The sequence below is a fragment of the Marmota flaviventris genome, chromosome 4, assembly GCF_047511675.1.
Source record: "Marmota flaviventris isolate mMarFla1 chromosome 4, mMarFla1.hap1, whole genome shotgun sequence".
Classification (NCBI taxonomy): Eukaryota; Metazoa; Chordata; class Mammalia; order Rodentia; family Sciuridae; genus Marmota; species Marmota flaviventris.
In genome coordinates, this window is record NC_092501.1 from 16,208,782 (window position 1) to 16,351,568 (window position 142,787).

Here is a 142,787-nt window from a genome sequence, read left to right on the forward strand (position 1 = left end):
CAGCCCTGGTGGGGAATCCTTCTTGGGTTCCCATTTCAGCTCCAGGGGTAGTGGCATGTTCCGTTGTTATGTTTTGTGTGAGTTTATCTAACCCCCGATTCCTCAGAATGGGACTGTTTTTGGAGGTAAAGTTTTTAAAGAGGTAGAATGAGGTCATAAGGGTGGACGCCAACCTAATATGACTTTTTTTCTTTCTAAGAAGTGGAAACTTGGACACAGAAACACATAGAGGGGAGACCATGAGAGGACACAGGGGAAAGACTGCCATCCATGAGAGAGGCTTCAGTAGGGGAGGCTTCTGGCCCAGGAAAAGGCAGCCCCCGCAGTTGGGTTTTATTATTCAGCCTTGGCCCTGTATGCCCAGGAACCGGGGTAAGGGTAGGTAAGAGAGCATGAGCGCTGGAGACAGGGCTCTGCTTTGTGAATTCTCCACCCCAAGTGTGGGGACACAGTATTGACTGTAGGGTGCAGAGGAGGGGAGGAGGGAACCGAGTCGACACCATGGGCTCTGAGGAGCGGCATGGGGAGTGCATGCTGCATCTCACAGGAGAGCTGCCCTTTCCCCAGCCCACGGCCAGCTTCTTTGAGTGAGCGACTCTTGAACACCCCATGTGTCTTCCCTTCCATTCACCAAGGTTAGCTCCTTCCATGCATGTTGCCCACCCCAGAAGTCCCTGCAGCTCCTGCAGACCTGCTACTCTAAAGGCAAAGGGGGATTTAAAGGTATAGGGGTAACACTCAGCAATGGGCCATGAGACATGAATGGGCAAGCTTCCCAGACCCCCATCCTTCAGTGGGATGATTCTGAGCACATTCTATACACTTTCCCAAAGGGTCCCCAGCAAGACTGAGCCCCAACTGCCTGTAGCCATAATAAACTCACTTTAATGACTCTTCTTTCCCTAGCCCGTGGGACCATCTCCCAAACAAGCTATCTGTACCCAAGTTCTGGCTTCCAGCTCTGCTGGAACCATGAACCACGGCAGACATGAATTCCTGGCATGGGAGGAACAGCCCCAGTCTATCCTGAGCAGCAGTGATAGAATAAGGGGTCAGTAGCTGTCCCCTCATTTGACCCTTGTCACCTCTGTAATTTCAAAACCAGGCCATAGATGCAGCCCTGAGAGTGCAGGAAATGATTTTGGAGCTGGGAAGAATTGCCTCATGCTCGGGATGACACAATCAAGACACAAAAAGATCTTGACCAGCTGACTCAAGGGGTCTGCTCTTTTATTTATCAAGAGGTAAAAAGGGAACACTACATTTAAGTTCAAAGGGAAACCGAGTGCCCCGTGAATGCAACAGTCATTCACGTGGAACAAAAGGCTGTTCAGCTTTTCACTGGTCACCAGCTCCCTGAGCCAAGACTTAAAACAGCCAAAGCAACATGGGGTGGTGCTGCAGAAGCATCCAGATGGAGGCTCCACAAAGCTCTACCTGATCCACCCCCAGGCCCCCATCCTGGACTCTGCTGATGGGACAGCGTCACATGCCTCTCAGCTGCTCCTTCAGACCCACTTGGCTTCACCTGTCAAGGCCCTGTGCCTACTTATGCCAACCCAGCCACACTGGTGGCACCCAGCTCTAGGAGGGCTCTGGCATCTTCTCATGGACTCAAACCACAGTGTCTTTAGGGTTCTGCTGCTGTTGGGGTTTTCCCATTGACAGTAAGACACGACAGGCTCTGGGACTCTCTGGACACACACACGGCATGAAGAATAAAGGACTTAATGCTCAAAATCTTTCACTAACAGGAGAGAAAGCCGATCACAGACTGGGTAGCAGTCATTTATGCGGTTTCTGAAGATGGAGATCTAGTGATCTAATACAGCTTACACATATTGGGCATCCCTAATCCCAAACTCCAAAACAGGAAACTTTTTGAGCACCAAGATGATACCATGAATAGAAAATTTTATTCTGTGAAACTTTGTTTCATGATCAAAATTATTTAAAAGATTGTGTAGGGCTGGGGACGTGCCTCAGTGGTAGAATACTTGCCAAACATGTGAGGTCTTGGGTTCAAAAACTAAATCTAAAAAAAAAAAATGTATAAAATTATCTTCCAGCCATGCATATAAGGTGTAAATGAAGCATAAATGAGTTTCATGTTTAGATTTGCTTCCCAAATCCAAGATAACTCATTATGTATATGCAAATACTCCAAAACAAAAACAAACAAAACAAAAACAAAAAACCTCTGAAATCCAAACCACTTCTGTTCCCAGGCATTTTAGATGAGGGATACTCAACTTGTAGCAGGTGCTGGTCAACTTGAGAACCAAACCTCTTACTGACCATGCCCCTCATTCATTTCCTGCCCACTTATTCCTGCTCCCTGGATTACACTGCATAGTAAAGTCCTTGCCACGTAAGCCTTGACCTCGGGCTCTGTGTCCTGGAGAATCCAGGCTAAGGCCACATGTTGTTTGAACCAATCCCTGTGACCAGAGGAGCCCTTGGTGTGCTCATCGACTGGGTCTCCAATGGCCTGCTGTAACCTGTGTCAAAGGGAGGGATGGAGGCCCAGGAAGGGAGGGGGCTGTGCAGAATAGGAGAGGGGCGTGGTCCACACACAGTGTCTGTTGTCTTAGTCGGTTTTTTTTACTTCTGTAACAGAATGCTTACAACTGAGTAATTTGTAAGGAACAGAAATGTATTTGGCTCATAGTCTTCTGGAGGCTGGGAGGTCCGACAGCATGAAGTTGGAAGGCCTGCATGTTGTGTCATCTCATGACAGAGGCCAGAGGGCAAGAGGGAGCAGCTCACTCAGGCGATGACATTAATCCACCAATCACCCCTCATTAGGCCCACCTCCCAATCCTGTGGCATAGAGAATGAAGTTTCCAGCACATGAAACTTGGTCACATCCAAAGCACAGCATCAGCCCGACTATCTTGCCTGGCAGTGAGTGGAAACCATCCCGTTTCCAGTTTGATGGGGGTTTCTCCTCTTGATTTCTGACATCTGACAGCAGAAGTGACAGAGCAAGTCAACTTAAGCAGCTGTCTTGCAGCATCCGTGTTTTCCTGAGTGTGACTGAGAAGGGGTGACAGCTGAGGGCTGCATCACCACCTTTGGCAAGGAAAAAAATGTTTCACGGCTTTTTCCTTGAATGCAGTCGACCCTGATTTCTCAGTCCCCCAGGCCCCCAGACTGGGGGCAAGTGCATTCTCAGTGATTTTGAGGGCTCCCACCCCATAGCCAGGTAAGACTTGGTAAATTTGGTGGAGAGCAAAACATCTGGAGTTGCATTTCGCATCTGCTCTGGCTCGTGGCAACCCTGCTGCCTCATCACCTACCCAAGCTACATCTCAAGAGAGTCTGCGCAGCCTGGAGTCCCTGATGGGTCCCCCTCCTGTGGTGCACACAGCAGCTTTGTGCCCACAGGGGAGAACTTGAAACTCGCCTGTTCTCAGGGGAACATTATTCTTCTTCACTTACTTTTTCTCCTGTGGATGTCCCAATGTCACACAAAAATACTACTGACCTCTCTCCACCTGACCTGGTGACACCCAGCCTAATCTCAGAGCACTGAGATCAAAGATTGCTAATTTTGGTAGCCTGCCAGAAAGATACTACCTATGGCCCTGTTTAATTGTTCTGTGCCCATTTTTGTTATATAAAAGAGGTAATTTTGTGTGTAAATGCATGTTTTCAGCTTCTCTGGATATATCAGAACATTTGGGAACACTGGTTACTAATTCCCTGTGATAACAGATGGCTGGGTCTGAGGAGTTTGGGGTTTTTGGATGAGGTGTGTTCTCCTCCATTTGGGAAGGTCCTGTGACTTCAAACCTGGCTTCTACAGGCATGGTGGGATGAGTATTAACTTAGTTCATTAACTAAATAAACATTTTTAAAAAAGTTTTGCATGTACCATGGATTGAACTCAGGGGCACTCAACCACTGAGCCATGTTCCCAGCCCTGTTTTGTATTGTATTTAGAGACAGAGTCTCACTGAGTTGCTTAGCACCTTGCTTTTGCTGAAGCTGGCTTTGAACTTGAGATTCATCCTGCCTCAGCCCCCAAGCTGCTTGGATTACAGGTGTGCACCACTGTGTCCAGCCTCAATAAATATTTATCGCATACTCTTTAGGTATCAGACCTTGTGGTGGGTTCCAGGAATATAGACATGGCAACAAGGACCAAATATCCTGTGTTGGTGGAGCTTGTATTTTGATGGGGGTGATAGAATTAAAAATAAATACATTCATATTTAAGGTGGTAATAACTACAGTGAAGATCCTAAAGCTTGAAGTAAGGACTAGAAGGTAAATGAGCTTGGGGTGGTGGTGGCAGGTGAGGGAGCATTTTTGTATAAGGTGACAAGGTGACATTTAAGCTGAGACGGAAGGCAGTGAGAGTGTCACAAAGTGAGGGGGAAGAGATTTTTGTCCTCAAGCTACACTTTTGAAGGCCCACGACACAAGAGAACAAGCAGAAAGTCCTGTTTGGAACAGGACAGAATACAAAGGCCTGAGCACTAAGAGTTCTCATTTGCCATTTTGCATCCCAATGGACGCTCCCCACAATTTATCTTACTAATTTTTCACTTATACTGTTGTTTAAGTAAAAATGTTTGATGTTTAAGTGTTTCTAGTAGATAAAGCTAAAATTCACGTATGAGCTCTGCCCTTCCAGGGGAGTGAATCAGTCCTGTTTGACTTCCTGAGTTCTCGGGAGCTGGCCTCTTGGCATTAGTCACAGAATGCCTACAGCCAGCTTTTCTAATTAGATCACGGGTGGTGCATGGCATAGGCTCCAGATTCTTTTCTTGGGTTGTGATCACAGCTACTGTTCTACTACTACCCGCTGCCTGGTCCTACCCCAGGGTTTGGCTGTCCACATAAACATGATGCTGTTGTGTGAGTTCACTCTTCTATTTAGAGAAGCCCGTCAGCTAGAAATACCTCCACCTTATTTCTCAGACGCATGCGTGCTGAGAGCGAGTTGCCAAAATAGCTCCTTGAGTAAGTGGTGGCTTTAAAAACCAACCAACTGCTGACTCAAACCAGAAGGTCAGTAAAGGAAAGTGGACGTTGGATTCTGAACGCTGGATCAAGGAGCCCATAGGAGTTTGTAGTCGTGGGGATTTTGGAGACTTGAGCAAGTAGCCTGGGGGTTCTCCTTGGATTTCTCGCCTGTTGTCTGCCCCCGTCTTCATTCTTCAGACCCCAAGATGAACGTGCAGGCCTGCTCCAGGTGTGGCTATGGGGTGTATCCTGCTGAGAAGATCAGCTGCATCGACCAGGTCAGTAGCCACAGCCTGGCCTTTGGGAATAATGACAAACATGGGATACTTGTCTTCTTACATATGGATATGTGGCTTTTTCTGAACCACAGGAGAAAGATGTACTTTTCTACCTTCGTTAGGTTCTACCCACTTCCGTGTCCTCTAGGTTGCCTCAAAAAAAAAAAAGTTGTATTTATTTAACATAAAATAATTATATGTGTGTGTGTGGTTTTTAAATTTTTTTAATCACCATTTTATTCCTACATCTCAATCTTTAAAACCCAGAATATATAGGAATCCTGAGCCTGGGGTAGGGGATAAACAATCACTGAGTCTTCTCTGTGATTTCTAGATATGGCATAAAGCATGTTTCCACTGTGAAGTGTGCAAGATGATGCTGACTGTGAATAACTTCGTGAGTCACCAGAAAAAGCCCTACTGTCACGCGTAAGTGTCTGATGCCCCTTCCCTGCCGCTTGAGTTTTGTTCATTTTTTGACAAGTAGTCTCCTAAAGGAGCAACCTGTGCCCTCCACAGTTAAATCCAAGCAATGTCCCCAAAGTGTCCACTCACATCCAATCACGGAAAAGATCCAAAGTGCGGTGTTATGCAGTGGGTAGAGAATTCCAAATTTCTTAAAGATCAAATCTATCTACAATAAATTCTTATTCACTTGTTAAGTGTTGTGCAGTTTAACTGCCAGCAGATAGGCAGAGAGCACTCTAAGATTTTTAAAGTCACTTTCAAATCCTTTCCTAGGTTTTTTAAGAAAGCTCTCAAGTGATCAGTTAAAGTTTATCTTTAAGTCCTTATGTGCTGAATTTAATTGGTTTTATTTTTGTTTTAAGACTTTTTTGACCAGAAAACTATGAACTTAATTATTAAATTTTATATTTACTGATTTTAAAAAATCAACAGTACCATTAAGAATAATCATTCAATCATCTTGGATAAGGGGGTGTTCCTGATTTTGATTTATACCTCATTTTTGTAGCCATAACCCCAAGAACAACACGTTCACTAGTGTCTATCACACGCCATTAAATCTAAATGCGAAGAAGATTCCAGGAGCCGTGGGTGGGGTAAGTCACTTAATTTTTACGTTTCAAAATAGCCTTTTAAGAAAATCCCTTTGCTTAGGCACCTGTTAGGTTTCTAAGTGGATCTCTGTAGGGGATGGTTTATTTCCTCCACAGACCCATGCAAAGTGTATTTAAATAGCACATGTCGCTCTTTGTCCTCCCTCAACATTTGGGGCCAATACACAGGATAATCTGGGTTCAGTATTTGATCCTTGATTCTAATATAATCTTTCTGTCTGACCCGCTCTGGGCAGATGGTGTTAGTTGAATAGGCCTTGCGTACGCTAGTGCTTAATACATAAAGCAAAATTTGCAGGGTTGGAAGATATTACAAGGGCCCTTCTTTTCTTTCCTCTGTAATATTTTGGTACAGAACATTCAAAACTTCCACTTCCACACTCTGAAACCTCTCTTTCATTAATTGCTTAAGATTATGTGCAGCCTCTCTTTCCCCTGCGGGTAGGGGGAGGTCAAAGATGTTTGGATTTGGAAATGAGACTGGCTTTGGGAGGGGAAGCGGGAGGTGGATGCAGAGGCCGTGTTGATGAGCCTGACCCCTTTTCCCTTTTGAAACATCAACAGTGAAGTTTTGTCAAATAACTAGCCCTTGATGGAACTCTTGCATCTCTTAAAGTGATGACTCATTGTGGGATGGCGGTTAGCAACTTTCTAAAATTAGAAAATTACCAGCGAGGTGGAGGGCTCTCTAATAATCTCTCCTTACCCCATGTCCCTTGTTGGTGTTACCCCTCACCCCTTATACTGACAGTGGCCTCACCATCAGGAGAGTCTATATTAGACGGAGTGACCGCCCTTGCCCTGTGACTCTTTACATCTGCTCCGGGAAAACTTTATGTCACTAAGTGCTCCACACTATTGGCCAGTTTACATTATGTTTATTTAACAAGCATAATAGACTTGTTTAATTCACTTCCTACACATCACAAACCAATGAAGTAGATCCTATTATTTTCCTACTCTACTGGTGAGGAAACTGAGGCCCAGACAGTTGGTCATCCCTCATTGATTTCTAAAGATCCACAAGCCTTAAGAATCCACTAGCAATCCTAGGTTACTAAGAAGACTAAGCCTCTTAGAACTTTGATTTTTATCTTTTGATGTCTGCGGGCAGCTATGTGAAATTACAATAAGTGTAATTTAGCTCTTACTTCAACAGTGCCAGGAACTCAGCTGAGTTCTCTGTTTTCTCATGTATTCTTCACGAGAACCTCTGTCCTAGTGTCATATTGCAGTTGAGGAAGTTGAGGCTCAGAGAGGTTAAGTAACCTGCCCAGGTTCATCCAGCTCGGTGGGTACAAATCCAGATCTTTCTGACTGCAGAATTCTTGTCATCGGCCCAATTCCATATCTAACTAGAAGGTGGCAAAACTCTCCAGAAGCAAAAAAAATACTTGTTGATGTTTGCACCTATCCAGATGGTTTTACAGTTGTGAACGGGAGATGTGTTTACAGAATGCTCTTGCATGTATCACACTCTCTACAGAAAGACTGTCGTGTCGTGTCGCATCTTCCAACCCTACCCGAGCTGCAGCTGGCATTTCCACTTTACAGTCATGCAACAGGTCACACAGGATTTACCTTGCTGCAGTGCTAAACTCTCTTTCTTTTAACTGTGTGTGACAGGTCCAACCTGGCTCGAGGCTAGGATTATCGCTGGTTCTGCTTCCAGCCACAGGCAGTCATGTGGGCATCCCAGGAGGCCTGAGCGTGTCTATTTGTGTGAATTTATGTGACTATATGACTGTGTGTGTATGGACATATGTGTGTATGTGGGGAGTGCGTGTATGTGTGTATGCAGGTATGAATATGTGGGCACACACATACATATATGTACATGTGATATGTGCATGGGTGTATGTGTGTCTACATATTAAAGTGTATCGCATATGTGTACATGGTGTGTGTGTGCGCATATGTATATGTGTGTGTGCTAGGTATGAATGTGTATATGTGCATATGTATGTGTATATGCCTTTGCATGTATGTGTGTGCATGTGGTGTGTATATATATGTGCACACACTGTCTTCAGGCGTGTGTGGTATACACGTACACGTGTACATGTGTGTGCGTGTGTACAGATGTGTAAATGGTATGTGTGTGCATGTGTGCGTGTGTATGTACAAATGACTACTGAGATCCCTTTCTTCTCCTTTCCCACCAGGGAAAATTTTAAATGGTCAGCTATGTCCCTTCTAGGCCCCAGATCTGCTCCCGCAAGACTTTTATGCAACCAATCTAGGGGGTGTGATGGGTTATTTTTTATGCCCCTTATGTCTCTGAAAGACTTTGCCAATGAAAGTTTTAAAAAAAATCATTGTGCATGAGCTAAGAAAACAGAGGAAAGAAAGAGATGCTTCAGGGATGGTGGTGAAGGAGAAAAGAGGGCACAGATTCTAAGCTGGCATTTGCAGCAGACTTACGTTTCTGTGTTTCCAAAATGCCCTTCTTTGAAAAATAAATAAATATTTACTAAGACAGAATGTCGTGTTTGATAGGTGTGAGTGGAATTTTTAGAAGAATAATCATCTGTGTTCTCACCTATTCAGAGTTTGAACTTTAGTCCTAAATGCTGGACGTTACTGGTCACACTATGGCTCTCCTCTTGTCCATCCTCAGTGGAATTGGGGACATTTGTGATTGTCACAGCTGGGAAGGGCAATTATTGCATCTGGTGGGTAGAAACCAGGGGTGCTGTTGAATGCCCTGCAATGCTCAAGAAGTTTCCCCACAAAAAAGATTTAACTGGTCCCCAAAATATCAGAAACCCTGCCTTAAGTCTATGTGATGCTCGTGGTACTTCCTTCAAATACTCGGAAAGCAGCCGGTAAAGGTGTCAGCATTTACGGATTTAACAATGTGCACCTTGGAGCAGCATGAAGCAACAGTAGGCGGTAGTAGGCCAGGAAAGTCAGGCAAGAAAAAGTTCCCTTGATGGGAAACGAGGATCCCTGAGGGTGTATTTTTCTCCAGGTCTGTTTCCTTATTATCTATAAAATTAAGGATTTAAACTTCAGCTTTTAAGAATTGCAGATATCTGGGCCTATCTATCTCAGACCTAATAAATTGGGCTACCTTCATTTGAACCTAAGACCCAAGTTTCTCTTTTGTGGTTAGTTTCCATGTTTTCTTGAAGAAATCTTTGCCTACCCCAAGTGATGAAGATGTTGACAGTGTGTCAGTTCTGACCAAACTGAGATACATGTGTCTGCGCCATCTGTGCTGCTACATCTTTCAGTACCATTTCAATAAAAAAATCATGGTGTGTTTTGTAGACACTGGCAGACTGATTCTAAGTCTTGAAGAGCAAAATTGAAGGACTTAGGTTATCCTAAGTTATCAAGATTTACTATAAAAGTCGAACTCATTCATTCAGTGGAGAATTGGTACAAAAATGGAAAGACCAGGGTTGTCTTGAATACGAGGCCCAGCAATTGCTCTGCTCAGATGTGGTCCCTCAAATGACAACAGAGGCACCACTGCAATTCAGTGTAGCAAGAATGATCTTCCAAGAAAATACTGGAGAGATTGGATATTTGTATGGAAAAAAAAAAAATGAGCCTTGCCTCCTACCTCACACCTGTGCACAAAAATCAACTCAAAGTATATTATAGAGTGAGATGTTAGAGGTAAAATTGTCCATGAGGAAATAAAATAGTCCCATGAAACTGGTGAGCCAGCGTTTTAGTGAACTCTTTGGGTGATGGTCACACAGAATGAAGCAAAGAACATTACTCTGTTGTCCAACATTTTCAGAGGTCACCCCAACCTGAATACTATGTGTTGTGTGTTAAGTTCATGGAGACTTTACCTCGGTCTTGTTAATCACCCTGCTCAACACAGCTTGGCACAGAGCAGGAGCACAATACGTGCCACCTAGCTGGTGGCACAGATAAGACCACAGCAAGATGGGCAGCGCAGTGTGCCTTGGGGAAGATACTTTACGGTCAAGACTTGGGAAAGATCCCCCTCAATTTAGCTCCGTGTTATTTATTTATTTTCTTACTCTTCTCTGAATGGAAATGTTACCAACAACATCTTCACCATGTTCATCTTCACCATGTTCATGCAGACCCATGACCAAGAAGATGGTGAACAGTTTAGATCGGTTTTTCACTGGGACATGAAATCCAGGGATGGACCCGATGCACCTCACAGGCAACCGCTGGTGAACGAGGTGAGAGAGGAGCGATGGAGGGCTTGGGAGAAAGAGAAACGGCAGGCTATGCAAATGAGTTGGATGATGACAATGATGACGGTTAGCAGTAGTAATAGCAATGTCACTTCTACAGAAAATCAATTAAGTTTTCTTTTGTCCTTTCTGTAAATTCAACCAGCTATGAAAGAGACCTCCATCAATGCCTGGCAGCACTTCAACTGTGTCTTGTCCAGTCCAAGTTCTTGTCCCTCCAACCTTATGTTCCTGTCCCTGGGAATAGCCCCCCCCCCCACACACCCCGGCTTGCAACCAGCGCTGCCCTTTCTTCCTCTGGTCCTCCACTCTGCCCCAGCCCTTCCCTCCAGGCCACCCTCTCCACTCGGATCCTCATCATTTCTACCTGGACCTCTGTGAGGGCCTCCTGCGATGGCTTTGCCTCGTGCACATTCGCCTTTCCCCAGCCTCCTGTGCCCACGCTGGTCACGCACGGCTTCTTGTATGTTCCCGACTTCCTCGTCCCACCACCCTCTCTGTTGACAGCCTCCTCGTTTCAGAATCCCTCAGTCATCTAGTTTTAATTACATCCATAATACTTGCATTTTTCTTATTATAAAAAAAATTATGCACTGTAAAGTTAACCCTTTATCCACCACCTCCGATCCAGTTCCCTCACTTTAGAAGAACCCACTGTAATCACTTTTTGGGTATCCTAGACTTGACTTTATTTTTTGTTTACATATGTTATTTGTCAGTTACCTATCTCTAGTTATCATCTAGCTATCTGTTGTCTATTTTCTATTTATTTAGATCTATCAATCATTTAGCTTTATCAATCATCTATCTACCTGCCTATCACTTATCTAACTTTCAACTACTTACATTTGAACATACCTATCTTTATTGAAGGACCTTGACTAAGTTATGTAAACACTCTTTTGCTTCAGTTTTCTTGTCTTTAAAATGAACTTCAGAAACTTCCTAATTCACGGAGCCTATTGTGAAAATTAAGATAAAATACCTACAAAAATATCAGGACAGTGGTAGATAAAATAAATATTGGCTATTATTATTTTTATTGATAGTTTCACACACATTTGTTTTGAAAGGCCTATGTTTATTTTCTCATGAAACAACATGCATTGTTTTTCACACTCAACAAATATCTTGGAGACATTTCCACATTGGCAGCCTTCCAAGCTGTGGTGGACCGGTGTAGCATGGTGCATGGTTCAGAGGCTTATACCATGGCATCCTATTGATGGGCAGGGATATTTTCCCTAATGCAGAGTTGCAATGAACACTCATTTTCATGGCCTCTTTTGGATAAAAGGGAGTGTTTCTATAGAATAGATAATGAAAATAAGGTTGCTAGGTCCAGGGTGTGTGCCTTTTTAATTTTCAGAGTTAAAACAGTTGTGCATTTATTCTCCCACAGGCAGACTATGACCCATTTTCTTATACTCTCACCAATACTTGGTTTTACCAGATATTTTGACCATCTGTATTTTGTTTTAATCGAGATTTTGCTGCTTGCTAGTGCAGTTGAGCATATTTTCAAGTGTTTTTTCAGATTTCCAGAGGCTGGTTCTGCCCAACCTGTCCAGCCTGCCCTGTCTGACTGGCTCCCTATCTTTTTCCCTCATGTCAGTTAAACTCAGCTCCTGGGTCTTTTCCACCTGCCTTCTACTTTCCTTCATGGCCGCCCACACTACTGGGAATCACTCAACAAATATTTACTGGGTCTACTGTGTGCCAGGCACTGTTGTAGACACTGGGGATCCATTAATAATGGAGCATGAACATCCCTGCCTCATGGAACTGACCTAGAGGAGATAGATGCCTTTCCCTCTCCCTCTGCCCTGTTAACTGACCTTGGCCCTGAAGGTCCAGCTAAAATTTTATCTTTCTACCAAAGGCAGGGGCCTTCTCATACAGAGGCACATTAAAAAACCTCTCACTGTGTCCATCATCCTTAAAGAACATGATTACATATAAATGATTTCTAATTGTTTTTTCCTATGTTAATTTTATCTGCAACGGTAAATACCTTCAAAAAGAAACTTTGTCTTCCTTCTTTTTTTTTCCTTTTTAAAAAATTATTAATAGGCACATAACACAAAGTAGGTTTTTGAAGTTTGTCTGAATAATACTGATTAATCTCAGGTTGGCTGTCTGCAGGGACCCTCTTCCTTCCCCACAGCCCAGTCAAGTGCAAAGAAGAGCAAAAGATGTTAAGTTATATTTGAACATTTTTCTATAACATCAGTGTATTTCACAAATTTCTATCACTTAGGATATTAGGTCATCTTCTAGTCTGAGGAAACAAACGTGCTAGTTAGTGAAGACTTCTCACATACCAATAGGAGCTTGTGGTTTTTAAAGAAGATGTTATTTGGACAGTGTATGTGAGTGCTGCTGGGAGTGCGGGGTGGATGGGGGATCTTGCCAACCAAGTGTGCAAGGCATGTGTTTGTAGCATCTTGCTCTTTCTTTGCAGAGAGCCTACTGGCCTGGATATGGGGAAAGCAATGCTTGGTGCCCAGGAGCTCTGCCAGACCCCGAAATCGTAAGGATGGTTGAGGCCCGACAGTCTCTTGGTGAGGTAAGGGCCCTAGGAATCACCTTAGCGATTGCTTTAGCAGGTAGTTAGCAATTGGCTGAAATTTCCCTTTGTTTTGAGAAATGCAGCAGAGGAATACTGTACCCACCAAACAGTCCCCTGTCCTAATTCCCAGAGCCTGGGTGCGTGTCACCTTACATGTGAGAGAGATGTTGCAGGTGTCATTAAGTTGTGGGTCTTGAGACAAGAAAAACCTGGATTCTCGGGTAGCCCAATATAACCACAAGGTCTTTATGACAGGGAGGCAGGAGGGGCCACTCTAGGAAAGATGCTAAGGACAGAGAGAGGTCACAGTGTTGTGGGGCTGGGAACCCAGGAATGTCAGAGCTTCTAGGAGCTGGAAAAGGGAAAGAAGCAGATTCTCCCTAGTTCTACCACAGGGATGTCAGCCTGTTGGCCCACGCTAAGCCAGGACCCACCCCCCCAAACTGTGAGACCCTAGAAAGTGTTCCAGTAGCCCCAGTGCAGAAGTCCCCAGCTGTTTGCACACCGTGCCCCTGGCCCTCTCACACACCGACCCTTTGAAGAGTCTACTTTGGAAAATACCATTAGTCTTGGTGACTCTTCCTTTAGGGAGTGGGAAGAAAGCAATAGAAACGTGATTGCTAAGGTGAGATGTTTTATTAGGAAAACTATCCAATCTGAAAGCACGGAGGGGCAAGTGAGCCCTCCCTCTCCTGGTGTGGTAGAACTCTCTGGAGCAGACCAGTTCCCGCAAAGTCTCCCGTGTGAATGGCTGTGCTGCCGCCAAGCAAGCCTTGGAGTCAAAGGACACCTGTGGGGTTGAACCAGGCTCCCCCAATTTGGTGTGAATCCTGCAGACAATACCTTTTGACCTAGGGAATGTGAGCTCCTTGGTGTTGATGGTGTTACTCAAGCACCATTTTCAAACTTATTCCAAGTGATTGAAGTGTTCTCCTGTTCTTTCGAAGCCAGCTCTGTGGGTCCGATTCGTTCTCCTCCGGTAGCTTACTGATTCTCACGCTGCCGTTGCTTCTGGCCAACAGGCGTATCCAGAAGACTATGAGCAGCAGAGAGGCAAGGGGAGCTTTCCGGCCATGATCACACCTGCTTATCAGAGGGCCAAGAAAGCCAATCAGCTGGCCAGCCAGGTGAGTGTCCTGAGTTGATTCACCTTTGATTGTACTCAATTTTGTCATTAAATAAGCTCTGTTATTCAGAAAAAATAATATAAGATGGTGTTTTGGTGCAGTAGGAACTATTAGTGTTGTGTTAGGGAGAAATTAAAACACTATTTTCATTTATCCTCTGTGCCTCTATTGGGCCATATCTCCAAAATGGAGAAAAGACCCTGTATGTAGCTCATCCAGAATGGACCTAATGATTTCTTAAAGTTGCTTTAGTATTAAGGACACTCGTTTTTATCAACCAGATGGCAGGTCCTCCTGAAGTCTGGTGTAGTTTTTGGTTAAGAGCTCAGATTTTGGAACTAGGATGCTGGGATTTGAAGCCTAGCTCTATCACATATTTCCTGTGTGGCCACAGGCTAATTACTTAGCCTCTCTATTCTTCTGGCTGCTCATTTGAAAAGCAAGGAAAAGAATAATCCCAGTGGATGAGTAGTTGTGGACACCAAGTTACTCTTTGGTTAACACTTAGCGGTGCCTGGCGCTCTCTGGAATTTAGCATGGTGCATAGGTGCCTTTGTGACCATGATAGACTTGTCCCAGGTCTGTGTGGAGCATGGCCTGATGGTGTAGATTCAGGAGAGCTCTAAGGCGAGGTCCTCACAGAGGCTGGGAGGGGGTGTAAACTTGTCTCTGTGCCGTCTCCTCACCAGGTGGAATACAAGAAAGGGCATGAGGAGCGCATCTCCAAGTTCTCCACGGTGGCGGATACTCCTGAGCTGCTGCGGGCCAAGGCAGGGGGACAGCTACAGAGTGATGTAAGACGGGATGGAGGAGGGAGGGAGGATGCAGGAGGCATCCCAGTCCTGGGAGGGGGCGGCAGTGCCAGCAAGAGTTTCCTAAGGTCAAGGATGGTCAAGTTCATGAGTCAGTCAGCATAGACCTCCCCAAACTCTTTAAACAGAAAATGTTAGATTAGATTAGTGCCAAAGAAGATAGAGCCGATGCACTGGAAAGAAATCCCTCTTGCCACTGCAAAGTAGAAAGCATAATTTCTAAAGAATTTCTACCACTTGCCTTGGCATAGCTTAAGTGCCCCACAGCCTACTGAGACCCAAGAATGCAGTGTTGTTCTGAATGGGAGGTTGAAGCACAAATCCAGCTTCCCCTTATAAGCAATTTCCACTTGCCTTGTCGTGGATCTTGGATTGAGGGGCTTTCTTGGTCAAGGGTTGGAGACCTTGCTCAGCCCAGCCCCAGCACCTGGTCCACAGCAGGTGCAACACAATTAGACACTGAGCTCCACGCTGAGCGTCTCCATGCCCCAGATGCTTTGCTGAGTGCTGGGAATGATAGGTAAATGAAATGCACATGCCATCAAGCCATAAGCTAGTGATGTGCCATAGGGGCTGTGACAGGGGATGGGCAAAGTGTCCTTCACAGGAGCCCTCAGCCAGGCACCTCCCTGAGAGCATCAGGTAGACAGTGGGATTGTGGCGTGTGAGTCAGTCTTTTCTTTTTCTTGTTTTCCCAGGTGAGATACACAGAGGACTATGAACAGCAGAGAGGGAAGGGCAGTTTTCCTGCTATGATCACGCCTGCTTATCAGATAGCCAAAAGGGCCAACGAGCTGGCGAGTGATGTAAGTGGCCGTGGCAATGCTGTCATGTTAAGGAGGAAGCAGACAGCTAACCTGGGCCTGGGGAGTCCAACTTCCTGTCTACTCTCGCATGCATCCCGGAGCCAAGAAGTAGCTTTCCCTCGTAGTTTTCAGTCATTTTTGCCATGCCGATGACCTGGTACTTCTATGTCTAAGACATATTCCCTAGACTCAAGCAGAAAAAGAACATTCCATAAAACACTCATTTTTTCCCCCCTCTGGCTCCTGTGCATGGGAGGCTCAATTCAATTAGTTTGTCCTTTCCCTTCAAACAGGTGAGATACCATCAACAATATCAAAGAGAAATGAGAGGAATGGCGGGTCCAGCCTTTGGAGCCGAGGGCCAGGTATGAGCTAAATGACTTCCTGGGAGACTGGCCTGCCCCTGGCCAGTTCTCAGTTTGGCCCCTACTAGCTGTGACATAGCCTATGTCCCTTTAACCAGGGGACGGGCTGTGGATTATCTTTGCCCTGTGTGTGGATGGGGGATTTTCCAAGCCAGGAAGTAGCAGACAAATAATTACACAGGTTTCGATTTGAAGTCAGCTTTCAAGCACTGTTTTCTTTAAGAAGCTCTATCAATATGGTGGCTCAGCCAAGAATAAGCCATTCTCATCTATTTATTGAAGAACAGACCCAAAGATTAAGACAGGTTATGTTTAGTTCATTATGACATTCAATGAGTTTAAGTGAGTAAATGAATGTCTTCCTTAGCTGCATAATTTGATTTATTTGGCAACGAATTAGTTGACTCTACCTCATACAGGACCTATAAAATTAAATGACAAAAGAATTTATTTCTCTTTAGAAAAACAAGTCACCAGTTGTGGCCACATACTCATGTGTCTTAGGATATGTGTGGACATGGGCAGTGACCCCTTTGCAAATGTTGTCCTGAGGAAAAGAAGGCTTGGTTTTGAATTCAAAAGACCATTTTATTAAATTCTACAGGTTGATTACATGCTCTCTTGGTGCTTTATATTCAACAACAATGGGTTCTACTGGTTTCATATGTTAAATGTTGTCTAGAAGGCTTGAGACAACTTTTAAAAATGAGTGTTATTAAGAAATATCTGGCTTCTGTAGCCGTCAAAATATTTTATTCTGTATTTTGACAGTCCTTCCACCACTAGCTCTAACACATGTTTAGTGTGAGCATCAAGGCACGCCCATGCACATGGATGAAATATAATTTCTGAGATCATAGTTGGTTCTTGATTTTTAGAACACTTGGAAGTTTCCAGTCTTGATAATAACAAATACAAGAATCAAAGTGGGTGTCGTTGGATTGCACCGTTAGCAGCTGCTGAGGGGACTCAGTCTGGTGTGGCATTTCACTGTGTGATTTAGCATGACTCGCCAGGGCATGGGTAGGATGGAGTGAGAGAGGCAGACAGATAGCTATAAATATCTGTAATGCCTGAAATGCCAAGCAATTCATGCTTCTTTTAAACATCTAATTAGACTCATTAAAATGACTAGACTGTGTATTAGATTTATCATTTGTAACCAATCAACTCCCCAATAGGATCAGGTATCTTACAAAAAGATTCTCTCTGTCTGTCTGTCTCTGTCTCTGTCTCTGTCTCTCTCTCTCTCTCTCATACACACACACACACAAAAAAAAAAAAAAAAAAAAAAAAAAACCACAAGCACAAAACTGTAGACCAGGATGGGGAAAAACCCCATAAAGCAGATTGCTAAAGAATTTAAGAGTTTTTTGTTTTTGCTTATTATATTTGGCCCAGAATATTCTGGCAGTCAAGCAAAAAGGAGCACTCAGGCTAAACAGTTTTCATGACTGGACAAAAGGAAGCCTAGACATTTTAATTTGACCCAATTCTTTTACTTAAGAAAATGTGTGGGCCACAGTCCAGTCCTGGTGCTGGAGGAGGGTGGGTCCTGCCCCGGATGAGGCCCGGGAAGATGGAGTCATGAGCTGGGGGACACAGTTATGGGCATCGAGCAGCAAGAATGCAGAGGAGGGCGCAGCTGGTTCTGCCCGGGGTGGGTCTGGGATGAGGGAGGATCGGGGACATGCAAGAGAAAGTTGCATCTGAGCTGGTCTTGCAGTGCCTCTGGCTGCCAGGGAAGGGTGGCCCCAGTCACTTGATGGGAGCTTCATGAAAGAGAAGGTTTCTGTGGGAGCGGACGGTTGGCGTGGGGAAGAGGAAGGGAAAAGTTAAGACGAAGGTTACCACCCTCTGTCTTCAGTGCTCAGTTACTCCCGTTTCAGATAACTGATGTGACATTTTCCCTCACAAATTGCAAAAATGGCAAAAGACCCCATTTCTGGTTTCATGACACACATCACAGAGGGAGACAGTATAGGGGGTGTCAAAGCATCTCTGTGCACAGATCTGCCATGGTACCTAAGTAAGATAATGTTCGAGACCAGGGGAAACAAAGGACTTCCCTGCTATCAGGAAGACATGAACAGTCCCTAGCACCATGGCACTGGGATTCTGGGAGTATCTTGATTCATCTTGTGGAACTAAAGATAATGATCATGATAATAGTTACCATTTATTTACTGCTGTGTACTGTGCACCGTGAGCAGGCCTGACTCCAGGGTCTGGTGTCCTGATCACCACATGGTACAGCACCTGTGGTGGTCACTGGAATGCCGGTGTGGATGGACCTCTGTGGGAACAGGCTCTGGGACCAATCATTTCTGATCACCACCCAAAGTTTTGATTATCTCAGCAGGGTGACTTGGAGGAGTATGATGAGCCCAGGGGAAAGGGCAGCTTCCCAGCCATGATCACCCCAGCTTATCAGAATGCCAAGAAGGCCAACGAACTTGCTAGTGATGTAAGTACCATCAAGCAGGGTCAACTGGCGGCACCCCAGAGATAGAGGAGCAATGAGACTTTGAAAGCTGTGCTGACTGAAACCTACACACAGGCTCATTTCTTAGAGCTGAGCCACAGGGGAAGGTTCGCCTAGCCCTCGACTCCTATCCACATTTTCTGATGTCTTCTTTTTTCTGTTAAGTCTTTGTTTACATTTATCAGCTTTGCAAGCAGATTGATATGGACAAACAGCACAACTTACTTTAGGTCTTTTGAAGCAAGTACAAATGCTGGTCCAGCCAGATAAGCAGGGATTAAGAGTCTCAACCAAAACCCATTTAGAAGTTGAGCATTTTAACGGAAGAGCTGATTAAAATAGGTTATATGATTATCAGACTGGGCGTAACCCAATGATAAGGTCGTTTTTATTTGCAGAATGTTAGCCAACAAGCAGTCCTTGAAAGATAGGCTATAATTAAACTTGGTAAAGTGAAACTTCACTGCAGACCTTAACAGTCTGACTTGAACTTGACCTCTAATCAGGGACCTCACATTCAAAAGATCCTTTTCCCTTCACCTTGACTCTGCTAAGGGTCAATTATCCACTTGCCAGAACGGCGCCACTTTGGCCTAAGAAAGAAAGTACAAGACATGGCCTCATTACCAGGCTAGAGTTAGGGTACTGGAACCTGGGTTTGAATTGGGCTGGAATGACATGATCGTTTTAGAACTACATTTTTTTTTTCTCATGCAGAATTAGAGTGTAATGCGTAAGAAGTGTGAAAAGGTCCAGTATCATTTTAGTTCAAGAAGGACCAAGTAGTTTGTAGATGTAATGGAAGAAGAAGTCCACATGAATTCTTTGCCTTTAGAAAATTCTATTCAGTAAATGTTGACATTAAATCTGGGGTTATTTTGGAGATATGTTTCTCACAGAGAATGGAAATGGCAACTATAGATCTTCTTCGTGTGTTTCTTTCAGATAAAATACAGGCAGGACCTGCACAAGATGAGGGGCGCCGCGCATTATCATTCTCTTCCAGCCCAAGACAACCTGGTTCTCAAACGGGCCCAGAGTGTGAACAAGCTTGTGAGCGAGGTGGGTATGGGGGGTTACACTCCCGCGCTGTCACCCCTTTGCCTCCTAGGCAGTAAAGGGGTGACCCTGTAATAAAAAGGGCCGTTAAGAGAGTGACACCACACATACAATCTGTCGGTTTCCAGTGTCTGAAGAGTATGTAGTAAAACACAATTAACAACAACACCAGGTCAAGCAAATTAAATTTTTCTTTGGTGGCTCAAACATGTCTTCCCAAGTCCTCACCAGGCTGTAGATAGTCAAAAGTGCCAGGCAGCAGATTTCTGGTTGGCAGAAAGAGTGCAGGACTTTGAAAACAGTATGATGTCATTATAGAGTGGAAATCCAAGGTCAGAGAGAGTGTTTGACTTCCCTCCTTCTCCCATTATTGTAGCCAGAGTTGGAGAGGCTGTGACTTCCTACCTCCCAGGTGGAGCTAGCTGCCCGAGGGTGCGTGGTGTGGGTCTACCCTGTGCTTAAGCTTTGGGGGATTGTTAGGACAACTTGGCAAGGAAACACCCCACCGTGTCCTCTCTGCACCCTCCTGTCTGTCCAGCAGCTCCTCTTACCCCAATCTCTTCTCTGGACCCAAATGGGCAACCTCCGGCAACACGGAGAGTGATGGCTACTAAAAGATTCACTTAACGAGTCATCTGCACCTCAGAGACAGAGATTCTTCTCTAACCTCTAAAGGCTGTTCCTTTCCCCCAAACTGTTTGTTAACCCATGGTTCTGCAACTTGGGACAACTTGGGAAAGTGTCAGTCCTGAGTCTCATCATGCTTGGAAGTAGTAGATGGGTGTGGAGGCCTTGGCATCTGCATCTAAACAAATGTTCCAGCTGATTCTGATGCGCAAGACCATTGACGTACTACAACCTCAGCGTCCAATCCAGCTCGCAGTCTGTTTTAAGAAGTGACGTTTTGTTGGAACACAGCCACATAGTATTCACTTACATATTGTCTGTGGCTGCTCTTGGGCTACCTAGGCTCTTGGTGTAGAGGCCACATGGTGGCAAAGCCTAAAATATGTACTGTCTGCTCATTTTGTTAGCTCTAGATTAGGCCATCACTTTGTCATGGGCCTGTAAAAGATAAGTGTCTGGTTCTGATTCATAGAGACTCTCAGGGACTAAGGTGGAGTGAGACCCCTGGTGGTTCAGCTCTGCCACCCTGGAATAGCACAGTTAACATGTTTGGCCTTTTCCTATGCACATATATAAACAACTGAATATATGAATATAAAGACATATATCTACAGTTAGGATTCAACTATATATACAGTTTTATATATTTTATCTTAAAATCATAGTGTGAACATTATAATGCATTTTGCATATTTTAAAGGACATATCCCCACTATATAGTTTTATAAAATACTATAACAAATGAAGTTGTACTTCCTTTGGTAAGAAGCCACAAGTGAACCTTTGATTTCTTTTTTGCCTTATGTTTCTCCAGTAAGACCAGCCAGCTCTGCCTCTATAAATAGTGATCGTCCTCAGCCGCGTTCTGCAATTACTCAGGGCGACTCAGAGTTTAATTTAATAACTACAGCCTCATGGCTTCTTCCAGGCACCCAGGGGAGCTCAAATAGCCAGGCTGCTTTAAATTGAAGACACTCTTCATCAGGGTGATCTCCCTTGTTATATTCTTTAATAAAGTGCCTTTTGGGGTAAAATTTTAGTGATGTATATATAGAGAGGTGCATATACCCTGAGTGTGTAGTAGGAAGAATTTCTACAGGTGGCCGTGACTCCTCATAATCTCTCCTACACTGTTCCCTCTAAGACTCCACCTGATTTCTAAAATCAGTTTGCTATTGTTTTTTTTTAAAAATTGTTTTGTGGTGCTGGGGGTCAAACCAAGGGGTTTGTGTGTGTTCAGCAATTGCTTTACCACTGAGCGTCCGTCACCCCCAACCCCAGTTTTTCCATTTTTATTCATTTCAGCTGTATGTTTTTATAGTATTTGTTCTTGAAAAGGACCATATATTTTTACTTTGCAGAATGAAATTGATTATTACTTTATTATTTGTTTTGTACTAAGGAAAACACATACTTATAGCATCCTATGCCTTGTATTTTAAAATATGGGGTTGAAAGTTTTCTAAAACCACCTCAATGAAGTTCTGGAAATGTTTTCAAGAGGGACATGGGGTTTGGTTCTATTGTGCATCTGGTGTTTTGGTTCCCAAGGTGGAATATAAGAAGGATCTGGAAAGTAGTAAAGGTCACAGTATCAACTACTGTGAAACGCCTCAGTTCAGGAACGTGAGCAAGATCTCAAAATTCACCAGCGATGTGAGTTGCTGATGCCTAAGCATTTGCATGTGTCCCTGTGTCTTGGAGAAGCAGGGGCTCCCAGGCATGAGTACCTGTGAGTTTTGGTTAAGGTTGCCTGCTGGGATTGGGCGATGTCGAATTCTGTCACATCCTTCCTCTCCCTTGCCACACTTGACTTTGAGTCCTCAGGGCGGGACCTGTCCTCTCTGTCTTTCTGAATCCCTTGCACACAGCCCAGTGTCTGCTCCTAATGACAAATGCTGGTGAGGGAGCCTGGCTGAGCATGGGACTTTGTGCTTCTGAGTGAATGCATGATCTCACTTAACTCTCACGGTCATCTGGGAGCCAGACATTCTCTCCCTACCTCAAAGATGAGCAGATACATGCTGGAGTGGCATTTGTGAATCTGGACATTTTCAGAGAAAGCCTGGCGATGTAGACTTGAGGATATCAAGAACCTGTTCTAGAGTGTACGATTTTACTTCTGCTTAGCTATATTAATAGTAGAATTCGCAATCACAAGTGACCTTGTAAGGCTCAGTAAGAAATTTATTTTGTATGAAGGTTCTAGTTAAGAGGACCAGTTTTGGAACTAACATACTTGGTGCCATATAGTTACCCAAGAGGGCAAGTCAGTTAAGCTCTCTGAGCTACTTTGCCAATCATTCAAATGGGGATGATAATAAATCCTTCTTCTTCATAGAGTGGCTGGCAAAGGTTAACTGAGATAAATAGAATTGTGTCTAATATATAGCAATAGTATTCTACTTAAATGCACCGTGGGCCAGGAGACTCAATGACCTCTCAGGGTGGGTGATTTTAATGAAACGTCATGAAGCTACCCAGATTTTCCTATTTATGACTTCGCATCATTCCATTTTGATCTTCTCTTTACTTGATGTTATTTGAGACATAGCATCATTCTTTCACATGGTTGCAGTGACCATCTTTTATGTCACAGAATTTGGCAAAGGTCTGGTCTTCTTCATATACAGTCATTCCTCTGCATCCATGGGACATTGGTTTGAGAACCCCCTTGTTGGGTACCAAAATCCTCAGATGCTGAGGTCCCTTATATGAAATGGCTTAGTAATTGCATGTAACCTGTGTACATCCTCACACATACTCTGCATCATTTTTAGATTGCTTATACTACCTAATATAAGTGCCATGTCAATAGTTGTTATAACATATTGTTTAAGAAACTGTGACAATAAAGTCTGTATGTGTATAACACAGATGCAATTTTTTAAATGAATATTTTCATTCTATGATTGATTGAAACATGGTTCTAAATTCCATGGAGGCAGAGGACTGACTATATGTGGAAGTAGAAGTTATTTCATGCAGTGGCTTGTACTAGTCCCCAGCCTGGGACTGTATCCACAGCATCTATACAATCAGAGCTTATCCAGTAATGAGCTCCACATTCTCATGGTAAGTTTTCACATTGGAAAAGGTAAATTTAAAACAAAAAATATAAAAATAAACAAGTAAGTCAAATCTGCTTTGTGCTACCAGTGCCCGTCAGACCCATGCTCCCGAGTGCTTATCTGCTGTCTTGACCCAACTTCTTGTGCTCGCTTGAAATTTAAGTGGTTAGAAAAGAAGTTTGCTTTATTTTTTATTCACTGGTGTACTGACTTCTTAAATAGGTTCTATTTAATCATTTATAGTTTGGATTCTGTGCATTAAGACAAGTAGTTCGTCTTCAACAAGTAGGGAAGCTTTTGCTAAAAGTTTTGTGTTTCTACGTAGAATAAATATAAAGAAAACTACCAGAACCACATGAGAGGCCACTATGAAGGAGTTGGCATGGACAGACGCACACTTCATGCTCTGAAAGTTGGCAGTCTGGCCAGCAATGTGAGTGCTTGTGCAAGGGCCTCCAGGGGTGGAGAGGCGTGGGGCATCACAAACTCAGCTAATTGTTTTTTATCTTCTCTAAAATACTTACGTTCTCCTGGGTAAAGACAGACCCATAAGAATTTCTAAATGTTAACCAACACAACCAAATATATGTATCATCCCTTAAATTTTTTAAAGACTCAAAGTGTATTTTTTTTTTAGCTTTCTCTGATTTGAAGAGTACTTAGATCTATTATAATTGATCCAGTATGAAAAGAACTTTCGGTTTCTGAGTGATAAAGAGAAATGGATAAGCATGACTCGTATTTGAAACCCCCCCCCTCCCAGGATTCCAAGGTTTTTGTGATTTATTTGGAGTTTGTTAGGTGGTTGGTGAGTTTGTCTATTTGCTTATCCAGTCTTCATGTTCATTGAAGACCTACTATGGCTAGGCAGTGGGCAAGGTAATGGGATCACAGAATAGAACAGGTTCTTGTTTTCCTTGTAGCATGTAATTATTAATCTCTCTTTGGCTTTATCAATCCAATTCACAGAGTTTCAAATTCGAGGTTGTAAACCTTGGAGGTCAAGGACACTGAAAGGAAACTGCTTTCATTATGCAGATGTCAGTTTTCTCTGCTTGAGAATGTCCAATTTGACCTTAAAGAAAAAAAAAATAAATAAATACTCTGAAGACTCAACTTTTTATTCCTTTTCTGGGGGTGAGCTAAGAAGTACCTTCATGGTTTACCCATGAGCACGTGCTCTTGTTAAAAATGACAAGGAGTCTCATCATTAAAAAGAAAGATAAATACACTACAGATGGAAGTTAACTAATGTTTGATTAATGAAGAAGAATTCAAATTAATTAAAGGCAAACGTGTGAACATAACTTAATTTTCCTTGGAGGTGATGCAACTGAATTAATTTTGTTTCTGGCTATTTTAAAAGTATTTCTTATAACATTCAAATGAGGTCAAAAGAAAACAGGGACTGATTTCTTTTTTCTTGTTCTTTGGATTTCAGGTTGCCTACAAGGCTGATTATAAACACGATATTGTGGACTACAACTATCCAGCCACCCTTACTCCTGCCTATCAAACAACAATGAAACTGGTTCCCTTGAAAGATGTAAGTCCTCTTCTAATGGCACTTTTATTTATTACTTGCCACTTCCTCCCTTTGGGACGATTCTTAGGAAGGAAGAGGGACAGAAACTAGATAGACCGCTCGCTGGCGGAGATTGAAGGGACTTGAGAAAGGGGGCTCTTGCCCCTGGGAAGTCCACCCATGCATGGCTGAAAACTCAGGTTTTCAATGTAAAGTGGGGCCAACTCTGTTGGTCTTGAAGATACCCTGAAGTTCATTTTCTTCTCTTAGAAATGAACTGTGGGGGCATTTAGGATCGTTATTTCTTAGCAATGATGATTTTTGTTTTAAGCTTTGGAGTATAGTATGTTAAGGACTGAAGGAAGTCAAATAAAATGAGCAGATGGATATAAGTTGAAAGTAAGTGATAACGTTGACTGAACTTTTTCTCAGGAGCATTTTGGAAAGTATATATATCTGGGTGTGTGTATGTATATGTAGATAGCTATATCTATCTATCTCTCCCTAACTGTTACAGCATTGAATATTTTAAAAGTTTGGCTTGCCCCAAACAAACTAGTACAATTCAGTTTATTGTTTTCTGATCATAAGAATTTTGCTACATGTTTAAAATGAAAAATTCTGAAAACACAGAAAAGTACAAAGAAAAAGATAAAAGTCATTTGCTATCTTAAAACGTTCTTAAGGTGGTCTGTAAGTGAGTGGCTACCATCGTTCTTGGTCAGTGAAGGTAGTCTCTGATCAACAATTTAATACACAGTTCTGCATATATTTATTGAATGCCCAGTGTTACTTTCCTTCAGTTCCTTTGGGATCATCATGACTCCAGTATTTGACTCGGGTTTCCCCACTGGTGCATAAGGCTTCACCCTGCTCTCTCTCTTGCTGACAGTTGGAGCAGTAGGATGTGGTTGGGTCTAACGCAGTGTTCTGGACATCAGAGCACACGCATAGCAAAGGATAGTCTATAGGATGAAAGGAGATGGGAAACAGAGGAATGTCAGCCTCTTTTTCCCCAGAAGTGTCATTGGGTTGACTTACTCATCTCACCTCAATGAAGCCAAAGTTAAAGTTGGCCATCACCAAAGTTACTTTCTCTTTTACCTGCAAATATTACCTGAGACACTTGCCAATTAAGAGTACTTCATTAAACACCTCCAGTGTGTGCTTGTGCAGCAGAGTTCTAGAAATCATGCCTAATAAATAGCACAAACAAAACAAGATCAAAGCCTACGATTTTGTTATCCCATTATAACATGACCTGAGACTACATTTTTCCATAGAAGACTCTGGATCTAACTGTACACCTGAAATATAGCTAGCCCACTTGGGACATCTGATACAAGAATTAACTTAGACTGAATGAGGGGTGTTGCTTTTAGAGATAGGTACTAAACTGGCAGGGCATGAGCCACAAGCAGGCTTCAGGAGTATTTTTTGTTTGGTTTGGTTTTTGGCTACACATATTTTTAAAAAATTGAAGTTGTGACTAGGGGAATTCATATTTTCATCTTTTCTTGAAAAGTCTGAAAAGCCTGGGAAAAGAAGTCCCACTTTCTGCATGGTGGCAGTTGTCTGGGACTGAATGGTGGCTGTTCCCGGAGTGTGACTTAATCTCTTTGACCTTTCCTTCCTGGCTCTGGTGTGAATTTGAGTTCATTGTCCCTAATGTGGGGACTTTAGTGTTCAGGAAGTTTGGGGGAAATCCATTTGCAAGAGCATTTGTGTCCTGTCTGTCTGATAGCATTAAAAGTGGTGAAATAACTATGAAATGCATGGGCCCTTAATTAGAGAGCATTCCCTTTAGATGGATTTTATAAACACTAATAGAATTAAAATGAGACTCTATATTTAGCGAAGAAACCCTTCAGAATGTAGATTGGAGCAATGGCCAGGCATTTGTGATGTTGCAAAGATGTGATTAATCATGGAGACTATTAATTATGTCCTGCAGAGAAAAGTAATTGTACTCTGTGACATACTTAATGCAGAATTATCGGGAAGGAAGATGCCATTTAAAAAATATAGTTTTCATGACATTTTATCATGCATAATTCTGAATTCTAATAGACTCCATTATGAGTTGATAAGTTTTCACTCTGAATTAATGCATTAGGAAGTCACAGTACTGTAATCTCATTAATAGTTGACTTTGAAATGACTTTGTATTTCCTAGTTTTTCCTATGCACTCAGGACACAAACTTTTCTCCTTGAATCATGGAATAAAAAGTATAAAGAGGTGCTATCCTTGACTCCAAATCCAACAAAAAAAAACACTCTGAGGCCCAGTGTATTTTTCCTAGATCCTGTTCTAGAGGTTAACTTGTAAGTCATCCGTTTTTACATGGAACACATTTCCCTGTCTAAAGCAATACTAGCTCTGGCTATGGGGAACCTCTCATCCATATACCAGGTGAACAGTCCAAGCACACTAGCTTTGGCAAACCAGGTTTCTAGTGCATAGATTAAGAGCCACGCCTGGGATTCAAATCCAAGCTCTGACATTAGTAAGTCACCTGAGGTCTCTGTGCCTTAGTTTGCACATTATAAGGTAGGGATGATAGTAGTGCCTACTGTTAGGGTGGTTGGGAGAATTAAATAAGTTATGTGTGAGAGACTTGGAGCACTGCCGGGGACACAGTGAGTGTCCTGGTGTTGGTCATGACAGACAAGAATGAAGGGAGTACAGACCAGGGAAGACAATGGCATACGAGCAGCAGCCAGCAGACCCAAAGTGGCCATTAGGTCTATTTCATTTGCATCCCTGAATTTTAAAAATATTAAATTGTTTTCCAGCATTTAAAACTGCAGGATTTTTCATGATAATATGTATTTCTGGCTTCTTTGGAATAATTGGAATGTCCCACAGATATTGGTGGCCTTCAGGCTGCAACTCCCCGACATGGGCTACCATCTCAGGGAGGCAGCACCCAGAGATAGCAACAGGTGGACAAAAGGACAAAGACATAAGGCTGTAGTGTAGATAGACAGGAGATGGGCTGGGGCCCCTGTGAAGGGCAGAGCCAGCTGCCGAGAGCAGACGGGTGGCCATGACTGCAGGTCCAAGCAGAGATGGCAGTAGACAGTGGGGACACAGTAAGGGGTGTGGGGTTCCTAGGCAGGATGCAGCCCCACAGCAGCTGCCATCTACTGTGGGATCCTGGGTGGGGTTGGGGGCTTCAGGGAATACACCAGAGATGTGCAATGTGCCTGGGGGAAGTTTGGTGGTGATCAGCCCCACAAGCCAAGCCAGGGCCTAGCAGGCTCAGGGCCCTGACCTGGAGCCTATGGGCAGATAGGCTCAAGTGTCTCGAGGGACTGTGTCATTTAGGGTCCTGGAAGCAAGGACCCATCAGCAATACCTACGTGCTCACTCTGCACAGGCATCTGTGACAGTTGAAGGAATGAATGAATGAACAAGTGGACGGGTGGGAGGGACCAGGAAGGTGTAAGGGAAGAAGGGCAGGGTTAGGGATGAGTTGACTTCTTCTTTTACCTGGATTTCCAGCTAGCCTGCGTGTGCAATTACTCAAAAGAGTCCTTAACCATCCAAACCTACCCTCATTTCTTTCACCCCAGATCTCCTTCCTACTAAATAGGCTTTGGGGCCTCCTGCTCCGCTCAGCTCAGCACATCCTGCCCCCCCCCCCACCACCTGCTTTAAGCTGCACACCTGGGCCTTTACTCCCCGGCTCCAGTTCCCTTTGCCTGGGAGGTGCATCTTGGTCAGGTGTGTTTGGAGGAAGACATGATTGGATGAATACGGTTTCATATGCAAATAGCTAATAACCCTTCACTCTCTAAAAAGCAATTTGCATTCTCAAAAGAGAAAATTCACTAGTCCCAAATATCTTGAAATGGGAAGCCTGGTGCTGGAAATCCCGCCTCCTCCCCTTCTGAACTCACTGCTTCCATTGAAGTGCTGAGCTAAGAGCAGTTTTCTTGGGAACGCTCACCAAGTGGAAGTGAGGGCCAGGCAGGGGCTGGTGCACAGCTGCAGTCACCCTAGGCTGTCCCTGTGAGGGGCCACTGATGCTCCTTTGCTTCCCACTCAGAGACGTGTATGGGCATGGGTGGACTTGTTTTCTTTCATTTTCCTTTTAAACATCCCTTTTTTGTGAGGAATAAGACCTACAGAAAAGCATAGCAAGTGCAGACATTCACCTTGAATTTTTATAAAGTGACCGTGTGCAGATCTTCCTTGAGAATAAGCCCAGGAATCGCATTATCGGGACATGGAAATGTGTATTTGCCAAAATGCCATACCGTTTTCCAAAGCTATTGTGCCAATCTGCACGTCTGTCTGTGGCATTATGGGGGTTTCTGTAGCACCACGTCCTTGCCAACACTTGATGTTCTCAGCAATTTTAATTTTCTCTCTTCAGGTGGGTGTGGAAGTATATCCTGTTGTGATTTTAGTGTGCATATCTCAGGTTCATAACGTGGACAAGCAGCTCTTCCTGTGTCCACTGGCCAGTGAGTGGGCCTCTCTTTTGAGTGTGCTATTTTCCTGTCTGTTGGCTCAGGATGTCTGTTGGTGTCCAGTTGAAATCTTTGGTTCTTTTTCTAATAATTTGAGAATCACCAATTGGTTGGGTTGGGGAAGGGACTTAAGCAAATCTTAGAGAAGAAAAAGAAAAAAACCAAGTGACATCTCTCTGTGCCCGTTTTTTATCTAGGTCAACTACAGGCAAAGCATCGACAAGCTGAAGTACAGCTCTGTGACCAATACTCCGCAGATTGTTCAGGCCAAAATCAATGCCCAGCAACTGAGCCACGTAAGTCACCTGCCCCAGCCCGGCTGGATGTGGGGGTCTTGTGATCACTGTGAGGCCTCTGAACATCTAACTCCCAAAGATTTGACTTTTAATAACAGCATCATGTCTTATTATGGCCACGAAATGATCCCCCTCAAAAAATTTTTATTATGGAAAATTTCAAATGCATTCAAAAGAGAATAACATAATGAATCCTCATGTACCTGATCCTCAGATTCAGCAAGTACCCACTCATGCCACATCCTGCTTCATCTATAGACCCACCCACACACCCCCCTATTATTTTGAAGAAAATAACTTAATCATAAATATTTTACATATGTGAATCTTTAAAAGATGAAAAAGTTTAAACATGTTTATACCATTTTAATACATCACACCAAAACAACAAACAAGACGTCCTAACAATAATCCTTAATGTCACCAGTGTCCAAAGTTCAGAGTTAGTTTTTGTTCAAGACTACATCTTAAATGATGCTGTGTCCTTCCTTAAGGAATCACACACCTGGCTAGCTTGTGTGTGTGTGTGTGTGTGTGTGTGTGTGTGTCTGTGTGTCTGTGTGTTTTAAGATGGCTCTTTCTTCAGATGAGCATTTGGTAATTTCTTACTGAGGATCTACCCTACATACGGCAAAATGTTCAGCACCACAGCAAGTTACAAACATTAGTTTCATACCTTCAAGGGCTTGTAAAGGGAGTTGGTGAAGTTGTCGCAGGGGTCTCTTTTTTAAACACACAATTTTGAGTGTGCCTTTGAGTTGTTTATGTTTTCAATCGGCCCCTTCTATCTATTAATTAGAAACACTCCCCAGATTACAAGCTTCTTTGTAAAATGCCTTTTCCAGAAATTCTTTCCTAGTGATGGATCTCAGGGGAAAGTGGGAAAGAGTGTCTCCCCCAAAGTTCTCCTTTTGCCCATACAAAAAACCTGCAGCCGTGTTTTCAATCCCTCAGGTGAATTACCGCGCTGACTATGAGAAAAACAAGTTGAATTACACACTGCCGCAGGATGTGCCTCAGCTGGTGAAGGCCAGAACTAACGCTGAACTCTTCAGTGAGGTGAGCAGACAATGGGGAGGACACAGAGGGGGACGTGGGTGGATGTGAACGTGAAGGAGCTGGCATGGTCCAATAGCAGGGAACCTTCTATTCCTAAGAGAGGTTCGTCAAAGGCATCCATTGCATTTTAATTTTGAACTTTGCCATCTTGTGGCATCCATTCACTAGGGACGAATTGGTCAGAGCAACTCAATTCTCATTACCCGAGCACATGTATGGCCTGTGAGAACACTGTACAACCATCATCAGCACCATCATCGCCATCACCCTGGTGACTTCTGACTGGTGACTTGCTGTGTGAACAAAACACAGACTTCAAGAACAATCTTAATTGCTAGAGTCTTGCAGAGTCACTGGTGGGCTGTTATTAGGCTTCTCCTTCCAGATTGGATTTGTGGGACAGGAGAAAATAACCCCAGAACTAATGTTTTTTTGAAAACCAGTTCTATACTGGAGCAGCTGGTATGATGTGACATGATAGGATACAGAGTCAGCATAACCCTCAGGAGCTGTTGTAGGGACACAGTTGTTGGCATGGGCTTTGAGATTTGGTAGACCTGGGTTTTAGATGTAGGTACAGCCAGTTTTTACCTGGGTGACCCTAGGTGAGTTCTTTAATTTCTCTGAGCCTCGAAGACCTAATGAGAAGATTTGCAATTAGTGAGTTAATGCATTTAGGTCAGCACCAGCAAACCATAGCTGCTGTTACCATGGCAATATCAATACCTTCTATGTCAAGGGCACTTGGCCAGGTCAGCATTTGTTACCGTATACCATATCTAAGTCATTCTCACAGCACCTCTGAGAAAGAGGAGATGGTATTCTTTTTTTTTGTAAATGGTAAAATCAAAGCCCAAAGATGTAATTACCCGTAGTCACATGACCAAGAAATAATAGAGCTTTGTCCTGAACTGTCCATGTGGCCCTCTAGCTAAGGAATCAATGAACTGTGTTAATAGTTATTATTACTATTTTTATAATAGCACCCAAGGACTCTGGCCTGTAAGTTGTTAAAGAAACCTTCTTTCCTTAAAGAAAAATTGTCTTCAACTTTTGGGAGGACTGTAGGTAGCAATTCCTGCTCACCTGTGTTTTTGTTTGTTAGGTTAAGTACAAAGAAGGCTGGGAGAAGACAAAGGGGAAAGGATTTGAGATGAAGCTGGATGCCATGTCTCTGTTGGCCGCCAAAGCCTCGGGGGAGCTTGCTAGCAATGTAGGTTTTCTCTCATTAACTCAGAAATGGATAAGGAATGGTTCCAATAACGTGTCAGTGGTCCTGCTGAAAAAAAAATAATGACTGTTAACATTGTAAACATCGCAGTACTTTAATCTTCTTCTGGATCCACGGAAGACGGGGAGGTGTTTTCTCAGAATAGTTCTCCTTGCATTTGTTAACCGAGCCCCTTGGATGGCAAGGTTTCTCTCTCACTCACAGTCGTCTTTCTTTTTTCTCTCAAGATTAAATACAAAGAAGAATATGAGAAAACAAAAGGCAAAGCCATGGGAACAACCGACTCGAAGCTTCTGCACTCCCTGCAGGTGGCCAAGATGAGCAGCGAGGTAGATTCCCTTTCCACCCCCACCCCCCCAGCCCTTTACCTAAAGTTATGTTACTTTCAAAGTTTTTCCTGGCAACTTCACCTGGTCATTTAGGATAGCACCAGCAAACCGTATTTTTGATTTCTTATTATTATTGATTTCTGCCTGCAACTCTTTTCTTTCCTGACTTGTGTAAGAGGTTTGCTCGCTTTCTTTATTTTAGTGAGCATGCTCTTCTTTTAAAGTAGAGGAAGAGTGTAGCCTAACCGTGACAGCCTCTGCCGATCAAGGTACAGAGGTGTTTGGCCACAGTTATTTAATCCACACAGGTTTACCAAGCAGTTACTATGGGCAAAACACTTATGAGACACTGGGAGCTCCTAATGAGTTTCTCCCTCATGGAGCTTAGTTCTGCTGGGAAAGTGGCTTAGTCTATTTTTTTTTTTTTTTTTTTTTTGCTATAATAGAATATGTGAGACTGGAAATTTATAGAGAAGGAGGTGGTTTATTCAAGACTGCATTTGGTGAAGGCCTCATGTAGCATCACCGAGGTGGGAAAAGTGGGCAGGCAAGAGAGTACCTGCAACAGGGAGAACACAAGTGTGGCCTTGCTCTTCATAGCACATTGTTTTTTTTTAAGTGCTCAAAAATCTATTAATCAGATAAGCATAGTTATAAGTATCAGTACATATTTTATAAATATTAATATAAAATATGAATTGCAGAATACAGCATGCTAGTCTATATAATAATCTCTGATGTTTATATCACAATGTAGTAGCCCATTCTTGTGATGACTAGTCCGGTCCCATGAGGGGGAGAACCAGCTCCCTACTGAGACACAGTGTCTTCTCATGTGGCTCCCCTCCACATGACCCAAACACCTACCACCAAGCCCCACTTCCCCACTGCCTCATTGAGGGATTAAGCCTCCAAATGTGTTTTGGTGATGGGAAACCATGTTCAAATCTAGCAGGGAGCTAGGCAGTAAGCATCTCACTCATTGTGGTGATGTTCTGGAAGAATCCTGCAATCACAACATACATGGTATTCAAAGTGTTTACCAAACAACCAGGACATCCCAGGCTCCAACCAATAAGAATGATACTTCTTGTGGCTGGAGATTAACCATGATAAATATCACTTACCAAAGGGCAAGTTGGGGGGATCCTTTGGGGAAGGAGAGTGTGGCTAGAAGGGACACACCTAGTTCCTAATAGAGTCTTCCCTGCCAACACTGAGCAGGCAGAAAGGGCCCACAAGCCCTTTGAGTTCCTGCTCTATGACCACTGCTCAAAGCTGCAAAGCCAGCTTATGCAGCTCTGAAGGTACAGGTGGACATAATTACCCGACAAAGCCCTTAAGAGGTCATGACTTAGCTGGGCACATGGCACACGCCTGTAATCCCAGTCGTTCAGGAGGCTGTGACAGGAGGATCGTGAGTTGAAAGCCAGCCTGAGCAAGGCACTAAGCAACTCAGTGAGACCCTGTCTCTAATAAAATACAAAATAGGGGCTGGGGTTGTGGCTCAGTAGTTGAGTGCCCCTGAGTTCCATCCCTGGTGTATCCCTCCCATCCTGACAAAAAGAGGTCATGATTTGAATGGAATATGTGCATTGGCCTCTGGGTTGCCTCTGGATGTGTCTACAGAGCAAGCCCTGTGAAATGCAGTCATGAAGCATAAAGAGGCATGGAGAATTTCGCTTAGTTTAGACAGAGAATGAATTGGTATTCTTATGCAGTTGGAGCCACTGAGGGTCATAAAGATGGTATCTTGCCCAAAGTCATAGGTAGTCAGGATAGAGATTAGACCCCAGAGCTCGTGCTAGCTGGCCTACCTCCTTCTACTCCAGCACCCTACCTTCCCCACCACATGCCATACTCATCTCTCACCTCCATCACTATGATCACCACCAACACCGCCACCATAATTACCACCACACTACCATCATCACCTCCATCATCACCACCATTACCACCAAGCTCTTTATTACCACCATCACCACCAGACCACCATTCTCACCATTGCCACCATCATCATCATACCAGGATCCCCATCACCATCATCATGGCAACCATTACCACCATGAACCACTATCATCACCCTCAGGACCACCATCTTCACTATCATGGCAACCATTGTCACCATCATCAGCATCATTACCACCATCATCAGACATCATCATGGCCACCCTCATCACCAACATCATCATTGCATCATTACTGCATCTCGTCACTGTCATCCTCATCATTTACATTTATCATGTGTTTGCTGTGTGACAGTCCCTGGACTAAGCACATTTCTGCTCCTCTTTCATATACTTATTACAACCGTTTCAAGGAAAGTGAGCCCTCAGGGAGGTGACATACCTTTCCAGAGGTTTCCCAGCTGGTAAAGGACAGATCAGGCTTGAGCTCAGGCTTGACTGGCTCTGAAGCCCAAGCTTTGTAATTGTGCTTCTGCAGATAGAGTGCCCTCCTGGAGCAGCCAGGTAAAAAGAGTTAAGATCCATAATCGAGAGGTATCCCAGAGACAGGTGGAGCCACAGCAGCCTGCAACACTGGCTTACAGAGCTAAGCTCTGGGTCAGAGCTTTCTTACAGATGGGTGGCATTGAAGGTACCCATTCCTCCTGAAAGCCTGGGAATCTTGTGTTTTCACATCACTTCTGCAAGAGCAGCCTTTAGGTAATGGGCCTTGCTTTGGTACACCCCAGGTTGAATACAAGAAAGGCTTTGAAGAGAGTAAGACCCACTTTCACCTGCCCATGGATATGGTAAACATCAGGCATGCTAAGAAGGCCCAAGCTCTTGCCAGTGACCTGGATTACAGGAAGAAGCTGCATGAATACACCGTGCTGCCTGAAGACATGAAGACTCAGTGGGCCAAGAAAGCCTACGGGCTCCAGAGCGAGGTGAGCCCTCCCTCACTGGCAGCTGTGTCCACATCTCACAACTAGATACACTCTCCGTTTGAACTTGTGCATGAGACTATTACATAACTCAGAGGACTAGGAGGAACTTCTGGAGATGTTGGGCTCAGGGAGGACAGGAAGGAGGCCGAATCATGACAGCACAGACTCAGGTGTGATGGATGGAGGTGTGGGGCTCAGAGCCAATGGGGAAAGTTAAGATGTGTTGGCACAAGCAAAGGGGAAACAAATCTTGGAAATTTAGCAGGTTGACAAAGAAGGTCCTTGGTTAAAATATATGAGAACTGGTCTTTAAAAATTTATTAAAATTTTTTTGAATTTATTAAAATTCTTTTGGATTTAAATTTTTAAGAAGCCTACAATTTATCCAAAGAGTAATTTCAAATTTTTAAAAATTTTTTAAAATTTATATTTGTTCTTTTTAGTTATACACGGCAGTAGCATCTATTTTGATATATTTTTTGTAAGCATGGAATATATATTAATTCTAATTGGGATGGAGAAATGGCCTTTCTGTTAAGGTTGTGGTGTTTGAACACTTAAGTAGGACAGGATATTCTTACTACGAGGCAGGCCCAATGGCTTTACCTCCCAAGCAGAGAGGAGGGGGCATAAGGGAGGAGGGGGCAGTTCTTCTGGGAGAAAAAAATGCAGCATCGAGAGCTTCCTGACTCTTGCACCAAATTTGTCCTGTCTGCACCTGTGTCTGTGCTGAGAGCCGGTGGTGTTTCTCTTGCAGCTACAGTACAAGTCCGACCTGGCGTGGATGAAGGGAGTCGGGTGGCTGACTGAGGGCAGTCTCAATTTGGAACAGGCCAAGAAGGCTGGACAACTGGTCAGCGAGGTAACCTGAGCTCATGCGCCTGGCTTTCAGTCGTTCTCAGCCCAAGTCACCGAGAGTGACCTTAGCGTCTGATTCCTCCTCCTCACCCCAAGCTTTTATTTTAGATGTGATTCATGGGAGAGTACTTCTTCATTTTACATTTGCAGCACATTCTGAACTAACTTTCTACACCCTTAAACTTCCTGGAGAGGGATTTTTAAGAAGCCTACAATTATCCAAAGAGTAACTTCATACAGAAAGATTGTGTAGGTTGAGCATCCCTAGGCTAAAAGCCTGAAATCTGAAATGCGCCCAAATCCAAAAGTTTTTAAGCACTAACATGATGCCCCAAGTAGTAAATTCCACACCATGAGACTTTGTTTCACATATAAAATTATTTAAAATATTGTGTACTCTGGGGCATAGTGGTGCATACCTGTAATTCCAGCAACTCAGGAGCCCAAGGCAAGATTATTATAAGTTGGAGGCCAGCCTCAACAACTTAGTGGGACCCTGTCTCAAAATCCCCTGGATACATTCTCCAGTAACACATACACACACACACACAAAAAAATTATATAAAATTACATTGAGACTATGTGGATGAGGTATATGTGAAACATAAATGATTTTTTTTTGTTTAGATCTGGGTCCCATTCCCATGATACCTCTTTATGTCCATGTGAATATTCCAAAATCCAAAAACATCTGAAATCCAGAAAAGGCATTTTGGATTAAGGGAAACTCAACTGGTAATGTTTTTCTTGTGTGAGGAGGATGTGATTGCTTCTGAATCAGAGTCTGATAATTGCAGTGAGCATTCTTTTTATGCCTGGGCCTTAACTGCCTTGCCGACTTCAGACACGTCACTCACCATCCTGACCCCTTTTTCCTGGTATTAAAATGAGAAGGTTGAACAGGACAGTCCCCAAGGGCCCTGGAGCCCTAAGCCTGTGCATCTCTTTATGCCACGGAATGGCAGCAGGCAGAAGAGGACTTTGGAAGGACATTTAATTTGGAAGTGTGACTATTTCAGGAACTTTGTTTGGGATCTTCAAAAGGGATTCTTGTCTCAGTGCCAGGAAGGCTGAGTCGGCATATCTCTTGCAAATGATAATAATAGTGATCAAATAGGTACCATTATGGACTGATGATAATTGTCTAATCACTGGTGCATTTGATTGACCACTTTGAGTGCATTAATGCAAACTGCTATTTATAGGTTACGACTGTCCTATATGGGTAGATATGGTGATACTATTAATATTACCATTTTATGTATGAGTAAAGTGAGACTTGAGTCAAACTTTAGGTGAGTAGCAACCTGGGGTTTGTACCCAGCTTGGGAGACCTAGTGCCCTAACTGTTGTCCACTAGGCAACAGGTAATGTTGCCAAAAGCGTATTTTGTCATTTATTCTTACCTTTCCACTGCCCTTCTCTCAGACAAAGACATTTAGGGCCAGTCTGTATAAATAAGGAAGGTAGAAAGAGAGAAATAATCCTTTGGGGTTCCCACTTCCTAGCTTCCTGGAGACTCGCTCATTTCCAGGTGGAACAATGAAAGCCTGTTCTGTCTTGGATAGGGGTGCAGTCTGGAAGGGGACCCAGGCAGTGGGTCCTTTATCCTCAGGAACATCAATTTCTATCTCACTTCTTGCGCTGGCTACAGATTTTTAAGCTGTTTGGGGCCAAGAGGATTTTTCCCCTTCACTTTTTTTTATATGGCAGAACAGATTTTTGCCTCCTTAGAAAGTAGTTAGTAAGTAAATTTGAGCAAGGCAGAGTCTGGGGTGACTGGAAATGTCAACAATGGAAGAGCAATGTGACATCACATGGTGAGGGGGTTTTCCTATTCTACACAGTGAAACAAGGAAGGAAAATTTGAAGACTCTTTAGCATATTTTCTTTAGACCCCTTTTTATATAAAAGGGAGGAAATTTGGAGCTCCCAGGGTTCCAATCAGTATTTTGGGTCCAGTTGTTCTATAATGCCCTTGCTAACGTCACTGAGAGTTTGGTGGCCCCGGGCTGTGAGCTCATCTCTAGTGTCCCCACCACCATGTGAAGCTATTGCTACAACCTGCCATCCTCAGAGGCCACCTTTCCCTCCACTTTGGCAGTTCCGGTGGAAAATCCAGAGGAACTAATTAATCTTCAGGAAAGACGAGACGTTCCCACAGGGGGACAGAATTAGCACATTTGACAATTTGCCAATTAATCTGTGGCTGTGAGACGGGGACACGATGAGAACAAGACCTCCGTGATCCGGGAGATGAGACACTGTGAGGGTGAATCCCACCTGAGCACCAGCCTTCTGCTTGTGGCCCCTGGTATTCCTCCTTTCTGTAGCCAGTGTTTCTTGGACAATCGTAGTGACAACGATGACAGTGGCAATAGCGAGGTTCTAAACGCATGTGCCAAGGACTTGGCTCACATGGGAGGAATAGCACAGAAGCTGCTGCTCCACCCCAGAGAGAAGGAGCTTCTGTTGTCCCTGTGGTATAGTCAGAGCCCGGTGGGCGAAGGTCTGTAGGGACACGCCCCGTGCCAGGGAGCTGATAAGAGACACAGGGGAGGTTTGAACCCAGGTCCTTATGGTTGCAAAAGCCAAGTATCTTCCACTTAACCCTCCTATGTCAGAGCTAGATTTATAAAATGCAAATACTTGGTTGCACACAGTGAATTACAGTCTCTGCCACAGGAAAAACTAAAGTTCCCTCCCAGTAATAGCCATGAAAACACCAGCGCAGGCCGACTTGGGGCCATGTGGTCCTGCTGGAGCTTCAGGACCAACTAGAACATTCTTCCCAGGGAAACGCTTGGGTCACAGAAAGTGTGTGCACACACATGTGCTGTGTGCATGGTGGTGGGGGGCAGCCCAATCATAATGCTGTGGAGTCCTGTTCCTTTTAGAAAAACTACCGGCAGAGGGTTGATGAGCTGAAGTTCACCAGTGTGACCGATAGTGCGCAGATGGAGCACGCCAAGAAGAGCCAGGAGCTGCAGAGCGGGGTGAGTCCCGGGCTGCCCTCTCTCCACCAGGCTGCTGTGTCATGGGCCTGGGAGTCTTCAGGGACAACAGCAGGTGCTGCCCAGGCACGACCCAGGAACCAAAGGACCTTCCCCTTAAACAGGCTGGACCCGGCTTTCCTCAGGCTTCCAGGCTGCATCTGGGAACTGGCCACTGGTCCCTGCTGCTTTGCTCACCCCCCTTCTCCCCCAAGTGTTAGAGATGGGTGCAGGACTGTGACCCTTTTCTGCCTTCAGTATTCCGTCTTTCTTTCTTCTTTCTCTTTCTTCTCTCATAAAAGACTATAAATCTTGGAGAAGGACATTTGCCTGTGGGATGTGTGCCGGTCACTCTCATTTGACCTCAAATATGGGCGGCAGAACAGTGAGGCGCCATGTACACTATTTACAGATTAGTGTCCAGCACTGAGTAGATGCCCTCTTCCCTACAGCCTGGCCAGACCCTCTCTAGTTTTCCATCCTAAAGGTCCAGGTCCCCCTGCTGTAAAGGATGCTATCAATGTCACCCGGTCGGTGGAAAGCCACTGTTTGGAAACTCAACTCCAGGGTGGGGGAAGGGAGAGAGAAAGAGCAACAGTGCTGAGTTTTCCGTGGAGGAGAAGTTCACTCCTACTGTCCTTTTGGTCACTGCTCCCTTCCTGGTATCAGTGCCTCCCCATGCATCAAGGTCATGGAGGCACAGAGGGCAGAGTGCTCCTTATCTCTCCCTCCCTCCTGTGCTAATCTGACCCCCTGGTGGGGTATTCTGTATGGCCATGCACAGTGTAAATGACAACAGCTTGGGGAGGTCAGTGGCTTCTGGGGAACAAAGGTATGAAAGTAGAAACCTTGGAGAGGTTTGCAGGTTGGGCCCTAATTTAAACCTAATTTACTCTATTCTGCCACCTAGTGTCTGGCCTGGTGGTTTGTTTCTCTTTACATTGTTTTTGTTTTTAATTGTAGAATATTTGTACCTACTTTTGTGGTACAGTATTGTAATTTGATATATGTGTACTGTTTCAGGCAGCTTTTTGCTGCTGTGACCAAAAGACTTGACAAGAACAGTTTTAGAGGAGGAAAAGTTTATTCGGGGATCACAGCTTCAGTGATGTCAGTCCACAGAGGGTCAACTCCATTGCCCTGGGCTGGAGATGAGGCAGAACACTATGGTGGACGGGTGTGGTGGAAGAAAGCCGCTCAGGACTTGGTGGACAAGAAGCAAAGAGAGACTAAGCTCAACTCACTAGGGACAAAATATATACCCCAAAGGCATGTTCCCAGTGACCCACCTCATCCAGCCACACCCCACCTGCCTGTGGTTACCACCCAGTTAATCCATTCAAGTGGATTAAAGCACTGAGTAGATAAAGCTCGAATGACCAAATCATTTCACTTCTAAACTTTCTTGCATTGTCTTACACATGAGCTTTTGGAGGATACCTCATCTCTAAACCATAACATGTACAATGTGTAATGATCAAATCAGGGTAATTAACATTTCCATCTCCTTAAATATTATCATTCCTTGTTAGCAAGGTCATGTTGGGAATTTTCAAACTCTTCTCTAGTTATTTGGAAATATATAATTAATTGTCCTAGACCATACTTACACTTGTGTATACAACCTTAGAACTACCCTGTGCCATCTGTATTGTGGGACCCATTACCCATCCTCTATCTTCCCTTCCTAGCCTCTACCCTTCCTGGCCTCCAGTGACCTCTGTTCTACTCTCTATGTGAGCTGCTGGTTTTAGTCCCTACAGATGAGTGACGTCATGTGTACTTGTCTCTGTGTCTGGCTTCACTTGGCGCAGTGTCCCCCAGTTTCCCACCTGCTGCAGCAGTTGTAATGCCTTTCCCATCACCCCCACCTGCTTCTGACCCAGTGCTCTCTCCCAACAGGTGGCCTACAAGGCAGAGAACCAGCAGTCTATCCACCAGTACACCATCAGCAAAGACGAGCCTCTCTTCCTACAGGCCCGGGCCAACGCTGCTCACCTCAGCGAGGTACTGCGGGGGGCGTGGGCAGCCATGGGCTCTGCTTCTTGTGCCTTTAGCCACGCAGCCCACCAGCCACATTGGTGGTGTCTGTGTCAACAGAGGTGACTGACATGGGGTGGTTCTAAACGTTGCTCCCTAGCACGTCTGGTTCCTGGGCCATGTTCCTGGGGAGGGGCTGGCGACCTTCCCTAGCGATGAGCTGGTGGCGGACTTGAGGCTCTGGGTGGATCCTGGGGTCACAGGGAGTGGTTATTCCAGGGGTTGAAGTTGAGTAGTGGCAGAGGGAGTGGGAAGAGCTCAGAAGTTGACCCTAAATTGCTTGGGTTTAATCCCTGATCTTTCTCTGTCCCAGGGATTTGACCTTGGACAAATTATTTTTTATTGTTGTTCTTTATTATAATTATTCAGTCATACTAACTGTCCAATTAGTGGGCTTCACTGTGACATTTTCCCTTACATGTGTCTGTCCTGCTTGATTGGGGCCGCCCTCCCAGGTGCCCACTCTTGCCCTCCTCTCCCCGCAGGTCCACTTCTTCTGTCCTATAGCCCATCTTCTGTTTTCTGTTGTCTGGATTTTTTTTTTTTTTTCAGTTTCCACATAGGAGAGGAAATGTGCGATACTTATCTTTCTGTGTCTGCCTGTCTTACTTAACATGATAACCTCCAGTTCCATACGTTTTGGACAAATTCTTTACTTTGAGTTGTCCCAGGAGTGGAACGAGGCTAGCCTTTCCTTGCTGGTTTTCATGAGGGTTCACTGGGCAGATATGCATCAGGCACTTGGAGGAGCATGCGCAGTGGTTGCCCTCAGGTGGGAGAGTATCCGGAGTCCTGTCTCCCCTGCCTCTCTGTCTTCTAAGGAGGGTCTACTCTTAGCTCTCCATGCAGCTCCCAGGGCTTTGGGGTTCTGATCTGGGGATAGGTGGTGGCGAGGATTGGAAGGAGAAACAAATGCTAAATTGATTCCCACACAGAAAGGGAGGGGGGCTTCCCCAAAACAGACCTGGAAACCGGGAGGTGGGTGTAGAACAGGGAACAGGAGGAAGGAAAGGCCCAGTGGATGGAGAAAGGGTACAGCCAGAGCCCTGCCGCTGGGGGCACGTGGACAGACATAGAGGACAGATTTCCCCCAAATTCTGTGTCGCGCAATGCTGCTCTGCCTGTGGCCTGTCTTTGGGGGCTTCACATATTCCTGATATGTTCAAGGCTTCTGGAGTTTAATGTCTTCTGATTGAAGCCCTGTGTGCCGAGGGGTCTTCGGCCACCAGCAAGGAGGCCTGCGTGTGTTCAGGCTGTGTGAGCCTGGGGCTTTCGGTTTCCAGGGAAGATGTGATTGCGGTTTCCTTGTTAGCAAGGTCATTTCAGAGTCTGGAGAAGCCCTCTCACAGAGGATGATCTCTTGTCTCCTAAATCCCCCAGAAACGGTACAAGAGCAGCTGGGAAAACCAGAAGGCAAGAGGGTTTGAGCTGAGTCTTGATTCCTTGACCTTCCTGGCAGCCAAAGCCAAGAGGGACCTGGCGAGCGAGGTGAGTCAGCCCCCAGAGTGTGGGGGAGTGTGGGGTCCTGCTGCCTAATGTCTGGGAGGGTCTCAAGGAACTGGGGCAGGTTCTTTATCCTCATAAGCCCCAGAGTTCTTATGTGTAAAGGGGGATAATAACCAGCATGGCTACCCTTGCTAGTTCCCTGGGAAAGCACTTACTGGGCCTCTGTGTTGGTAAGTGGTAACTTAGTAATAGTACTAGTAAGAGCAAGAATCCAAGGTCCTCACTTTACAGATGTCCAGAGATGGTCTGTATCTTTCTAATGTGATTTATGATGTTCTATTTCTAAATCTGCTGTAGCCATGGTTAAAAATATAGGCTCTAACCAGGTGCAGTGGTGCACACCTGTAATCCCAGTGGTTTGGGAGACTCAGGCAGGAGGATCTCGAATTCAAAGCCAGACTCAGCAACGGTGAGGCGCTAAGCAACTCAGTGAGACCCTGTCTCTAAATAAAATACAAAATAGGGCTGGGGATGTGGCTCAGTGGTCAAGTGCTCCTGAGTTCAATCCCTGGAACCAAAAAAAGAAACAGAATATAGGCTCTGATGTCAGACCTTGGCTACAACCACAGCTCTGTCACCTCTCAGCACTGTTATTTTGGGCAGATTGTTTAACCCTTCAGTAATTAACTTTCTGGTAAACAGGTAATTGCAAAATGGTCAGGTGGAAATGAAATGAATTGATGTGTATTTATTTATTTGGTACTGGGGATTGAACCCAGGGGCACTTAACTTTTGAGCCATATCCCCAGCCCTTTTGATATTTTATTTTGAGACAGGGTCTTGCTAAGTTGCTTAGTGCCCTGCTAAGTTGCAGTGAAGCTGGCTTTGAACTTGTGATTCTCCTGCCTCTGCCTCCTGCGCCACTGGGATTACAGGCATGTGCCACTGCATCCAGGGATGTGTTGTTTTATAGTCCAATGTCATCTGTTATGAGCCTGATGGGAGATAAGGTGTTTGGGTCAGAGCATAAGTCAAACTCTGCTTCCTCCATCATGGAAGTCTTGCTTTAAAAACAAAACAAAACAAAACAAAAAAAACACCAGTTGAGCCAGTGGCTTGGTCACATGGTTGGTTTTCACTCTGACATGAGCTCCTTACCTTGTAGTCAGCAAGCAACATTTTGCAAACCAGTTTGTGGATGCACTTTGAGTGGCACCTGGTTACCCCATGCCTGGCTCAGTGAGTGTGCAATAAATAGCGGCAGATGTTGATGATGTTGCAGGCAAGAGATCAGGGTGGAGCCCAGGTCTCCTAATGGAGTAGCAAAAATGTTGAAAACAGTGCCACATAGCATAGTGCTACGGTTGCCCAAGCATTTCCCATTGACTCTTCTTCTGGTTCTCTCTGCCCCTGGCCTAGTGAATTCTTCAGTTTTCAGGAAACATACTCTTTTTAATTCCCATATTCCATGAGCTCCTTTCTTAAATACCAGTTATATGTTGCCTATTCCATGTCTTTTTCATTTCATGACTGCTTTTTAAAAACAATGATCTCACTCTCTAAAAAGATTTAGGGGTGGGGGTATAGCTCAGTGGTGAAGCACTTGCCTAACTTCTATGTCTGAAAAAGAAAAGAATTTAAAAAAAATTTAAGATTATTTTTGTGGGGGAAAAAATAAACCCAGGCCATTTAAAAATAAATCCCGAAAGAATGATCTCAAATTATTAGAGAGGAGTTGGAATTTCATAAGAAAATTGGTAAAAGACTGATAATAGCTGAGCATTCAGCATTCAGGAAGCTGCCAGAGCTTTTGGGCAGCCAAGGTAAAAAAAAAATAGAATTAATGGGTAATAATATTTTATCTCCTCATTTGATGAAAGGAAATATATCAGTTGTCCAAATTCTAATTCTTTTAGGATTATGTCAAAGGCTTTGTTCTAACTCACATGCCTCCAGTTAGAATCTGAACAGCTCCTGGAGGGGATTCTCACGTCTTGCTGCTCTGCTGCCCTCATGTAGGTGAAGTACAAGGAGGACTATGAGAAGTCCAGAGGGAAGCTCATCGGGGCCAAGGGTGCACAGGGGGATTCTCAAATGAGCCACTCGCTGCAAATGTCCAAACTGCAGAGCGAATTGGAGTACAAAAAGGGCTTTGAAGACACCAAGTCCCAGTGCCACGTCTCCCTGGACATGATCCACCTGGCGCACGCCCGCCAGGCTCAGCACTTAGCCACAGACATAGGCTACAGGACAGTGTCCCATCACTTCACAGCGTTGCCCACGGACATGAAGGTGGAGTGGGCCAAGAAGGCATATGGCTTGCAGAGTGATGTAAGCTCTATGTGTGTGTGTGCACGTGGGTGCTAGTGCTGGTGCAAGTGTGTCCCCCACACGCTTCAAGACAAGGTGATGCTATGGGATGCCTGTTTCTGGCTCCCTAAGTGGAAACACCTTAGCTTCCTGCTGGTTTAACCTTTATAGAAATTATGCCCATTTTAAATTCCGCACTAATAGAAAATCACAGAGCTACTTGTTCCTTCTTGGATTCTGATCTACATACGTCTTCCAGGTTTCTTTTGACCACTAGGGAAAATGTATTTGTGACATTCTTAGCTGTGGTTGGCTAAGGGAGAGTGTCACTATGGCTCCTCAGTTTGGGAATGACCAGATGGCCAGCCTTCAAAAACCTTCTCCTTCCCCCTTATGACCCACCGGGTGCTGTTTTCTTTCTGTCTTTAGTAGGCTCTTGTGCAAGAATGTGGGTGAGTGGAAAAGGCGGGTCAGCTGTAGCCAGACTGTTCCATACATGTGTGTGCTCATGTGTTTGTGTGTGTGAGTGTGTGTACTCACACTTTTTTTTTCCGGGCAAGACTGTTTCATGATCCACAGATGATAGGCTAGTTGGGAGAAGTGTCCATTTAAATAACTGTCCATTAAAAGTACTCCTTCAATGGCAAGTAAAGAAACGAGAAACATCTTCCTCCTGCCCCCTACCATGGTGGAGGGCAGGAATTGGCACCGTGGGAAGCCTCGGATGTCTTGTGAAATTCCCTCCAATAGCTCCCGCCTGAGTTCTGTTATGAATTCTCATTTATTTCTCCCCTTCGTGTCATTTTAAACAAGAAAACTGGAAGTGCAGACAATGAGGATGCGCTTCTTTCCGAGGTAGACCTGAGTCCCCGTAATGAGGGCCAAGGTGGGTTTGGTCCCTCCTGCTCTACCCCCAGGAGTGTGGGTGGGGCCTAAAGCCCAGCTCCACAGGGAGGGCTCCAATTAAAGAGGAAATTAATTTACATTTGGAAGCCCTACCTGTGACTGTGCAGAAATGGATAAGACAAGAGTGGCATATGATTTGACTCAGCTGGCACCAAGAGGACATCGGGAGCCGTTAATAGCCCTTTAAATGTCTGTGCACCAACAATGGCCTGCCTTTTTTTTTTCTTCCTTTCTTTCTTTCTTTTTTTTTTTTTTTCTCTCTCTCCTTTGTCAGAACCAATACAGGGCAGATGTGAAGTGGATGAAAGGCACGGGCTGGGTCGCCACCGGGTCATTAAATGTGGAGCAGGCAAAGAAGGCAGGAGAACTCATTAGCGAGGTGAGATTTCCTGACAGCGTGTACCAGGCCTGGCTGCATTAGGCGTGCGGCGTTTCTGTATAAAATTAAAATAATTTCCACTCAAAAGGCAAAGAAGAAGGCAAAGCCACATGAAAGGCCTCCGAACCCGGACTAGGGCTGGTAATTAGAGGGAAACCACATACCAAACACACACCAGTGGGGGCCCATAGAGCCCCAGCAAAAACAAAGTGGGTGACAAATGACATTATGAATAATAATGACAATCAAAAGGAGCTCAATTGCTACCCACCAACTTACCTTTTTAATGAAGCAGCACAGGAGAGATGATGAAAAGATACATTTATTGCACCCAGAAAGCGCTTTGTGTGACTTTACGCCCGTTTTCCTTCTCTCTTTCGGCCACAGTGTAAACAGTTTTTGAATATTCACGTGGTGTCCGACGTGGTGACATGGTTGTTGCTTTCTTGTGAGAGTAGATTAGATTCTACTGAATTTAAATCTCACTCCTGCCAACTTATAGCCACCCTGGCTGGACCCGAGGGCATTCCTGCTTATAAAAAGAGCCATTTCACCACCTTTCAGGACGGTTCATTGAGCAGCAATTTTAAAGACTTAGCACGGTTGACGCTTTGCTAACTCCGTGCTGTGGGGAGCTGCCTGTGTCTCTCTCAGGGTGTTTAGCAGCATCTCTGGACCCCAGATTCCCATAGCGCCTTCTGCCTCACTGTGACAACCAAAGAGGTCTTAAACATGGGCAGATGTCCTCCAGGAGACAGAATTGCCACTGGACTGGGTGCCCCCGGCCAGTCATCCATGGCTCCTGCTCACACAGAGGCCCCCCATCAAACCACCCACCCGGCCCTCTTCATGTCTGTTTGGGGAGGGGCTTGCTCAGGAGGCAGGTGAGCATTCGACTAACTTCAGGGTACTCTGATCTTTCTGGATTTTTCTGGGCATCACAATGGCCACATCCCTTAAATGCTCAAGCTTTGGCAATGAGCATCCTGGGACGTTGTTTTGAGGAGACTTTCTTACTAAACGCACAGTCCACACAGAGGGACACCCATGCTGGTTTTTCAAGCACACCTGCTCCGCATTGATACTTTCCCAGGGGAGAGCATTCTAGTTACATGACACACAGCAGGGTTGATTTCAAAAGTGGCCTCACCCAGATCAGCGTAGGGACCTTATTCAATAACACCTGAGGCTCAGAAGGTCCTCAGATCTCAGTGGGGACAGTACTGCCCTAAGTTGTTCTGTAAAATTAAGGAGAGACCCTCTCAGGCAGATGAACCTGAAAAACTTAGAGGAACAAACATTTGGGTTTGATGATTCATGATCCTTACCTCTCAATTTGGGGCCTACTCATAAAAGGAAACGAAGAGTAAAGACCACCATCTGCATAACTTGCCTTCAAAGTAATTCTGGTATGAGTCTAAGTCTGGCAGCCAAGAAATCTTTTGGGAACCATTTATCCCTTGGTGATTTAATTTATGACATCATTTTGCAAACTTTCTCAAGGAATTTGGTTATCTTTCTTAATGTCTTTGTTTCATACCAGTCCTCAAACTTCAGGGAGAAAGGGAAGACATCACTCAACAATCTTTCCCAACTATCTCACTTCAGGCCACCATGTTTTTAAGTTACTGTTCCCTTGAGTTGACTTCTTAACTGTCAGGGTGCCAGGCATTGTTGAAAGAGCCACAGGTGGGCATGCATGCATACACACCCACACCCCCACCTGCACACAGACCCTCCACATGCCTATGGTGTAAAGCAAGAGTCAGATAACCTTTTCTGCAAAGGACCAGAGAGGACCAGATAGTAAATATTCTTAGCCCAGCAGGTTTTATGGACTCTTTCACAACTAGCTGAAAAATGACCATATGCAATACATAGGTGAATGATCATGGTTGTGTTCCAATAAAACTTTATTTACAAAAATGGGTAATGGGCTACATTTGACTGCATCTAATACGACTTAGCACCATACACAAAAGCCCAACTAGGATAAATAAAGGGATATTTATTAAATAATTATTTGATTTGGGAAAACAAACGACACAGTCCTATTAAAATAGCAACTATTTCAGTGCCTGGGAAGAATACTTTGATTAAAGGAAAAAGGAATTAATTTAAGCATGATTTTCAAAATTGGGTTCTAAGGCCTTTGCCAGCATGTGAATTTTTTTTTTTTTGTTCCAGTGTCTCTTAATTTATGTGGTGACTCATTCCAATCATAGCACCCTTTTCTTATTTAATATTTTAAAGAATTATTACACATGCTAACCGAACCAGCCTCTTAAGTTATTGGCTAGTGTACGTTCCCTGACTGTTAAATGCCAGGGTTTTGACTGTGATAATGTGTGCCAAGTCCTTTTATGGAAAGAAAATAGAAAGCTTCAATGGATAAGTAACTATGAACGCTCTCAGAGCCAAACTAAGATATGTAAACAACTGCGACATAGTATTTGAAGCCTATAAAAGGAATCCTTTCCTAAGTGTGGATCCTACAGTTTTTTTACTGGTATAACCTAATTTTGAGATGTTGTCTTTGCACCAGGTAGAAATACTTTAATGTTAATTGACATGAGGTTATTCTTAAATTGAAACAAATATTAACCTGAAGGCACCTAGGATATAAAGATGGAGGAAGCAGAATAATAATTATGTTCACAAATTCACTCTAATCTCAAGCAACCTATGATTTTCTCTTTCAAATGGCATGAAAGAGCAGCACAAAATTCACAGCTTTGATCTTTTCCTGCTCAACAGAAGAAGTACCGTCAGCATCCAGATGCTTTGAAGTTTACCAGTATTAAAGACACTCCGGAGATGGTCCAGGCCAGAATTAGTTATACCCAAGCAGTGGATGTAAGTGATAATGTATATACATTATGACTCTAAGAGTGGGCCCTTCTTTCAACAGTGCGATTGAAGCGGAGGGGATCTTGGGCTTGCTCCTTCTGTCGTCCTAAGGATGAAGGAGCTCCTTGTCCTTTGCTGAGGCTCCCCTTAGCGGGGGTGCTTCCTCATTAGGATGCAAACGGGGCGTTCCTGCACTTAGGATGCCAAGTGGGGCTCCGCACCCCACTGCCCCAAGATGCTCTCCTTCCTGCCCATTTGCATGTCTTGAAGATTCCGTGATGAGTCCTCCCTCCCTCCTTTGTTTGAAAGTGTTATTTTTCAGAAGGGAACTTGGGGTGAGATTCTTGCTAATTGGAATACCGAAGCCATGCTTAGGGGTCTATAGGACCCAAGGAAAGGAATAGTTCTGTTTCCCAGACTTTGAAAACGATTTGAATCTGATTTATGGACATTAGCCTGGCTTTCAAGCCATTTCCCATATTCCCTTTATAATGTGGAACCAAGGTTTGACCCTTTGCCCTCTCAGTGCTGGGTTCACAAGAGACTAAACAGAATGCCAAGTTCCTATAAAAATTCACTTTGGGACATGGATTAGCTCTGGCCAATTCAATTGAGAGGAGCCCATGGCTCTTTGGGTAAAGCAGAGCTACATTTTAAATTTCTTCAAATCGTTCAACTTGCCACATGGAAAATTCCCAAACCTCGTGGGTAGGGGTTTTAAAATTCTCTCCCTTGCGTCCCAGCATATCATTCCGGCTGTGCCTTATTTGACAGGAATTCTGAAATGGGCCGGGCGCTTGTCAGAATAGGCAGTGGGATGATTTCCAAGCTTATGGGCTCAGGAATTTATAATTTCTTGTTAATCAGCCCATCAAAATCAAATTGAATTCTGAGAAACACAGATGGTCAAATAGGAATTTCTTCTGAGAAAAACAATACTTGCTTCCTCCTTACCCTAATCACCTCTAGGGGGCACTGCTGTGATACGCAGGAACTTGGACACAGCAGCTAAGATTTGGGATGGAAAACCCTGGCTTAGAAACTTTCTCTGGTTACTGATGCCAACTCCTCATGTCATTGCAAACTACAAGGATATCAGAAGCCAAAATCAGAGCTATGGGTTAAAAGAGCCCCATACCCACCCAGGGGAGGTTTATTAGGACAAGAATCCTTGAGATGGGAGAGGGGACAGGGATGGAGTCAGAGGAACCCCACAGACAGGCTTCTGCCTCCTCATGCCCTCTCGCCACTTTTAGTTAATAACCAAATCACCGGATGGAAACTGGACTTCGTTTTCTTGTTTGCACTCACCTCAGAGGTGTGCTAGGAGTGGCGTATTCACAGAGGGGAAATATTCTGAGCTGTCATATTCTGAGCTGGAAAGTAGAATTGGGGAGAGAATGATGTGCACGTTGCCATGTCAGCTATAAATCTGGGTGCAGGCAGGGTGCCCGCGATCCTGTGTCCATGAGGACATGGTAGCTACAGCACCTTGGTCTCCTGGAGTGCAATGTGCCCAATGCATGGGGAGGCTCTGGGTTTAATGCAAACCCTCTCTCCATCCACAGAGGCTGTACCGGGAACAAGGAGAGAACATAAAGCATCATTACACGCAGACCACAGACCTGCCTGAGGTCCTGCTGGCCAAGCTGAATGCCATGAACATCAGCGAGGTGAGGTTGACCTGAACCACTAGGGACACTGGTTTCCATGATGCAAGTCAGGGTACCTTCATGGGCATGCACCATGCCCAGTGCTCAAAAGGTCCTGGGCTGGTTTTAAGCTTTGCTGTCACCCTCTTGAAACGTGTGGCCATTTTGAACAAGGAGAGCCACACTTTGGTTTGCATTGGGCCCTGCAAATGATGTAGCTGATTCTGCAGAAGTGTTGAGCTCATTGCAGAGAATGAGCCAGGGAAGACGACCTACCTGCCTCGGTGCAAAGGGATGTGTACCAAGGAGCTGAAGTGTGGAAGTATCTCAGTAAAGCTGAGTGCATCCGGGGCTGTGCCAAGGAGATGCCTGGGGGCTTAACTCTCGTCCCCCATAATCTCCATCTACTCTCCTACATGCCCCTCCTATTCTTCAATAGAGACATTTGGTTTTTCTTTATCTTAACATGAAGAGCTATGCAAATGCAGCCTTGCACCCCCTTCTTCCAGTCAACTTGCTGGTCAGAAAAATCTGGGTCTGACTCTTTGCTTTTAACCCCTCTCTCTGTGGTTTACCTGCCAACGGTGGGTGGGAGGCAGGAGCCCACTCTGAACATTTGTTCTAAGGCCCAGTGATCTCCAAACCCAACTGGGGTTAGGATTGGGGTGGGGGGGAGAGAAGCCCACCACAAACCAGATTCCCACTTTGGTAAACCAGAGTTTAGGAACCACCGGGTCACACGAAGGTCTTTATTTGTACACATCTTTCTTCCAGACACGGTATAAGGAATCCTGGAGTAAACTTCGAGACGGTGGATATAAACTGAGGTTGGATGCCATTCCGTTCCAGGCAGCAAAGGCTTCTAGTGAAATCATAAGTGATGTGAGCATCCGATACTATGACAATGTTTCATCCTACCCAGCTTTAGCTCTTTTTTGCCTCTAACCCCTGCCTTCTTTTGCCTGTGGATAATTTCCTCTCCTCTCCGAACTGACTGTGTTAGGGCAATCAGATAATGACCAGTGCAAAAGAACATACCTTACAACAAAAAAAAATTCCCTAGCCGGGGGTACAAAGCCAAATGCTGGACTGTAAACATGGACCCCGGGCAGATGAAATGTACCCTCCACCAAGAGTTTTCATAAAGGGAGTCTGTGTGAAGAGACCGTTAACAATGCGTGCACCTTCTTGCAGCCCCGGCCGCCCAAGTGCTAATGTGTCCTGCCATTTCATAGCTGAGCCCTTTAGTCATTGGGAGTCTTGCATATGAAAGAATAGACCTTTTGACAACTCCCGCGCGTTTTCTTTTAACTCACCCAGTTACTGTCAAAAGAACAAAACATTTTTGCCCAATACCCACCTCTTCCATTCCGTGTCCCTTGTCCCTGAGCTGTTACTCTCTCCCGCTCTCTTTCCCTTTAGTACAAATACAAAGAGGCATTTGAGAAAATGAAAGGACAGATGCTTGGCTCCCGGAGCTTGGAAGATGATCTCAGCCTTGCACATTCAGTGCACGCGACCTCACTGCAGAGTGATGTAAGTAGGAGAAAATGCGACCGGAGCCGGGGGCCCCGCTTAACCATGCTCATGGCACAGCCAACTAGTGTCACTTGTCCTTGTGGAAGTGGGCATTGGTTCTGTTGTTAAATTGCGTTTGGACTTCAGCCTCTTCTGTTATCAAATGAGGTTGGATGAGTTGACCCCTTAGTTCCCTTCCGGGCAGGACATTCTTTGATTTGGAACACTGACCGCAAATGGTGGCCTATGGCCTGCAGAGGTATTTTGTTTGGTCTGCGGAGTGAATTAGCTGCAAATATTTAAAAACGGAAAGTGTGACATAAAAGTTTGAGAAGCTAGACTGGGTTCCCGAAGGCCACCGTGGGTTGAGGTTGCTTACCAACATCTTGCTGGTAGCTCCCTACAGAGGGGTTCTGTGCTCTCCTGGCCAGCAGCTGCCCCTCCTCCTCTGCCTTTTCCTTCACTTATTTGTGCTACCTGCACAAATGTGGGCATCTGAGCTTGCCACCACCCTCAGAGTTGATCCTGACCCCCGGGGTGTTGGCACATGTGTGTACATGCTGTCTCCTTGCACATGTGAGCTGGCTAACACCACTGGTAACATCTGCATTCAACATGTTACGAAAGTCCAAATGCTGTCATGTACAATGTCTCATAAAACCTCAAACCATCTCTGGGAACTAACTCTGCCTTGTTATTCACCCTGGTTTCCTGATAAGGAGATGGAGACTGTGTTGGTTTGCATCGCTGTGACCAAAATACCTGACAAGAATAACTTAGAGGAGGGAAAGTTTATTTGGGCTCATAGTTCATGGTTCAGTCCATGGTCAGTCAAGTCCATTGCTTTGGGCTGAAGGTGAGGGAGAGTATCGTGGCGGAAAGGCATGATGGGAGAGCTCTGCTCCATTCATGGCAGCCAGGAAACAGAAAGAGAGAAGGAGGAATGGGGCCACAGGGAAGATGCACCCTTCCAGGGCTCACTTCCATGACCCCCCTCTTTCAGCCATGACCCACCTGTCTACAGTTACCCGCCGGCTGAACCATTCAAACTCAGATGAACTGATAAGGCTACAGCTCTCATAATCTAATCTTCTCACCTCTTACAATCCAGCCATTTCTCCTCTGAACATTCTTGCATTAATATGGGAGCTTTTGAGGGACACCTCATATCCAAGTCATAATTAGAGACTGGGTGGTTCAGTCCCTTACTTAAGGTCAACTAGAGAGGAGCAAGGCCAGGAAGGGGCGCCGACTCCATGTCTCATACTCTTTCCACAGCTTCACATGTTCTTGGCTGTTTTATTCTCTGTCTCGGTTTCCCCATTTCTAATACCCACCCCCCTTTCTTTTTGTCCTGTGACTGTGGGGCTGGGCATGAATTGTGCTTGGCCTTGTGCTAGAGCGAGGGCAGGATAAGTGGAGTGGCAATTTAGGGTGGGGTGATGGAGCTTCAGGGAAGCGATGGGAAAGATGGAGGAGGACGAGGAAGAGAAGGTGGTGATTACGCACCTGACTCCCGAGAGGGCCCTGGCTGAAATCCACAGGCCTTCCAGTAGCTCCTCCAGGAGGGTGTGGAGCCGTGGTCTGGAGTGGGTTTCCCTTACCTTCTCAGGATATGCATTGGGTTTGGGGAATGTCCATCCCTCAGGGCTGGCTCTCCAGGCATCCACCCTACTGCTCCTGGCCCTCAGGTTGACCAGGAAGTCACCTAATATTTTGAGAAAGTTCTTCCTTAGTTACTGTGAGATGAGGACCCTTGGTGTCTGAACCCTGAACCTGAGTGGATGGTGTGGAAAAGAGTAAAAAGTGGACAGGGTCCAGGGTGGCCGTGCGTCTTCATACCTCTGGAAAAATGAGAAGATCTAACGAATTGAGCCAGGAGATCACTGACGTTCTATCCTGGGCCTTGTATTCTCCCCTAACAGGGGAGCTGTGGGCCTTCTTTACCCAGATCAATGACCTCCAGGAGCTGGGGTGGTGAATGGCAGGACTTGGAGTTGAGCCCTGCTTATTAGGCCATTCCTCACAAGTAAGGAGCACAAATCCTGTCAGGAACATCCCCGGGGCTGACCTGGGACACTTACACTGCAGTGGCTCTTGCTGACAGTCCCATTGCAAATGGTGGCTTTGAAATAGCCGCTGTTGATCTGTTTGCCCCTCCAGGTGAATTACAGGAAAGGCTTTGAACACTCAAAGGCACACTTCCATCTGCCGTTGGACATGGTAACCCTGGTGCACGCCAAGAAGGCTCAGACCCTGGCCAGCGACCAGGACTACAGACATCCACTCCCCCAGCACACGTCCTTGGCAGAAGACCTGAGGCTGCGCTGTGCCAAGAAAGCTCACAAGTTGCAGAGCGAGGTAAGGAGGCCTGGCCTCTCCCTCAAGGCCCTTCTTCTCCCAGGTCTGACTGTGCAGCACTGGCCTGCAGCTCCTGACAGCTCAGTAAAGGCCGCAGGCCTTGGGAATCCTAAATGTGCATCTTCTTCTGAGGCACAACCTGAGAGTTCCTGCACAATTACATGAGTCAATAAGGACAACCACCACTTACTGAGTATTTTTGCTCAATTCCAAGCACCGTGTTTTCACCCATTCTCTTGTTTACTCCTCACACTAACCCTGAAGGGATGGTCTTCATCCCCACCACACAGAGAAGTTACAGTGAGGTGCCAAGAAGATAAACGGCTTACCCAAGATCACACAACTGTACATGAGAGAGGGGGGGTGCTAGACTTGAACTTGAGGTTCAAGTGGTGGAGATGCCCTTAGGTTTATACATTTTCACACTCAGGAGTTGCCAGTGGCTTTGCCTCTGGCTGCATATTGGATGGAGGGTTCCTTTTGGAGCTTTCTCCACTCCTGTCCCCCCTTCTGGGGAGCACTAAGATGTGTCTGTAGACGCTGCTCAGAACCCATCCATCAACTGACCCACATCAGGGGAAGCGAGCGCAGGAGGAGGTCTGGGGAATCAGAGCCCCTTCTTCAGGCTTCTCCTGGTGCCTGTCCTCTGCAGCAGGCCAGGGAGGGGCAGGAAGAAGGAGGACTTACTGGCTCTGGAGGAGAGGCAGCTAACGCTCCTCTGCAGCAGCAGCAGCAGCCTGTTTTGCTCACACCTCTATCCCAGGTTGCCAGGTGTGCGTGCTCCGAGATTTGCAGGTAACAGGCCTCTGTAGGAGAGTAGAACACCACACGAGACCCCGTTCCTGGTTTGGCAGTGCCAGCGAGCTGAGCGGCGCTCAGGTCTGGTGTCTGTCGTCTCTTGGAGTTTTATGCCTGTGTACGGTGTTTACTCAATGACATCAGCTGTCAGGAACCTGAGAGCAGCTGTAGGAACCAGGGAGCTGCCACACTCATCCCGGGCCCCTTTGTCACTTGCACAGAGCCCTCGCTTGCCCTGCCTCCTGTCGTGATGGCAATTGGAAGGCAGAAGGCCCAGGGGCCACCTCGCTGGCTGAGGGGAGTGACTTTGGGGACTCTTTAAACTGTCATCCCAAATCACTCTGGTGCACACGCTCGCCCCTATCCAGGCAGGCTCAGACAGGCCTTTGCCAGAGTGTTTTGGATTCGTTTATTAGTTCTTTCTTAACCCATAATTAATTAATGACACCCGCTGCTGCCGGGTTTTGTTTTAGAAGACCTGTTAAGCCATTTGCACGCACGCCCCAAGACGACTGACTTCCTACCCGCAATCCACCCCAGCGTTTATTTTTTGATAGCTCACATTAAAATGAAAATCTGTCTAGCGTCGCTACCACAGCTACTCTGAGACAAGTGACAGCAGAATTATCTTCTTCTGACCTACATTTTCCCCCCTAATGAGCATTTACCAAGAAGCATCTGTGCGATCGCTGAGCATGGTGTATCTGAGAGACGGACGCGGCCCTGAGTTCTAATGATGACAGATGCTATGTCACAGACCTCTGGCTTCTCCTTGCTATTGTTCTGAGGGTTCAGCTTTTCTGATTCTTTGTATTGTTCCTTGCAGAATTTGTACCGCTCAGACCTGAACTTCATGCGAGGCGTTGCATGCGTTGTTCCAGGCACGTTAGAGATTGAAGGAAGAAAGAGGGCATCTGAGCTCATCAGTGAGGTGACTGGGACTGGGGGTGGGGCTGTAAGGCCAGTGGGAACTTAAGTTGTCACAGTGGTGGCTCACCACCTAGCCTCTTGCCTGGCTTCTGTCCTCACTGATTTTTTTCCATGCAGTTAGATGCCATTGAAGATGTCATTGTGACCCTGGAGTCAGTTCCTGAATTAACATGTAACAATTATCCACTGTCCCTTTGAAAAGTGGCCCTGTAGTACAATGCAAAGCCAATAGGCTTTGGAGACCAATAGATAAGAGATTGAAGTTTCAGACCAGTGTTCATTTGCTGTATGCCCTCAGACCAGTGACTAGGTCTCTCTGAGCCTCAGTTTCTTAATTAGTCAAATGGGAATACTCATGCCTCCCCATTTAGCTTTTGTGAGGGCTCACACTAATCTAAGCACAGTTCATGTGTCAGCTATATACAAAGTGTTCACTATAAGATTGGTGGTAATTTTTGGTTAAAAAGAATATGCAATGCTTAGAATTCTGCACCCCTGGGTAATGTAGCTCAGTCCTGAGATGCCCACAGGACTTCTTTCCACAGTCTGTGCAAGGACAGGGGTACATAATGGAGGCACAGGAGTAGAAGGTGTCAGAGTGTAGCCCAGGAGCTCCAGTGGGTTCCCAGTGTGCTTCTCGTGGGAGTTTAGGTCTTGTTTGTGCTCCAGTTCTTCAAGGAAGTCACTAAAATGAAGGTTTCTTAAGCTCACGATACATCAGAACCCTGTTGGAGCTTAAAAGAAAACCCAGAGATGTGGGCCCCACTAGTGACTTTCTGATCCTCAGCCTCCCCAGTATCTGGGATTACTGGTCTCCTGGGTTGTGTGGCAGGTGCATAGTTAGAGGCTACAAAGCTGGCCCTAGTGTCACCTCAAGCACAGGGCAACCGGGTCTCTGTTCGGGAGCAAACTTCAAATTTAAATAGTCTCGTTTGCTTTCATGGCAAAGGCTAGCTCTCCCCTTCCCCTCATGAGTGTCTGGTTCAGTCCACCGTCCTGTCCTCCTCTCTGCTTCTTCATCCCCGTAAGTTGGGAGGTCACAAGAGTAGGGGACCGACTGGACTCTGGAGCGACAGGCTTGCAGCCTTTGCAAAATGAGTCTTTAACTAGTATTCCAAGAACTGGTTCTCCTCTGGGTTTAAACCTTACGGAGTCGTCGTCTTCCTTTCTCGTGTGTGGATTTAGAGTAAATACCGTCAGCATCCTGGGTCGATCAAGTACACGACTGTGACGGACACCCCCAATCTCCTTCATGCAAAGTTCAGCAACCAGATTACCAACGAGGTAAACTCTCCTATGGCTTTTAAAAAACTGATATTTGTGGGCTGAGGGAGGAGGAAGAGCCTGTGTTTGTACGGAGGCTTAGAAAGCAAAGAGCATGATGTGCAGAGTCTGAATATTGTCCAGAGGGAAAGAGGAGCAGTAGGGAATGTGGGTTAGTCTGTGGTCTTGCTCCCTTAGGGCTGGCTTGGACCAGCCTCTGCAGCGTCCCCTGGGAGTGCTCAGTCCCCACCCTGAGCCACTGAATCCAAAGGTTATGTCACGAGAGCCTCAGATGATTCCTTTGCACATTAAAGTCTGACAAGTTCTGGTCTATAATTCCTTTCTTCTATCTAGGCAAATATGGACTCACCAATTTTATATTGTCACTGTGGGGAGGATCTGTGGTTGTGCTTGGACGGTCCCAAGGCTCAGGGCTCGTCAGTCTTCCTGATCCCTGCCTCCTCTCCTTCTCACTCCCTATTTACCTGGCTCTAGCAAAAGGAAAAGAATGTTACTCCATAAGCTGTCTTTCCCACCCTTTTGATCCTACTTCTTTCACTGACCTGACATAGGTGTGCTGAGCAGAGATGTAAATATTGAGTTGTCTTTAGGTTTTAAGATTCTCCTGACTGTGACTTTTAGAAGTCAAGTGAAATTTGACTATTGATATGATATATATATTTTTAAATCGGAGTCTCTCTAAGTTGCTTAGGGCCTTCACAGTTGCTGAGGCTGCCTTTGAATGTGCTATTCTCCTGTCTCAGCCTCCCAAGTAGCTGGGATTACAGGCATGTGCCATCCTGCCTTGCTTGAATATGATTGATACTGTTAATTTCCACTTTCACCCCAAGCTAAGAAGTAAGAAGTGAGCTGAAGAAAAAAGTCTGGAGAGGTGGAATTCATGGTGTGGTTCAGTGATGTTATCCGTTTTAAATTCTTATTTAACCTTTCCTGACTCTCTTGTGAATTGAGTGCCAAGCAGTGACAATACCTTTTATGATGGCCTCTGGCCTTGGAGAACTCAGCAACCCTTTAGCCCCCTTTCTAATCATCAGGATCGATACTCTGTAGAGGATGAGGCCATCCAGGACAGCCCTGGCATGGGCTTGCTCATGGGGAGGATCCCTGGTGTCAGGACAGGATGCACAACAGGACTGGGCGCCCCCTTCCTTCAGGCAGGGCTTTTTCTAAATCTCTCAGGTCTTAGCATCATCTTATGCTTTGTCCCCAAGGACAAGGTCTGTGTCGTGAGAAATGTCAATAGCATCCTTAAATTTACATCATTCCCTGGCCTATTATTGAGCAAAGAAAATAGCAGCTTTTTATATATTTCTCCTGTTTTACTGATTTGACCCATAAAGACTTGTATGGGAGGAAATGTCTCCCTGGAGGTGGCAGATGTTCCTCTGACATTGAATGATCTTTTGCTGTCATGTTTGCCCAGTTACAAAAGAGGAGTGTCCAGCACTTCAGAAACGCATAGCACTTATCTTCTTTCTTTCTTTTCTTTTTTTTTTTTTTTTCGGTTGCGGGCAGCGTCTCTATAAAGCAGCTGGAGAGGATGCTAGACACCAGTACACAATGACCCTGGGTCTGCCCGAGTTTGTCCGAGCAAAAACAAATGCGGCCAATCTGAGCGACGTAAGCCTGTCCTACTGCCCAACTTGAGCATGCTCCCAGCTGTGCATGCTTGTGTGTCTGTGACGAGCCCTGACAGTGACCTTTCTGGCATTCACAGGAGCCACAATACAGATGCATGTTTTAAATGCATGTTTTAGATGCCCCTGTGCAACCCGCCTACCTTTGCCCAAATGTGTCGGGTGCATAGGTGTGCTCAGAGCCTGCCGCAGGATGTGCTGAGATTTTTCTCTCCAAATAGGAAGTCTTTGCTTCTCAGAAATTGGTTCTGGAGCCCTGTGCTACAAATGAAAGGGGTAGCCTTTGTTCACTGATTCATGTAATTTATTTTTTTTTAAAAAAGATGTACATGTGTTCCCACTTTAGGCAAAATACAAGGAGTCTTGGCATAATCTCCGTGCTCAAGGCTACAAGCTGACAATAGATGCGCTCCCCTTCCAGGCTGCAAGGGCCTCTGGGGACATCGCCAGCGATGTGAGTGGAATGTTCTGACCTTCCATCTTGCCTAATCTCTGTTAACTTCATGTAAAACAATGTCTGTGGCTGATTTCCCTGAATTAAAGCAAATCTATAACCATGAGAGACAGGATGTCACCTGCAGAATATATTAGTTATGAATGAGATCCTTTGACAGAGGGAGGGAAAGAAATGCTTTGTGAATCGGGAGCTAAATTCAGGCAACCGATCTCCAGCAGGAAGGAGCTTGTGGTTTATTTCTAATTGCAGAGTCTGGGCCATCTGGGGATGCCCTGTAATGTGTGAACTGCCTGTTTTGAAACCCCACCCAGAATTGGAACCGGATCTCCCCTGAGACGGCTAGGCAGCCCTAACATGCCTTCCCCTTGGCTCCCTGAAGTTTCCTGCCACAGTGTTAGGGTTTGCCAGCTGCGTTGCAGCCACTCTGTTGATAACGTCTGTAGCTTTGGGACATGAAGGTGACTTTCTCTTTCCCACAAACAAATCACAGAAAACGTGGACTTCAAATAAATGGATCCTGTCTTTTGGGTTTAATGTTTTGCCAAGCACAAACAGATGAAGCACGAGTTTCTCTTTTACCCTTTTTGATAAATTCCGTTTGGCCACAGGACACGTAAGGGGAGTGGGACCCTTGCTTTGGTTCTAAGGATCTGATTCTAATTAGATGGAAAGATGGAGCAATGTTTTAATTGTTCCTTCCCCAGGGAGGAAGGCAAGCTCTCAGGCCAGCCCCGCCGTGGTGGCTCTTATAATCTTCACCTCCTCTTGTAAGAGGTGATTTTTCTAGGGTCTTTGGGGTAGCACAGATGGAATTTAAGCAGCTGGGTACAGAACCCTGACCCGCTGGTGCTGCCGTCCAGTTTCTCTACAGACACGACTTTGTGAAGGAGCGAGGGAAGCTCATCGGGATCCGCAGTGTAAGCGATGACCCCCGCCTGCGGCACTGTCGGCTCATGGGCCAGCTGCAAAGTGAGCATCAGTACAAGAGGGAGGCAGCCGGCAGCCAAGCCCAGTGCCACCTACCCATGGACATGGTGCACCTGGTCCATGCCAGGAAGGCCCAGGCCCTGGCCAGTGACCATGACTACAGGACTCAGTACCACGAGTTCACAGCGCTACCCGAAGACCTGAAGTTGGCCTGGGCCAAGAAAGCCCACGCCCTGCAGAGTGAGGTAGGCCCCTTGTGGAATGCAAACCAGCCCCTCCTTCCTTCTTCCGCCACACGCTGGTGTCCACCACTGCCCCTTCCTTGGGCTTCTGGACCCTCAAGTCCCAGTGACTTGCTTCTTCTAAGTTGAAATCCATCATTCAGTCATTCAACCAATACTGCTGAGCACCTTCTACATACCAGGTACTGTGCTAGGCCCTGGGAGTGTAACAGTCAACAAAAAAGGAAAACAATCTCATGCTCATGGGACTTCTATTCTCCTGGAAGGAGATAGGCCATGATTGATAAGGCAAATCTATAGCAAGTTGGATGGCGACATGCTATGGAGACAAATGGCTCAGGGGAGTGGGTAGGGGGTGTGGATGTGTGTGTTCATGCACAGGCACAATCTAAAATACAGCATCAGGGTAGCTCTTGTTGGAAAGGTGACATTCACAGGCCTAAAGGAGACGAGAGAAGGGGATAGAGAATTCTAGGCAAATAGAACAGCAAGTTCAAAGGCCAGGGTCCTGGCAGGAACAGGCTTGGCATATTTGAGACCAGAGTGAAGCAAGTGGGGGGCTGTCATGGGAGATGGGGTCAGAGAGAACACAGGGTCTAGGCTGAGGATGGGAAGTATGGAGGTGAGGATATGACAAGAATAATTCAGGACCGGCTGACACCCGCTGACTGCTGCCCATTGCTTGTATCATTGCCACAGCTCTAAGGTGGGGACAGACATCACTCCTACCTTATAGATTGAGAGCATGAGGGAGGCACCAAGCAAAGTCTAGCTCTAGAACCCACTTTCTCAGCCATCCTGCTCACTTGGAGGGAGCCTGAAACAGGATGTCCTGCCCCTTATGGTGTACTGTAGACCCTGAGGCCCAGAATGTGGGGTCCTGCCCTGAGCAAGGACAGTGAGCAGGTGGCAGGGGCAGCAGCCCCTCCCCTGTCATGACTCCTGAGATGCAAATCCCAGGTCCTCCACCCTGGATGTGTGAGCTTGGGCAGTCCCTGTCCTTGCAAAACCTTGGACATGGAAACACTGACTTGGGACTTAGTAATGATGACAACGTGACCATGGCCAGTGCTTATGCAGGATGTGCAGAGTGGCGGACACGGTGCCACACATCGTCTCTCCAGGCCCTTAGCAGGAAGGTGGTCCTGTTTTAGAGAGTGATCCCTGGGCCATTGGCACATTAGCCCTTACTGTGTTCACCAAGGTTTCCCAGTTTGGGCACTTGTGTTAGTTTTGGCCAGATATTCCTTTGTGATGGGAACTGTCTTGTGTGCTGTAAAATATCTAACAATGTCCCTGATCTTTATCCTCTGGTTGCCCATTGCATCAGTCAGAAAGTTCTCCAAATATTGCCAATGTCCCTTGGGGATAAAATTAGCCCTAGTTGAGAATCTGGTTCTCGGTTGAGAACTGGTCCATGGGAAGCACTTAGCACCGAGCTTGGCCCATAGCACACTGGAACAAGTGTTAGCTGTTCTAGAATGTTCCCCCCAACATGCTTCCTGTCCTGGGGGCCTTCAGGGCAATGCCTGCTCTTAAGTTTAATTAGATATAGCAATAAAGGGGTGTTACAAACACATACTTGGTTATCAATTATTATGGTAATGGTCTTAATAAATCATTACGTTAGTAATTATGATTTGCAATATCACATCGTTCACCACTGGGGAGAGTATGGAGTGTGCAAGACCAATGGGTCCCCCAGAGGGAGATTTTACTTGCTGCCAACTTCCACTCTCAGGGTCACTGCTAGCAGGTGACCCTGAGAACCCCACCCACCCAAAAGAAAAGCTCAAAATGTGACTCTCCAGTGCCCAACTGGTCAATAGTCTATTTTGGGGGAGAAAAGAAACTGCTGAGACAGGACAGGCACTCAGGGAAGACTCTGAGGCCACCTGGGGGAGGTGAGGACGCCAGTCTGAGCCAGGAGGTGTGTGTTGGAGGCAGCCACTGTCCTTGCTCAGGGCAGGACCCCCCCCCCCCCCCCTTTCTGGCTTTCTAGGCCTCTGTCTCTGCACTGGAAAAGCAAAGAGGTTTGCTCTGATCCAGATTTTTGGGAATCATAGAAAAATGTTTATTTATTTTTGAAATGGCAGCATCAATATAATGTCATATTTTGTTTTACTAAGTAAGGAAAAGGGGGAAAAAACCCTAAATGCTACCTGAAGGTATGATTTATGTCACTGTTATTTCTAAACAGAAAGGAAACTTTAACACTAGAAAAAAATGGGACATCATCTAAACAGGAGAAACAGTGGTTGGCAATCTCATACTGACATTTTAAGACCAGGGTCTATATTACATTTTTGAAGGTTAAGAAGTTATGGCTTAAAAACTTAAACTACCATGTTATGCTACATGTACTGTCTTTTGATTATAAATTCGTTAATTTGGGAGTCTCGATTCTAGGATAGTTTAAATAGTAGACCTCAAAATGTCCAGCTGCTTTTGAGCCTTCAGCTTTATTGTTGTTATTATTTAAAAAATCAATTTTCATGTCGTTATATTATGTAGAAAAGGAAACAAATGCTTAATGGGAGGTCCCTCAACTTGGTAGTCCAAGAAGGAGTCTCCTCAATTGAGCTGCTGCCCCTGCCCTCTCCCATCCAGGCCAGAAGGAAAGCGTTGTGAGGGGCCAGAGGGGGCTGAGATGCCTGCTGCTAGGGCTGAGTTCCTCAAGGCCATGATTTCCCATGTCAGGGCCAAGCCCTTCTTTCCTCAGGAGTTTGTGAGATACCCGGGCTGGCCCTGGCAATGTCCATCATGGACACATGCTCGTCCTGCCGCCTCTTTGTGCCTTTTCAAGACTGCTATTCCATACTCCCTCCATGATCTCACGCTGGGACCATGGGAGGTCCTGAAAAGCACATGTCCCACTCTTTACAGGTGTGTGTCCTTGGGCAGACTCCTGAAACTCTCCATGCCTCAGCTTCCCCAACAATAGTCACAATAGCTAAGACATGTGGGACCCTTGCCCTGAGCTGGCATTAATATATATATTTTGCACAATATTATTTAAGATCTAGATAGGTACTAGTACTCCTAACTTTACAGATGCAGCAATAAAGCATGAATACTCTCAGTAACAATGTGCCCCACTCCACGGGCTGGCAGGGAAGTGACTTGCTCAAGACCCACTGCCAGGAGGAAGTGAAGCAGGATTCCAGCTCTGGTCTCCTGACCCCTGGATCAGTCTCTTTGGCTTCTGCATGTGGCTGGATTAGGAACCCCAATCTCTGGCTTCTGAGCCTGTGCTCCTGACTACAAGTGTGGCCTACTGTGTTAGTCAGATTTTTGTTCTTGTGACCAAAATACCTGACAAGAACAACTTACAGCAGGAAAGGTTTACTTTGGCTCATGGTTTCAGAGGTCTCAGTCCATGGGTAGCCAACTCCATCATGGCGGAAGGACATGGCAGGGAGAACTTTTAGCTCATGGCATTTGGGAAATAGAGAGATAGGAAGGGACCAGAGAGAAGATCAACCCTCCCAGGGCATGCTCCCATTGACCTATTTCCTCCAACTAGGTCCCACCTCCCAATAGTCCATTAACTATCAGTGGATTAATGGATTAATCCATTGGGTGGATTAATTCACTGATGAAGTCAAAATCCCCATGATTCAAAAGCCTAAAAGCCCCACCCCTGAACCTGGGGACCATGCTTTGAAAAATGATCCAAACCATAACACCTACCCAGAGTGCAGCAGCTCAAGGCTGTTCGGTGAATCCAGCCCATCTTTGAAACACCAAACATGTTCTACATGCAGATGAGAATAAGAACCCTCCCTTTGCAGGACAGTGTGAGGGTGGAACGAGATAGTGGGTCTAGAGCAAGCTCCACTGCACACAAGGTGACATGATAATGTTTCTAATTAGTACATATACCCCTTCCTCTAGGCACCTGGGTACTCACATCATTCACTCACAGGTTCATCATAACTCAGAGACTGAATGTTGCCTCTAGTGTATTTGCAACAGAGTGCTCCAAAACGGGGGTGCCCCCAAACCCCACTTATGACTCTGCAGGTGTCTTCCAGGTCTTAGTATATGGAAGGAAAATAGCGAGGTTGCTGTTTGCTGAAGCCAGATTTGGATGGGCAGTTTGGGAAGGTCTATTATTATCTTAGGCTCATTCTCTGAAGCCGTCTTTGGGTAGCTGATCTTCTCCACTCCCCGCCCTCTCCCCTCTTTTATCCTGAAGTCTGGGGCAGGTGTGTTGTTTTTAGGGTCTGGTGAATAGTCAAAGCTGGGCTGGGAGCTGAGATTTCAAAAGACGATCCATTTATAAGAGAGTGTGAGGTGCAGTCAGATCTTTGGGGAACCTGCATCTTGCTTTCTGACTTACCTGCGATCCTACTGTTCAGCTCAACAAAAGGCGAGTTGAAAGAGCGCTCCCCACTTCATCTGGCTTATGAAAGGAGCAAGGCCTGGCTGTGAAGAGGCCCTGTAGGATTATTCTCTCCAACTTAGAAATTTATCCAATTTTCTCTGTTCTTTATCAGAGTAGAAGGCAAAAGCTTTGCCGGTGTAGACTGAAAGATCGCGGTATAAAAAGCAATCTTACTGACATGGGGTTTTGAAACCTGCTCCCAAGCCTGAGTGATGTCTCCCTCCACCAGTTGGAAGGCAGAGTGGAATTGGCACAGGGGCATTAGCCAGCAGACAGCAGATCAGAAACGGACTCTCTTTGAGGCCAGCTGTGAGGAGCACTGTGAATCCTGAAATGAAAGAAAACTAAAAAGGCCGAGAGGCTGATTTCCAGAGTGATATTTTGCGTTACAGCAGAGCTTATATCTAAATTAGAGAAATGCCATTGACTTCGTTTAGATCCAAATTTTAGATTTCCTTAGAGAGGCTTTTCCACCTTTAAAAATGCCTAATTTCCATAAAGAGAAGAAGAAAGGGATGCAGGTGACTGTCTCATTGAAGGTAATGGTGGGCAGATCAAGGAATTGTTGTAAGGTTTGATGTTTTGGGGGGCTCCTAATCAACCCATTGTCTTAAAAGCACCTCTTATTATTTTCTCCAAGGAATGGTGCTGTAGTCCTAGTCTTCTGAGCCCTTAAAATGAAGAAAGAGAACAAAGATTAGCCCATTTTTGCAATATAAGCAAATCATAATGACACAGTGGGACGAGGTAAACTGAGGCTTGAAGAATTAAAATGGCTTACTCTTAGCCCATCGTGACTAAATTTGATTCAGTGTTTTAAATCCTGCTTTCATTGACTCCTTCCCCCTTCACTTTTGCTACCACAAGAACAAAACTCTAACTGGCTCTTGTCCCTAAGTACTCTCACATGTTTTCATGAGAACAGAGGGGTTGACATGACCTTCCAGTGTCACAGAGGGAAATCGAGTCACATTTTGGTAAAATTTGCCCCTAGTTACAGCAGGGTTGATCTGGGCTCAAAGCAATTTTTTCAACCCAATACTGAGTGGAGCGATTTGATATGGGCAGGTGGTCAGTCATCTCCCTGGCAGCATACATAAAAGAATCCTGGCCGCTGCCTGGGTCTGAGCACATGTCTCAGCTCTTTCTTTAAGTGAGAGTTCACAGAAACCATCACCTTTGGCTGCAGATCCTGCTGGTGGGGGCTTCTTGTATCACGTGCAGGATTCATTATTTACCTCCTGGCAGAATGCACAATGCAAATGACTGGACTTGATGACCCGCAGAACGCGCTCCTGAGGAAGGGGCTGAACTGTTGTAAGGAGACTTATTGCAAATGCCATTGCAAGTCAAGGACCTTCTTGAAGTGCCCTAAGAGTCTTGGGCACTCTGCTGAGAAAGCCCACGACTTTCTTTCTCCAGTTTCGCTACAAGTCGGACCTCATGGCCATGAAGGGGACAGGATGGCTAGCACTGAGATCCCCACAGATAGAGAGCGCCAGGAAGGCGGGAGAACTCATCAGCGAGGTACCATCAACCTGTCCCTTCCAGAGTGACACTTCTTTGAAGAGAGAACCTGTTCATGGAGTAGGGATCCCAAGCGGGATCCAGGGCTGCTGGATTCCCAGTGTTTTTCTGGGACCATTTGCAACAAAATTCTAAAACGGAATGAGATTTCCCACCAAAGGAAATCACTATTGGGGAACTAAAGGCAAACATGTTAGAAGGTTCTCAGTAAACACAGTATATACAATCATGATCAAATATGGCCATTATTTTATTGGAGGCAAGGAGTTTGCACCTGCCTACCCAGTTGACTCATAGTGTCTAGTGTCCAGACAGTCTCGGAGAGTGTTAAAGGTGGCACACAGTGTCCTTCATTGAATTCCCCACCAGGTTAATGACCTGGAGATCCCTCCCTTGGAATCCCCTTATGGGTGACTCTGCCTTCTCTGTGTCCTTCATAATGGAACTTGTCTGGTCAGGGTCCAAGCAGGATCACGTTAATGCTGAACATTGTCCTCTGCTCTATTCCTTTATTGTGAAGAGTCTTTTTCTTTAAGAGAGTCAATACCTGTAAAATGTTCCTAATCACAGAAGAGAGCTTGGATCTTTCCCATGCTATTGATTTGGGTACCCACCAGAAAGATTTGTTCTCCAATAATGTCACTGGTATCTTTGATTCTAAAGGGGGTGGGGTGAAGCCACATCTGGGAAAATGCATGATGTGCGACTGTGTTTGGTGGAAACCTTTGTCTTTCTCTTATAGACCAAATACCGTAAAAAACCAGACAGTATCAAGTTCACCACAGTGGTTGACTCCCCAGATCTGGTTCACGCCAAGAATAGCTACGTGCATTGCAACGAGGTGGGTTCTTTCTCCTCACTCATCCTGGGCATGCGGTGGGGTGCAGCTGCTCAGTGGTCAGTGCTGAAGAACACAAGCTCTGGGTTCAAATCCTGTTTGTGGGGACATTATTTAACTCCCGGAATGGAAACCTTCTGAGATTGCAAATCTTCTCTCTAGATGACTGTGGGTCAGTTACTTTCACTCTTCTAACCTCAGGTCTCTTATGTGAAGGGGGTTGCGGGACAGGGGAAAAATGAGAGCAATGATTTCATGAGATTAAGTGAATTAAGTGAGGATTAAATAAATAAAAGCAAATAAAGCTTTTAGCGAGTACGGCAAGTACTGTATAAATGCCCCTTATTATGGCTTGATCCATAATCATAATGATAATAATGCCAAGTATTATTGATGATCCCTTACCCTGCGAGAGACCAGATATATCTTAATTGCTGATGAATGGCAATGGAATTAAAAGCTTAATATAACCCAGTTAGGTTAAAAAAAAAAGAAAGAAAAAGAAAAGGAAAAGGAAGAGCAGCTACGTTCAATCTGCTTTTGTTCCCTGTATAATTTAGCTCCATTTCCTCTATCTTGTATTTATTTCAAGAAGTGGGAACCTATTTTTCCCTCTCCTGGATTGTCAAGGAATCGATCCTGTAAGCATGGGGACAGAGCTGCCCCATCCACACAGGGAGCCCAGATGCTGTACTGACCTGTACATTTGCATTTGCAAAGTCCATAGTGAATTTGAGACTGGATTAGACTCTTGTATTTTCCTCTTTAAAATTACATGAGACTCAAATACTTTCTAAAATTGTTCGCACTTTTTTTTTTTTTTTGGTACTGGAGATTGAACCCAGGGGTGCTTAACCCCTGAGCCACATCCCCAGTCCTTTTTATATTTTATTTTGAGACAGGGTCTTTCTAAGTTGCTCAGGGCCTTGTTAAGTTGCTGAGGCTGGCTTTGAACTTGTGATCCTCCTGCCTCAGGCTCTTGATTCCCTGGGATTCTAGGTGTGTGCCACCAAACCTGGCTACAAGTTTTCATTTGCTGCTCTAGATGTAGCAATCATGATGTAGTTTGAGTTTTAAAATTGTATCTGCTTGGGTCCTGGGTGAACTATGAAAAGCTTAAATTTTTTTGAATACATGTTGACATTTTGTAATAAGAATAACTTCTTAGGTGTATTATTATTATTATTTCTATTAGTATTAAACAACAAAGGCCTGAAGCTGTATCTTATTACCAGTAAAAATCATGTGTCATGCTCCCTTGCAAAGACCCTCTGAAATATCCACACACCTTAGACTGCAAGTGTGGCCAGCCAGTATGTTGATTTGTGATCCATTTGGAGCAGATCTTGGTGAATATTTTTAACAGGGTCTATGTGGAACCAGCCACCTCCACTTGACCCTGGTCCCAAAGGCTGCTGCCTCCAGGCACAAGATTCTAGAAGGACCTCTCCTTGTGTAGGGCTGGGTTTTGCTCCATCTGGTGGGCAGTTGTGTGGGAGGGGCAGGAGAGAGAATCAGCTGCTTCTCCCCTGTGGCTTCACCCTTGACCATGAGTCTGCCTTACCCACAGCGCCTGTACAGGTTGGGGGATGCAGAAGCCCTGCACAGATACACCCTGATCCCCGACCACCCTGAGTTCACCCGAGCCCGCCTCAACGCGCTGCACCTGAGTGACGTAAGTGAGCTTCTGGTCCCTGTCCTGTGGGCCTACTTTGCTAAAATGACCTGTGCCCGAAGTGGATTTTATTCATTAGAAATAGAAGAGTCCTAGGAAGGAGGAGGTGAAAGAGAAGGAACAGTGAACTGAGAGTGGGACACACTGTTTGTGTGACTTTTGACACTTTCCTTGCTGGACCTGTTTGCTCACCTGTAAAACCCGGTTGAGGCTGAGCGACATGAGGTTCCTTCTGGCTCTAATATTCTGATCTGGGCATGGCTCCATGGACCTTAGTGTGTGCTAGATAGTGGTCAGGGGCGTGTTCTCCTGGCCCCCGCAGGTGTCTGCATCCTGGTTCCCTCAGCCATCCAGAGGAGTGCAGCCATGGAGATGGAGTGGTGCCACCTCACCCTGCACCTTGGGGAGACGCCCCATGGTAGCCTCTCCTGTCCGAATGCACTTGCCCCTCTGTCCATGTATCTGTCCCCTGCAACACTCCAGTTTCCCTGGGACGCCTGCATGACCAAGATGCTGTTTCCTAGACCCAGGCTTGTTGTTAGCAGGGGTTGGAGCCCCCCCACCCCCCGGTAGTAATAGAATAGGCAGCTGCATGGCCAGCAAAGCTATGATCCCTGGATAACAGGTAGAGAGGCGTTGGAATCAAAAGACGTTCTCAGATTGGAATAACACAGGCTGAGTGTGTCAGCCTGGGGCAGCGAGCGGCCTCCCAGAGCCTGGCCATTCTTCCCTCCCTGGCCTGGCCATTGTGTCCTGGGGCTCCGTGCGGATCGACAGCTGCTGCCGCTCACCCCAGAGGTGGCCGCCTCGCAGGGGTTGGCAAGAGGCGCCTTCTAGTTAGCGTGTGTATTAGTTTGTTGCGTTTGTAAAGCCCTGTGGGATCCCACGCAGTGAATGCGCTGGTGCTTTGTAAATATGAGTTATTATGACCATTTGATGCTTTTGAGGGATGCACGAGGGATAATTTTAGAACAGAAGCTCTGGTGGGCTGACCTCCATCTGGGGAAGCTGGACCGCCCCCTCCGCAGAGCTGGCTCAGGACATCTAGCTCATTAAGCGGCCAGGATGGGGAGGCAGGGCCTCCACTGGAGGGACTTCCGGAGGCCCAGAGCCATGGAAGCTGGGATCAAATTGCCAGTCCACTGGGGGCCCAGCTTAAGGAGGAAAGAAGCCACCCCAGGTTAGTGGCGGGGAGCATCTTCCCTCTCATGGGGGGCCAGCCCCACAGAGTCCTCGAGCTGAAATTAGCTGCCGGGGCGTGCAGGTGTGAAACTCATGGACCTCATTTGAAAGAGCGCTTCTCTGGGGGCGTGTGGAATACGCACAATTGGATCAAGTGCTCTGTGAGGAGGAGGTGGAGGCAAAGTGACCTTCCTGGGCAAAGAAAGCCATTGAGATGTGCAAGGCAGCCGGAATAACTCAAAATCAAATGGCTCTAATGCGTGAGGACGAGGACAAGACTGTGCCCACTGTGATCAAGAAGAGGAGCGCCCAGGGTTCCAAATCAAAGGGCCTCCAGAATCTAAGGATCCCAGTGGCAAGGCAAAAACCTCAACAGAATAAAAAACTCAGGGGGAAGTGATCATAATCAGGCAAAGAGTAGACAGGAGGAAGAACAGGAGAAGGAGCTCGGGCCACTCTCTGGCCAGATGACCCCCGAGCCACCGATACTCCGAAGCTGGGTATATGGGACACCAGCGTGGGATGACGTTGGGCTTGGAGGTTGTGCAAAGCTTGGTGTCATTAGCCAGCCCGGGCCTGGCGTGGAGGCTCTTCTCAGAGAGACACTGTGTCCCCGACACAGAGGGTGACAGGGCTTTTTGACTGTTTGCTATCTGATGAGGTGGGGCCACCAAAATAGGAAGCATCATGCTGAAGGGGATCGCTGTTCTGCTGTTATCTGAAGGCTCCTCCCTTCTGTCTTCCAGTGCTAGCCGCCAAACTCGAGGGTGACACCCAGTAAATGGAATTGTTTAGGCTCTGTATCCATCAATTAGGTGATTTCCCCAGCATGACTGGTCTGCGTTCCAGGCCCTCGGACACTGTAGATATTTGGTTCCTGGTCTGCGCTGTTGGATTTTGGAGGGGGAAGTGGGGGCGAAAGTGAGGGTGATGACCACAGGCACACACAGGTGACAGACCCGCCCTGCCTGGCCCAGTGCTTCATGGTTCCCTCTGGTGCCAGGCCCAGCCTGGGAGGGGCTGGGCCTCTTCGTTGCTTTCTGCCCTTCCTCCTTTGCTCCATCTCCCAATCCCCCCATGGAACAGAGGACCAGCCTTGACCTCTATTTCCGGGTGACAAGAGTAAGATTCTTTAAGGGCCCTGCCCCGCTGTGGCTGATGAAACAAGCGAGTCGTGATGAGGTCTGGGGCCGTCACTTTGTCCTCTGTTGGTGATGTGCGGCTTTCCTGCTGTCTCCCTTCTCTGTGGCTGAATAAAAGCGAGCCCTCCGCTGGGACCTCCCGAGGACGCCTTTCATGGAGTCATTCCCTTACCTTGAAAAAAAAAAATCGCTACATGAAGGCGCTGGAGATTTTGACACCTCCATTGGTGGTGTGGGTCTACCCGAGGACCGAGGCTGTGATTCCAGACTCCTGGAGGGGGCCCGGGGACAACCTGAAAAGGGAAAAAATGAAAGAAGGGACATGAAACACATGGGTCACGAACTCAGGTTCTTGACAATACACTGAATCCAGGTGAAGGCTCCTCCCTTGGAGCAGGCCCCTGGGGTGCTCAGGAGAGGTGTGGGATGTGGCATCAAAACCAGGCCGAGCCCTCACCCCAGGAGTCACTGGAGCTAACAAACCCGCAGGTGTCAAGACCCCAGGAACAGCGCCGTCAGCACGTGGGAGGAAACTGGGTTCTTGAACTTTGAGCTCCGGCCCGTAGAACTGCAGACCCTGGACCCAGAGAGTGAAGGCAGAGATGGGAAGGAAGGGGAAGGGGTGTCTGAGACCCAGGCCCACAAGAGCAAGATCCAGTGGTCGGGTTGGGGGCTTAGAGCTGAAGGCCTTCATGGCCAGCCCCAGTGATCCCAGAGCTGGGGAGTCCCCAGGATGCAAGGGGGCCATGGGAACCATTTTTGGGAACTCCTCTTGCTGAGAATCATTACACGGCGACAATGAAGTCGCCCCTGCTTACCCACGCTTTTCCTTTCCCCATCTAGAAAGTCTACAGAAACTCCTGGGAGCAGACCCGCGCTGGCGGCTACGACTTCAGGCTGGACGCCATCCCGTTCCAGACTGCCCGGGCATCCAGGGAGATCGCCAGCGACGTAAGACCCTGCGCGCTCTGCATTGTTGAGAGGGTTGCTTGGTTTCCCCTGCTCTGCTGAAAAGCACAGGACAGGCACCAGGACTATCACGAGTGCCCCTCTCTCCACATCAAACCTGAACGTGGATTTCAAAGGAATGAAAAATCAGGGCCTGATTTCTAGGATCTTAGCCAGAAAATTGGGGTGGGGAGGGTTGCCTTCCTACTCCCTCTCTTAAGAGTGGCAATCCTAAGAGTGGACGGATGAGCATCTGGAGGTCAGAGAACATGTGATTGGTTGGTGTGCAGGGAAGGGACCTCTTTCAGCCGAAGTGCATGTGGAGAGGAGAAAGCCTTTGGGCCTGTGCCCTACACTGGCTTGAGTTCAAATCCTGGCTCAGCCACTTAGGATTTGGCTGTTTTCTTCAGCAAGTTGCTGATATTCTCTGAACTCAAACTTCTACATCTACGAAATGGAGATTTAGTACTTGTCTTCTAGGACTGATGTAGGGATGGAAATGAAATGGCTTACAGTGTCTGGCTCATGGCAGATGTTCAAAACCCAGCTGCCATAATTAATGAAGAGGAGAGCTTCAGTAACTAGACAGGAGGCACAGGCTCACCCCACGGCCAGCTGCTTGCCAGTCCACCGTGAGATAAGTACATAAATCAAGAGCTGGTGATCAGAAACGTTCTTAGCAACAGACATTGAGACAACAAAGTGTGTGGTTGAGTGGTGGACTCTTCTCACTCAACAGGGTAACGGCCAATCTGGGTATTATCAAGAGCACGTGGTCCAACCGCACATGGGTCTTTGACGGAGTAGAAATTTAACAACACAAAATGAGACAGGTCCCTCACCATAAATGATTTGAGAAGTACCTGACTAGGTCTGGTACTAGGGATCAAAGGAAGAATGGGTCATGCTTCTTGTCCTGTTGGAGTGTTGATTACAACAGCAATAGTATCAAGAGCCACCATCGGTGGGCTTGAATTGGTGCTGGACTTGAAGCCCCACCCCCGTCTCATTGAATCCTCTCCGCATCCCATGGGGTGGAGAGTCATCCTTCCATTTTATCAGATAGGGAAACTGAGGCTGAGAGAGGCCCAGCCAATGATCCAGGGCCACAGAGGTAGGTCTACTTGAATCCAGAGCCTGTTTCTAGCCACTGTGGTGCTTCCTGCTGAGAATCCTGTGGGCTCCCTGGAGTCTGGCCCTGGAGGGGAGGTAGGCTCGTGACCCTCTGCTCTTCTGACTTGCAGTTCCGGTATAGAGAGGCCTTCCTGCGGGACCGGGGCCTGCAGATTGGCTACCGCAGCATCAACGATGACCCGAGGATGAAGCATTTCCTGAACGTCGGCAGGCTCCAGAGTGACAATGAGTACAAGAAGGACTTTGCCAAGAGTCGGTCCCAGTTCCACAGCCGCACAGACCAGCCTGGCTTCCTCCAGGCCAAGAGGAGCCAGCAGTTGGCCAGCGACGTGCATTACCGGCAGCCCCTGCCCCAGCCCACGTGCGACCCCGAGCAGCTGGGCCTGAAGCACGCGCAGAAGGCCCACCAGCTGCAGAGTGACGTGAGTACCTTCACAGGTCCCATGTTCCCTTCTGGGGCGAGCCAGGCTGAGACAGCTTCTGAGACACTTTAGTACCAGGAGGACTAGAACAGTAATTGCCATTTCTCAAATCTCTCCTGGGGGCCAGGCTCTGTGCCAAATGCTTTTCCAGCATTGTGTCCCGTTGTCCTCAACCCCAGGACTGCTTCATTTTATAGATCAGGAACTCCAGATTCAGAGAGGTTAAATAACCTACTCAAGATCACACAGCAATTAAGTGGCAGACCTGGGATGTGACCCACCTTTGGCTTGATGTGACAGCCCAAGCTCTTGGTGGATCACTATACTACCTCCAGTGGGTCCTAGTAGTCACCCTACCCAACTCTTGCACTTTCCCTGGGAAGAAACTAAAGTTCAGAGGAGGAAAGTTAAGTTAGTGAGTTAGAGCAGGCCCCAGATCCTCCTCACCCTCATTGCTTGAGTGGGCAGATGAGGGAAGCTGCAGCTGGCCAGCTCAAGGTCCCCATGCAGGGAGCCCCTGCTTAACACGACTCCGCTCCTCTCATCCTGGCTTTGCTGACAACTACGTATTCGGCTTCTTCTGGCTTCCTTTTAAAAAAAAATCCTATCTGCCAGGTGGTCCAAGAACCCCAAACCTGCTGACTTGTTCCTCCTGCTTCCTCCTTCCCCCAAGGTCAAGTACAAATCAGACTTGAACCTGACTAGGGGTGTCGGCTGGACCCCTCCCGGCTCCTACAAAGTGGAAATGGCTCGGCGGGCTGCAGAACTGGCCAACATGAGGGGCCTGGGTCTCCCGGGGGCTTATGTGAGTAGCCAGTAAACCCTGCCCCCCGTCTTGCAAGACCATGGGAAAGACAAACTCATTGTTTCTTTTCAAAGTTTATTTTTGGCCAAAGGTCAGCTGGCGCTAAAGAAGTGTGAAACACAGCTCGAGCGAGGCGCCTAATTTCCTGGGTCTGAGATGACCGGGCGGATGACATGTGGGTTAAACTTCCTGCAGGGTTTTCTCTGAAGTCGCAGCCATTAGTTCTGCAGAGGCAAACCTACCAGGGCGACATCAATCCCGGGCCAGGGCAGCCCGGGCTGCGTTGACTGCTTGCTCGTTATAGGCGCGGGAAGGGTCAGGGACTCTCTGGCTACAACAGTCTGCGTTTTGAACCCTACTTTGTTCAGAAGAAAGATTCCACGGCTAAATGAGAGATGGGCTCTGCTGCTTTCTCGTCCTTGCCTTGAGGATCACTTTTCTTGGGCAGGGTGGGGGAGGGGAGGGTGAGCATGTTCAAGGCTCCGGGGGCATCTTGGTACGTCTTGTGGGAGCAGGGCAGGGGCTTCCTTTCAACTGAGGGAAGTATGTTTGGTTTCTGCAGGGGGAGCCGGAGGTGGTGGAGGCTGGAGGTCACCCGAGGGGGGAGGTGAACCCAGATGCCACTGAGATTCTGCACGTCAAAAGGAAAAAGGCTCTGTGGATGTGAGCAGGCAGCCCACCCCCCATTCTCGAGAGAGACGCCACAGAGGAAGTCTGCTTGCCAGACACATCCGTGCTCAAGATGGCTTCGGTTTGGGCAAGCTGTGAAACACAGCACACCAGCCCATCCCCAGAGCTGCCTTTATTAAAATAACAATTCTGAAACCAAACGGAGGAGGTTGTATTTTTTTGGTCGTCTCCCACCCACCCCCCCACCCCCCCCGCCCCAGGAGGGTGGCTGGTTGTGTTGAGTGCCTCAGTGTTTGGAATGAGGAGAGTCCAGGTGACTGCCCCTGGAGCTGGGCATCCTGCAGTCTCGCATTTGCAGATGTCCCCGGTGAAGGCAGACTCTGTGAATGCTGATTTTCTAGAGGGCACAGTTGTTTGACGTTGATGCCATCATTCCTGGGAGCCTCGTGAGATGGTACTGGTCCCACCAGGTCCAGCCTGGATAGCAGTTATCTCTGCTTAGAGCCTGGACACTCTGGCTGTGGCCTCCTGGAGGCTCCAGCAATGTCCTTGACTGCCCAGGAGGGCCCCTTGGTGCAGAGGGGTTCTGGGGTCCTGAGGACAGCATCTTAGAAGCCTGTCTCACTGTGGATGGTGGTTTTGATCCAATTCAGGAACTTGGTGACTTGGGTGTAGACGCCTGGTTTCTTCCCACATTCTAGTCCCCAGCTCACGATCCCGTAGACGTAGTAGGTGCCATCCTTCTCACAGGTCAGAGGGCCTCCAGAGTCACCCTGAGGGGGAGAGCAGGCGGAGTTCAGTCTCCTGGGCCAGAAGACATCAGAGACGCCCCCACCTCTCTCCCACCTCCTGCTCCTGGTCCTCTGGATGTGATCACTGCCAGTTCTCAGGGGCTTTCTACTTCCTCTGGCAGTGACCAAGGGGATGAGCCCTGTTTGGACAGACCTACAACTGGGGGAGGGCAGGGACTCCGAGGCAGCATGGCCTAGCCCACGGTTCAACCTGGGCTGTGGGGTTGGGTCCTCTGGGTTCCGAACCATTTGATAAACGGGGCCTCAGTTTCTCAATTCTAATCTGTGGATGGCAACAGACACCCCTCCCAAGGGCTCTTGTGAGGATTCTTTGTAAAGTACATAGAATGGGCCTGGAGGAAGTGGTGAGGGGGAGGGTGGGGAGGAGACGGGGGTGGGGGGTGGGGGGTGGGACGCGGGCTCCTCCCAGTCACTCCTGCTTAGGCTCTGCCACTAACAGGGTTTAAGCAGTGACTGCTCTCTCTTAACCGGAGCTGCCACCTTACCATCTGAGGGACACATTAGTCCCTTCAGGCATCTGAGATTGGAGAATTACTTTGGTGACTGATAAGGGTCACATGACATGAGACTAAACCAGGTTTGAAACCCATGACTTTGGTTTCCAAAGCCCTCGCATTGTCTAGAGAACTGAGCAACTGCCTTTCTTACTCACCTTCCAAAGGCTCAGTGAATATTGCACCCACCTGCCTTTGCCCCTGCCCTGAGCAGGTGGAAATCATGGCTTCCTGGTAAAGGCACAGGGTAGCAGGAGAGCCACAAACTCTGGAGAAAGAAACCTCAGTTTCCCGTCCCCAGTGGGCTCGAGGCTGGCAAGTCATTGCTGGGTTCCTTTGTAGGGATGCTCTAAGAGACAGGATTTGAATGTGGCCATGCTGGGTTTTCCAGGACAGTGGGGTGGCTTCTAAGGACTATGGACAGAGAACCCTAAATTGAGGTGTTCCTGGGAATCTGGGGAGGACGTCATGTGTGATATGGGACTTGCAGGGAGAGGGGCTGCCGGGAGGGGGCTTTGACTTGGGAACCTGAGGTCTCTTCAGCACCCTTTCCTCTCCAGCTGTCCCCACAGACCTAGCAGCTTGGGACTCCCAAAAGTCTGGAGCAGGAAGAATGTCATCAGGCCCTAGGTTAATTGTGGCCCTGGAACCGCTTACTTTTCAGGACTAAATCAATTACCCCCACCTCTGTCTCTCTGTCTCTGTCTCTGTCTCTCGGCCAAGGTAACTTCTCTAAGCAGCCATGAGGTGGTGAGGATGACACCCCTGCACCAGAAGGCTGTGAGAGTTACATTAGACCCTGCAGGCCTGCTGTGGCCATTACGCCCACTCATCTGGCTGGATGTAGATTCAGATGCACCAGGGGAGACAGGTCCTCTGCCTGGGCCTCCACTTTGTGGCAGGTGGCCCTCTGACCCTGGCTCCCCTCACAGAGCTCTAGGGGGCCTCTGTGCCCAGCGTGATTCCTGCCGGCCTGTCCCCTGAGTGCCACTGGAGTCTCTGACCTGGCAGGTGTCCTGCCCGGGTTTCTGAAGGTTCCCTGCACAGATCATACTGTCGTCGATGGTGCGGTCGTAGAGACGGTGGGAGTTGCACACAGTGTTGGAGATTAGCTTGACCTTGGCATCCAGCAGCTGTCGGGACCCTTCTCCTGGGGGACAGGGACAAGAGTCACTACCTCGGGGACCTGGGGGCACCCACCACACCAGAAGCCCACAGGAGTAAGGAGAAGGCCATCAGCCCTCGGCTCAGGAGAGAAGGAGGATTCCAGGAGATGGTGGAGAGGCCCCGACCTCCCTTCCCTTCAGCCTCCCCACCTGTGCAGAGCCGAGCTGCCTGACAGCAGCCAAGGGGCATCGCTGGTGCCCTCCCGTCTCTCCAACGGCACCGCGAGGTCTGGGAGAGCAGGGACGGTGTGGTACCACTCTTAAATTTCCTATCTCTAACGGAAGGGCTGGCATGTAGTGTATTCAGGATGCAAGGATGAAGGCACAGATGTATCCCCGTGCATTAAATTACCTGCTTCCCAGAGATCCCCTAAAGTAGTGAAATCAGCTAAAACATGTCATTGATTTTGAACATGCAGTCTTAGAGGACTATTCAAGACAAAGAAAGGCCCCATAAGATCCCTAAGACATCATTATACCCACCCGATCACATTGAGCACAGGAGAGGAGGACAGGCTTAGGTGGATTGCAATGAAAATGGACACAAAAAGTTTTCTGGCTGACCCTAAGTCCATTTGGTCAGAAATCTCCTTTCCCAAAAGCCTTCTACAAATCTGCATATTACATTTCACTTTCTTCATGAATACAAACCGATTTAAAATGATTCTTGCTTTCCATTGTTAAGAATGAGATTGGGAGAGAGTGTCTGGGGGACAACTTGAACTTCCCCCTTTGAATTTCTTTGTATCTGAGGATCTAATCTGGCTATGAGCAGATTCCAGGCCTTGGAGATAAGTGTGATTATTGGGAGATTAAAACCGAGTTGTAATTAGTTAAAATAGATTCTACTGTCATGTATAAAAAATTTTAAAAACCCCAATGTTCTATGGGCCAAAGAAGATGTACCAAAAAAAAAAAAATTTTTTAAATATTTTGAAATAAATAAAAATTAAAGCATAAAAATAAATAAATAAATAAAACTGAGTTATTCAAGCAACAAAGACAAGAATCCACCACAAGCCCGTCTGACACCACAGTCCTTTCTGCTCTGCCAAGGGAAGGAGAGAGGTCATCCAGGTTCAGGATCAAGGCGAGAGAGAAGCCAGGCATCTAGGGGCAGGACCAGGGATGGACACAGAGATCAGGGAAAGTCAGGGAAGGTTCCTTGCTGATGGTGAGATTTAGCTAGATCTGGGATGACAAGGTCGATTCTTCCTTTTGATAATGCACCTTAAACCAATTGTTTCAAGTTCAGAAGGACACGTGAGGCTGGCCCTTTTCTCTCTGGTTGATGTGGCTCTCCTGAGTCTCAGGAGAATGCGTGCCAGACTCACCCGTTTCTGTCACACCCCAGCCAGAGATGTGGCACTCGGTCCCAGAGGGAAAAGGATCGTCAGGCAAACAGACAGTCTTCACGTATTTGGATTCCACAGCACAATGACCATCGACGGGCTTTAACTTGAGCAGAGCTGGGTGGAGACAGAGGAGGAAGCTCAGGCCACGTCATCTCTGCCTGAGAAGCATCAGCTTCAGCTTGGTGTGAAAGGTGGTCATGACAAAGCCCTCCCACACCCTGGGCCTGAAAAAATTCTTCCTCAGTCATTTCACCTTTTAAGTTTACACCTAGGAGTAGCAACACACACTGAGAATAATATCAAGGATCATAATTGAGTTTGAAACCACTTCTAACCCACTTTAAAAAGCAGGCTGTGTCTGCTCATGAACACCTACCAGGTGCCAGGTACGGCCACTGGTTCATCGTGTCACTAAGCGTAGGAAGTTAAGAGTTGTACAACAGTGCCCACATTTTATAGAAGAGGAAACTGAGGTTCAGGGAGGGGACCAGCACCCAGTAAGCAGGGGACCTGGGGTTCAAGGTTGAGTGCTTTCCACAACACAATGCCCTTGTATCTCTTCCACTCAACTTAAGACCTGTCGCCCATTTATTAAGATCACAAACACATACTCTTAAGATCTAAAAAGCTCTGAAATAATTTCTCTACTTTATAGGACCCACAGGGGACCAAAATGATCAAGGACCAAACCTCAGCTCTCCATCAGTGGAGAAACCCACCCAGGACGAGACCCCAGGAGATTGGCAACAGAGGAGACTTGCCAATGTCGTTGTGGGGAATCTCATCTCTCTCATTATAGTGGCTGTACTTGAACATCTTCTCCACCCTGAAGGTCTGCTCGTGGAACTCTGTTGTCTTCAGGTCCTGGTCCCCTAGCACGACTTTTAGATGTCTGACTTTTATGCTGGAAGGGAAAATTAGATGATGGGGAGATTGTCCCGGGCCATGGGACCTGGAAGCCACACCCCAGCTCTGCTCTGGGGTGCTGGGTGACCTTCAGCAGACTCCCGACCAACAGCCTCAGCATCCTCACCTGTCGTCCGCACAGGACCCTACCGTGGGTTCCAAATATGTGACACCGTGAGGGGATTTCTTTATTAATGGACGCAAACTCCAAACCCATGTTGTCATTTTTATCCATCTTTCCGGGAGACTTCCCCTTCTCCCTGGGCGTGGCTGCAGGACAGCCATCGGGGTTGTGAACACATCTGCTGACATTCATTGGTAGGTACTAATGGTCACTTGTCTGGCCTCTCTTGGGAGGCACCTCCCAGAATCCCATAATAAACCATTTAATGACAGCATAGACCGGAAGCCCTCAAGGTCCCCCCCAAAACTGGGATTTGTGGGACCAGCCCTGACCATGAACTTGGGGCCTTTGGAGGAGGGGGCAGCTCTTGAGCTCCCAGAAGTCACTTCCTTCTGGAAGCACACAGGAGACCTGGCCAAGGACACCTGACCCTGGAGGCTCATTGATACTGGCATCGGACAATGGAGTGGGTTATCTTTCTCTGTCCAGGGCAGGACTGCACAGCTCAGGAGATAGATGCCAGTTCACTCCCCATCTACCCACTTTCTTTCCACATGACTCCATTTTGAAAAGAGGAATAAAAAAAAAAATACCCTTCACCTCCAGGTATTCACCAAGCGCTCTCTGTGTACAAACCCTGCTGTAGGCACCGAGGACACCACAATTAATAAAACAGAGAGGAATCCCCAGCCTCCCTTGACTTGTCTTCCTATAGATGGTTTTGAGGATCAAATAGAGTACGATGCATGCGACGCCCATGGCCGGCACCGACCACGCGGTGGCTGTTTTCTCTCTAGTCCTAAGAGCCACTCTTTGCCTCTGAAGCATTTGTCCCTAATCCCGCCAAGCTGCCACTCCAGTGGGAAAGGGAGACCCCCCTGCCAACAAGTCACCTGGTCCTTGCTCCCAGAGACACCTACTCAGTGCAGTGGGCAGCGGTGAGCACCCAGCAGGGGTGGATCAGCGCACCCCCACAGTAGTGGCCTTGGGGCATGGAGGTGGTCAGTGGCAGGGTGGTCTGCAGGGACACCTGCCACGGGTGCTTGCCCGCAGTGCTCTTGAAGCCGCCGTAGATCCGCTTGACCTTCCTGTCCGCTATCTCGGTCCTCCCACAGGAGGCAAACCCGGGCAGCTTGGCTGGGGGCTCTGCGGGGCCCCCCTCTAGGTTGGCAATGTCTGCAGGACGCAAGAAAACAAATCACTCGACTCAGCCTCTGCATCTCGATTCACATAACACAAGTCTACCATAGAAATAGCATCGAACACATCGCTTTCCTTCCCATTTCAAAGTGAGTTGCTCCTGGGATCTACACACACACACACACGGAAGTGTGTGCAGATATATAAACCCATCGCTGAGCTCTTTGCTAATGAACACACACTGTATTTTGGAGCCTTGTTCAGTGCAGAGGGGCAATGTCCAGATGATGTAGAATAGGGAGATAAGATGTTTGCACAGACAACTGGGACGCAGAGGGACAGTGGTAAATGCTGCATGAATGGTCCTGAGGGTGCATAGGGAAGGAGAGAGCGCGCCATTCAGGAGATCACGGAGGACTTCTTGGAGGAGGGTGCACTTGAGTTGGTTCTCAAAGAATGGTTGGAAATGGCCAAGAGCAGATATGGGATGAAGTGTTCTACCAGAGGTGACCCTGAGAGCCAGGCACAGGTGTGACTGTGGTCAGGAGGAACCCCTGCTGGTCAGGGTAGGAGAGCACATGTTCTGGATGTGGTGCAGTTTTTGATGGGCCTGGGGAGGCTGGCAGGAGCCCTGGAGCTGGAATTCAGACCACGTGCTTCCTCAGAGGCGGGGGGCCAGCAGAAACTAATCACTATCATAGACCCCAGGCCTGGCCTGGCACCTGGAACATGGCAAGTGATCAAAACCTAGCCGCTGAGTGTACCAACCCAGAGTCCAGAATCACAGGCTGGAGGTTGGACACCTGGCCTGGGTGGGAGAGTGTCCAGATTGTGAAGAATCAAAGGGTTGCTGAGGGTGGGTAGGTGGAAGGGGGGGTTGGCAAAGAGGTGTGGAGGGGGAACAGGGTTGGCTGGAACCGGGTGCCAGGACCGTCTCCTCCCACCCTATGGGCCTTGGGACAGCCCTGCTTACCTGAGGCTGAGCAAGCCGGAACGTCGCAATACTCCCACTTCACCTTCTCACTGTTGACCTTAATGAAACACCACGGCTTTTTGTCTCCATCTGGGTTTCTAAGGTAAAAATTTAAAAAAGTAACTCAGAGTCAAGGCTTGAAGACCTCAACCTCCTCCAAAGCCCTTGGGATCAGCTCTGCGCTTCCCCTGGGACAACTCTCCATTTGAACCCTCTTGTTGAGAGCCACAGCCGAAGGGGCCTCAGCAAACTTCCAGCTGCCAGCAAACTTCCAGCTGCCAGCTGATGATTGGCTCACAGCGGCCCCAGCAAACTTCTAGCTGCCAACTGATTGGCTCCTCTGCGGTGATGCTCATTGGGCTGTTTCCCCGCCCTTTCAGACCACGGAGCTGCTCATTGGGGGACTTTTTTTGGCTCCGCCCACGTGACCCAGCCAATCGGCCTCAAGAGCAGGAGGAGTGGGGGAGGTGGGGAGGCTTGTGGGAAGCCGGTGGTGGCAGTTGGGCTCTGAAGGTTTTTCCTGAGGAGCTGTGTGGTGTGGTGTGTGTGTTCTAAAAATAAAGTTCATTTCTTTTGACAAGTGGCTCCTGAATTGTGCCCAGCCAGACTGCCGCATTTGGTAGGCTGCATGGGGAATGACTGAGGGTAAGTGATAAGGTAAACTGCTCGCCCCTGAGGGCAGGGCGAGAGGATGGGTAGCCATTTTAAGATTCTTCTTTTGTTTTGCTTCACTTTTGTTTTAAGTTGCCTGTCCCTGGAGATGAGTGAGACGGAAGAAAAACCGCTCACATCTGAGGAAAAACTATTTGCGTCTGAGCAACAGATAGGGAGAAAGGACGGATGGACATTTCAGGAGGATAGAAAGGCTGATATAATGATTTTGTGTGGTTCCATTTTTATTTCATTCTGTCTCGGTTTTGTTTGGTGTCATCTTGTTGGGTTGTATTATAGTAGAAATATGGGATCAGAAATTAGTAAAAAACAAACCAAAAGAGTGTTAAGTAAATTGTTAGAGGAAGGAGGCATCCCAGTAAAATCAAGAACAGTCAGGGCACACGTTGATACAATACAAAAATGTAGCCCATGGCTTTTTAAGGAGGAGTTGTTGAATATATCACAATGGAACCATCATGGTGAAGATTTAAAAAGAATAGAAAAGAAAAGCCCAGGAACTCTGCCAGTTGGCACATTGACATTGTGGGCGTTGGTATCTTGTTTGCTTAGTCCAAAGCCTTCAGTTCAGACAAAAGTAGAGGAAGGAGAAGACATATTGATTCAAGTAAAAGAGAAGGTCTCTCAAGTTAGTCAGAAAGAGGAAAAGATTCAAGTAAAAGAGAAGGTCTTTCGAGCTAGTCAGAGGAAGGAAGTTTAGAGCAGAAAAAGCCATCAGGGGGAAAGTTACAACAGGAGACTGCTACTAACACCTTTCTATCACCAGAGGGCGTAAGTGTCCAACCAACAGCGCCACCTCCATATGCTGGGAGGCCCTCAACACCCCCGTAAGGGCCACCAAATGCTGCAGTCTGGCTGGGCACAATTCAGGAGCCACTTGTCAAAAGAAACGAACTTTATTTTTAGAACACACACAACCAAACCACACAGCTCCTCAGGAAAAACCCTCAGAGCCCAACTGCCACCACCGGCTTCCCCCAAGCCTCTCAACCTCCCACACTCCTCCTGCTCTTGAGGCCGATTGGCTGGGTCGCGTGGGCGGAGCCAAAAAAAGTCCCCCAATGAACAGCTCCGCGGTCTGAAAGGGCGGGGAAACAGCCCAATGAGCATCACCGCAGAGGAGCCAATCAGTTGGCAGCTAGAAGTTTGCTGGCAGCTGGAAGTTTGCTGGCAGCTGGAAGTTTGCTGGGGCCCCTTCGGCTGTGGCTCTCAACACCCTCTGGCGGGTTAGCAGAGCTCGGGGTACGGAAATCCCAGGGACCAGAAAGGGAATTCTTCAGCCCGAACCTCTGAATCCCAGGCAAGATCCTCTGAGAACAGCCAGCCAGGAGGCCCCACGAAGACAGCTTCAGGAAGGGAGCAGCCCCAAGAGGGACAGGGAGGTGCCCAGCACTTTGCTGAGTGGGAAACCTCCCTAGAAGACGTCCAGTCTGTCTCAGGATCTGTTTCCAAATCAGGCAACCAAGACTGGGCCCAGAGACCGTGGTGCTCTTTACCTACAGAAGTTGTGCTCCCCAATCCCGTGGGCCTCTGCCTCCTCCATGAACATGTTGTAATTCTCCTGCAGCAGGAGGTGGGAGTTCCAGTAGAGGCAGGGGTGCTGGTTGACTGTCCTGCTCACACTCCCGCGGTAGGAGTAGCCGTCACCAACGTAGCAGTCGTCAGGACCTCGGAGAGGGCGACAGGGCTGTGAGGACAGGGGGCGATGGGTGTGCTGCTTCAAGGGGCCTGAGTCGTTATTGTTAGGTGCAGAACAGGCTGAACTATGTTATCTGCAGGGCAGGCTGAACAAATGTTAGCTGCAGGATGGCCCACGCACTCAAACCTCCTTCTGTCTGGTCCTTTATCACCTGTTTGCGTCAAAGCTGAACATTCAACCCCCACTCAAGGCTGAACACTCAACCCCCCTTTGTGCCAACAAGGCAGCTTGCAGACCAGAGGCCCCGTTAGATTTGGGCTATAAAAACTCCCTCCTGCTGGGCCCCTCTCTCTCTTGCTCTCTTGCTCTCTCTTGCTCTTGCTTTTGCGCGCTCTCTCTCTCTCTTCTCTTTCTCTCTTTTCTCCTCTGTTGCATTTCTGCAAAATGATCTCTTGGTCGCTCCGAGTGTTGTGGTCACTTTCCTTTCAGTTATCACTCGGAGAGTTCATCACAAGGTTCTAGAAAGTTCCACACTGAACCCAACTTCAAAACATGAAAAATACTTGTTGGGAGGTGGGTGAGAAGTTAAATTCTCAACTTGGGGCCTAGAAAGGGACATGTAGAGGGTGAATTGAAGCCCAGGTATGCCCAGGTGTGATCCATCTGCTTGCAATATGTCCCAGATTATACCATCTTTACCGGGAGCCAGACACAGCCTTGGGTTGGGAGGACGAGGCAGGAGTAGGGTTTGGGAAACTCAATTGAACTGTGTTCTGGCAACAAAACCCAAGCAGAAGAGGATTCCAGAGGCCTCCCTGGTGGCCCTGAGTTTCCGGGGAAGCGGTGGCTGAGACCCATACCTATTTCGCAGAATCTCCCACTGAACTGCTCCGGGCAAGCGCAGCTAAACCTGGATCTCCGCTTATGCCGCGAGCAGGTGCCGCCGTTCTGGCAGGGATTGGGCCTGCACACAGGAGCCGCTGTGAACACAGGAAGCGGGGCCAGGAGGGCTCCTCAGGAGGAGTTGCAGCCTCCCTATGAGACGACCAGGGGATATTGGTGGCACTTTTCTGCTGTCACCTTTTACAACAGATGGATCACCAAAGGGGAGAGGCAGACCCATGGACATTCTAGTAAATGCACACATGAGCTCTAGGAACATAAGCAGATGTGGAAGAAGCAACACAGGTGGAGGCCATGCAAAAAGAGCACATGTATGTAGATGGGTCACCCAGCAAAGAGAAGAGGCCGGCATAGGCGGAGCAGAAACTGGGGACGAGTCTGGGCTAGGCTGAAACTTGGCTCTTGCCTTGCATAGCTGTGTGGCCATGAGCAAGTTAATTAACCTGTCTGATTTCAGTTTCTTCATCTATAAAACTCTTCCTTGCAAAGTTTTGGGAGAATGTGAACGAGATTGCAAATCTCCTGGAACAGCACCTGACTCAGCAGTGATTCAAGGTAGACTAATCCCCCAGCATGGCCCATCTTAGGAATCCTTTAATGCCAACTCCCCAGAGGGAGTGGGTTTTGATTCTTTCTGGATGGGAAGGGACACAGATCAGTCAATTCCCATTGGGCTCTCCAGGGAGGATTAGTCTTAAAATTCTAGTTCAGAAGGCCATCATGGATGCCACTTAAACGTCAGTTACTTTACGTCTGGACTTGCACACAATGAGATGCAGTGGTTCAGGCACAAGCAGAAAAGGGGGTTCCACCACCTACCTCTGGAGCAGTCTGGACCCGTGTAAGGGTATTTACAGGCGCAGCGGTAGTAGGGGGGGCTGTGCATGATGAGACATTCGCCCCGGCCACATGGATTGTTCTTGCATTTGTTTTGTGCTGTAGGAGATGGACAGAGAAACAGGGGGAAACACAAGACATTGTCTGGGCACCTTTTGTTTAGAGGGATACCTGCATGGAGCATTGGGTGGGGTGGGCGGAAGAGCTGTCTGTGGCCTTGTCCATGGTTCTGAAATGCCCTGCTGCACCGATGGCTGCTCTCTCATCCCTGGGTCAAGGGTGATTGCTTCCTATGTTCCTTTCACTGCTCAGAGTCTTTGTTTTTTCCTCTTTTTAGTAAAAACCTTGATACATTTTACACCTTGAACAAACAGCTGGTATTTTAGTCTCTGCATCTTATAACCGATTTCATATTTCATTTTACAGTTTTGTCTTTCTTCTGAGAAGTCGAGGGATGAACTCAAATGCAATGTCCATGTCCAGCATCCTCGACCACCCTGAAACACTTATTGGAGGAACATAAGGTTTGAAAATGGAAGAAATAAATGGGAAAGACACAAAGGAAAGAAGTGGGCTCCAAGGTCCTCTATATGCTCCAGACCCTTGCTACCTCCCCACATCCCAGTAGGATTCTTTGCAGTGCTAGACTGGACAGAGTCCAGGTTCTCTCTAGGGGTGCAACACCCATAGGAGTCCTAGTCCTGATGGGTATCCCATGGATCTGTCTCCATGTTACGCCCTCAAGAGCTTACAGAAGGCCAGCACCTTGCGGATGGCAAAGATGAAAGAGCCTGGGGCTGGGAGCCAGGTACCAGGGCTCTCATTTCTGCTCCCTCCTAACTCGCTGTGGGAGCTGGAGCAAGTCTCTGCACTCTGGGCTTCCTTTCTCTACCTGGGTTGCACCTGATGCGCCCTGAGGGTCTTCCTGCTGTCTCATTTGGGGACAGTATTTCTCTGGTGTGATTAGTCCAAATGTTCCGAAAGCTGAGTCCTGAGTTTGGAAGGCACCTTGGGTAGATCCCAGCCCTCATTCCCTCTTGGCCTCGGTATTCTCATCTGTAGAGTGGACATGCTAGTCCCATCTCACCGTGTGAGAGGAGAATGCAGAGAGATGCTGCCTGTGAGGAATCTATCGTGCGTGATGCCACAGGTGCAGCCACAGTCCCTCCCGTGGGGTCACTTGGCCCTCCAGCTAGGGCTGGAGGAGGAACGGCTTCTCCTTCCATTCCAAGGAAGAGTGAATCTGCACTTACCTTTCTGACATCTGTTCCCAGAAAAGGGGGCCGGGCAGCTGCAGGTGAAGGTGTCCCCGCTGGTGACACAGTCCCCGCCATGTTCACAGGGGTTGGACTGGCACGGATCTAAGACACATGGGCAGAAGTCAAGGTCAGTGAGGGTCAGCCAATAGGAAACCCCCACTTTTCATCCGACTTCAGTCTCCGGCCCCAAACGAGAGAGTGAGAACAGAGCCAGGGATGGGGCAAAGGAGGAAAGTGTGCGTCGTCCTTAAAGAGCGAGGAAAACTGCAGCCACGCGACCAGAGACAGGGATTCAGGCTCGTAAGAGGGGAGACAGAGCGATGGATACTGGAGCCCCTCGGCCCACTGTGGACCGGGCCTTTCTCATTGCGAAACTCCCCGTCTCCCCCGCGAGTGTCCTTCTCCTCCCATCTCGCTGGGAGTGCTGCGGGGTCTGTCTCTGATGCTGGAGGCATTTCACAAGCCCGAGACCTCCCTACTCCCAGTGCCCAGGGGTGGAGGTCAGGAGTGGGGGAAGAAAACCCACCCCTCATGAAACGCAAGGCTTCTGAACATCAGGAGAGAAGACCAAAGGCGGAGGGTGACAGAAGGATTGACGGCAAGGAGGAAATGACCCAGTGGCCTTCATCTTTCTTCAACTACTTGTTCAGTTAGATTTTGTCATATTTCATCTGTGCCTTTGGCTTTTCATGGCTGTCTGAATGGACCTCCCCCTTGGGGAATTCTTTATCCTTCTGTTCACGCACATTGTTCTTTGGTTCAGGAACTCGGATCCCTGGGCCTGGCTCTTGTTTTGATGGTCCCTTCTGAAGTTCCCCTGATGCCCTGTATCTTGGCCCTGCCTTCCAGGCCACTTTGCTCAGTTAACACAGCTTTTATTCCACTTGCTCCCTGATTTCCGTGCCTTCTCCTGCCTCAGTCACGTGGCTTTGCCTGGACCCAGCTTCTTATTTTCCTTTCTGCCCCCAATTGCTCTGGTTAAGAAGCCGCAAGACAAGTGTGGTGGAGGCACACATGTGTGAGCACACACACACACACAGACACACACACACAGACACACAAACATACCTAAACCTTCCGAAGAGCGAAGGACAAAGAAAAACACAGCAAACATGGACTCAAAAGAGAGGCTCAAAGCCAAGCTGTGGATCCCACACTCAGGGCTCCAGGATAACGTAGATCCTTCTGCATAACTCGGATCCAGCCTGAGATCAAAGCTTCAGAATGGACTTTGAACATGACTACTAGTCCCCGAGTCAGGAGCCCTGAGTGTAAGGCATTAGCTTGCCACCAGACCTTGACCAAACCGGTTCTTCCCCTGGCCTCACTGACTCCATCTGCCCTTCAAGAGTTGGGGAGATGGTTTCCAAGACCCTCCCCGCCCCAGGCCTCATTGTGTATGATTCTAATTGGAAAAGATACAGTCCATTTATTGATTGGGTTATTATTATTATTTTTTTTGGTGTTAAGTTTTTTGAGTTCTTTATATATCCTGGAGATTAGTGCTCTATCTGATGTGCGTGGGATAAAAGTTGGCTCTCATACTGTAGGCTCTCTCTTCACCACAGTGATTGTTTCTTTTGCTGAGAAGAAGCTTTTCAGTTTGCATCCATCCCATTTATGGATTATTGATTTTTATTTTTTTGCACTATAGGAGTCTTGTTAAGGAAGTCAGAGCCTAAAACAACCCAGTCAATAAATGGGCTAAGGAACTGAACAGACGCTTCTCAGAAGATAATATGCAAACAATCAACAAATATATGAAAAAAATGTTCATCTCTAGAAATTAGAGAAATGCAAATCAAAACTACTCTAAGATTTCATCTCACTCCAGTCAGAATGGCAGCTATTAAGAATACAAATGAGTGTTGGTGAGGATGTGGGGGAAAAGGCACACTCATACATTGCTGGTGGGACTGCAAATTGGAGCAACCAATATGGAAAGCAGTATGGAGATTCCTTGGGAAACTTGGAATGGAACCACCATTTGACCCAGCTATCCCACTCCTTGGTTATACCCAAAGGACTTAAAAATAGCATACTACAGGGACACAGCCACATCAATGTTTATAGCAGCCCAATTCACAATAGCTAAATTGTGAATCCTACCTAGATGACCTTCAGTAGAGGAATGGATAAAGGAACTGTGGTATATATGCACAATGGAATATTACTCAGCATTAAAAGAGAATAAAATCATGGCATTTGCAGGTAAGTGGGACTGGAGGATATCATGCTAAGTGAAGTCAGCCAGTCCCCCAAAACCAAAGGCTAAATGTTTTCTCTGACATGTCGATGCTGATCCATAATGGGGGTAGGGGGGAGCATGGGAGGAATGGAGGAATTTTAGATAGGGCAAAGGGGAAGGAGGGGAATGGAGGGGCATGGGGGTAGGAAAGAGGGTGGAATGAGATGGACATCGGTACCCTAGGTACATGTATGAAGACGAAAGGTGTGACTCTACTTTGTGTACAACCAGAGACATGAAAAATTATGCTGTATATGTGTACTATAAATTGAAATGCATTCTGCTGTCATATATAACAAATTGGAATAAATAAATTTAAAAAAAACTTAAAAGAAATAAAAAGATCCAGTCTAAATGAATTTTTTAATACCTATTTATGGTGCTCATCAGAGAGGAGGGAAGAGAAGCCCTTACACTGGGTCTCAGGTAAATTCCTCTTGGGCTTGTGGCCTCCTTCCCGGAGGGCCCTGACTCAGATCTGGTACCTACCGTCGTCTGCATAGTACCAGTCGGGATTCTCGGCGTAGGTCGACCACGAGGTGGTGTTCTCCTCCGGGTTCTGATGCTCGGAGCTGTAGTCGTAGTAGTCGGGAGTCCAATCTGCAGGGACGGGAACGGCACAGAAGAAACCTCAGCATCAGCATCTTATTTAGTTGAACACTTTTTCCTGAAAGAGTTCAAAATCCTCAAGGAGGAAGCACGTGTCTTTCCAGCTCTGCATACTGATGGGGGTGGGTAGCCAGGATCAGGCTTTGTGGCTTTTCACTTAGGGGTGTTACAACCCCGCAAGGCTGTGTCGTTATTTGGCAGGGCCAAGGGCACTGATTGAGAGTGAGGGAGGTCAAGCCTTGGCTGTGCACTAACTGTCCTCTCTGTGCCTCGATTTCCCCTCTGAGAGCAGCAGGACTGGGGCCCAGCAGGCCTCCTTGGTTCCGTGGGGGGTGGACCAGGTCAGATTCTGCAGCTTTGGAGCGCCTGGTTGGGTGGCTCTGTGAGAGCATTTCTTCGTGAGACTTTATTCGTCACCTTAGTCTCATGAAGTCACTTTCCTTTGGGTCCCAGCATCAGGCTTCTCCCAAGCCGAGTCTACAGAGCCATTGAAACAGCTGGTGTTTACTGAGCCCTTACTACGCACCATCTCATTTCATTCTCACTCACGTCTAGCAGGTGTATCATTTGCTTGACTTCAAGTTAAGAAAATTGAAGCTGAGAGAGGTTGAGTCACTTGCTCAAGGTCACATACTAATACATGGCAGGGTTTTTAGCTGATGCAACTTATGTCCATGTAACCACTGAATCTCAGCAGTGATCTCAACCTCAGGGCCCCACTGCTTTGACTGGCATCATCCACGGCCTTGGCTACACTCACACGTGGCCGTGGGAGAGGGTCTCCAAGCATTCCCTCTCAAGACCCCGCCTGCCAACTAGGACTCGCCAGGCACAAGCTTGATAAGGTCGTGGCTCTTGCCTAACAAACGGGAAGGCTGTGCGTGGAGTTGGCCTCTGGTGTAAATCTCACGCTAGACCAGACTTTGACAAAAAGCCCTTTGTTGTCCGGGGCCTTGGAAGACGCTCTGCGGCTGGCGGGGAAGATTTTGGAATGGGAAGAAGTTGGGTTAGTTTTGTGCTTTCCAGCTGGTGGGTGTGCCGAGTCAGGGAAGCTGTCCAGAGATGCGTATGATAATGAGCTGAGCCCATGCAGACAGGCGACTTGAAAGGGACCAGGCAGAGCCAGGAGCCCGTGGACGGCGTGGAGCGTGGAGGATGGCACTCCACCCACGCCTGATAATCAGCCACCTCATCTCTCCATCCCCTCTCTCATTGCGTTAGAGTCTTTATGTCTCTGGCTTTTGAAAAATCCACTTTTGCACAATGGCCACTTTATCTTTCCCATTAAAAGGGAACCGTCTTTTCATTTCTTTTTTGAATACGCCAACTCCGGCTCCTTGGCAAAGTTCCCCATCATATCTCAGTGTCAAGTCCAGACTCCCCTTTGCTTGCTCATTATTTCTCCTGAGCTGCTTTTCCCCACTCTGAAAATGGTCCCAGAGGAGGCCACCTTTCCCGGGATGAGGATCCAGGTTGAAGACAAGGCCATTGTCTCCCTGGAGCAAATGAAGTCTCCTTCCATCCCAGTGCTACCGAGAAAGACCAAGAAGCGGCACAAAGGAAAGGTTCTTCTGAGTTGGACGCGAAGGATTTCAAACGGACATTTGGAAGAGACAATGCAGGGATGACATCATTTATTTATTTCTTTATTCTTTGGAGAATTTGTTTTTGTTTTTCCAACAGGTGTTTACAGAGAAGAGCCTTCAGGTTGCTCCTACGGTTTCTCCCATGGCTCCCATGGGTTAGGGGTCTGACTGGCCAACCTTGACTGGACTACCAGGGATCCCTCCCCCAAGGATCTCTGGAAATCCTTTGGGAGATTCTTACATAGAGGGGACGGTGTGGGGTTTCCAGGGGATGGGGGATGGGTGAAGTGTCTGTGGGAGGATTTGGACTTGAACCCAGCTCTGTTTGCAAGGGCTGCTCATCTCTCAGGGATTCTGAATCACAGTCCCGCTGAGCAACACCAACAGTGCCTCCTGTTTGCCAGGGTCCTGGGTCCTTGGTTAAAGGGAAAGAACCATCAGAGAGAGACTCGGTGGCCCTATCACCAGAGCAGAAGCCACCCCCCATAGAGGGTTGTGTGAGGAAGGCATGGAGGTCCTTCACGTGTGGGGGAGCCACAGTGTGCTTTGAAGGTCTTGTGGGAGCATCACGCAGGAGGCTTCCTCCACCTCCAAACTCTATGCCTATTTTGTTTATCCTCTCGTGTTAGCACTATCTATACAGGAAACTCGTGTTGTGCATCTACAATCAGACAAGGATTATGCCAGGGGCTGAAAGGCACGGGGGACCATGGAGAGTTACCCAGTTATACAAATAAGAGTGGGATGTGGCCTTGTCCTCAGAGAAAGCTCCGGGCGGGGTAGGCTGGAGGAGAAAGCCAGTCTCAAGGAGATCAAAGGGTGGTACTGACCCAGGAAGCCAGTGGAACAAGAGCCCCAGCCATCTACCAGCCTGAGCCCAGCCCACATCACCCAGCTGGGTCCAGACCTGAACTACCCAGCTAAGCCCTATCTAAACGCTAACCCCAAGAACAAATATCTAAATACATAGGTAATGGTTGAAGCCACTGAGTTTGGGGTATTGTGTTACTTAATAACAACAGACATCAGGATTGATTGATGTCGGGTTGCTAGTGGAATAACAATTCTAGATATTTTAGGTATAGGAACATCCCTTACTGGCCCAGTTGGCTGCAGAATTTAGGTTTGGGATGATGGTACCTCACTCTGGGATTCACTTAGTCCATCTGATTTGTTTCCTCCAACTAGAGAGTTGGTTTCTTAAGAGCAAGGGCCACGTTCGACTTCACGGTGCCCAGCAGAGCCCTGTGTGCAGTTGTGTTGGGCAGCCCCACCTCCCCCTTGGCCTCTGAGCCTCCTGCCTTCTGATTGGCCAGCACACGGCTCTGCCCCCAAAGATGGCCCCTGCTTGAGGCAGACCAATGGTGAGTTCAAGAGAAAAACTATGTGAGATGTGGGTCATAAGTAATTAGTGAAGAAAATTCCTGACGGGAATCTCAGAACTTGTCCAAATGCTTTCTTGGGTAGAGAGGATCGCTGCCGGAGGTGGATTCTCAGTCCATTGATAGATTGTAGCAGACAAATTTGGGTTCAATTTCCAATTACATGAGAATTTGGGCTGCAAGAAAGAGGAGAGGCTTGGCGAAGAAAGGGGCAACTGACAGAAGTGTTTATAGGTATAAAAAGAAAAATTTGTGGATTTGTCTACGTATCAGAGTCTGTTTCTAGGAACTACCAGGAGGAATGGTGAGGTCATGCTCAGTTAACCAGAGAGTCCTAATGACAGGTTATTGCATACTGAATCCTTCCTAGGGGTCGACACTAGGCTAAGTCCTGTGGTTGTGCACTATCTTACTTAACCTGAAGCATCCCCAAGGCATATGTGACACTATTCTGTTCCACAGATAAGGAAAAACCAAAGCAGAAGGACCTGGCGTCCTAGCCCAGATCTACCTAACTCCAAGTCGTGTTTGCCTCTTTACGAGCCTCGTTTGGGTTTATGTTTCAGAAACTCCATGGGTTTTAGCTTTCAGGAAGCAACATGCACTGGGATATCTTTAGCACGTGCTCCAGGTCCTTCCACCAAGATTACTGTGTCCACGTTTAGCATCTCTCAGAACAAGCACAGAGGTCCTGCAATGGGGGCTTCGCAGCTGCTCTGGTTAAAGAGCTTGCCAGATGTGCGGAACAGAATAAAAATCCCCGGAATGTCGTCCCTGTTGGCGTCATCCATCACGGCGGCATGGACAGCTCCTCCGAGGGCCTCCCCCGGGCCCAGCCCTGTCGGACTGCATTTGACGCTTCCACTCTGGCTGACGGGGCAAGCGCAGCACAGGGCCTCGCTGGCAGGCGGAAGGACAGCTGATGGATGGGTTTGGCCTGTGTTGCAGGGCAGAGCCCAGCCAGCTTTGAAGAGGCATTTCCGCAGGCCTGCTGGCTGCTGTGTCACCTGCTTTGGGGAGATGGGCAGAGTCTGTGCTGTTTGATGACCACCTCCTTCACTGCCCACTGGGACTGGACACCTTCTGCTCCAGCCAGGCCCTCGCTGTGCACTGTCTCTAGCAAGACTAACCAAAGAAGCGGCTTGCCTGTGGGTATGAACAAAGTGTCCCCTCCCCACACTGCTGTCTGGAGCCTGCAGGAGATGACAAAGTCCATCAAAGCACAACCCCATGCCATTCAATCACACACCTGACAGGCATGGCTTAACACCTAGCCTGCTCTTTGCACGAAGTATCCCCCTGCCCCTCAGCCAGAGGCTCTTGGAGCACCTCGAGGTGGGTCTTAGGAGCAGCCTGCCCCAGGGCCCATTCATTCTCTCAACAAATTCCCACAAGCCATTAGCAGAATTCTTGTAGAGCCCAATTTCACGGGGTGCTCAATCCTCTGCTTAAACACCTCCAGGGATGGGGAACCTATTAACTCCTAAGGTTCTGAGGGCCCATTCAGATTTTTGGAGAATTCTGCTGGTTTGGAAGTTCTTCCCGACTGCAGATCAAACCTGACCCTACAGCTTCCAATCTACTGAACAGCAGCTCTGAAACTTATGGCCCAAAGAATGAATCCACTCCTTCTCCATCATCTCTGTGAGGTAGGGTTGTTCAAGTTGTTCTCTGCACCATTCCAGGATGTCTAAACTCACTGTAGACATCTTTGACAATGTTCTAGCAGATGGCAGTAAAGTGTCTTGTGGTAGAGAAACTCCGGAATTTCCACAAAGTTGCCTCCTAGACCAGGGGTGGGGCTGCTTTTCAGACACTCAAAGACAGTGAGGTCTCTTGAGTCTTCTCTCGTCTCCTCCTATGTCTCTCCACAACCTCTGCATCTCTGTCTCTTTGACACCCAGGCCTTTAATGGTGCCTGAGGCAGAGGCAGCCTTTCCAGCCCCTCGGCCTCTCGCTGGCTGTGCGTGTGGGCGATGGATGGCCATCACAAGGACAGCCCTTGGAATGTGACCTCCAGAGGATCTGGATTCCACATTACCAAGTACTCTCCTTAGCTTTGGGGAAAGATGCAAAATCTCTCAAAACCCAGGCTCCATGAGTATTTCCACTGCGTTCCCTGAGCCCATGGGGTCCTGGAGCCTCATGCTCTGGGCTCCTTATGTCTGTCTGCCCGTACGTCTGTCTGGGCTTGGCTGCTGGAGAGTGTCACCACTGAGCTGCTTCTGACCTGGCTACTGTTCACCTTGCTCCAAATCAGCCCTTGATCCAAAGTTCAGACATGACCATGGCCTCTGTGTCTGGTTCCCGTCCTCAGGGGGTGCCAGTCCCTATCATGGGAGTGTCAGCCTCTGGACAGAGGCAGCCATGATCCAAGGTTCCTCCTCAGGACTCTTAGAACCAAGGGAGACAGGCACCCAGAGCCAGCGACCACAGGAGGATGATGGGAGGAGGTTAGTATGGCTGTGGGGACCGGGTAGAGGAAATGGGGTCCTGGCTCCCCACCAGAGGGGTCGAGTGGGTCCACCTTCCTGAAGCCGGCCATCGCTCAGGCACACCCTGGCTTAGCCTTTGTATGTCACTTCAGCCACCAACGGGCTGTGGGACAAGGAGAAAGTTGCCTCCCTCTCTGGGTCTCGGTCTCTTTCTCTGTAAGATGAGGGAGCTTTCCCCCTGAGCTTCTCAGACTGGCCATCCGAGGTGTCCCAGGGCAACTTGAAGTTGTGCAAAGCACTGAGTGAGGGGAATGTTCCTGGAAAAATTCCCTAAGGGGTCTGTGACCCCTCTGAACCAGCTGGACCTGAGAGCCCTGTAATACCTGCCCTTCCTCCAGCTCGGAATCAGTAGGAGGGTGGGAAGCCACAGGGTGGTCAGCACACTCACCTGGGTCCAGGTCATCGAGGAAAGGCATCAAGGAGAACTGAAAAACAAAGCAACAGACACAGCACGTTGGACCAGGCCAGGCCAGGCAGCGGGGCACTCCCTGGGCTTCCGGAAGCCAGAGAGGACCAGATCCAGGACACAGGAGCACTGGGCGCCTTCTGAGTGGGGTGGGGTCTACTTGTAGATGCCCCTTTTCCTCCTCAGCAGAGACTCGTGTTGCCTGCACACACCTGTGGGCCCACAGAGCCCAGGTCCTGACGTTCCGGCCAGTTGAAGTGATTATCTGCCTGGTTGCCCCTTATGTTCTAACAACCCCATGGGAGGCCTTTGAGGAAGAAAGGCAGACTCAGGTCACATAGCTGTGACGAGGTCTGAATTTAGGCTCATGTCCGAGTGACAGCCTTTGGGGATTGGGGGTGGGCAAATGCTTAAAACTCACCAGACATTTCCGTTGTTCTTGGAATAAATTACGAGCACCCACCTGGACCTCCAACCTCTTCCCATACTCCTTCCTCCCCCTGCCCTTTACTAAGCACCAGCCACACCCAGCTTCTAAATGGCACAAGCCAAGTTCCTTCCACCTCAGGGCCTTTGGACTGGCTGTCTTCACTACCTGGACCTCCTTCCCCACAGTCTATCAGGTCTCAATTTAAATGCCATCCTCTTAAGAAGGCCTTCCCCAAGCACCATTTCAATCAGTAGGACATCCCTCACTCTATTTTTGTTTTTCTGTTACTACACCTGTTTATCCCCACCATGGTCCTCATTACAGCCTCGTTTTATACTTGTTCACTTTTGCCTGTCCTCTGCCTCTGAGATTAGATTCTATGGAGATCTTCATCTTGTCACGGGCGCATCACTCAATGTCTAGCATGTGCCTGGCCCGTGGCATTCCTCAGAAGGTTTTGCTGATGAGTGATATAAACAGTTCCCTTTAGAATGCAGTTCTTAACCAGAAGAAGAAACCTGAACTCACCCCATAACTGGAATAGGTTCTTTCCCTTCAAACAGGGAGCCTCACACTAAGGCCCTGGGGCAGTGCCCCACAGTTGGGCTTTATAAATAAAGTTTTATTGGAAAATAGTCCCATGACCATTTTTCCTTTTTTTAAATATATTTTTTTAGTTGTCAATGGACCTTTATTTTATTTGTTGATACGCGGTGCTGAGGATCAAACCCAGTGCCTCACACATTCTAGGCGAGCACTCTGCCACTGAGCCACAACCCCAGCTCCCATTTTTTTTTTAATGACTACTTTTGTGCCAACACGGGCAGAATATTTGTGACAGAGAAAGCGTAGCTCAGAAAAAAACACTACAGGCACTTTACAGACAAAGTCCTCTGACCTCTGATTAGAAAATGAGAGCTTTATCCCTGGGCAGACTTGCCCTCGGGTCCTGGCTACAGGAAAGCAGAGCTCCGGGTGCTCCCTCCCAGGACCCAGGGGATGCACGCAGCTCAATAGCTTTGCTTCCTCCACCTTCAGCTGAAGTTTTAATTTTCTGTTTTGCTGTTGGTTTCCTTAAACATCTTTGGGAAGTAGGAAGAGGACGAATTAGAAAGGAAGATAAGAAGAGACAGGGAACACCTCCTGATGTGCAGTACAGAGAGCAATGTGGAAAAACAGGCGCCTCTTGAATCCACCCTCAGGGAACACACAGGTCCCAGTGGAGAGCCAAACCCCAGGGCATTCTACAGAAGGGTGAGCCTCCACTCCTCCAGAGTCAGCCTCAAAGGAGAAAAAACAATGGAGGGCTGTCCTTTGTTTCAAGAGACTTGGCAACTGAATTCAGTGTGTGGTCCTTTGACTGGATCCTGAATTTAAGAGAAGCACCACCACAAACGTCATGACTGAGACAACTGGGTAGTTTAAATATTTACATGGTATTACCATATAGTGTAGAGGGATGGATAACGTTGCCATAAATTCATAGGAAAATGCTTATTCTAAGATGTGCCTGCTCAAGTATTTAGGGTGGTGTCTGCTCTCTATCTGCAAATGATTTAGCAAACAAAAGAAAACACACACACACACACACAGGAAGGAGAAGGGAGCATGAAAGTGGCAAAATGTTAACAATTGATCTCGGAGGGTGAAGGATGTCCACTGTGTTGTTATTATTTCCATTTTTCTGTAGGTTTGAAAACTCACAAAATAAAAATTGAGGGAGGAGAAAGGAATGCCAAAGAAGGAGAAAAGCAAAGAGGGGCGGTCCTGTGAGGTCTGGGCCTGTACCTCTGCCCCATTTTCTACACCAGTGAGGCGGGGGCAGGTGTTTTGTTTGGGCGCTGGGCTGGGAGTCTTGCCTAGGGAGGGGGTCAGGTACAGGGAGCACCTGAGGACGCTCTGGGTGTCAGCATGGGGCATGGGGGCCCTGGGGACAGACGTCACTCCTCCTCCAACCTTTCCTCACTGCAGCCACTGGCTGGTGCTTGGCCCTGGTCCCTGTACCCTGCTCCACCTGCCCTCCATTGAACTTGTCCAGAGGACAGGGCTGCCCGCTCCTCAGGAGGTACCGCAGGAACTCTTCTCTCTGAACTGAGGAGGGTGGCCCGTGCCTGGCTACCATCAGCCCTGAGAAGTGTGCGGGACAGGAGAGAGGACTGTGGGGACACCCTTTCTTGGACCCCACCAGGGAAGGGTCTTCAGGACCTGGGCCTGAGCCAGAGCGTGAATCTTGGCTCTAAACAGATCCGAAGGGACACCCAGGTGTCGTGCTGCCCTCGGCCAGCAGGTGGCAGGCACGCCCTTCCAAGGCGGCTCTCGGCAGAAACCAGGTTAGGAGGCAGCTGGACTCCCTGCGCAGAGCTGACCTCTCAGGAGGCTGACTGCCGCTGCCCACTTTTGCAGCAGAGGCAAGTCACTCTGTGACTCACTGTGTCCACCCACAGAGAGGCTGCGATGGGACGTGGGAGCCGGAAACCCAGGCTGCGGATCTGGGTATACTGTAGGGGGCCCTCAGAGCTGGGACCACGCAGTTTCAGGGCCACACTCCTGAAACTGACCAGGACAGGCCTGCAAGCAGAATGACGGACACAGAACCTGCTCCTTTTGTCCCATGAGTCTGCTCCGTTTCCCACAGGGACAGCAAAATGTAGAAGAACTCTTACTCTTGGACTTGCAAATCCATAGAGGAAGATTGATGGAGGAGAGGAGGAGGAAGAAGAAGAGGAGGAGAGGAGGAGGAAGAGGCAGTGAGGGTTGTGATAACTAAGAAATAGAAGAGACCAGAAGAAGGATCTCAGTTCACAATTATGTAGAGCTAACCATGAGCCAAAGACTGTGCTAAATGGGTGCAATACATTTTGTCTAGTTTGTCTCACATAATACTGGATAACTTAGGTACAATAAGTATGCCCATTTTAGAGGTGAGAAAACTGAGATTTGCAGAGGTTAAGTTGCCACAAATAACTCAGCTAGTAATGCTGGAGCTGGGTACAGAGAGTCAGCCTTACATGGGTGCCCTTGCTCTTACTTGTCCCTGCTGGGAGGGCCGAGGGAACCCAGGCTGCAGACACTGTCATGAAAGGGTGGAGGAGAAGGAGACAGAACCCTAAGAGGGGCAGATGCTGAGCTAGGTTAAAATACCAGGATCCTGTTCTTGGAAAGCTTTATATTTATAACAGGTCCATCTGCAGTGGCTCAGGCCTGGCAGACCACATAAAAGGCCATTTGGTCCCAGGAGAAAGCACAAAAGTGAACCCAGCTGGTCCCCTGTGGCGTACACATCTCAATCAACTCTCCACCCTGATGGGAAGGCACACAAGACACTGTCCACTTCTCCAACCACCTCCATTCCTAGTTTCAATGGGGCTGAAACTCCACGTGTCCCAACTGACCAGCTCCTCCTAGGTGGCTGGACTCGGCTGTGCTGGGAGCCATTAGCCAGCACGGCTGCTGCTCACACACGGAAGGTGGTGTTCTGCAATGGATCCAGCCGAGGGTCCCTCGGCTCCACACTTGGACTTTCTCAGTGGCTCCACAGCTCAGGACTCTGACCTTCCAGAGGTCAGGAGCAGGCCCTTGGCAACATTAAACTCCCCAAGCCACCAGCAAGCTTGTCTCAAGGTCTAGTGTAAAATTTACAGCATAATTTTCTTGGGATGCTCTAATCTATTTTGTCCGATCTAGTGATCATTTTAATCTAGTCATGATTTTAACTAGGTTCTCACTCTGCCTTTCAGAATTTCACACCTTCTGGAAGACAAGACCGAAAGGCTGAGGCTGAAAGGCTGAGTCGCTGTGTTCCAGCTATCACATGGAGTCGGTGGAAATGTTCTCAGGCAATGGGCAGGCAGAGGGGGGCCTAAGGCCTAGATAGGGCCTACAGCAGAGAAATCTTTCTCCCAGTAGGTGAGAGGCTGGAGCCCTAATCTCAGCCATCTCTTCCTTCTTGGATGTTCTACCAGGTACCTGGTGGAGCAGATGTCACCGACCACCAGGGAAGGATGACATTACTCCCAAGGGGAGCCCGGCAGGAGAGAACTTGGCACTGTGGCCAAGTGGGTCTGCAGCTGCTGGACGGGTGTGTGTGTGTGTGTGTGTGTGTGTGTGTGTGTGACAGGGACATGTGCACACAGTTCAGTAGGGCCAGTCCCCACTGCTAGACGCAGAGCTTGGGGCCAAAGTAAATGGTGGAGGTGACAGGAAGCAGTTGAGAGTGTCCAGGTCACTAGCCCAAGTGCTGTCCCCATACCACCCTCCTTCTCTGCTTCTGCTCAAACCTTAGCCACATCATGAAAAAGAACAGTTAAGCCAACCCACAGACCCTTTGATCCATTAAATTGTGGCAAAATATATGTATCATTATATATAACCTTAACCACTTTTAAGGGCGGCGTCTTTGGCACTAATCGCATTCACAATGTATCCATCACCACTCTCTATGTGCAAAACGTTTTTCTTTTCCCCAACATGACTTTCACCCATTAAGCAATAACGCCCCCTTCTTCCCTTCCTGCATCCCCTGATAACCTCCTTCTTCTGTCTCTCTGAACTTGCCTCTCCTAAGTGCCTCATATAAGAGGAACCCTGCAACATTTTTCTTCAGGGACTGGTTTTATTTCATATGCATAATATTTTCAAGGTCTGTCCATGTTGTAGCATATATCAAACTTTCTTTCCTTTTAATGGCTGAATAGTGTTTCATTGTCCTGCCTGCCTGTCTGTCTGTCTATCTCTGTCACATTTTGTTTATGCATTCATTCACTGATGGACACTTGGGTTCTCCACACATTTTGGCTATTAGGCTGCTGTGAGCATTGATGTACAGTGATCTGTTAGTGTCTCTGCTTTCAGTCCCTCTGGGTGTCCATCTGGACAGGGAGCCACTGGGTTTTGTTGTAGTTCCATGTTTAATTTTTCCAGGAATCACCTCACTGTTTTCCAGGGCAGATGTGTTTTATGATCCCACCAAAAATGAACGAAGGGTTCCAATGTCTTCATCTCCCCACCAACATGGAAACCAATAACATAGAAAGTATCAATTTTTTTTTATTTTTAAGAAATACAGCCATTGTGACAATAATAAGGCGGTGCTGGCCTGTCCTTCTTATGCCCAAGGACTCTCACCCTTCTCACTTGAGCTCACAGGTGCTCAGAGCTGTCCTGGGGTTGGCAGGTCCACTGTGGCTTTGCGTCCATCTTTTCTTCTGGGGCTCAGGGCAGGAGGGGAGTTTGGAGGGAAAGACTTTGGTGGAAGGTTTGGATACCACGGAAGAAGACGCGGGTCCGTGGCTCGCGTGGGGACTTGAGTGGGTTGGCAGGTGGGGAGAGACTGGAGCCCAGGCCCCTGGTTCGGACACCAGTCTCTGTGCCTGCCTCAGAGCTGTACCCAGGTACCTGGGTGCTGGGCCGCAGCAGCATCAGGGATGGGCAGGGGCAGGGAGGAAAAGAGTGTCCCATCTGGGGACCTGGGAAATTGCTATTTAAAGACACTGGTTCTCCAACCTCAGGTGCCTAGGGATTGTGGAGAGAGCTTGGTAACAGCACAGACCCTGGGCATTTACCACCAGTGCAGCCCATTCCACCCTCGGCCACACTTGGATCCCACCAAGTGAACCAAGGAGACGGAGGGTTATCTTTGTTCCCGTGCAGCTGTTGAATCAGTCCACGCCTCAGTTTCCTCGATTATAAAAATAAGAATTCCCTTTACCCACTCTGAGGTTCTTATTTGAGAGCATTTTGTTTCTCAGGGCAAGTACAGGACTTGCAAGGGATCCCTCTTCAGGTGGGCACTAGGTGAGAAATATCTGTACAAATGGGCCATCCCAGGGACTTGGGTCAAATAGGAAGAGGTGGGGCTAAAAGTGAGGGAGTGAGCCCTTCCAGGGTGGAGACTGGAGAAAAATGAGCCCTCATTTCTGGATGTGATAATGCACCAATGAGAAGATAAAACAAAGAGTAGGCCAAGTCTGGGTCCTCCACGGACAGGAGCCCTCACATTAACCTGCTTGGCCAGTTAACTTCAGCAAACCACCCAGGGCTTCAGCAAAGTAAGTGCCCACTGCTGGAAACCAGCTCCACCACCAAAGCTGTCTTCCACTCTGTAGCAGGTGACCCGTTGCTGGTCCCTGAGTTGATTTAGGTGGTGCCCGGCCAGGGTATGAAATGACACTGAAATGCAGTCTGAACAAGTCTCAAGTTACTGTCAACCATCCCAGGTCCACCTCAGGGAGAGGCTCGGGTGGCTGGTGCGTCTCCATCCTCCATCCCTGGCTGATCTGCTCTCCGACAAGGAGAAGCAGGCTTCAGGGCAGGGCTCTAGCCTGAGGACAGCCAGCTAGAAGTCAGCACGTCCCTGTGTTTTGTTTGGTTCTCCATTAATGGTAAAGACACTGTCCTTTAAAAAGTAAGTCAGTATAGATAGAGAAAAGGGGAGTCTGTTTAACAAAAGTATGGGAAACTAGTTGGGGCTGTGGTAAAAATTTTCAAGATGGGATTCATTCATGACAAACACTGACCTAACTGGTTGGTTAACTGGCAAGACTTGATCCTTCCAGGGTCAGAGGTAAAGAAAGCTTCAGGACCCCTGAGGAGCCTTCAGGTGGGATCAACTTGATCTCCTGCTGTAAGCAGGAGTCTGAGGCCACTGCCCCGTCTGACACCCCTGGTTCCACATTGAACAGTCCCAAAGTCCTTGGCAGGGTCCGGTGAGAGGATCCATGCCACAGTGGTTAAGAGCACTGGCATTGGGCAGATGGGTTTATCTGTAACCTGCCAGGGCGCCATCTTGAATGGATTATTGAACTTCTCTGTGGCTTGGTTTCTTATCTGTGAGAGGAGAGGGACACTAATCCCTACCTCCTGGACTTGTTGGAAAGCCTCAGTCTGATAATAAACATAAAACACACAGTATTTAGCATAGGATAAAGACTTAAAATTGATTGCTGCTGTTATTGATACCATTGTTTGCCATTGATGTCGATGATGATTTGTATTATTTTTTGCAAATTGCTGAGTGCACCCCGGGGGAGGGGCAGATTGAGGAGCGCTCACTCAGTGCAAAGTCTTCCTGGAACTTGTTTGTCAGGTCACAGGCACATCACACCGGCTCCCTCCCCCCACTATTTTCCCTGGGATCTTTGCCAAGCCCTAAGCCAGGAAACCTTATTATATTAATTATGAAGAAAAAGCATGTTTTATTTAAAATCCCGGCTGCCGAGTATTCTGCCATGCTGTTTCTCTGTGGCAGCAAAATTGCTTTTGCATTTAGGAAACCCTAATGAATTCAGAATGTAAATGTGTCTGTGCCTATACACACATGTGATTTCCTGCGACCTGATTTCCCTAAATAACAGTGTACACTGCCAAAGCTAATGAGCTGGACTCGTCCTTCGGATCAGTTTTTTAAAAAGATGTAGGAGAAGTTGCGGTGAAATTCAATCCTTCCCTTTTTGGGAAGAGTACGTGGAATCCAAGAGAAAGGGCCACCTCTTCTGCCTCTTCTAGGTTCTGAACGAGATGGGCATTCTGGGGAGCTGAGACTTTGGCTCACATCTGCCCATCAAAGGCCTTATTTTGTTCCTGCAGCCCATGAAGATTTGGGAGCTTGAATCAATCAGATGCTGGGCCTGGCTGCTTGGCCATCCCAGTCTGGCTCCAATGCTTCGACATCCACAGCATCTCTGAGCAATAACCAGACAAGCATGTTTTCTCATTCTCTCTCTCTCTCTCTCGTGACAGAACCAGGCAGATCACGCACATCTGTGGGAAGGGCACAGAGAGTGGAGGGACCACAGGACCTGGAGACTCGTGCTTCAGAACGCTTGCTCCTCCCTTCATGGTGCAGTGTATGAATGTGAGTCCAGTGTCTCCAGAATGTCTCATTTTCAAAACACTCAGAGATCTGTGTCCGTTAAGAAATGTTCTGATTTTCCAATGCTGCCTGGCAACTAAAAGAAAACTAGAGCACTCAGCAGGCTGACCTTCTACCTGCCAAATAAAACCTGGACTGTGAGCAGAATGGACTCCGGGTGGCCAAGTCACAACCCTTGGCTGATGTAGCCGTTTCTGCAGCTCTCTACCTGGGAAGATTCTAGAGTTCCAGGATTTAAAAAGCCCAGAAATGTGAGCAAGCAGGCATTTTAATTTGAAGACCCCTTTGTCAGGGACAGAAAATGCCATTGTCTCTGCTTCTCTCTGGGACTGGACTGAGATAAACAGGATAGGCCCACGAGCACTGTTCTCTTGCTTCTGATCCTGCAAGAGGACAAATCCCATTGCAGCCAGCCCAGTGTGCCCTAAATGACCCCAAGAACTATAGTAGAATGAGGTTTCTGGACAGTCCCCATCATTCTTACAATCAAGTGGGCCTCCCATGATGGATGAGGGGTTGGACAGGCCTGTGTCCCAGTCCTGGTTGGCAAAGTAGTTGAGCATCACAGGACTTATTTCTAACCCGAGAGCAGGGCTCACGCACTCATCTATGCTGGGTTTAGGTGCTCAAAACTGATAATTCTGGAAAAACCAATCTAGACCAGATCAGGAAGGCCTGGGAAGGGTGCCCCAGAGTTCACAGCAATGACACTTGACCTATAGCTCTTTGATGAGCAGATATTGAAGTTAAAATCCAAGCTAAAGACGATCCCAAAGAGCAGTTAACAGCATGTTCACCATGTGACCCAATTCACAGGAGAGTGCCCAAAGGTCTTCCCAGTGGACAGCAATCACAGATCCTGCGAATGCCTTGCTTCAGAATTTCAGCAGCATATGGAACCCATTACCCTCCACCCAGCAATGGGCCCTGTTCTAAGAGCCTCGGTACCTATAGAGTGGATTGTCATCCTGTGATGAGGACCAAAGAGGTCTCACGCTTAGCCAGGGCCCAAGGCCTGTCATCTAAAGCTCAGCTCTTCCACTTCCCAGCTCTGTGACTTGGAGCCAAGTCATCCTGCTCCATATCTGTAAAATGAGACCAAGGACGATACCTGCTACTTAAGATTCTTGTGGGAAATGAACTAATCTGCAGAAACCTCAGCCCTAGCACTCAGGACTCCTCTTTCCAGGCTAAAGTTGGTTATTATTTTTAACTACAAGAGTGGGAGAGGCCACCCAGCCCATCTGGCTCTGTGGCTTCTGTCCCCCAGTGATGCCCCAAACTCTCCAAAGCATCTGAGTGCCTTGGCCACTTTCCTCTGGATGCCCATGCACTGGCCTGTGGAATTTGAGCCGCCTTCTCGACCACCTGTCTGGCACACATCTGGGTAAGAAAACATTCCAAAGCCCGAGTCCTCTCTTTGGAATTGACTAAGCTCATTGCCCGAAGGCTATCTCTCATATTTTCTCTTTTATCCATTATTGACTTATAATTTCATCGCTAACCCTAAAAATTCACTGGGGCTTGCAAAAAAGGGATTTTTTTCGGGACCATTATCCTTTCGGTGAACTTCAAACAGATTGCATCAGCCCTTCTCCTTGCCTGCAAACTTTAGGCTTAATTCCTTCCGACTGGTACTTTCTCTAGGCCTCTCAGGGGCCTCTGTTAATTTCCACCATCTTTCTGTAGACCTGTGGGATTTCTGCCATGTGTTGGGCCCAGACTGGCAACAAGCAATCAAATGATGCAGAGGGGCTGATAGCAATCTGTAATTGCAGCCACTGCTCATGCTTGAGTCATAATTTGAAAAGAAACCAAAGTCACTTGGCAGCTGACTATGTGGCTAAGAGAGGTGTCTGAGCAGAGTTTACTGAGGAGGAGGCAAAGCTGTTGTCTAAAAAACACGCTAATGAGAAATCCTGTAATTTAATCTGCTTCCTTCAGGAAGCACTCTTTGGAATGAAATGGGACGTCAGCTGCAAAGGTACTTAATAAGATACAGAGGTTCCAGCTGTTACTTCAGTTCTTACCCTTTGCCCACTCTCTTCCACCCGCTCCCCAACAGAGGAGAATGTTCTCTGATTTTTATAGGGAAGCTGTGTTCATTCTGGAAATTTTAAGTTAAAAAAAGAGCTCACATTTATTGAAAGTCTCATCTATGACCTCATTTAATTGTGACCTTCCCCAAATCTGTGAGAGATTAGCACTTGGTTCTCAGGCGAGAACACCGAGACTCAGAGAGATGGTGTTCCTGGCCCCACATTCCTTACCCACAGAGGGGCCAAGCTGAGATTCACCCCTGGACCCAGAGCCACACTCATGCCTCAGCCCACGTCCTGCAGGGAACTCCCAGGAGGTCCACCTCTGTTGAAGGCTCCCTTGCCCTTGCCTGCAGAGATCCAGCTGACCCTGGGACCACAACAGCACACGGCAGGCAGGGGCCAACATCTCCACTTCTCATCTCATCCCAAAAGTTCTGAGTCCCCAGTCCAAGACCCTCTGATGGGACTTCCCTGCCTGACGCCCTTCAACCTCCCTCGGGCCCCTGGTCATCCTCTCTGCCCCAGCCACTGTGGTCATGGAGAAAAAGGAGAAAAAGTACCCACCACGAAGCCTCTCCCCAAATCTAACCCATCTAAGCAAATCCTTTGCCAGGACCATTGCAGCCAGCAGGATTCCTCTCTAGGGCCAATCCCAGCGATGGCTCCTAAAGGCAGGAAACTTGGGTGTGTCGTCACCAGCACATTAGCAGACTGTTCTGGGGAGAGAGTCTGTGGCTCTTGGTGGCCTCTCAGCAGGGCCTCCGAGATCCATGCCAGATAACAACCCCTGTGCCTTAGCGGATTTTCTTCCCCCTGCTCCTTTGTGGGAATGCTTCACGGAGGCTCTGCTCCCAGGGGGCTCAAGTCAGACGCATGTCACCCTGGACTAGCAGCCCGTGCCAAGGCCTCTCAGACTCAGGACATACTCAATTTGGCAATGTTTGCCTTTCCCAACTAACGTCTGTCCTCACTCCCTGCACAACTGGTTTCGTCTTCCCAATAACCTCAGGATCCCTTGACTGTAGACCTTCGAAAAGGACACTTACCCCGACGGCTGACTTTCCCACAAGAACAGTTAACAGCAGAACATGGAGGGCAGGCCTCCTGGGCGACATCCTGGCAGTTGAAGGCCTGGGCTTGGCTCTCGATGCAGTTTCTTTGGTTGTCTTTGCCTCGAGGGGGGAAAAATGTCAGTCCCCAAGGATTCAGGAACAAATGAAGAGGATGCAAATTATTAACTAGGCATCAAATACTGTTTAATGTTTTGCAAACCAACTATCTTGATTAAACAAATGGTAACTTTGGGGCTGGGCTGAGTCATGGGGTAGTTTCTCTTCTGGGAAGAAAAGTCTCCAAAGAAAGGGGCTGAGATAAAGAGCCCCCTAGGTCCTGGGTGCACTTGAGGGTTCAGTGCAGAGAGCTGAAGGTGTATCTATGCATCTCAGCCACAGGATGAATAGACTCCAGACCAGGAGAGGCCATGCCAAGGTGGCTTCCATTGCTGACTGGGGGAGAAGGTTGATGGATTTCTGATTCTTCAAATCTCAAACAGAATTAAGGCCTGGATGGGCTCCTAATAACATCACACTTTATATTCATGAAAGATAAATTAAAAGATGCAAAACTGCTATTGACAAACATTGATTCTGGGTCCTTTGAAGTGTTGCCCACAGTCGCTTGTTGGCTTTAAAAGTTTTCTTTTAAATCTCATTATGTAAGGTTTTTGCTTTTTGATTATTTCCCCCCTTTCATTGGAGTCATTCTTTGATGAAGAAGAGAGGATAAAACATGGTGCTCCGGTTCGGGGACAATTGTTCCTTGTTTAGACAAGGTTGCAGGTAGGCCTATATAAAGAAGCGATTCCCTATTAATCATGGGTTCATGTGGACACAATTGATCTCCTTAATAGGTGTGATCTTGAGCTCCTAGAAACTCCTGACTGCCCACAGTAATCTATACAGAGGCTCCAGGAATTCTCTAGACCTGAGTTCTAAATTCAGGTTCTGAAATGCTGCCCACTTCTGAACCACGTCTCACCTGTGCCTGCCCCTTTCACCTCTGTCAATCCCCTCTGCCACATGCACACAGTCTGCTCAGTGGCTGCTCCCACCTTGGGAAATCAGGTTGCGAGCTGTGAGGACCCCTCAAGTCCCAGCCCAGAAGAAAGCCAAAGTCAATGTCCCAGCAACCAAGTGGGTCTTGAAGGACCAAGTAGGTCTTGCCACTTTACTGCCTAAATAACCCTCAGTTGGTTTTTTTCTCCTGTTCTCTTGTCTCCACCCTATCTTAGGCAGCCATGGACTCCCTTCTGATCAACATCCACCTGACCCCTATAACACATGTACATGCTGGTCCCTTTTTCTAGAAAGTTCTTCAGTAACTTATCCTACCCTTTCCCTAATCCTTACCCCAACCCTAACTCTGCCCTTATTCATTCCTGAGAAATTCAATTTAGTCAACTCACCTACTTCATGCATCTTTTAGGTAGTAGCTCAAACATTACTTCCTCAGAAACTACGCCTGTGTTTTCCCTCCAGCATTGATCACGGTTGTGATGATGCATTGCTGGTGCTACTTCATTGATATTTGTTCGCACACTGTCCGCATCAGACGGAAAGCTTGTGAGATCAGGCATTGGATTCCCACCTTAGACACCAAGTACTTGCCCAGCACTTGATCAGATGAAATGAACAAAACCACTTTATTAAAGTGACAGCTGGACATTTTATAACCAGGATGCCTTCGACCACATAGCCAACGAATGTGAAAACAGGACATAAAAAAAAAAGCCTTTATAAAAATTTTGAGCATCCTTCCACTTATTGGTGAATAAGATGTTAAGATTCTCAAATACCCGCTGAGGGGCTACCGTGAGCTGGGCATCGGAACAGAGGGCTGTAGGGAGCCAACGTGAACTTCATTCTGAGGAGCACAAGTTCTGGCTGAAAGAGTAAACTAGTTAGTTTCAGCTACTGATAACTATGAAAAAGAAAAGAGCCAGGTGTGGGTCGGAAATCCTGGCGGTGGAAGGTTTCCGCAGACAGGGATGGTGAGGGCCCAGGGTGGTTCCCGTGGCTGAGGATGCTGGTGCTCATCTGCTCACAGAGGAGAGGTCCTGGCTGCTTCCCCGGCTCTCACGGCTCCTGCACGGCAGGCAGTGAAAACCCATTTGTGGCCATGTTCAGGTGAGCCTTGCCACTGAACCCCTCGTGTGACCAGGTGTCTCTTTCCCCCCATCACCTCATGTACTAGTGGCCTCTGGCTCAGGGGAGAGACTCCCAGAAAACAGGTCAGAGGCTTTTCTTCCTGTGTCCACAGGAAGTGGCCCGGGCAGGTTGGCTGTTCAGCTTTGTGATCTGGATTAATTTCCTGACATGTAATCTCCCTTTATTTCAAGCAAAAAGGGAACGATTTTGTTCTTTTTTAGTGGCTCCAAGCACACACACCCCCCCTCACCCCGCCCATTGTCTCTTATTTCCCTAAAGTTTTGTCATCCTGACAATGTGAAATTGAATCAACTCCTATTCTTGGTCCTAAAGGAGAGAATTCTCTAAAGGATACTTAATCCTTCTGATTCAGAAGGACAGAGGGGGTGGCTTGTCAGGCAATATGTCTTTATCTAGGGAGATGGAACAGACCTACGGGGGTCTCTTGGGCTTAAATGCAAACTCAGAGCCTGTCTGCTCCTCCCTGGGGGGTTTCGACGGTTGCCCATCCTCTGTTCCCTGGGTGCTCTGGGTGCCGTTTCCCACGTGTCGGGTTACACACTGCTGAACAGAGCTCCTGTGCAGCCTGGCTTTCTAGTGGGCTTATTCTCCACCCTCAGGAATGGCGTCCTCATGGTACCCTGGCCAGAGACCCACCTTTTGATGCACTGGGCTGGGGATTGTTCTAACAGCAACCCCTTGCTGGGCCTGAAAGAATGTGTGTCGTGTCTGACTTTAAGTCAGTCTTCTTCCTTCTGTGTGGGGGCAGGCAGCAGAAAGGGGTGCCCAAGGCCAGCAGCCCGGACTCAAAACAGCCCCGGGCTTGAGTTCCCATCCCGCCATATCCCTGCTAAAGAGCATTTAGTCATTCATTCTGTATGCGTTTATTGAGCACCTACTTTGGGTCATTTTCCCACTCTGAGCCTCGGTTTCCTCAACTGTAAAGTGGGCTGATAGAGTTCCTGCCCTGTGGTATTATTGACAGGCGTGCATGAGAGGATCGGGGTGCTTCACGCAGCTGCTGGCGGGGAGCAGAGGTTTGCAGATTCACTGGCTTTGACATCACTGAGGGCTTTCTATGGCTTGGGCTTGCAGAGCCCCCACAGGGAGGAAAGGGTGCCCAGTGGGTCTAGTCTGCAAACAGGGAAAGGAACGATCACCTTCTTGGCAAGGATTCTTGTCTTATTTGGCTTCTTTAGAACCAGGATCAGCCAATTTTTCCTAAAAGTCCCAGAGAGTAAATACAATTTCTGTTGCAACTTTGCACATCTTGCCATGGTACCACAAAAGCAGACACAGGACATACTTTTACAAATAGGCATGATTATGTCCATTAAAACTGTAACTACAGATGGACACAGTGGTGCACGCATGTGATCCCAGCAGCTCAGGAGGCTGAGGCAGGAGAATCATAAGTTCAAGGCCAGCCTCAGCAACTTGGTGAGGCCCTAAGCAACTTAGTGAGACCCTGTCTTAAAGTGAAAAAAAAAAAAAAAATATATATATATATATATATATATATATATATATATATATATATATATATATATATATATAAAGAACTGACTGGGAATGTGGTTCAGTGGTAAAGCACCTCTGGGTTCAATCCCTGGTACCAACAAAAACAACAAAAACAAAAAATTGTATTTACAAAAAGAGGGCCGCAGTTTAGACCCCTACCTACTATTACAGAATGGCACCTGGATGCAGCAGAGCATTGCGTGACTTGATGGGGTACTGGACAAGTGGACAAGTCACAACAGAGTCCATCCCATGGAAAGTTCTGGAACTGGGATGCCCTGAGCCAAGGGGGCTGGGCCTTTGTACTGGGATGGCCTCTTCAGGGCTCTGGACTGATGTGATAGCGCCACTTCAGAGAGTGTACCCAGGAAGCATGCCCCCCTTCCCTCTAGGCCTCGCTAGAGTCTGTGTAGGGTGGGGGACCAAAGAGCATTTAGTCATTCATTCTGTGTTTATTGAGTACCTACTCTGTGCCTAGCAGGGCTCTAGCTGGTAAAGCCACGTGCAGTTATCTCCCTAAAAGGAGCCTCACTGGGTCATGTGGATGGTCTGCTGGAAAATTCCTAAAGCCACCTCTGATCAGAGAAGACAGTGTGCAGGAAAATGTCCCTGCTCTTTCCCATTGTTCTGAGGGCCCCTGGGGAGAATGGAGCAGTGGAAAGACCTTGTCAGCCTGGCACAGGTGTGTGTGTGTGTGTGTGTGTGTGTGTGTGTGTGTGTGTGTGTGTGACCCCTCCCACTCTGCCCAGGCCCCCAGCCAGGTCAGTGTGTCCACCTGCGCTGGAGACCTGGTGTGGCACAGCCCATCCTCTGACCTGGAGGGCACCAGCCTGCCCCGGCCTATGAAGGAAGCCAGAATTTATTGGGCAGCTTCTGGGATTCAGGCACCCCTGTAATCCTGAGCTCATATCTCTCTTCATAACGACTGTGCAAGGTAATTTGGCCCATTTTTAAAATTAAAGTGAAGCTCAGAGAGGTTAAATAACTTGTCCATGGTCACATAGCTTGAAGCACCGCCAGGATTTGGAGTCTTCTGACTGAAGCCAAGGCCTTCTGACTCTCCTGCGTGGGCTCCCCTGTTAGGGCAAGGCCACCTGGGTTCTTATTCAGGAAAACACATCTAACAGCAAGGACGGCCCATTGTCCCCACAATGCCATCTCCTCCTCCTCCTCCTTACTGTTCCCTGTCGGGTGGGTGGCAAGTGGCTAGTGTTTATTAAAGCCATCACGTCCTTCCAGCAACGCAGCCACTATTGTCCTAGGTTGGGTTTCCTGGGAAACGGACAGAGCTGCTCGGTGGTGTGCGGGAGGATGTGGCCTCTTCCCATCAGTCCTCCCCCAGGAGGCAGGCAGGCGGCCCTGAGCAGAGGAGGAGTCGGGTTGCTGGGAAGGCAGGACAGAGTCCATCCTGTGGAAAGTTCCGGAGCTGGGATGCCCTGAGCCCAGGGGGCTGGGCCTCTGTCCTGGGATGGCCTCTTCACTGGACATGGGCTACCCTCACGGAAGGCCCGTGACAGTGGGCAGCTCTCTAAGGGCAACAGGTAGAGAGGAGCTCAGCTGAGGGCCATGACCTTACCCCACCTGGCAGCTGAGTAAAAGGGTGGCTGGGAAGAGGGCCACCCCTGGAGCAGCGCAGCACCCGCCCCACCCCTGAGCCGGACGTTGGTTCTGCATCCCGCAGGTCAAGTGCCAACTCAGGAGCCTGAATGACTCGGCCAGGCCTTGAGCAAACATCTCCAGCCGTCCATGGGCTGATCACAGACGGCTGAAGCACGAACGCGGCCAGGCTGGTCCACAGGGCAGACGACGGCAGATGTTTAGTTAGATTAATCAATATCGAGAGAGAACTAGGAGGCCATTATGGAAGACATGAACCCTAGGCAGCGAGAACCTGAGCTTTAGGATAGAGCCGTGCTCCTTGCTGGCCAAAGGAAATGGAGAAATCGGACCATTGGGCACCACTGACATCAGACATACGTCCATTTCACAGGAAAAATGAAGTTTTTTTCCCCTCATGATCAATCCCAGGTCAATTTTGAATTTTTTTTTTCCAAGCTGCTGAGCATGGATTGGAGTTGGGTAAACAGGATGTGGCATCCCACAGAGACAGTGAAGATCTCATTTGAGCCATATGGCTATTCAGCATGGCCAGCGGAAGGGTGCCCCTCTGCTGGCAGCCCAGAGTCTGGACGAGCCATGATCCCTACTCTCTTCCTCACAGGTGGTGTGTCTCCAGCACACAGTAGGTGCTCCTCCAGCACACAGTAGGTGCTCAAGTAACACTAGCTGGAGGACAGAAGGAATGAATAACCTCTGTGACATCTCTCCATCTTAGAAAATGGCACACATGTCTTTTCAAGTGGGAAACTTGGAAATCGTCATTGATCTCTTCCTTTCCTCCTCCTCCCCCAGTCCAAATCACGGACAGGTTTCCATCTCCAGAATGCAGCTCAGATCCTTCCAGCACCTTCCACGCTTGCTACCCATCTCCGGCCTGGCCCCCTGCCTCCTGTTGAGTCCATTCTCCAAGATCCAGTAGCACTCACCATATTACGTCACCCACCTGCTTAAAACTCTTTGTCTTCCCTGTGCACTTTGAACAAAACCCAAATTCCTACTGAGACCCTGTTGGATCTGACCTCTGTTTATTTCTCCAGGTTCATTTTGTGACTCTATCACCCATGCACTGTTCTCCATAAGGACAGAACCGTGTCTGTCATAGTCATTGCTGAATCCTCATCCCTTGCTTAGGGCCTTGTATCGAGTAAGCAGCAATAAATATTTGTTGGATGGGTGGATGGGTGGATGGGTGGGTGGATGGGTGGATGGATGAAAGAGAGCACCGTGGGCAGCCATGTTGGATCAGGGACAGATCCCCTCCACTGGCAGGGGCTCACAGCCAAGCTACGGATTCAGGACTCAAAGTGACTCTTCTTATCACGTGGGCCCTGGCTCCTGCCGTCGGTCATTCTGACTTTTTCGATGCAGGAGATTTGGAAAGTCAGAAAAACTATTGACACCACACACCCTGCCAACCCCAAGTGCGACCCAGCCCAATGTGAGCTGAACACCTTAGCAATCTTCACACAATGACTAATCTGCCCATTTGTTCTTGCTTCGTTTCTTTAATCTTTCAGTGGGGCTTCAATCTTCACTCCGGCATTTTAATTTCCTCTGTTCAGTGGTTGTCTATGGCAGGGAGAGCACATTTCCCCCTATTTCTCCCATCCCATCAATCAGTTCTGCGGAAACACAGTCTGCCTCCTTGGATCTCCAGCCTCACAAACAGCCATCACCTGGGCTGTGTGATGCTTCTTGTTCTAAGTGCGTCTTTGATTTATTAAACATTTTTGAATAAAATTCTGCATACGTTTTGCATGTTGGAAAGCACCTGCCCCCACCCCACGTAATAGAATACCTGAAACAGAAGGGATCTTGAGATTTGGGCGTCTCTTTCTGTCTAGACTTGTCGGCTTTCTGAATACAGGATGCTGTGATATTTTCAAAAGCCCTTTTGCTTCTAGGGAAGGGAGACCTCTGAGGGCCTCTCTAAAATGTAGTTCTAGACACTGCCAGGCATGGCCACCTTCCCTAAGCACATTTGCATACTACCTCTGCGCTGTGCTAGCAAGAGCCTGGGTTGGTATTAGAACCCAAAGAAATGCCATTTACTTGCTGAGCGATCTTGGGCAAGTTGCTTAACCTCTCTGAGTCTATCTTACCTAAGTTTTGTGTGGATTAATGGGATGATATGTGCAAATGTGCCCCACACAGAGTAAATACTTGATTTGTTTTAATCTATTTTTCCTCTCTTTCTATTCCAGTGCTTGTTTTATTCCTAATATCTTATGGAGACTATATATCTTTCTCCAAATTGGCATGATAATCAATAACATTTATATGAAAGAAGTTAGACAACAGTGGAGAAAGAGCAACACCCCCCCACACACACACACAGAGAACTGTGAGACTCCTCTCACTGAATCATCCAACCGTTCCCTTGTTCTAGAAGTCATTGTGTGCTGGGTACCAGGGCATCCAAAGATGCATAGAGACTGTCTCCATGAGGAAAAGCCCAGACAGGCAAATCCACAGATACCTGCAAACCCGGGTCCTTGCCAAGGTCGACTACCAGCCTCACAGGGTGCACGGGAACTGGAGGAAGCTCAGGAAGAAGATGGGTGCCATCAGTCAGGACAGGACAGCTCTCGGCTGACCCATCCTTAGCCACACCCCAGCCTCTGGGGGCTCCGGAAAGCCAGCTGACACTTGGGTGATTGTCCCCTGCCACCAACATATGCTTCTTGCATGCCCAGCACAGGGTTTGAGACTGGCTGGAGATGAGAGGACAGACCTCACCTATGGTCCTCTGGACCTCAGTTCCCTCCTGTGACATGGGGATGATGTTGGTCTCCACCTTATAAGGGGTGCCACTGCCTGGGTTAAGATGGGCAAAGGTCAAGGTGCTTGGAGCCATGCAGCACAGAGGGGCTCTGGAGTGTTCGCCAGGTGGTCTGCTTCCAGGTTGTCTGTGGCCGGGCCTCCTGTCCTGCTCTGAGGTTGCACCAAGGGCTCAGCTCATTAGCATAAGGGATGTTAGAAAGACACTTTATTGACGATGTGAGCAATACTCAGCCAGAGGGTTGATTCAAGTGAGAGAGAGGCACTTTTGATGTGGCCTAAAAAGATAAAAGAATCAGAAAGGCTGGCGGCCTGAGGCCTAGAGTGGACGTTCAGGGCGGCACAGCCTCCGAGACAGAAGGCTTTGCTATTTCCTTGCCGCTGCTGATCATCCAGCTCCCGGAACTGCTGCGTACGGACCTGTGTGTTGTCACCATGCCCTGTGCCCAGCAGCCCCTTCTACAAGTGTTTGTGTGGCCGGGGCTTTTCAGCTGGCCCAGTGACAGGTGGCTTTGGCCTTGAGTCGTTCCTGTCCTCTGGAGTCACTTTGCCCCCTGACCTGCTGAATCTTCCAGCTCCCAGGGACCAGCTGAGCCTCAGGCAGGCATCCCCGCAGGGGTCTTGTGCTAGCAGCTCACCTGCTGTGCACCTGCTGAAGGCTCTCACCTGGGCCCTCTCAGCCCCACCCTCCCTCCAAGCCTGTGGCGCAGGCCCTGGGCACCCTTGCCTGGATGGTGCAGTAGTCCCCAGTCCCAGGCTGACCCACAAACCCAGCCTTCGCTGTGCCGGGTGAGCCAGGAGACACACCACCCTGGGGTGTCACTCTCTGCTTAAAACTTGCCCACACTGTCTCATTGCCTTTGGGACAAAGTCCAGCCCCATTCATGAACATGAGAGGCCATGCTAATTGGGCCCCTGGTGGCTTTGGCTTTCCCTGTCCCCACCGGCTTGTTCCTCACTGCCATTTCCCACCCCCAAGCCCCGGGGCCTTCATTTGTTCCCCCTCCTGGTTCCCCAGACAGAGTCCCCTCCACTTGTGCGGCTTGGGCAGCTCTGCTCTTCCTCTTTGAGAACTTGGCTTGAGGCTCTCCCCCTAGGAGTCAGAGTCAGCTCCGCGTCCTGAGGTCTCCTGTGGCATCTTCATCTTTATGGCTCAGGCCTGATGTGCCACCCCTGGGGACAAGTGGGGTCTAAGACTCTGTTAATCTCATTTTTGAATCTCTAACATGTGGCACACAGTAGGTGCTCAATAATTGTCCGCTGAATGAAATGCATTCACCTTAGGGCTACGTGAGATCTCAAGGGGGAAAGGAAGGACAAAGAGGGGCGTGGGAAGCCATAGCAGCCCCTGAGATGGTGGGTCCCCCAATCAGGTCTGAGTCTATTCAGATGGTCAGCGTTGACCTCTGTCCCTAGTGCTAAGTCAACAGAAGGGGCAGCAATAGCCAGTAAATAGAGGGAGCTCTGGTCAAGGGGAACTGATTCTCAGAGGGCGAGGCCTCCCTCGATTGCTCATGCTCCATGGGTCTGGCTCCACCCAGATCTTTGCAGCGAGCCCATCTCCTGGCCTGGAGGTCAAGGGCAGGAACATGGGGCTGGGATGTTTGGAGCTTGGGTCTTGAGGGCCTCCACTTTCTAGTACAATGACCTGGGACTGGTTGTTCAACCCTCTGGGATAACAGGCCAATCTAACTGGTCACAGGCGTGAGGGTCTTGGCACGGGCCTCCCAGGTGGCCAGCACCCAGTGGCGGCTGCTTCTCTTCTCACAGCTGCCTAAAAGAAGGACCTTCCCCAGCCCCAGGGAGCACACACAGTGCAGGTGAAGCGCATTTGTGTACTTTGTGTTCTTTCCAAAGCTGACATTCTCCACTGGATGCCTCCTGACAGGCACCTGAAGAAATCACAATAGAACCCGTTATGCACCCGCCTCGAGTATTTGCTAGAAAGAAACCATCTATTTTCTGGAGGCTAAGCTCATTTTGGGTTTAGATGTGCTTCCAGAGGTGTCTGGAACATTGATGTGGGACATGGTAATGGAGAGCTGTCAGGAGGTTTTCAGATTTGGGGAGATTATTAATCCACCAGTGATACTTGGATCGGGCAGTAGTTTCCCGGTTCTGTGCGCAGGCCGTGGAGTGAGGCTGGCTCAGCCCAACTCCACTCGGGGAACATCACATGGGCACTTGAAATCAATCCCCTGGGAATATTTAAAACATAGATTGGTAAATGCTACAAGATCAGGGCTTCTCGGGGCGGCTGTTTGAAGTTCATCAGTCCACCCCTCCACCCCTGGGGACGAGAAACAGAAAGATAAGTGACACTCTCAATGCCACACAGCACAGGGATTTAGGAGAGAAATGGTTAAGCAGAGCTTTTTAGAAAATGTGAGACTTGATTATTTGGGTCTCTAAGGTATTAATAGAACGAATGGAGGGACGAACAGGTGGGGAGATCGATGACACCATGCCCCACCCCTCCACAATGGCGCAAGGCCCCGTCCCTTGGAGCCTCTGAACCCCCAGCTTCACTTGGCAAGAGGGACTCAGTCCGTGCGATTGAGGATGTAAACCTTGTGATGGAAATGTTATTTTGGATTATTTAAAGCCACGAGTCCTAAAGAGAAAGCAGAAAGCCTTTCCCGACTGGGTCAGAGAGATGAGAGGGGAGAAAAAGAGGGAGAAATTCAAAGGGTGAGAACCTACACTTTGAAGAGGGAGGAAGGGGGCCACGCGTCAAGATGTGGGTGGCCTCTCGAAGCCGAGGAACGGCCCTCAGCTGACAGCTGGCAAGAGAAGAGAGGTCAGCGAGGACTGCAGTCCTGCAGACACCTTGATTTCATCTGCCGAGACCCACGTCAGACCCATGGCCACGGAAGGACACAAGAATAAACTTGTGTGGCTTAAGACACTGAGTGTGGTCGTTTGTTGTGGCAGGTAATTAAAAAGATAACAGTAGGGGGACTAAAATCAGTAGCTACAAGAAGCCAAGGAAGACCAGCCCGGCAGGGGCCAGAGCCTGGGCTAAGGCTGCCTGAGGAGGGGCCCGGAGTTTTCAAAGGACAGCAAGTGCCTTCTTCCCTGTCCTCAGGGAGGCTGCAGAGGAAGCAGAGTAGGACCAGGGCAGGGGACAGGCAAGTGGCAGGGACAGAAGCAACAAAGTCCCAGGCCACTGAGGCTGGGGCTGCAAATGCAGATGTCTGCAGGGGCCAGGCGGGTCATTTGAAATGAGCAGCCCGAGGGAGGAGGGAGAATGGTGGGAGGATGGCGAGGACGGCCGTGAACTTGGGGTGGGGATCACTAGGCAGTGGTGGAGACTGTGGCCAGAGCTCAGCTACAGGACGCACCCAGCCTCAGCATCCTGGACGCAGGTCTAGGTGGCCAGGTTAGTGTATTCAAAAGGACCCGGGAATCCAGAGTCCCCCTGATATCTAAAAGTGGGTGACTGACGCACTGATTTTTAACCCACGGGGTCCACGTCATAGGTGCCTCTGGGAACACAGCATGGGCCAGCCTCTGACCTTCGCCTTCTGTTCCTGGCTCTCTCTCGCCTGCTTTTTTGGGTCCCATATCGATTCTCCCTTTGGACTAAGTCCTCCGGGTGATGATAGGATTCACAGGTGGGAGGCCTGGGGGAGGGGGCAGAGCCTCTGCCTCCCGCTGCTCTGGGCCCAGGGCTTCATTATAAAACAGGAGATGAGATCATCCCTCCTCTTCCCACACTCTTTGCCCTCCACCCCACGCCCCCCAAAAAGGAATAGAAAGAAGAAGGAATTGCACTGGCTTCTCACCTGCCTGCTGAATACCTGCAACCTCCCCCTCAGCCCTGGCCTTTGATGCTGGAGCCGGGCTTGCACTTGGGCCGATGCGAGGACAAAGAGGGTACTGCGGACCCCGAGCCTTGCTCCCACCCCTTTTGCCTCACCCTCTCCAGACTTACCTCTCTAGCCTTTGGGAGGACCGTGCAAAAGGGAGGGCACTTATTTGGATGCCTTGTCGGGAACTAATTTCTACTTTCTTAGGCAGAACAGAATTCGATATTCTTCTTCCCCAAAGCTACTCTCTCTCTATCTATCTGGGGCAATTGATTCCTCTTACTTTTCCTATAGCACTAGATTGTTGCTGAGGAAGCGATTCTAAGTGCTAAAATGTACGTGTAGGAAAAAAAATCAAAGCAGAGAGGCTGCCCGGGATCTTCCCCTTGGCAGGGCTTGCCCTTCGGAAGGAGCAGGCCAGCTTCTACCACAAGGTGACCAGATGGAAGTTTTGACCAAAAGTCTCACTCACAAATGCCACTGCATGGGGCTCGTGGTGTCCTGGGCAGGAGCTCCGGCACCAGGTAGGAGGGCTGGGCAGCCGCTCTGGAATTATTCCCTAAAGCTGTACAACCTCCGATAAATCAATCCCTCTGAGCCTTAGTTTCCTGACTTTACAGGGTTTTGTGAATATAATGTAAAGTACTTTGCTGTTATTTCTTGGTGCGTTATATTTATGAACATGCAACCTGCACTGTGCACCAGAGTGGGAAGCTCTGTCGGGCATGCTCACTGCAGGCCCTTCTTACAGTTCTCAGGCTCTCTCGGCCCTTCCCCCTGCCTTGCTTTGTACTGGTGGGAACTGCACTCACTCTCCAGCCTCCAGGTGGATTTGGCCACTGGGGGGCGCTGGTGAGAGACTGGAGAACTGCAGAAGGTGCTACACAAGAGACTCTCTCCCTTCGCTCAGCATCAAGGGGAGGGAAAAGTGGAGGGGTGGGGGGCGGGAGGGAGAGGAGGGAGAGGGTACGGGGAGAGAAAGCCCCCTATTTCACAGAGACCAACCCCAAGGAGACTTTCTCTGATGACCAGAGGAAAAGCTTTGAAAAGTGGAGGGCAGAGCCTCCAACCCACTCCCTGAAAGTGGGGGTGGATCCTGGCAGAAATCACATGGGGACCCCTGCTGTGGAGCCAGGGAGCCCAGCAAAGAGTTCAGGCGATTAAAAAAAAAAGTTAATAGAGGACTGCAAAGCTCAGCTCCTTAAGCCCAGCCTTCTGCCCATCATTACCACAGGGCCCTTGCACAAGAGAGGTTAACCAGGCCACTGAGGTCCCACTGCTAAACCTTGGTGCAGCCAGAGTGAGAACCCCACCGTCTGACGGTCATCTTGCTCACCAGGGCGTGGGAGGCTATCCTGGGTTGGCTCCGGCCTCGCTGTCATCCACCGACCCCCACCCTGAACGCCAGCCCATGCCGGCGGGGGCAGCGTCTTGCCCTGAGGCCCCAAGAAGGGAGAAAGCACCCCTAAGGTGACATGGCAGTTAGTTTTGATAGATACAAGGAGCTGGGCCAGAGAAGGATGGCGCAGCTTTGACGGAGACAAGCTCCACCCGGGCTGTTCCAGGAGATGGCTTGCTTTGAACAGATGGCTCAGCATCAAGGGGAGGGAAAAGTGGAGGGGTGGGGGGAGGGAGGGAGAGGAGGAGAGGGCGCGGGGAGAGAAAGCCCCCCATTTCACAGAGACCAACCCCGAGGAGACTGTCTCTGATGACCAGAGGAAAGGCTTTGAAAAGTGGAGGGCAGCGCCTCCAACCCACTCCCTGAAAGTGGGGGTGGATCCCGGCAGAAGTCACATGGGGACCCCTGCTGTGGAGCCAGGGAGCCCGGCAAAGAGTTCAGGTGATAAAAAAATAAGTTAATAGAGGACTGAAATGGAACTGCCTGCAACCAGCCTCCCATCCGGGTGGAACTCCTGGGCACAGACACTGTCAGGCCGCTGTGTCTTCTGCCCGGCGAGCACGCCCAGAGCCGGGTGCACTGTGGGTCTGGGAGGCGAGTCCTGTGTTAAATGTGGCCACACAGCCATCCTGGCTCCAGTGGCCCTCTGTTACACCCCTTCCTCTTCAGATCCCGGAGCCATTTGGTAGCCACAGGCGATGACATCTGGAGAGAAGACAGACCCTTCTTCCCACAAAAACAGGGCGTCTATGTCTCTGATTAGGAAAAGGCAGCCTCTTGGATGCTTCCAGAGCAAAAATTGGGTCCTGTTGCTTCCCTGTTGAGATCCTTCAATTGCCTTTCTATTGTGCTTAGGAAAAATAAACAAACAAACAAACATCCTCAATCCTTTTGGGACACGCCAGGCCCTTCTCTGGTGCTTGCATTCTAGCTACCTCTCCTTCTTTGGACCACTCTCCATTTTGCCTGCCAAGCTTGACTGAGCAGCCTCCTCTCAGCTCTTTAAACACAGCCTGCTGTCCATCACTACCACAGGGCCTTTGCATATTCCTTTTCCTCTTCTAGAACCTCCCTTAAAGGCTGCCTTTTGTAAGCCTGACTCCTTTGCATCCTTGGACTCAGCTTACAGGCCTCAGAGCGTTCCTGTCCAGCAGAGAGGTCCATTCTTTCCCTTCTCAATATCCTTCATGGAGTGGCCTTACAGGTCCGGTGTTACTGCGGCTCCTGCGTGCATCACGTGGAGCCACTGACCTGGCCAGCCAGGCTGCTCGGTGATGTTCCCACAACTGTGAGATCATCTAAGGACACTGTTCTCCGCAGATCCTGTTAAGTGACACATGACTGTATTTTAAATTAACTTATATAGGGTCGGGGGTGTGGCTTTTGCCTGGCAAAAGGTCCTGGGTTCTATCCCTAGCACTGCGAAATAAAATAAAGTAATAATAATAATAATAATAATAATAATAATAATAAATATAAATGCATTATTTAGAGAGAGGTGACCAACAGAGGAACTAAGAACTCTGACGTAGCTATGTAGGGAAAAGAAGAGAAGAGTGGGTCCCTGAGTGAGCTAGGTCTTCCTGTGCCCACGTCCAGAGACAGCAGGGGAGTGTGGAACTGGAACAGTCAGGAGCAGATCACTGCAGACAGGGCGGGGATCCCCAGAGCCACAACAGCGATGACAAATTCCAAACACTTTCCTCTAGGTTTGAAGCCCAGGGTTGTTTTCGTTAGAAGCCCATTTTCAGTCGTGTGTTCATATAACTTTGATACGATTTTTTAAAAAGTTTTACTTTTTTTTAAGTATATGGCCCACTGGCTTGGATGAAATTTTACAATATTTTATATTTTCTAAAGTATTAGCACTTTTTTTTTAAGGACAGGTAAAATGGCAACAGGTAGGAAGGCCTGGGGGCTGCCGGGTAAGAACCGAGGGAACAGGCTACGGATAAATCTCTGAGGACGCCCTGTCCCTCCTTCCCCAGGCTGGCGTGTCCCCCAGTCCCGCCCGCCCGGGCTCCTGGGAGTGTCTGAGACCCTGGACAGGAGCACGCCTGCCATCCTGCCTCAGCACACACCTGTCGGCAGAGAAGATCAATCCCAGAGATGACCAGATGCTCTGAGAGGAGTCAGTAAGGGACGAAGGCGTCCATCCCTCAGTGCAGTGCCCACGGGCCCTGGAGGACAGAGGAAGGAGCTCAGCGTCTTTTGGGGGCAGCCCCTAGGTGGCCTCCCGGTGGTCACCTTCCCACAGAGGGCCTCCTGACCCCTCACTAGGCTCTTCTGATGTCTACCTTGCAGTCCTCAGGGCCTTGGGCAGAGGGGAAGGGGCCTCCTCCCCTCCCCCTCCCCCTCTCCCTCCCCTCCCCCTCCCCCTCTCCCTCCCCTCCCCCCCCTCTCCCTCCCCTCCCCCTTTCCCTCCCCTCCCCTCCCTGTCCCCTGTCCCCCCTCCCTCCCCTCCCCCTCCCCCTCCCCTCCCCCTCCCCCTCCCCTCCCCCCCCCTCCTGGGTCTTTCCCTCTTCTCTTCTTTCTTCACACAGCCAAGCCGAGGTCCTCGAGGTCCTCGGGTCCTCCTTGCTGCTCTGCAGCTCCACTTCCTGGCCAGCCCTGCTCTGCAGGACACCTCCTGTGCACTGGAGTCTGTCACTCCCTGCTCCTGACAGGGCCTGCGGGGTCTGTGGTTCAGGCTTTACAGAGGTGACTATAAAATCATGCGACTGTTATTTTAAGCCACCAACACCTCCAAACCAGCGCTGTCCTCTTAGAAACCGTCTGGTCTTTTGGGAAGATGTACAAATCTTGACCAAGCTGCCATTGAACCTCGTGGGCCCATGTCCCCACTGACCCTCGGACGCAGTTCCCAGCCTTCCACCCTGGACTGGAGTCCTTTGGGAGGAAAGCCTACCTTTATCTAGAAGGTCACAGTTATGGAGACGAAAACCAGGGCTGCCAGACGAAAGTGACAGCTTCCCGGTGGGTACTGAGGCCCTCTGTGAGGGTCCCTCTGCCTGGGATGGAACAGGGTGGCCGGATCTGCCCCCTTGCTTGTGTTTTGGATGGTGGCTGTGGTCCCCACTGAGAAGGGAAGACGCCCGTGCGCTGGGACAGCCCAGGGACAGCACCCAGGAAACTGCTCCTCTCCTTCCTCCAGCTTCCCCCCAGGAAACTCCCACCCTCTGTCTGTCCTCCATCGGCTGGTCTTCTGTCCTTCAGCTCTAGGCGAAGGACACAGCCTGCTTTTCCACACGCGGTTCAGTGCTGGGGCTCTGCCCTGGGGCTTCCTCTGATCCCTTCTCTCCTTTCTCAGAACCCTGTCCGGCCGTTCCAATTTGGGGATTGATCTACCCCGAGTGCGGTGTCTGCTTTTCTGCATGGCGAGCACTCTCCGGCCTGGTGTTTCTCTGTCCTTCTCCCACCCCAACTCTAATCTTTGCAGCTTAGAGAGGCTTAAAACGCTTCTTAGGCATAAGGTTGTTCTTATAAGGCAACAATTGACGAGCTGAACAGCAATGATTCCAGAACTGAGTGTGAGAACTTTCTTGCTTCTTGCACTATGTATGGCGGGTGGAAGGGGAGGGAGGCCTACTACTGTCTTAGGTGGTCACAGTATTCTCTTTCCAAGCACAGGTGGACCATGGGCCTCCATGAGGAGCCAGCCCCTCCCCTCACCCACCCAGCTGATGGGGGGGGAGGGTCGGTACACTGTCCCTCCCTCTGCTCAGCCGGAGCCGGGGGCTTCCGCTCACCTGGGGCGGAGGCACTGTGCTCGTTCCCCTCATTCACTGGTCTCTCCACAGCCACGCAAGCCATTAGGACAGAACCACAGCATCCGAGCTGCCCTGTGCAGTTTGAAAGCTGCTTTCGCTGCCTGATTTCATTGACTGCTCACAAGGCAATGGAGAAAGCACAAAGGTTCCCATGTGCCCAATGAGACTGAAGCTTAGAAAGGGGACGTGGCTGACCAGAGGGATCTCAGGTACCCAGACGGAGCATTTGGACTAGAATTCGAGATTCTGGCTCCACAGCCCTCCTGGGCCCAGCCACTTCCCACAGTGAAGAACGCAGCTGCAGCAGGGCGGGTGACGGTGGGTGACCGTGGGCACTTTTCGATATCAAGAACAGACAGCTCTGTGGTTCATTCCCAAGTGCAATCGGTAGCAGCCTCCACACTATGGGATGTAACGGCCTGGAAATGAACGTGGAATGAGCCATTGACCTTAGTGCATGGGGGACTGGAATCCAGGGACCTCAGCAGCTGAGGTCTGAGCTTGGGTGCCGCTGACTTTGCACTTGGGAAGTGGTGGAAGGTCGGACGAGTGAGACAGGGCTGCCTCCTTGTGTGGGGAACAGAGGCGAAGACTCTCGGCCGTTCTGCGCCTGCTCTTTGATGCTGCACATTCGGACTGGAGGAGGAAAGAGAATTCGTGAAATGCCACCTGGCCCCAGCAGCCCATCTCCATGATAATTCCAGAGGGAAACTGGAAACACCAGTTGTGAGGTCGGAAACCTTGCCGCTGACATTAGCCTTCAAATCCGTCACTTGCATTTTTGAGAAAACAGTCAATGTCCCGGGCTTCTTTCCCCACATTTGTAGATCTGACCTAGTAGAAGCCCAATGTTGGCATATGACGTGGAAAGAAGGAGTTTGGAAATCAGAAGAGGCTGGGACATATTTATGGAAATGGGTGGATACTTTTCCTGAGATTCGGGAGGAGTGAGGCCCTAGGACATCCACTCTAAATCATCCAAGGGACATGTGATACCCATGAGGGACAGCTGGAATTCCCAGTGGCGTCCTGATGGAATAATAATGGGCGTATCTTCCTCCCACTGACGTCTACAGGGAAGACCTACGGTCCTCCCAGACAGGGATTAGGCCTAATAAATTACACATCAGGACGCAGGATACACACCCGTCAGGGCTGCGTACATATGCTGACGGCCCTGAGCGCAGAGGACCATCATCCTCGGCTGACACACAGCAGGCACCACGCCACAGGAAGTGGCCTGGACTGTGTCCCAGCAAAGGAGTCCTGGAGTAGAGAAGGACATGCCAACAGTCAGGCAGGGTGTTTACCCTGGGGATACTCAGAGCTCCGGGGACTCAGATGCCGTGTGTGTGAAGGGCTGCTACCCTCCTGAGAGCGAGTTGCTGGCCTTGGGCCTCCACCATGGTCTCTCAACCTCCCGCTGTTGGTCCTGTAGGCCAGAGGATGCGCCATTGTGAGGGACTGTCCTGTGTATCTTAGAACACTCGACCTTGTCCCTGGCCTCCACCCCCGTGATGCCTCCAGCAACTCCCCACATACTTGGTGATTCAAAATGGCCCCAGGATGGGGAGTGGGGCTAAAACGTCCCCATTTGAAAATCACTGACCTACATTAGGAAAGACAAAGGTGAATTTTGTTTCTCTGTTTGATGACCAAAATCTCCAGTGGCTTCCTGTCTCAGGATGAAAGCCAAAGTCCACTATGGTGCCCCGTGTCCTTGGGCCTCACCTGTCCATCCTCATCCCTACATTTCTTCCCCTGACTGGCTCAGGGCCAGTCATGCTGACCTCCAGGCTCTCCGCACATGCACCCAGCATGCTCCCTTGGCCTGGAATGTTCTCTGCACTTCTTCCTCCCCAGGATCCGCGTTGCTCATCTCCTCACATCTTCAGGTCTCCGCTGACCTGTGCCGACATCTCAAATGTCACTTCCTTGGAGGCACCATCCTTCACCAACCAACGCCTCAGGCTCCACACCCCATGGCTTTTTAAGTCCTTCCTTCTGACCTGTTTTCCCTGTGGTTCTGTCACTGCCTGCCACTGTGCATCTGCCCCCATCTCTCTCCCAGAACACAGGCTTCACAAGGACAGTTGCTCAGCCTGTTACCAGATGCTGTCTTAAAACGTATCTGTAGGATTTTAACTTATGGAGAGGACTGGAGAGAGACAGCAATGCCATTGAAAGAAGATTTTCATTATGTTCATTTCCCTAGAGAAGAGGCCACCATGCTGCGTGGAGACGCACCAGTTTGGTTAGGAGGCACAGGTAGCACGCAGCCCAGGCCAGAGACTTTATTGGGGTTTCTGTGGGAAAGGGGAGGCAGGCTGGGCCACACCTTAGTACTGGCTAATGTGAAGAATCACAGTGGGGTCTGGCTACAGAGATGGTCTCCCATCGCCTGGTGCCTGCCCCCAGGTGGTCAGGCCGGGGAAGCCTGGGCTCCGTGTGTTAGATAGGAGGTGACTGGGGCTAAGGCTGGTTGGTTTGCTAATAAAAGACATGAACGCACGTTGTCATGATCTTCAGAGACTATCCAGCCCTGGAAGGGGCAATTTCCACAGGGGCCCAGGAGACACCCCAAATGCCAAACCATCATAAAGTAATAAAAACCATGGTGAACACAAACTTGACTTCCTCAGTCGCCGGGCCGAGATGTGTGCTGCTGGGGTTAGGACCCCGATGGCGTCTACATGGCTCAACAGTGGGCCTCCCGTGAGGTTCAAGGGAACCTCTGGGGTATGATTCCTGACCCCTTATGCAGTGTCCCCTCTTATAGGTGTAAAATTGAAATTAGAGGGGACCCAGCACAATGCATATTCTGGGGTCCAAGTGGCCCAACTCTGCATGGGGCTAAGCCCTTGGCTTGGGGTCAGAGTGACGCGGCTCACATTGCTGCCATGCATCCTGGGAAAAGTCATGCACTGGCAAGTTGCCCGGCTCCTCTAAGCCTCAGTTTGCACGTCTAGAGAATGGGAATGGGAACCGTGCTCTCTGACCAGGGTCATTGGGAGGGGAGCCTGTAGTGGACCCTGCAAAATGCCGTTCCACCCTGGGTGGGATGGACTGTGACTTGGTTATAGAACAAGAGATGCAGGGTTGGTCCTCAGGGGACTTAGAATCTCATCTAAGAAAGATTCACAGATGGGAGCAGGGTAGGAATGCTCAACACCAGGGAGGAGCCAGAGGCCTTGGGGGGAGGGGAAGAGCCGGGTGCCAGGCTGGGCTGCCCCCAGGGACGGAGGCCGCAGAAACCTCAGCTCACACTCCCCTTAGCTACGCGGCACTTGGTGAGCAAAGCTCTTGCCCCTCCTTTGTCTTATTTGATCCTCACAACAGAGTGGGGCGGACAGCCATGCCCACGATGACCAGGATGGAGAGACTTGGGGATGCTCAGGGACAGAAGGAGCAGCGAGGTGGTTGAGGACCCAGATCTCAGTCAGGTCTTCTGACTCTAAATTCACTCCGATTCTTGAAGAATCAGCGCTGGGGAGGATGCACCCAACCCTGTGGAAGAACAGCTGCCATTTGCTGTGGGCTCCAAGGGGCCGGGCATTGGCTCAGAGCCCCGAAGCTGTGCTTCATTGTCATCAAGGGCCCAGGAGGGAGGTCCCCTTGTCCTCTGCTCTGTGCACCTTTCTGGAGCCTAGAGACATGAAGTCACTTGTCACCTTGGCAAAGCTAGTGATGTGACTTGAGATGTATCTGATTCCAAATCTGATGTCTGACCTCTGTGAAATTCTGCCTGCCACTCAAAGCAGGGGACTCTGGTGCCATGTGTCCCCATGATCAGACGCTGTTTGGTTGGGTGACAGTGGGAACAGAGAGGACAGGAGGAGGTCTCCACACGTTTGGCGTAGCCAAGCCCCACCGACCCCAAAGCTTCCTGGGGTGAGGGAGGGAGAGGACTAGCTGACGGCCACCACAGGGCAGTGGGCAGCTCTCTCAGAGGGACCCCCATGGTGTCGACTGCCACCAACCTCCTCCCAAGCCCTAAGTGGGGTCTCTTTGCTGGTGTTTTCCCAGCAGGGGCAGAAGCAGAGGATCCCATGGGTCTCTGAGCTCCATGATGACTTGGGACTGTGCGGGCCTCCAGGGCTGTGCCCGAGTCTGCTGTTCCCCAGGCTACAGGCTCCTCCCCGGGGACCGTCTATTTTGGCCCCGCTCACAGCTGGTCCTGGGCTCAGAGAAAGCGCTCAGTGAAGGCTCACGGAACGAGAGGGCAAGTCCAGGGAGAAGCGGGCTGCAGTCTCTCCTTCCATAACGTTCCTGCACCCAGCTTGGCTCAGAGGGACCCAGGGATGGGAGAGCCTCGAAGGTCTCTGTGTGCCCAGCCTCGAAAGGCCCCTGTGACCTGAGATTCCTTTTCATGCTCCTGTGGCTACTATTTCTATCCGAGATTTGTCCCGAGACTCTGAGACCCGTTGTCAGACATTCACACCAAGGGTCTCATTTACTTGTATAATTATTGTGTCTTCTTGCTTCAAACATCATGTCCCTGGTCCCCAAGCTGGGACCCAAGGGCACAGTACCTTCCTGCTACTCTGCTCCTGCCTCTTCTCAGTTTTCCTGTAGAGCAGGTGGGGGCGGCCGCTCACCTACATCCCGGGACACAGGAAACTTACCCTACTGATGAATGGTGGACTGTCCCCTAGCGGAGATGCAAGGAGCCATGTCAGCAATGAAAAGTGGTATATTGGCTGTTTTAAAATCTGTTCCTAAAAGAACGTTAGATGATTGGATAAAAAGACAGTTCTCAGCCATTCAATGCTGATTATGTGTCAGGTACTGAACTAAACCTTTTGCATGCACTATTTTATTTGATTACCACTACAGCCCTATGAACTAGACACTCGGTTATCTCCACTGGATGCATAAGGGAACCAAGGTTCAGAGAGGTTAAGTATAATGTTCAAGGTCACACAGCTAGGAAGTGGTGGAGTTGGGGTTCAGATCCAGGTCTATTTTACCTTCCAGTCCAAGTGACTTTATAAACCACTAGGAAATGGAGTCTTCTCATAAAGAAACCACCCCTTTGACCCCTCTTCTGATGGCTTGGGCATTTCAGCTAAATATATACTTTCTTTCTTAGCAATAGGGACATTGGGGGTCCTGTTCATGAGACTTACTGCTCCCTATTACCAAAAAAAAATTCTTTTTCCTACTCATTTTAGGTGATACTGTGAAAAGGATACTTGACCCAGATACGCAGTGTCTTTTGGAACCCCCCGGTCGCAGCGAACAGCTCTTAATTAAGCTCCGACCTTTACCCAGTTCATCTGTTTCTCCATCTGCTCTTTTCCTCTGAGTGGAAACGAGGCTGGACCCGGGAAGCACCAGCTTTCCTCTCTCTTCCCTCCCCTCTGTGGCTCCAGTCTCCCATTCCCTGCGGCCCACAGGAAATGGCCACTGGACGTCTGTCCCAAAGGCACCTCCAACTCCCTGAGCCTGAAGTGAGCACATTCTCTCTCCGCTGTGCCTAGGCCCCACCCTGTGGCAGGTGCCGTGGTCCTCCCAGTCTGCAGAGCCCCCGGCGCCCACGCCCAAGGAAGCCACAGGATGGCTCTGCTTCCTCGTTCCCAGTGTGCAGAGGTGGGGTGGAGGAGTCCACCGCGGCCTCCCCAGCCTCCTGAGTCCCAGCCTCCTCGGCCAGCCTCTGCGCTCAGCCCACTTCACAGCCCCCTGGCCCTGACAGCTCTTGCCCCCAAAGACCTCACCGCACACTCATCTCCCAACAGCCATGTGTCCCTGCTGCCTGTGGCTTTAGCCAGGCGAGGGCCTCCGTGACACAGCCCCTCTCTAGGTTTCCTAGTTCACTTCCTTCCCCTTTCCCATCTGTCTTCTCACTTAGAATTCAATTTTCTTTACCTCCTCTGGCTAAAATACCTTCCTCCTTCCTCTACACATCTCTAACCTACTCGGGTATCAAGACCTGGAGAGACAGATGAGACTGTATGCCATTTCCCCACCCTGCTCCGTTGCTCTAGCTGCCTGGAGCTCTCTAATGAGAATTCTGAGATAATATCCATGATGGGCTTGAAAGAGAGCTGTGATTGATTCGTCATGTCTGCCATGGGTCTTGGAGGGGGAGATGATTGATTAGTGATGTCTGCCATGAGTAAAGCCAGGAGAGATGGAAGCGAGGAGACCCGGGCTAGAGCCAGTGGATGGTGGCCTCTTCCATGCAGCCTGTGCCAACGGCAGTGCTATGAATAACCTTGCTCAAGATGGAGCATCCTATCAATAAACACATTGGGATGGGTTTTGAGGACTGAAAAAATAGTGAGCTCTGTCTCTAAGAAGGCCGTGGTCAGGAGTCTACCTGTCCAGCTTTTTATCACATTGCACCCTGTTCTCTCTGTGCCAGATAATTTAGAACCTTACTCATAATACCTGTGGTTTGCTCACGGAACTCACTGCTTGCAGCACGAGGCCGAGGGACGAGGCACATCGTTTGCACTGATCACCGAGTTCTGTGGAGCAGGAACCTACTGGGCCATTTTGCAGATGACATGACTTTTTCAAGGACACCTAGGCACAAGTGTGGGACCAGGGCATACCTCAGGGATGTTGGGCTCAGACCTTGGCTATTAGACTGGCAGGTATTTCTAAGTTTCTTAGAAAGCGACGGTGGTGTTCGTTTTGGGTGAAGGTGCTACAAATAGACTGCAAGGTCTTTAAGCAGAGACTTGTCACATGTTCTTCTGTCTTTGCCTTTCACACTCAGAGTTGGTGGAGTCTCTTTATACTTATACCTAGTTATTAATACACTGTAGCTATTACTCTATTAACACATTTTCAAGGCACTGGAATAAAGATCACAGATACATGCAGGGCCTAGATCCTGGGCTCAAAATAGCCCAGGGATCCTAAAAAAAACTGCGCCAAGAGACACAAGTATCCCAAGCTCTGTGGTTGCAATGAAATTTTTTTCCCCAGATGCAGCAGCGACTTTTGGCCACAAGAGGGAAGTAAAGACAAGGCTACCAGTACCAAGTTCTAGCAGCCTGTCAGTCCAGGGCTTGAGCTAGTGGAGTCCTTGGCAGCAATTATTGTTTATTATGTCCAATGTGATTAGTCTCCAGATGAATCTTATCACAACAGGATGGTGCAGAGATCTCATGGATGACTTCCTTGCAACTTACGGCCTAAGCTAAGGTAGAATGGGCATTTAATTCATGCATCTATTTGTTCTACCTGCATATATTAGGCACCATGGTATTATAAGCCCTGGTGTATCTGGGAGAGGAGAGGGATGATGGATGTGTAAACCAACAACTCTAGAGCAGATTCTAAAAGCTACCTGAAGCACAGAGAATGCACTGAGCATGTCTGAAAGAAGCCAGGAGGGCATCTCAGAGGAGGTGATGTCTGAACTGGGTTGGAGAAGTCTGGAGTTCACCAGATAACCAGGCTGCAGGTGGGGCATCCCAGGTGAAGGCAACAGGAGAAGGGCAGCCACAAATAGTACTGGCATAGAAATGATTCTTTTTACTTTTGCTCTGGGCTGGAATTTGATGGCTATCTTCAGATGGAGACTCTTGAAATTCTCCCACATTTGGAGATAGATTTATAATCCCCATGGGAATGCTGCTAAAGGCTCTGGAGGAAGAGGAACAACGGGAAGCATATTTTCTAGAAAGTTCTTGTGATCCTGGTCTCCTGAGCAGATTCCTGGGCACTCCCAGTGAGAGCATTGAGGACCTTCCTCTGGAACAAGCCCCCCGGGCTGAGGCTGAGGCTGGGCAGGACACGAGGCACTCCTGGCCCCACCTTTGCACTGATGGCCGGGGAGCCCTGTCTCCTCGGGGGAACAGCTTGAGGTCCCTGGGCACGTGGATTTCCAGCCTTGCTCTATTTGATGAGCCTTTTCCCTCCCCAAATGGCCCTTCTCCCTTATGGGTGCAATTCACGAGCCGGCCGCTGGGGGCGCTAGAGGACAGCCGTGGCCTTCTTGGAGGCCTCCCCAGCACCGCTGTTCCCTGGGGGACGCAGGAGGGAGCTCAACCGCAGCTCTGCACCTGCGGGTAGGGGTGGGGGCAAGCGGATGGGTGCAAGGGAGTGGAAGCCACGTGTGAGATTAGAGAAAGGTCTTGCTGCATCCATTCATCACCACCGTGATGTTATGGCAATATCGGAATGGTAACTTTGACTTAGCTAGCACGGGTCATGTCGGTCATTTTTCTACACGTGAAATCTCCACGACGATATCTTTATTATTCCCATTTTATAGATGAAGCCACCGAGGCTCTGAGGGTCTCAGGAACTCCTCCCATGCTAAAAAGACGCAAGAGCCAAGATTAAAATCAGGTGCATCTAACTTCTAAGTTCAGCCTCTTCCCATTTCCCAGCTACTTCTCTGAAAGAATTAGTCACTGTTGAGCTGGAGGGAAAAGGCCCCTTAATTTTTTCCCTTGACAATTTGTTAGTCTGAATCAAAGCGAGTCTAACTCAGAGGCAGATTCCCCAAGCCAGCTGATGCTCAGGAGCTGACAAACAGAATCCTCACTGCAAGCAGAAAATAGAGCCCCCAATAGAACCCGACCTGTGTCTTCCTCTTAACCTGCCCACCATCCTACAGCCCTCAGTCTGGGCCAAGTCCTGCCATGCCCCTCTCCCTCCACCTGGAGGTGGACATCCCAGCCCTACAGCGATGGGTCTCCCAGCTCCTGCCCCACTGGAAGCAAGACACACTTGGTTTCAAGTTCAAGTGGAGACTGTGTGGTCTTAGACAGATCGTGTAACCTCTCTGGGCCTTAATGTCCTCATCTGTTAGATGGAGTAACACCCTATTTGCACAGATCTAGGCTTCCACAGGTTATAAGATGCTCCATTATTTTTCAAGCCACTGAAAAATGTAAAAGATAAATAAATATGCTGCCAATTAAACTGTGCTAAGGTGCCATGAGTTGTAAGACACATCTGAATTTTGATGATATTGAAGTGTGTTTGGTTCAGAATCAATGACATAACAGCCCCCACATAGAGGCTCAGCACAGTACCTGGCTCAGGCTGTCGCCCAGGCAGAATGGGGTTCATTATCTTGTGCCATGGGCAGGTATCCGTGGAATTCCCTCTGCCCTTGGGGGCACCTCTGTCTTCACTCCTGGGGGTCTCCAGAGTACTTTCTTTCTAGGCAAGAACTTGGATCCAGGCCCCTTCAGAAATGGAGAGAAGAAAGTAACTTGAAAAGTTCTCAGGGAAGATTTGATTTCTTCTTCTTTTTTTCTGATGAGCCTGTCAGCCTCCTACCTGGTTCTTTGAAAGTTAGAACATTAGCTGGGCCAGCGGGGAGCCCAGCACACCGCTGATCGCTCACCGCAGCCCAGCCGCAGCCCAGCGGAGCTCTCCTTCTCCGAGGCCGAGGCGGGCGCTGGAGCTCTGCTCATCCCAGCTCTCACGGCGCCCTCTCTGAACAGCGAGGCTGACTCTCCTTGAGCAGCAGCAGCCCCAGCTGCCTGACCAGGCCACAGTCACACTTGGGGTCTCTCCAACTCGCTGCAGCCCTGCAGAGCAACAAGCCAGAGCCCGTGAGCCCCTGCCGCCTGTAACTGGTGATTTATGGGGGAGCCGGCGGTCATCCATCACCCAGGAGAACAGCGTCCCCGGCAGGGCCACCACGCCCAGCCAGCATGCACACGCACGATTTCTCCATGGCTGTGGCCTCCCTGGCTCTGGACCCCTTGTGTCTCCTTAGCCAGATGTCAGGGAGGAGAGAGGGCTGAGTCCTTCTGAGACGCATCTGGTCTTGGGAAGGGTTGACCAGGACTTTGCTGGGACACTGTCTCTCAGAGAGCCACCCGCCCTCACATGGTGAAAGGGCTCAGTTGCCATCTGACCCCTGCTCTTAGCTCGTAGAGCTCACCTGGGTCTCGCCCACAGATACGCCCTTCCTGTGTGTACCCACGTGCACTTCAGGGGTCAGGGTGATGCCCGCCCACCTCTTTTGCCACTGCTTATTTTCTTTCAAACAGGGCTGACGGTTCCACCTCAGATCTATCTGCAGGTATTCATTACAAATGTGTGCAGATGGATAGAGGCCATACCCTGCTGCCCTGGACATGTTTGCTGTCCAACAGACATAGAATGTTCTGGAACCACCAATTACAGCTCCCACGCCATGGGGGTCCCAGGCAGAGGAGTCCATGCGTGTTCCATTTTTGCAGAAGGAAGCCATATTATTGCCCTTGGTTTGCCCACTGGTCTTCTTTCTTGAGAATACAAAGAGGAGGCACCTGGCTTAGCCACAGGGAGGGAGGAAGGCAAGTCCCACACAGCTGGGGAGCTGGGCAAGTGCTGGACACTCAGCCACAGCGGCTGATGGATGAACCTGGGCAGAGGGATTTCAGGGGCAAAGCCAGGACTGGCTGGACTCAGATTCCAAAAAGATTAAGCAGTCCCTAAAGAGCTGGAGTTCATCTCGAAACGACTGAGGTGCAGACAACGGACCAGTTGGACCTCAGCTGTGTCATCTGTTACGTGGGCATTATCCGACGCTAGCATCTGGTCCAGCCTCCTTCCTGACATTCTGAAATCCAAGAGGCTGTGAAAACAGAAAGCCTGTCCTCTCTCTCCAGAAGTTCAGCACTGAAGCTCGTTTATCAGTGAAGTCTGACCTGAATTGATATGAGGCAAATGATAATTTTTATGTGTCCCACCAAATGTGAATATTCATAGTTTTTCATGCAAAAATACTAATGTGTTTGATCAAAGGGTGTTACTGCAGATCCTCCAGGGGGAGTTATGTAACATGTAGTCTATGCCCCAAATTATTCCTTTTCTAAAAATCTGAAAGGAAAAACAAGGCTCAATTTGAAAACATCTCAAGTTCCCAGCATTTCTGGGTAAGTCCTGGGGACCTGCCATAGCTTCCTCAAAAGATTGTTCTGAAAATCAAATGAGATGACACATGTAGAACACACACCTTGTAAGTAACCTGTGCCCAGATCCTATCGCCAAGTGGCTTTCCGGACAGAAGATAGCTGATTGGAGGAGGGACTTTTTCTATAAGGGAGCAAAAGGGACTTCTCGCAACACCAGGAAAAACCCTGAGACACCCCCCCACCCTGGCACCCTTAAATCATTTCTTACATTGAGTCAAAATATACACACCCCGGGTGCCTCCCAGTTTGCACACTCAAAGACAGTCTTTCCAGAAAGAGCGTGGCTTTGCACACGGCTTTCTTCCCCAGCCGCCTTGGGTTGCTGTTCTCCCAGTTGGTTGTGAAGTCAGAAAATGCATTCACATCTGTCCTTGATCTGCTAAGTCAAGAACATAAAAACCCAGCAGCACAAAAGCATTCTCGCGCACCCCTTCCAAAAGGGCAGTTCCCGTCAACCGCGTGGGCGAGCGAGAGCTTCTTTACATATGTTTTTGATGCTGAAACTATAACATTTGACTTTTCTCCCCTGCTCCAAAGTGTTATCCAAATAAATAAGAATTAGATGATGTTTGTTTAAACTTAGATGCATGACCTAAGATGCTTGTTTCTCTTCTGACTTCAGCATAAGGCTTAGCTACTTAATCCCTACACTTTTTAAGCATGCTATTTATTTATAAATTTATTTATTGAATCAAATCCACTTATGCTGGGAATAACTTCTTCCTGGGCAAATACCTAAGTGAGGAGGGGGTTTTGTATTCTCACCGAGGTGGAATGAGTGCCCATCGAAGCCTCGGGGCATCACACTTTCTAGATGTGGTCCCATCTTATTTTCTTATCTGGACCTCTAACCTTGGCCTCTTGACTTCCTGCCAAGGAGGAATGGGGTAGGGAGACCAGTTGACTTGCTCTGTCTGAGACTGGGGTTGCTTGGGCTTAGATCTGTCAATTTTAAAACCGGTTAGCCATGACAGGCTGGGATAAAGTGGTTAGCCTCACACGGGGGAGGGTATTGGGTGCATCCAGGTAATCCATCCCAATGACTGGGTCAAAATGGATGGACCATGGTCTAGAGGCTCATCTTTAATTTTGAGATGACTTACCACATGGTTGCACGATTAGGGAAAGGAGGGGAGGGAGAGGAAGAAGGTTGAATGTGAAGACTTTGGCAGGAATGAGGGTCCTGGTCCCACCTCAGGGTCACCAACCACCTGGGACCAGGGATGAACAACATGCCTGGGGGCACTAGTGAGGACCCCGGGGTGGCCCAGGGAGGAGGACCCATTGGCAACACCCCTCCCACAGTCCCAGGGAACACTGTGCCTCTGCAGGAGGGAGTTTTAAAGAAGGAGTGAGGGAATCCAGAGGTAACCTAGATCATATTCTGAAAAGATCAAAATTTTGTGCCAGAGAGTTCATCTTAAAGAGATGGTTTTAAATGGAAGCAACTGAGATGTTAATGTTGAGGCCTGGCTTTTTACCTCTCTGTGGGGAGGGTGCAGGGTCAGGTCATGTTAGGTACAGGAAGAAGGTTGCATCCCTGAAGAAAACATGTGAGTTTAAGTGTGGACATCACTCCCCCGCTAGGGACTGCCATTGCTACAGCTCACATGGCTTTCAGGGTAAAATCCAAATCAGTTCCACAAGACCTTAGATGGCAGAGCCCCCACACTGTTCCCTTCCCAATCTCACCTGCTGCCCTTGCTACCCCTCCCTCTAAGAGTGCCCAGCACACCCACCGGGCTGCTTCCCATTGCTGCTCTCAGGTTTCTGCCTGCCTCAGGGCCTCTGCACGTCTCCTGGTTCTTCCTCCTGAACATCCCCCTTGCTTCTTTTCTGAGATCACTCGTATTTTCCCCTTCTCTTTCCTACATTAAATGTCTCTTCTTCAGACACACAACTCATGACCCCTGAGATTAGGCCACAAACCTCTGTTACGGCTTAGAGCCATAGTGATTAATCATCTGTGACTGTCTTTTGAATTTCTGATGCAACTACCGGATTGAAAGGCCCACGAGAGCAGAAACCAAGTCTGTTTTCATTAGTGCTTTATTTTGACCCTGTGGGCAGTACCTCACGCATCTTATGTTGGTGGACAGAGGGAAAGAAAACGGGAGGAAAGAAGAAGAGGGCAAAACGTGGAAAGGAAGGAGAGAAGGGACGGAGGGGGCAACCAGAGAACTGATGAGCATTTTGGTGTTGGATAGAGCTAGAAGGTTTCGCCAAGAGTTTCCAACCATCCTAAGGGCTGTGATATCCTTAGGGTCTTATTCCTCTCTATTTTGTTCCTGCAACAGTTGGGGCAAATGTGCTCACAAGGAAGAGCTGAGCAATGAAACATTTTGGGAAACAAGGTCTTTGGAAACTTGCATTTTCCTGGGAATTTGGAAGGTGACAGGCAGCCCAGGGCTGGTTGCCTGCTTAGGACAGACCTAAGGAGGCCCTGAGCTCTCCCCCATGGCAGTCAGATGCTGCACAGGCAGGAAGTTAAGGGTGAGACAGAACACTGCCTGCATATTGAGGACACCTCAATACACCCACAGAGCCCATCTTCAAAGACTCAGGGTTGTTTGATCTTGTTCCAGACATTTAAGAACATCTCTGTTCAGTCACTAGGTAACAACTAAACTAATAGCACAGAGACTTTAGTAGTCACAAATGACAGGGAATACAGACTTATTAAAATTAGTTCAGAGAAGATCTGACACAAACAACCACTATGACAAATGGAAGAAACAAAATCTGATGAGGGGGGAAAATCTGATTTCAAGAGTTACATTACGATATTCCAGATGTCCAGTTTTCAACCCCGGCAAACAACAAGTGATGAGACTCACAAGGAAGTAAGAACGTGTGGCCCGTAGGTAGGATGAAGAGCAGTCAGTTTAGATATCCAACTTATCAGATCAAAATTTTATATCAATTATTTTAAATATGCTAAAAGACCTAAAAGCAACTATGTACAAAAAAGTTAGAGGAAACCATCAGAATGATGTATCACCAAACAGAAGATATCAGTAAAGAGATAGGAATTATAAAAAGGAACCAAATAGAAATTGTGGAGTTGAAAAGTGTAATAAATGAGATGAAAAATTCAGTAGATGCCATTGAAAACATATTTGATGTAAGAAACACCCAGGAAATTTGAAAATAGAGTAATTGAGATAACCAGTTTAAGGTATAGCAAGAAAAAGAAGAGATAAAATAACAGCCAAAGAGGTCTACAGAACACCATCAAATATACTAATATGTCCCAGGAGGAGAGAGAAAGAGATAGAAGGTCTATTTGAAGAAATAATGGCTGAAACTTACCCGTTATGCTGAAAATATTAATCTACACTCTCAAGAAGCTCAAGTTTATTCAAGAAGGATAAACTCAGAGAGTTCCACTCTGATACACAGCAAAATAAAATGGTATAATCAAAGACCAAGAAGGACTTTTGAAAATAGCAAGTCAGAAGCAACTCATCATGTATAATTAGAAATCCCTAAAGGATTAACAGCCGACTTCTTCTCATACACCATGGAGGACAGAGGCAGTGGGACAACACATTCAAAGTGCTGAAAGAAAATAAAACTACCAACAAACAATTCTGTGTCTGCCAAAACTATCATCAAAAACTGAAGGAGAAATTAAGACATTACAAGATAAACAAAAATGGAAAGGATTAGTTACTATTATACATAAAAGAAATATTAAAAGAAAACTTTGGGGCCAAAATTTCTCAGATAGTAACTCAGATCCACCTGAAGAAATAAAGGAGGTATAGTCATACATTGTTAGTGGGATTACAAACTGGCACAACCATTATGAGGAAAGTGGTATGGAGATTCATCAGAAAACAGAATAAAACCACCATTTGACCCAGCTATCCCATTCCTTGGTTTATACCCAAAAGGGCTTAAAATCAGCATACTACAGTGACACAACCACATCAATGTTTATGGAAACTCAATCCCCAATAGCTAAACTATGGAACCAACCTAGGTGTCCTTCAAAGATGAAAGTATAAAGAATATGTCACACACACACATACACACACACAGTGGAATATTACTCAGCCTTAATGAAATTATGGCATTTGCCAATCAATGGATGGAGCTGGAGAACATTATGCTAAGAAAAATAAGTCAATCCCCCAAAAACCAAAGGCCAAATGTTTTCTCTGATATGTGATGCCTAATTCACAATAAGTGGGGGAGGGCTAGGGAAGAATAGAGTTTCTTGAGATTAGGTAGAGGGGAGTGAAGGGAGGGGTCAGGGTATGAGGGTAGGAAGGACTGTAGAATGAATCAGATATTATTACCGTATGTACATATATAACTATACAAGAAGAATGAGAAATTATACTCCATCTATATATGACATAGGAAAGTATATCCTACTGTCATGTATAACCAATAGAACAAATAAAAACTAACTAAATAAAAGAAACAATTCTACTTATAACAATATTAAAAAGAAAGATACTTAGAGATAGATTTAAGGAAATGTAAGACTTATATTCTAAAAATACAAAACATTACAGAAGGACATTAAAGAAGTGATGCCTATTGTTCTGTTTGGGTTGCTATAACCAAATATCACAAAGTGGGCGGCTCATAAACAATAGAAATTTATTTCTCAGAGTTCTGGAGGTTGGGAAGTTCAAAATCAATGAGGGCTTAGTGCCTGGTGATGACCCACTTTCTGGCTTACAGATGGTGCCAACTTGCTCTCTCCTGATGTGGTGGGAGGGAAGAAGTAACTCTCTACGCCTTTTGGATGAGGGCATTAACTGCCATCATGAAGACTCTCCCCTCATGTTCCAGTCTCCTCCCAAAGGCTCCACATCCAGATACCACCATTTTGGGGTTAGGATTTCAACCAACGAATTTGGAGAAGACAGAAACATTTAGACCCTTGAAGTATCAAACTTTTGGTGGTATTATTATTATTAGTTTTTTTTACAGAAATGGACAGAATGATCCTGAAATTCAGATGTAATTGTAAGGGACACCAGTGAGCCAAAGCAGTCTTGGAGGGGAGAAGAGAAGGCTGAGGACTTCCTGATTTCAAAACTTCCTACAAAGCTGTGACAATCCAAATGGTGACCAGCATAATGTCAGCCCTATATAGACTAATAGGATGGAGCCCAGGTCTTGGTGACTGATTTGTGACAAGAGTCTAAGACCCTTCAGTGGGGGAAAGAACAGTCTTTTCAACCAGTGGTGCTGAGAGGCCGGACCATATGACCTCTCCTCCCACCATGTCGAAAAATAACTTAAAATGGACCCAACACCTACATTTAAGCTAAAGCCTTAAAACCCTTAGAAAGAAACTTAGGCATAAATCCTTATCACCTTATATTAGGCAACAGTTTCTTAAATGGGACATCAAAAACAGATGTCACTAAATAAAAAAAAAATAACTTGGACTTCATTGAAAATTTTGGTGCATCAAAGGACATTATTAACCTAAAACAGTCTAAGGAATGAGACAAAATATTGACAAATCATATATTGTATATAGATTTAGTGTCCAGAATATAAAAAGAATTCCTAAAACTCCACAAGAAAAAGACAACCCAACTTCAAAATGGGCAAAGGATGAAAATTACACTTCTCCAAAGAAGATATATAAATGGTTTAGAAACTTATGAAAATACAGTTCAACATCCTCAGTCATTAGGAAAACACAAATCAAAACTAGAGTGAGATGTCACTTCACAACCAGTAGGATGGCTAAAATTCCAACAGAAAAAAAGGAAAGGAAGAATCGGTGAGGATGTGAATGATTAGAACTTTCACAGATTTGGGGTGAGAATGTACATGGTACAGCCACTGTGAAAAATAGCTTGGCAGTTCCCCAAAATGTTAAAAATAGCATTACCATTGGATCCAACAATTCCACGCCCAGGTATGTTCTCAAGATTATTGGAAACATCTGTTGGGGCCAAAACTTGTACACAAGTGCTCATCACAGCATAATTCATAGAATCCCTGCGGAGGAAACAACCCAAATATCTATCAACTGACTAATTGTCAAACCAGATATGGAACATCTCTACAGCAGAACAGCCATAAAAAATAAGAAGTGATACACGCTGCATCATGGGTGGACCTTAAAATATTCTATGTGAAAAAAGCCAGACGCAGAAGACCCCAGATTGTATGATTCCATTTCTATGTAATATCCAGGGAAGTCAGATCCATGGAGACAGAGAGATTAGTGATTGCCAGGGTCTGGGAGGAGGGGACATAGGCAGTGACTGCTTAAATGGGCCTGAGGTTTCCTTTTAGAATGGTAAAAATGTTCTGCAATTAGATAGTGGTAATGATCATAGAGCATTGTGAATATACTAAAAACCACATAATTGTACACTTTAAAATGGTAAAAATATGCATTCATTGTTATATAAATTTTTTTTAAAAAAATATTCACCCATTTACTGATCAAAGTTCTACAATGTCCCTGCTGTCCTGTAACAAGAACTTCATCTGTTAGGAATGTATTTGGCTGCATGTAAGGAAAGTTAAACCAGTGGTGTCTCAACCATAAGGACATTTACTATTTAATGAACTACTAATCTGAAGGTAAGTGGCTTTAGGTAAGTGGTCTGGAAGCACAACACTGTCATCAACTAGTAACTTAATGTTTAAGATTTGTCTGTGTTCAAGGCTAGAGAAGGGGAAGGCCTCTCACTAGCTCCTTTTGCATATGTCCCTTCCATCAGGAAAGTGACATCTCCCAGCAGTCAGTCTCTAGTACCTCCCACTGGTAATTAATATTGTGTCACATAGTCACACCTAACTGCAAAGAAGATGGCAATCAAGTACCTGACTTTGTTTTTCAACATCTATCAGAGGAAGGCACAGAAAGTGGAATTATAAAAAACAACTGTATTCCACTATCA

At 48.1% G+C, this 142,787-nt stretch overlaps 2 protein-coding genes across 2 annotated transcripts; one reads left to right on the forward strand and one right to left on the reverse strand.

Annotated features, from left to right (window-relative positions):
• Nucleotides 1-4,954: 4,954 nt before the first annotated feature.
• Nucleotides 4,955-75,751, forward strand: Nrap (nebulin related anchoring protein). The gene is made up of 41 exons (XM_071610889.1): nt 4,955-5,255; nt 5,590-5,684; nt 6,232-6,319; nt 10,411-10,515; nt 12,995-13,099; nt 14,125-14,229; nt 14,919-15,023; nt 15,740-15,847; nt 16,141-16,212; nt 18,572-18,679; nt 19,643-19,759; nt 23,780-23,887; nt 24,896-25,000; nt 29,660-29,758; nt 30,713-30,817; nt 31,923-32,030; nt 32,276-32,377; nt 35,073-35,270; nt 36,028-36,132; nt 39,026-39,124; nt 41,024-41,128; nt 42,542-42,649; nt 44,627-44,938; nt 46,098-46,202; nt 48,960-49,058; nt 50,621-50,725; nt 51,479-51,586; nt 52,127-52,240; nt 54,386-54,583; nt 56,208-56,312; nt 57,497-57,595; nt 59,111-59,215; nt 59,579-59,686; nt 60,550-60,861; nt 66,671-66,775; nt 67,518-67,616; nt 69,184-69,288; nt 72,456-72,563; nt 73,805-74,116; nt 74,790-74,921; nt 75,484-75,751. The coding sequence occupies exons 1-41, from the start codon at nt 5,184-5,186 to the stop codon at nt 75,586-75,588; spliced, it is 5,058 nt and encodes a 1,685-aa protein (XP_071466990.1). The 5' UTR covers nt 4,955-5,183; the 3' UTR covers nt 75,589-75,751.
• Nucleotides 75,752-75,828: 77 nt separating this feature from the next.
• On the reverse strand, nt 75,829-96,567 carry Habp2 (hyaluronan binding protein 2). The gene is made up of 12 exons (XM_027930389.2): nt 96,540-96,567; nt 90,569-90,679; nt 87,826-87,933; nt 86,555-86,671; nt 85,693-85,812; nt 84,690-84,861; nt 82,522-82,619; nt 81,329-81,584; nt 80,140-80,282; nt 79,358-79,492; nt 77,862-78,007; nt 75,829-76,324 (listed from the first exon to the last, which is right to left on the reverse strand). Exons 1-12 carry the CDS (start codon nt 96,565-96,567, stop codon nt 76,160-76,162), a joined length of 1,599 nt encoding a protein of 532 aa, XP_027786190.2. The 3' UTR covers nt 75,829-76,159.
• Between the last annotated feature and the right edge of the window lie 46,220 nt (nt 96,568-142,787).

What these genes read in the sequence shown, in the direction of transcription:
- Habp2 (XM_027930389.2), bottom strand. Translation starts at nt 96,567, where the DNA reads ATGCCTTTCCTCGATGACCTGGACCCAG. An exon ending in CTGGTACTATGCAGACGACG is followed by an intron (nt 87,934 to 90,568) that starts GTAGGTACCAGA and finishes CATGTGTCTTAG; the next exon opens with ATCCGTGCCAGTCCAACCCC. An exon ending in TGGGAGATTCTGCGAAATAG is followed by an intron (nt 84,862 to 85,692) that starts GTATGGGTCTCA and finishes GCCCTCTCCGAG; the next exon opens with GTCCTGACGACTGCTACGTT.
- Nrap (XM_071610889.1), top strand. Translation starts at nt 5,184, where the DNA reads ATGAACGTGCAGGCCTGCTCCAGGTGTGGCTATGGGGTGTATCCTGCT. An exon ending in GGCAACCGCTGGTGAACGAG is followed by an intron (nt 10,516 to 12,994) that starts GTGAGAGAGGAG and finishes CTTTCTTTGCAG; the next exon opens with AGAGCCTACTGGCCTGGATA. An exon ending in TGGGTCTCCCGGGGGCTTAT is followed by an intron (nt 74,922 to 75,483) that starts GTGAGTAGCCAG and finishes TGGTTTCTGCAG; the next exon opens with GGGGAGCCGGAGGTGGTGGA.